Source organism: Lemur catta, chromosome 12, assembly GCF_020740605.2.
Source record: "Lemur catta isolate mLemCat1 chromosome 12, mLemCat1.pri, whole genome shotgun sequence".
Classification (NCBI taxonomy): domain Eukaryota; kingdom Metazoa; phylum Chordata; class Mammalia; order Primates; family Lemuridae; genus Lemur; species Lemur catta.
In genome coordinates, this window is record NC_059139.1 from 89,530,658 (window position 1) to 89,668,280 (window position 137,623).

The 137,623-nt window shown below is 40.8% G+C and overlaps 1 protein-coding gene across 2 annotated transcripts; it reads left to right on the forward strand.

Annotated features, from left to right (window-relative positions):
• The first annotated feature begins 1,727 nt into the window (after positions 1-1,727).
• On the forward strand, positions 1,728-104,194 carry GRAMD2B (GRAM domain containing 2B). 2 transcript variants are annotated; one of them, XM_045565757.1, is made up of 14 exons: positions 1,728-1,945; positions 78,491-78,610; positions 81,518-81,629; positions 83,701-83,767; positions 84,974-85,077; positions 88,720-88,815; positions 91,142-91,213; positions 91,313-91,393; positions 93,742-93,853; positions 94,489-94,611; positions 95,217-95,304; positions 96,272-96,376; positions 99,049-99,142; positions 102,962-104,194. In XM_045565757.1, the coding sequence occupies exons 1-14, from the start codon at positions 1,821-1,823 to the stop codon at positions 103,001-103,003; spliced, it is 1,341 nt and encodes a 446-aa protein (XP_045421713.1). In that variant the 5' UTR covers positions 1,728-1,820; the 3' UTR covers positions 103,004-104,194. The 2 variants fall into 2 exon arrangements, with proteins under 2 accessions (XP_045421713.1, XP_045421714.1); XM_045565758.1 differs by lacking the exon at positions 1,728-1,945 and adding an exon at positions 43,841-44,009.
• The last annotated feature ends 33,429 nt before the right edge of the window (positions 104,195-137,623 follow it).

The window sequence follows — 137,623 nt, forward strand, 5'->3', positions numbered from 1 at the left end:
GCTAGCATAGAACTTTGCTAATAAATACATGTTTGTTGATTGAGTGAGTACTAGGAAAGCTTTCCTATGAAAAAAATATGTGTAAAGACTGGCTGCTAACACTGGAATTTCCTCCTTTAGAGACATTTTGTTCACAGTTAAGCATTGCCCCAGTTAAAATCCAAACCTTCATGAGAGAGAGTAGCATACTATATTTCATTGGTTACTAATATCTGTGCTCATTAGACTTTTCTTTTTACAAGGAGGAGAAACTACCAGCAGGTTGTGCTACTGTATGGAGTATGGTGATTGGTTTAATTTAACACATTAGTATAACTTAGCTTATTTAATGTCTTTCCAACCCAATTGCAGTGTAGAAATAAGACGGAAAGAGAAATACAGATTATGCTCTGTCAAAGAAGGAGAAGGACAGAAGCTAGGGGCAGTGCACCCTCAGAATTGTAGCATGAGGAAGTCGGCATTAGGGTGATCCCGGCACAGTTTGCCCATCTGTAAGGGTTTCCCTAGGGTTCAGGACGTTCAGTGCTACAATCAGGAAAATCCTAGACAAACCAGGATAAGTTGGTCACCCTATTAGGCAGCAGAAAAATCCCACTGAAAGACACTCTTTTTCTAATTTCAAAGTTCTAATTTCAAAAGTGTGCTTGGAGTCAGCACTGCCCATGGAGCAGTACAGACCTGTCCCCGCCAGGTTATCGGTTGGTTAGAGCAAAATGCTAACGAGGCCAAGGCTAAAGGTTTGGTTTGATTTCCCAGGAAACTTTGCTCTCTTCCACAATCCCAATCTGTGTACCTCTCTTAAGCCAGCCATTGTCCAACGTCACTGACTAATCACAGGGAGGAGGAGAGAGAGCATAGTTCCCGTGGAACAAACGCTTTACTGCTGCTGTGACATTGGTGGAGGGATGCTGATGTTTTCCCTGCACATGAGCATTTGTCACATAAAGACACTCATTGTCTGAACTTGCTGTGTTTTAAGTAAAATGTGTATCTAGATAATAATAATAATACATAGCAAATCTGCATAGTATATTCTCCCGGGTAATTTCATTCTCATTCTGTGGGACAGGCATGGCAGGTCTCGAGCAGAGCATGGCTAGGATCGCTGTGGTGCCCAACCAGCAAGCAACTGAGATGGAGCTCGGGCTCCCACCACCTAATGTTGGTCTGTATTCGTTGCCCTTGTTTTGGTACAGGTCACCTTCTGTAACCAGCAAAACATACAACCTAAATGTTGAGACTCCCTTGACTTTGTAATATCACTTCCATAAAAACCCCAGGACCCTCCAGGTCCCAAGGACCAAGAAGTGCAGCCTTAAACCTCCCGTACATGTTGCCAAACCTTGGCTGCGACACACGAAGCCAGCTGGCTGTTTCCTGTACCCATAAAGGCATAAAGCAGATCCACGTTCCTCACCCTGTTGGTCAGGCTCAGGTGTTTGCTGCCAGTCTCTGCACCTCATTGTTTTGTTTTGTTTTGTTTCAGTGTCTACTCTTCCATAGAGTTTCCTCCATAAATTCCCAGATTTAGTGGTGTTCACACTAGTAAACTAAAGGCTAAATTTTCCGAGCATGTTTATTTCTCCTTTAGAGCAAATATGGGTAGGATGAAAACCACCCTGTGTCATACTGATATGTTAATCATTAACTGCCTTTAAAAAAAAAAACCTCAGCTAGATTAGGAGTCATGTGAAGAATGTTTCCTGCACTGTGAGAATTGTGCAAAGCTGAAACACAGAGATTTTTATATTACTTGGGAGATTTGGAAATGACCCTTTGAACTTATTTCTTGGACTTGGCAATCAATCGACAAGCGCACGATGGTGAAGAAGAGGCTGTCTTCCAGCGACACGGTGTTCCGGTTTGAGAGTCCAGGCAGCCCAAGGAAGGCCAGTGTGGAGGCCCCACACAGCTCCACGGACAGCCCCAGCTGGGTGTTTCTCAGGTGGGTACCGCCTGGGCCCGGCCATCCTGTCTGTCCCCTGGCGACCTTGGCTACCCAACCCGTGACCCTCAGAGAGCTCCTTACTCATTTCCTGAGGTAGCAATCTGCCAAGGGAGAAGCATCCTAGCCAGTGGATTGGAAGTGGGTAAGTAACAGGAAATATGATCTTCTGAGCCAACAAAACTATTATCGCTATGAAAGTGATAACTCAACTCTTGACTTACTGTCAGGTTCATAGAGAGTGAAGCCAAATAGTTGAACCAAAAATATACTTTGGTATCAAAATTACCTGGGTTGTTATTAAAATAGTAACTACTAAAATATCAAGATAATTGCCTTCTTTTTGCCTTTGTAAATTAAATATTAAAATAGTACTAGCTGTGCTCTGGTTCAAGTATTTACCGCATAGTGATTTGTGGCAGCTTTGGCCAGATTCAGAACATACCCCTTAAACATTACTGTCCGCAGCAGCATCACTCTCATAACTATATGTTCTTAAAGAAGTTTTATTTATTAACCCTTTATTCATTGTGTCTCATAATAATTCTCTAGCAACTTATAAAATGTAGAAATTAAATATAAGTGGAAATGAAAACAAAAAGTATTTCATTCAACTTGTATATAAGCTTTAATGTAACATTCATGTAAACTTTTCAGGTGAAGGCAAAAGAATAACCTGCACATGCAAACTTTACTTTTGATAGCACCATATTCAGAAAGCCAAAGGTTAAACATGATCATTTATTTTAAAAATCATTTACTCAAAAAAGTGCTTTCAATTATAGCTTTCAAAAATTACATAGAAAACAAAGAAATTCTGTTTTACTTAATGGCATTCACATATTAGAATGTCAGGTTATGAAAACAAATAATTTTGAAAAGAAATTTTAGAGACCAAGAGACTGAATGTATGCAAATTGTTGCTTAATACATCTGTTTTCAAGTTAGCTTAATTTTTTCTATCCATCATTAAAATGAATCTATCTTACTTGCATTAGTGGTTATTTGAGCAAAAGTACAATTCCATTATTCAAAATGTAAGCTCTTGCATTTTTTTATATTTTGGTGAACTTCAAGTGTCTCTTGAATCGCTTTGTCTACTTAATTCATCTCTTAAGTAGACTGTCATGCAAACTCTTCTCTGAACCTCAAGCTCTAACCAGGAAAAGTAAAATTAAATTAAAACGTATCAACAAACCAATAAATATTAAAACAAATACAAAATACATAAAGTTTAAGATGAATAAATATAATTTTTATAATTATAGATAAATAAATAAAAATAAAATAAAAACCTGCATCAACGTAAATTCAAGCCTCTTTCAAAAAGAGCCCAGATCTGTGTATCCTGCATATTTGAACATTCAACATTATATCTCTGTATTAGCATCTATAAGTGCTTTTTTAAAAAAGTGTATTGGAACCATACTAAAAACACTTGGCGTATCTCCAAATGCTCATAGTTTGAGCACTGAAGGATTTACTTAATGTATTAAAAAAGATTTGTTTAATGTATTATGTATAAAACCATTGAAAATAATTTGTAGAAGCATTCAAGCATATGTTGGTTAAGTTTTTGAGGTCAAAAATAAGACCAGGTAAACACTTCCCTTTACCTTCTACATAACTATGAAGAATTTATGTGTTTGCTTTGGTATCCCATTATCCTTTCCATGAACTAGAGCTAATAAAATATACTCACACATCAACAAACTACTTCAAATAGTCACAGATATAAGTTATGCAGTGTTTTTATTCAATCACTCAATTCAACAAAGGTTTATTGAATAACTATTATATACCAGGCTATGGGGCAGGGCAGGCACAAGAGATACAATCATGAGCGAGACAGACTTAGACCTGCTGTCACAGAGGTTATTAGTCTAATGTCGAAGATAGGCCAAAAAAATGGAAGCGTGCTGGGCCTGTAATATTCAAATCAAAGCCGAGATAGGGAAAACTAATTTAGATAGGATAGCAAGTAAAGGACTCTCTGAGAAAGTGACATTGAGGCTGAGAGGATGAAAAAGGGCCAACCATGAAAAGATTGGGAAGGAGCATGTTGAGCTGAGGTGGGAAAGAGCTGGAGTCTCCAGCAGCCTGGGGTGAGTGGCCCCCATGACATCAGAGAGAGGAGCAGATGACGAGAAACCACTGAGGGCTTAGAGCAAGCTGGGGTGATTTCCAGTGTTGTGCTCGTTAGAGCAATGCTACCTCTTGCCAGTGGCCCTGGTGCGCTTGTGCAAGAGTGTTTTAAGGTACCTACCTAGGAGAGGAATTGCTCAATATAAATTATGAACGTGATTAACTTCCCCTGTTAATGTCAGGTTGTGTTTCAAAGTTCTGAGCCATTTACCACTAGCAGTTATTCTGCTGCCTCGACAACCTTGGAATTGTCTGACTTTAAATTCTTCCAATCTGGAAGGTGTGAAACGGCATGTCAATGTGGTTTTTATATGCATTAAGCTAACAGGAGGAGCATCTTTTCAACATGTTTACTGGTCATTCTTGTTTCTTCTGTAAAATGCCTGCTTATGAATTTATAGCCCTTTGGGGGAGGGAGATCACTATCTTTTTCTTCTTTTGAGATAGTTTTTCTAAAATATTCCAGACACTGATCTTTTGTTAGTTACAAGTGTTGCAAATGTTTTATTCCAGCATATGGCTTGTCAGGTTACATGCTCTATTATGTCCGAGTTCTTCTTTTAAATTATCAATTTATTAATTATTTTCTTAATGATTTGTGCTTTCTGTGACTTGAAAACCTTCCCTATTCTGAGGTCATATGAATGTTCTTATCTATTTTCTTCTAAAAGTACGTTTTCCTTTCAAACTAGGGTTCTTTATGTGTTTAGAATTTATTTCCATTCCTGGTGTGAATCAGGACATCATTCAAATTTTTTATATAGATAATAAATCGTCCCATATTGTGTACTGAATAGTCGGTCCTTTCCTCACAAAGCTGTAATGCCGGCTTTGTCATATGTCACTGTCTTCGTTACTACTGCTTTACAATGAAAAATCTGGTATGACAATACTCCTTATGTAGTTAGAGGTGTTTGACTACTCTGGACCTTTTTTTCTTCCATTTAAATTTTAGAATCAGGTCCTTGAGTAAAAAGTTTTTTTTAACTGAACTTGCATTGAATCTATTGCTCAATTTGAGGAAATTTGACATCTTTGTGGGGTTAAAAAACCCATTCATAAACATGGTATGTTTCTCCGTTTATTTAGGTCTTTAATGTCTTTTGATAAAATTTTAGAGTATTCTACACAAAAATCTTACACATTATTTGTTAGATTTATTGCTAGGTACTTTACACTTTTCCTATTGTAAATATATTTTTTTTTCCTTTTTTTGTATATATTCATGGGGTATAAGTGCAATTTTGCTACATTGATATTAATTTATTGCATAGTGGTGAAGTCAGAGCCTTCAGTGCATCCATCACTGGAGCAATCACATTGTAGTCACCAAGCACCTCCCATCATCCACCCCCCCCCCCCCGACCCCTCCGAGTCTCCATTGTCCATCATTCCACACTCTGCTTCCATGTGTACACATTATTTAGCTCCCACTTGTCAGGAGAACAGGCTGTATTTGTCTTTCTATGTCTGAATTTTTTCATTTAAGATAATGGCCTCCATTCCATCCATGTTGCTACTTGATTTCCAATGAATGTTATTTCCCTATGTGTACATAAGTGTTGATCAATTAGATCCAATTTAATGGTGAGTACCTGTGGTGTTTGTTCTTCCATTCTTGAGATACATCCCTTAGAAGAATGGTCTCCAGTCCCATCCAGGTTAGTACAAGAGGTATTAGGTTCACCATTTTTTTTTATGGCTGAGTAGTATTGCATGGTATACATATACCACATTTTATTAATCCACTCATGGACTGATGGGCACTTGAGTTGTTTCCACATCTTTGCAATTGTGAATTGTGCTGCTATAAACATTTGAGTGCAGGTACCTTTTTAATAGAATGTCTTCTTTTCTTCTGGGTAAATATCCAGTGGTGAATTGCTGGATCAAATGATAGGTCTACTTTTAGTTCTTTGAGGAATCGCCATACTACTTTCCATAGAGGTTGTACTATTAATAGTTTGTAGTCCCACCAGCAGGGTATGAGTGTTCCTATCTCTCCATATCCATGCCAATATTTGTTGTTTGGGGACTTTTTGATAAAAGCCATTCTCACTGGAGTTAAGTGATATCTCATTGTGGTTTTGATTTGCATTTCCCTGATGATTAGAGATGTTGAGCATTTTTTCATATGTTTCTTGGCAATTAGTCTGTCTTCTTTTGAAAAGTTTCTGTTCATGTCTATTGCCCACTTTTTAATTGGGGTTGTTCGATTTTTTTCTTGCTGATTTGCTTGAGTTCTTTACAGATTCTAGTTATCAGCCCTTTATTAGATATATAGCATGAAAATATTTTCTCCCATTCTGTAGGTTGTCTATTTGCTCTAATGATTGTTCTCTCAGCTGTGCAGAAGCTTTTTAATTGGATCAGGTCCCATTTATTTATTTTTGTTGTTGCTGTGATTGTTTTGGGGGGTCCTCTTCATAAATTCTTTGCTTAGGCCAATGTCTATAAGAGTTTTTCTAACATTTTCTTCTAGAACTCTTATGGTTTAATGCCTTAGTTTTATGTCTGTTATCCACCATAAGTTGATTTTTGTGAGAGTTGAGAGGTGCGGATCTTGTTTCAGCCTTCTACATGTGGCTATCCAATTTTACCAGCACCATTTATTGAATAGGGACTCTTTTCCCCAGTGTATGTTTTTGTTTGCTTCGTCAAAGATCAGATGGCTATATGAGGATGGTTTGATATCTGGGTTCTCTCTTCTGATCCATTGATCTATGTTTCTCTTCTTGAGTCACTTTTTAAATAAAATTTTAAGACCTCATGGAAATCTATTTTGGATGAATTCAACTTAAAGTCCCCACTTTCATTAAAACTTTTTTTTTTTTTTTGGAGACAGAGTCTCACTCTGTTGCCCGGGCTAGAGTGTCGTGGCATCAGCCCAGCTCACAGCAACCTCAAACTCCTGGGCTCAAGTGATCTTCCTGCCTCAGCCTCCTGAATAGCTGGGACTACAGGCATGCACCACCATGCCCGGCTAATTTTTTCTATATATATTTTTAGTTGTCCATATATTTTTTTTCTATTTTTAGTAGAGACAGGGTCCTGCTCTTGCTCAGGCTGGTCTCAAACTCCTGAGCTCAAACGATACACCCACCTCGGCCTCCCAGAGTGCTAGGATTACAGGCGTGAGCCACCACGCCCAGCCAAAACTTTTTTATTTTTTGACAGATAAAAATATCAATCCTGTTTATTTATATCCCTTCATCTTTATTTTTTTTATTATTTGTTTAGCCTTTGTGTTTAACAAAAACAAAACCAGGCAAGTGTAATTGAGTTGAAGGTTCTAGGAGTTGCTTCCTGTGTAACTGTGTAGAAGATCTAGCCTGGAGCTACATGAGGGCAAATTGGGAAGCCCTGCCAAGAATCACGTAACTGATGAATGAATTCTTATATATAGCCAAGCAGTAAAAATAATCATCTTTTCTATTTGCACAGTGGCTTGCTCATGGGAACTTTTTACAGGCATTACCTTATAAATCACAGTGGCCTTTCACTATGGTAGATGGATTAAAGTTATTCTCTACATTGATTAGATGAAGAAAGCAAGTAACAGAAAAAGAAAAGTTTTCTGTTATCCCTGTATGGTAAAATTAGTTCAGATAGTAAATGCATAACCAGATACATGACCAAAATGGCATTGTCCAACTTCATGGACCAATTTCTTCACCTGGCTTGCCTTCAAATTATCTGGGCTATTTCCAAAAATCAACACCACTTTCAAGGGTCATTTAATTCTGTTTCTTTATCTCACCCAGGTGATTTTTAAAGCCTCAGAGGGGACAGTGGTTTCAAAAGTGGGCCTGGGACTCTTTGAAAGAGAAGGTTAAAGAGGCTTACCTGGGATTCCCAGTTCTACACTGACTCATGATGTGATTCCGAGAGATTCAGTTAAACTTGTCTGTAAAAAGACAACAGTTATTTGCTCCATGTGCCTTTGAGGAGTGGTAAAGAAACCAGGATAATGGATAACTTTATTGAACAGTTACAGAATGCTTTCTATAACCTCCGTATGAGGATGCTTTGCATAGGGAGGACCACCTGGTGCACAGCTGGTTTTGTCACCTTACTAACTGCGTTCTCGCTGTGCCTTACTTTCTTCAACTGAAAAATAGGAATAATCAGGGGATTGTAATAAATGAGATCATATATAGAGCGCTTGGCACACAGCAATGTTCTAACGCTAGCTGTGGTGTTGTTGTAGGACAGTGAGAGAGATCCCCAGAGCAAGGATGGCATATTTACTTACCACCTAGAGCTCCTAGAGGCTATGCATACATCCTTTCCTCTCTATCCCTGACACCTAGCACATAGAAGAAACCCACATTTGAGAAGAGGTTTTTGTTAAATAAACAAATGGCTGAAGACCCAGCTCTACTTCCAGGGGCTAAAATTTCTGTTGGTGACTGACACAGACCCAAGCTAACACAGAAGTCAAACAATGCACATGAACTTTGAAAATTAAATTGTTAGCCTACCTCTTCAAACTATAATTTCCCAGAGCATGTTTCCTGTTCGTCCTCATGTTGCAACACTTAGATCTCAAAATAAACTGCACATTTCAAATGTGTAGAGCAATAAAATAAACATTCCCTAATATAAAAAACTAACAGCTGCCAAAGTTTTTATTTTAGTCCTTCTAATAGCCCCACAGGGGCCAAATAATGTGCCATGAACAGACCTCACTCCAAACATGCTCCAGCGTGGAGGGGAAATAAACCTGGAAGCAGGAAAGGTGAAGTAGTACAAGTGTATCCATTGCTCTCCCAGGGCTGTTATTTAGCCTCTAAGGAGAACACTCTGGATCCTGGTCAGCTTCCCCAAGTCTCGTCTCTCACCTCTCTCTATGCCCCAGGAAGTCCACACTCCATGCATGTGCACTAATTCAGGGTCTTCGCACCGTCTTCTTTGCCTCCAGCACTCTGGCAGAGTAAATTCTGAGCTGTCCTTCAAAACTGGACCAGGTATCGCTACCTTCAGGAAACCTACCCTCGCACAAGTCTCCCTTTTTCTGTGCTCACATTACGCCTTTTGGTTACTTCTAGTATAGCATTCATCACACAGTAAACTCTACTTGCTGTTATGTTTGCCTCCTTCCTCACTGGTCTGCCTTTTGTTTCTAACCAATCACTCAGCACAGTTCTTGGCACAAAGTAGACCACGATAAATGTTACATTGGTAAACAAATATGGGGGAGCTGAGGGATGAATGAGTCCCCTGAGTCAACAAGAAAGGCTGAGCCTTGCTCGGGGTGCTGCTGACTTCACCCCAGCGAGGCTGAAGCTCAGCAGAACATTGAGGACACACAAGTCATTAACGTGCACAATGCAGGGAGAACAGCTAGTGGCAAAGCCAATGGCACCTCAGACCTTCTGACTCATAATCCAGGACCTTTTCACTGCTCCCCAGGGACAGTATGAGATCTGAATTGGTATTTGACTCTGTGTGGTCCCAAATATTTTATCCTTGCAACTGGGTAAAGAGAAGGAAAACTTACACAACAAAAAGGCTACAAGGAGCAATATAGGCTGAAATTTCTAACTCCATTAATTTAAATGTATATTTAATTTTAGCTTAATTTCACATTGAATTAAGTTTTAAAACAAATTTAATTACTGTAAAATTGAATTAAACTACATATGCAAGAGATAAGCATTTACTTTAAGAAAACATCGTTTATTTATTAAATTAAAAAATTTATTAAATTTTACTTATATTTATTTCATTTAATAAATAATCCATCACGCATGCCACACAACTTTCATATTAATATTTTCATGCATCCGCTCTTGTTTTCCCTCTGCCTGGAATAACAGTCTCCTCAAATAATATTTAATCAACAAGTATGTATTGTGTAATGAGGCACTAGAGAGCCAGAGGTGAAAAACGCAAGTGTGGCCGGAGTTCTTACGCTGGCTGCCATCAGAGGAAGACAGCCGTTAAAGAGGGTTCTGAGTGTCTTGGCCAGGCACAGTGGCTCACGCCTGTAATCCTAGCACTCTGGGAGGCCGAGGCGGGTGGATTGTTTGAGCTCAGGAGTTCGAGACCAGCCTGAGCAAGAGCGAGACCCCGTCTCTACTAAAAATAGAAAGAAATTATATGGACAGCTAAAAGTATATATAGAAAAATTAGCTGGGCATGGTGGCGCATGTCTGTAGTTCCAGCTACTCGGGAGGCTGAGACAGGAGGATTGCTTGAGCCCAGGAGTTTGAGGTTGCTGTGAGCTAGGCTGACGCCACAGCACTCTAGCCTGGGGAACAGAGTGAGACTCTGTCTCAGAAAAAAAAAAGAGGGTTCTGAGTGTCTTGCATTTGGGGGTACAGAGCAGAAGGCAGATGGAGCCAGGGGGGCAAAGCAGTCCCAGAAGAAATGAAGCAGAAGATGGGATCTGAACGTTAGGCAAAGGGGGTGACTGAAAGAGAGGAAGAAGAAAAAGAAGAATCCCTCATTGAAGAAATAGCATCTGCTATTCTCTGTGGAGGAGAAAAAGCATTTCTAGGTGCTGAAAGGATGCTGGATCTCTGGGGCAGAGAGAGGGAGGGGGCTCAGAGGAAATGAAGGAGACCAGGCACACTTTCCTCAAAGAGTAAATATGAAACTCCAAAGCTTAATCATGTCCCAAGCTATAAACAAAACAAAACACTCTCTAGAAATAATATCATCCTATTTGTTTTCTTTTCAGAGGTTGTATCCAGTTGATGTAGAAGCTAAGTTAGCAATGACTCTTGCAACATGCTGTACTTTGAGAACAAAAAACACTCATTTCTCATATGTAGCTGTGCAGCATGTGTCTACCCAAGCTCTGCCCACTGACCCTCACGTGATTCCATACTGCTCAACATTCAAAGGCAAATACAAATTCCAAGTCAGTTGCTGACATGGGCATGAAATCACCAAGGAAGCACGTTCCAAACTGAGTAAGAATGGCTGACAAAAAGCTGTATGAGCTGTCAATTGCTTTGCAGCACATAATGCCAAATCTTAGCCTCTTAAACAGTAAGTATTTATTATCTCACACAGTATCTGTAGATTCTGAATTTGGGAGCAAATTAGCTAGGTAGCTCTGGCTTAGGGACTCTCCTGAGGTTGCAGTCAAACACCAGCTAAGGCTGCAGTCTTCCAGAGGTTTGGCTGGGGCTAGAGGATGTGTTTCTAAGGTGACTCACTCACACCCCTGGTGGGTTAGTGCTGGTTGTCTGCGGGAGGCCCCAGTTCCTCCCCATTTGAATACAGGGCTGCTTGAGTGTCCTCCCAACATGGCAGCTGGCTTCCCCCAGAGCAAGCAACTCATGAGACAGCAATGTGAAAGCCACAGTGTCTTTTATGACCTAGTCTCAGAAGTCATACCCCATCATTTCTGCAGTATCTTTTGGGTACACAGGTCAGCCCTGTGTATTCAATGTGGACAGGAAAATTCAAGGCTGAGAATACCAAGGGGGGCGGGGAATGATTGGGGACCATCTTGGAGGCTAGCCACCACAAAAGCTACTGAATATTTCTAATCTGAAAGGTGGTATCTGGCAACAGGTGTTAGCCTTGGAGCTACTCAGATCTGTATTTGAGTCACAACTCTGCCACTTACTATGTCACCTTAGCCCAGTTTCTACCTAATCGTTCTAAGCTCCATTTTCTCGTTTGTAAGATGGGGCAAATAACACTTACCTTGCTGGACTATTTTGAGGATTAAGTATGGATAATTACGGTAGCCGGCAAGTAGGAGGCACTGAAGAATTGCTATTATAGCTACAAGGTAAGTGAATTGTTGCTATAGAAACACAGTCAGTAGTCATTATCCACACAACCCCATGTCAAATTCTAAGGTTTTTTTTTTCCCATTTGTTTTATCATCACCACATATTCTCTTATAACATAGTGAGAGCCAAACACAGGGGGAAGAAAAGGTACATGAAGCTAATAAAGAAATTATTTACTTTTATGTATTTGAATTCATGTAGAAACCATAAGGATTTTAAGAGCCAAACTTGAAGTCAAACAGCTGTGAAGCTATTTCAGTTCTTTCACATGGCTGAGGTTCATATTATAATACGATGAACTTACAGAAACACAGAAATAAGACAGGAAGGGAAAAAACACCAATACTGAGCTAAATGGGTTATTCAAAATTATAGCTCCTCTGAGAAAAACAAAATACATTATCTCCAAACAAAATAAAAAAGACAAGCTCAAATGGTCTAGTTCTGTCTCACATCAAAATGAAACATTTTTCCAACGTTGCTACTGGTTTAAAAGGTTAAACAATGTTCTATTCTCAGGAATTTGAGAGTTTGTGCTTTGGCTTGATTTTAAATGTCTCTGACCTTAGTTTCTTCCCTGGTAAAATAACAATAAAAACACGAGAAGAGAGTTCTTCATCTGCATACTCAAAATATTAGTTCTCCAACTTCGTATGCTAAGAGCGTAAGTGGAAAGAGCCCAGCCCTGGCTCTGGCAGGCTTTTGTTTCCTGGAGCAAATCGCTAACTCTCTTTTGCCTCATCTCGCCAATGAAGAGATCCATTGTGAACAGGATTTTTCCAGACAATGGAGAAAGAAAAACGAAAGGAAAAAAAAATCAAATGAGATGATATTTTTATGTATATAAAAAAATTTTAAAGTATAAGTTCCTTCTGGGAGAAAAAACTGAAGAATTCTTTTCAGGGATTACTACATTCTTATGATGTTTTTAAAGATTTTATTTAGTCACTGTCTGAAGTGGTGGATTTGCCATGAACCTAATGGAGCTGAAACTTCAGAGTCTATCACTTGAATGAGCCTCTTCTAATTCAATACTCATTGTTTACACCTAATTTTCTATTTTTTTCCTAAAGAAGTCCCCCATATGGTATAAGTTTCAGGCCTTACAAAACTGAATCTGCCCCAGTTGCTGTTGTTAAAGATGCATTTTTTAACAAAGACTAATTTTCTAAATATTATAATTAGGATTTTATACCAGCAAATGGGATATTATTTACTAACAAGTAGTTTAACAAACCTATATAAGAAGCTATTATTATGGTATAAAAGGATGTTTCCAAAATGATTGGTTCCTGGAAAATGTGGAAATGAAATTTATCCCCTACACAGACATAACCTTTTTTTGGAACATTCATATTATTATTATATAAGCCATATAATTCAGCACAACAGATTATATAACATTTTAATGTAGAATTTTATCTTAGACTAAACCATAGATAAAGGTGATAAGATCTTTATTTTCCTTCTGAAAAGAGAAAAAACCACTGAATATTATTTATCCACACTATTGTATTCTATATTTGGGGGGTTTTGAAGAACTAGAGCTTCCAGAAATCCAAAAGTTACTCTACTGGCAGTAATTCCTGTTTGAATTGAGAAGTGGCATAAAATAGTTAAGAGAACCCAGTGCTCAGTCCGTCTGGGTTCCAATCTCATCTAAGTCGCTCAGCACGTCTGCACTTTAGTTTGCCTCCTTTCAAAGGAGGAGTGAAAGTTCGCCCCTCACACAGTTGTTATAACGATTAAATCACTGCATTTGCGATGTGCTTAGAAAACTGCCTAGCGTATATAAGCGCTATGTAAGTATTACAGAAAATACCTTTGGCAGATTTGTAACTTAGACTGTCATCTCACAAATTGCTTCATCAACCTGGGTAATGACTGAAAACTTCCGTCCCACTGTCATTCTCCTGTTAGTAAGGATATCTTGCTTCTAGATCACCTACTAAATTGCCAATTTTTACTGGAAAAGACTATATTATTCATTTTTATATCTTCCTAAGGTATTATTTAGTCTTCTCTCCTTAGTAAGATTCCTGAAATGATTTTGGGGGGATTGCAAGTGAATATGGGAATAACTAAAGTAGAAAGCTGTGTGGCTTAACTTGAAGTAAATGTTTCACAGCATAAGATGATTATGTGTTGTTTCAAATGGTGTTTTAATATTTTCTAAATTGTCCACATTGGGAAATATAATTATGCCAATTACTGACCAAGGGTTTTACTCCTGATGATGAATACAGTGGCAAAATTTTATTTAGGCTGAGTTGTTTAAATAAAAATTGTAGAAAGGACTTTTTCCATTATGTATTAATAAGCATATCTCTATCGGAAGGTGACTCCTCATTTATTGTTCTACCTGCCATGTAGGAGCAGGCTGAACTGAGATGATTTGACTTTGAACTTTCACCAGTGTCTGGGTTTATAATAATAAAACCAAGTGTGTTTTATTGTGGCCCTAACCTGCTTCTGTACCTATGAACACCAAATGATTGGGACATGACCATGAAAGTTCTGAGGTGATGCTGTAAAGCATGGTAAATATTTAACTGAAATACCAGTGATCTTTCTTAAAGTCTTATATCTAATAGACGGGGGAGGAGTTGTGTTTGTTATTTTCCATGTAGTTATATAAATGGCCATTAATTAATGATAAATAATAAGCATACATCATGATGAAATGTTTGGTTATGCTGAACCCAGAGTTTTGGGGGGCTTTCTTTAGAACCCCAAAGAGCAATAGCATTGTTTATTTCTGAAATCAAAAGAAAGAAAATCATTCTGTTGTGTGCCTATTAGTTTTTTTGATGGTGCCAGAAGGCTATATAACCATAAGCAAAGTAATTTCAGCAGCCTTTTAGAAATTCATAAATTAGGCACAGAGTGATAACTTTAATTTTGTTAAGCAATTCTTGACTAGGTCCAGCCCCAGTTCTACAATCTCTTAATAAAAATGACATTAAGCTAAAGTTCATTAGATATCTCCTCCTAAGCCCTAGTCACAAATTAGTTAATTCAGGCTTCACAATAACCTTATGAAATAGGAACCATTATTACCACATTTTCTAGGTAGAAAACTGAGGCTTGGAAAGATTAAGTACCTAATTCCCATAATAAAAGGGTTGGACTCAATATTAACACCCTAAATCCCATGCCCTTTCCACCTCACTACACTGCAACTCCTCCCACCTTTAACTTCCTTGCGCTGTGGAGTAACAGAATCGGGCTACATGATGTAGACCACCTACCATAGTGGGGTGATTAAAATCTGACACAAGAGTTAGATATGGTGCCAAAAGCATGAGTGACAAAAGAAATAATGAATGAATTGGATTTCATCAAAATAAAATATAGACACAATCAAGAAAGTGAAAGACAAAATACAGAATGGAAGAAAACACTTGCAAATCACGTATCTTATAAAGGTCTAGTATCCAGAATATATATAAAGAATTCTTTCAATTCAATAATAAAAAGTCAACACATTCAATAATGGGCAAAGAATTTGAATAATTTTTCACCAAAGAAGTTACACAAGTGGGTGTTAAGATGCAATAGGGTACTCAACATCATTAGTCATTAAGAAAATGAAAATGAAAATCACAATGAGATATCACTTCACACCACTAGAATGGCTATACATGAAAAGACAAAATAACCAGTGTTTGTGAGCATGTAGAGAAGCTGGAAGCCTCATATATTGTTAGTGGGAATGTAAAATGGTGCAAGAACTTTGGAAGACTGTTGGGCAGTTCCTTGAAAAGTCTACTATAGAGTTACCATATGACCTAGCAAGTCCACGCCTAAGTATGTACCCAAGAGAATTAACTGAAGCATATGTCCACACAAAAACTTATACATGATTATTTTTCAATTATACCTCAATAAAGCTGGACTAAGACCTGTCCAATAATAATGCTTGTAAATAGATATTCATGGCAGTATTATTCATAATATCCAAAAAATGGAAACAACCCAAATGTCATCTACTGGGTGTATAAATAAAATGTGGTTTATCCGTAGGCTGGAATGTTACTTGGCCATAAAAAGGAATGAAGTACTGTTAAATGCTACAACATATGTTATAAAAGCTAGTCACAAAAGTCCATTTATACAAAGAATAGGCAAATCTACAGAGACAGAAAGTAGATTAGTAGTTCCCAGGGGCTGGGGGAAAGGGACAAGGGGAACTGACTACTAATGGGTACAGGGTTTTGGGGGGGAGGGTGATGGACATGGCCTAGAATTAGATAGTGGTGATAGTTGCACAGTTCTGTTTAGCGACACTAAAACCACTGAATTGTACCCTTTGAAAGGGTGGATTTCATAGTATATAAATTATATCTCAATAAAGCTGTTTTTTTTAAAGCTAATGAGAGATTCTTAAAAGCCATTTCTTTTTTGAAAGTTCATATTCTGTAAGTACAAAGTGTGAATAACTTCTCCATGACTGATAAATTGGCTTTCTGATTTTCAAAAACATGGACACATTTTCATTAAACTAGATCTTCTCAATCAGTATTTTATTTATTTGACATTTAACTTTTCACAAACACTTCCCTTCCATCTTTTCACTGAAATTGTGTAGTGTTACAGTAGGGACGTATGAGGTTGAGTACAGTAAGAAGAGGAGTCATATCAGGATTTGCCAAGACCACCCCACTCTCAGAGATTCAGTGGAAGGACTCATGAACTCAGCATACAGCTGTACTCGTGGCTAAGGTTTGTTAGAGCGACCCAGTAAGCTGAATCATAAGGGAAAAAGACACAGGTGGAGGATGCAAGAATCCACGTCCAGGCTTTCTTAGGCTCTCTCCCTCCGTGAAGGGTCACAGACAGCACACCCTTTCCCCAGCCACAAAAATGTAGCAACATGTGTGCAATGTTTCTGCCCAGTGAATCCCATTAAAGACTCAGGACTCAAGAGTTTTCTTGGAGGCTGGTGACACAAGCATCCTCTGCCTAACACATCCCACAAATTCAAACTTCTAGAAGGAAAGCAGTAGTATAAATCATATTATTTGCATAGTCTATCTAGGCTAAATAAGGGGGCAAGGATCTGTTTGCTGTCCTAGCTTTTTTGGCATTGGTAACTACAGTAAATCAACTAGAACACATTTGAAAAATAAAGTAGAAAGTCATCTTTTTTTCCCAGAACGATAAATTGCTGTTGCATAAGAATTAATTAACTTTTGACCAGTTAGTTACAAAATATATAATTCTAATTCAAGGCTCAAAGTGCATACAAGAAAATAGTTAATGACTCAGTGGCCACTTGGAATTTCTTAGAGATTCTACCTTTTCTGCCTTTTCCATTTCTTCTCCCCTCCCTCTTTTTCCCTTTCCTACTTTCACTCATTAACTTCCTTCCCTTTGTTTCCCCGGTTCCATCACAACCATCTCCCCAAACAATTATAAACTGACTGTAATTTTAAAGGATTTGAATAAATGGAAAAATTGCTTTCCTTTACATTTTTATTTCTCTGGTTTCCCGAAGGTAAAATATCTCACTAATAGATGATTTCTCATAAAAACTACATGTTTGCATATATATCTCCATCTTCCAAATTAATACTTTGATTAAAAATTGTCTTCAGAAAATATCAAAGTTCATGAAAATCAATAATTTTTTTATTTCTGTAGATTTAAGGGGCACAAGTAGAGTTTGTTACATGTATATATCGTAGGGTGGTAGAGTCTAGGCTTTTAGTGTACTCATCACCCAATAGGTAATTTTTCACCCAATAGTGTAAAAATATGGTACCCAATAGGTAATTTTTCATCCCTCACCCTCCTAGTACCCTCATGCCTTTTTCGCCTCCAGCGTCCATTATACCACTGTGTGTGACCATGCATAACCATAGGTTGCCTGCCACTTGTGAGAGCCTGCAGTATTTGTTTTTCCATTCCTGAGTTACTTCACTTAGGATAATGGCCTCCAGGTCCATCCAAGTTGCGGCAAAAGACATTACTTCATTCTTTTTTATTGCTGAGTAGTAGTCCATGGTAGATATTTAACATATGTCACATTATCTTTGCCCACTCATTGGTTGATTCCATATCTTTGTGATTGTGAATTGTGCTGCAATAAACATACAAATGCAGGTGCCTTTTTTTTTTTTTGAGACAGAGTCTTGCTCTGTTGCCCGGGCTAGAGTGAGTGCCGTGGCGTCAGCCTAGCTCACAGCAACCTCAGACTCCTGGGCTCAAGGAACCCTCCTGCCTCAGCCTCCTGAGTAGCTGGGACTACAGGCATGTGCCACCATGCCTGGCTAATTTTTTTTTATATATATATTTTTAGCTGTCCAAATCATTTCTTTCTATTTTTAGTAGAGACAGGGTCTCGCTCTTGCTCAGGCTGGTCTCAAACTCCTGACCTTGAGCGATCCTCCCACCTCGGCCTCCCAGAGTGCTAGGATTACAGGCGTGAGCCACCACGCCCAGCCCAGGTGTCTTTTTGATATGATTTTTCTTCCTTTGGGTGGATACCATTAGTGGGATTGCAGGATTGAGTGGTATATCTACTTTTAGTTCTTTGAGAAATCTTCGTACTGATTTCCGTAGAAGTTGTACTAATAATTTTTTTTTTACTAAATTTTAACTTCAGTCCCTTGAAAAATATACAGTAAATTCTTCTTTAGCAGCAGCATTGAAACGTTACATATTTCAAAGTCTTCAAATTTCTTCCTTAGCCATCAGGCAGATAGATGGGCAAACTCTACTTTACTGGTCTCAGACTTGGTGGTCCCAATGATCAATTTGGCTGCCAGGGAGAAAACATTCCTCACAGAGATTATCTAAGAAGGTACCTTCCATATAACTTTCCAGGTTTAATCTTCACAGAAAATCAGATTGTCTTGAATCTCCAGATTAATCAACTTGGAAACAAGACACAACAGAAGAACTATTAGCTGGCTAAACCAGCCTCCAAGATAATAATTATCTCCCACTTCAATTGCCTTCCATGGAGACAGGGTTTTGCTAAGACTAAAAATAGAAGTTCTCTCTAAAAAACTGAAAAAAAGTTGCTTCCTCCAAAATGTGAAAAAGTTAATTTGATAGTAAAGAGCATAAACAGACCTAGAATGCATAAAGTAATAATCCCATGCAGCTTGGGCCTTCCCTGAACTACCCCGGGGGCCATGTAAAGGAGACAGCGTGGTGCATGGTCACAGGGGAACATCTGAGAGCCTCAGGAGACTCTCATATCTATGTCAATGGTTAAAAAACCAGAGATATTAGACCGTAGAGGCAAACGTCAGAGGTCAGGTGGAGAGACTAGGGCATGAGGGTCAATTCAGATATTTAGAGGTTTGTCATGTGATAGAGCAAGTCTACATGGCCTGAAGGGCTAAAAGTGGAACAAACAAGTAGAAAGAGATGGTCAGTCCAATCATTGCTGAAAAAAGAACTCTGAGCAAGCAGAATTGCTCAAGGATGGACTGGGCTGCCTTGAGTAGTAATGAGTTGCCTGTAGCCAGAGGTGTTCAAGTCTTTGATTGATTCATTCAATATTCTGCATTCCTTTATTGAAGGCTTACTCTGGAGGCTCAACACGTGAAGGAAATAGTCACAGTACCTGCTCTCAACCAACTTAGATTCTGGTGGGGTGATTTCAGATATTTAGAGGAGATTCAAATATACATACAGGTAAGAACTGTGAAGTGTTTCCTAATCCCAGGAAACTGTAATTCTATGAAATAAAATCCATAGGTTTTTCCACATTTGGAGTATCCCAAATATGGTTTTATGATTTTTTTCTTTTCTTTTTCTTTTTTTTTTTTAATAGAGACAGGGTCTCATTCTGTCACCCAGGCTAGAGTACAGTGACACAATCATAGGTCAATGTAACCTTGAACTCCTGGACTCAAGCCATCCTCCCACCTCAGCCTCCCAAGTAGCTAGGACTATAGTTGCATACCACTGCACTTGGTTTGGGGGGATTTTTGTGTTTTTATTATTATTATTATCTTTTGTAGAGGCAGGGTCTTACTGTGTTGTTCAGGCTGGTCTCAAACTCCTGGCCTCAAGCAATCCTCCCATCTTGGCCTCTCAAAGCACAGAGATTACAAGCATGAGCTACCATGCCCGGCCTGGTTTTTTTCTTACTAAGAGTGAACCAGACAAATTAATAACCCTTAGCTATGAAACAGCCTAAGGCTAGCTCAGAGAATGTTTGGGATACTATTAGGATCAACTGTGGGTCTCCAAAGTACATTAATGAAGAAGACTTAAAACCGTTTTCCTAAAGTTAACTACTTAAAATCATTCTTTTGCTTTCGGTTACAGTTCTTATAACTTAAAGTTACTTGTGTTTTATGATTAGAAGATACCTTTCCTTCAGAAAAATGGAATAACAATGATTCATAATTAGGAAAGAAGCATGAGGCTGGTCAAAAGACACACTAGAAAGGATTTTAAAGTATGGTTAGCGTCCGGCCTCAGAATTGAATTCTTTAATGCACAAAACTGGTTAAGTACAGTCTATTCTTGCCTATTATAATCATTTTCTAATCACTTTCCTAATCAGCATATTTCAAGATATGATCACTTTACCTTACTCTGAATTTAACTATGATCTCAGACTGAACTCCCAGTCTGGTTTGGAATCGCAGCCTCTTGTAGCCGAAAGCCGTCTTTGGGTTTGCCTGCCTTGACAGGAGGCTGGGATGAGAAGCAAGGGGGAAATTCCAGAGATTCGTCTCACTGAACTGCCATGGCTCCAGGCAACACAGAATTCACAAACATGTCTTCATGGAAAATTAGCTGGCATTCACAAACACTCATTTTCTTTCCTTTTTTTTTTTTTTAAGCTTCTTTTCATTGCTAAGACTAATCCTCAAAAATCTATTAGTAAACTAAGTATTAATCAATGTTAGAATGCTGGAAGTTTAAAAGAGAAACAGAACAAATGTCAGGGACTGAAAAGTCAAAAGCAGCAGGAGAGAGCCTGTCACTGAGTTTTCAGAGCAAGAAAGTGTGTTTTTTTCCAGCCTTATTGAGGTATAATTGAAAAATAAAATTGTATATATTTAAGGTGTACAAAGAGATGGTTTGATATAGATACACATTGTGAAATGATTATCACAAGCTAATTAACATATCCACCACCTCACACAGTTACCTTTGATTTTTTCTGTGTGATGAGAACTCTTATGTCCACTCTATTAGCAAATTTGAAGTATACAATACACCAGCAGTGTGCAAGGGTTCCTTTTTCTTCACATCTTTGTCAACACCTGTTATTTTTTGTCTTTTTGATAATAGCCACCCTAACACACGTAAGGCAATAATATCTCACCACGGTTTTGATTTGCATTTCTCTAATGATTAGTGATGTTGAGCAACTTTTCATCTACCTGTTGGCCATTTGTATGCCTTCTTTTGAAAAATATCTATTAAAATTCTTTTGCACATTTATTAATTGGTTTTTTTTGCAATTGAGTTGCATGAGATCCTTATATATTTTAAATATTAACCTCTTGTCGGGTATATGGTGCATATATTTTTTTCCCCCGCTCCTTAGGTTGTCTCTCTGTTGATTGTTTCCTTTACTGTGCAGAAGCTTTTTAATTTGATGCAATGTCATTTATCTATTTTTGCTTTTGTTGCCTGTGCTGTACAATCAAATACAAAAAATCATCCATTCATGATTAAAACTTTCAACAAAATAGGTACAAAAGGAACTTCCTTCAACATAATAAAGGTCAGACCATTGTCAAGAAGCTTTTTCCCTGTTTTCTTCTAGTAGTTTTAAAATTTCAGGTCTTACATTTAAGTCTTTAATCCATTTTGAGGTGATATCTGTATATAGAGTGAAATAAGGATCTAATTGCATTTTTCCATGTGTGGATGTCTAGTTTTCCCACCACCAATTATTGAAGAGACTATCCTTTCTTGGCACTTTGTCAAAGATCAGTTGACCACAGATGCATGGATTTATTACTGGGCTCTATATTCCATTCCATTGGTTCACATATCTGTTTTTATACCAGTATTATACTGTTTTGATTACTATAGTTTTGTAATATATTTTGAAATCTGGGAGTGTGATACCTCCAGGTTTGTTCTTCTTGCTCAAGAATGCTCTAGCATTCTTTTGTGGTTCCATATGAATTTTAGGATTGTTTTCTCTATTTCTGCAAAGAATGCCATTGGGATTTTGATAGGGATAGTGCTGAATCTGTAGACCACTTTTTATAGTATGGACATCATAACAGTATTGATTATTCCAATCCATGAATGCAGAATGTCTTTCCATTTATTGTATTTTCAATCTCTTTCATAGTGTTTTCTAATTTTTAGTATATAAGTCTTTCACCTCTTTGGTTAATTCCTAAGTATTTTATTCTTTTTTGTTGCTATTGTGAATGGAACTGTTTTCTTGATTTTCTTTTCAGATAGTTCATTGTTTGTATATGTAAATGCAATTGATTTATGTACGTTAATTTTGTATTATGCAACTTTACTGAATTTATTAGTTCTAACAGTTTTTTGGTGGAGTCTTTAGGGTTTTCTACATATATTTATATTATCTTTAAATAGAAATAATTTTACTTCTTCCTTTCTGATTTAGGTGCCTTTTATTTCTCTTTCTTGTTTAATTGCTTGTGCTAGGACTTCCAGTACTATGTTGAAAAGAAGTGACAAGAGTAGACATCCTTGCCTTGTACCAGATCTTAGATTGGAAGCTTCTAGTTTCTCCCCATTGATTATGATGTTAGCTGTTGGGTTTTCATAGTGACCTTTATTATGTTGAGGTAAGTTCCTTCTATACCTATTTTGTTGAAAACTTTAATCATGAATGGATGTTGAACCTTGTCAAAATGCTTTTTCTGTGCCTATTGAGATGATCACATAGGGGTTTTTTTCTTTCATTTTGTTAAAGTGTTGTATCACATTTATTGATTTGTTTATGTTGAACCATCCTTGTATCTCAGGGATAAATACCATTTGGTCATGATGTATGATCCTTTTAATGTGCTGCTATATTTGTTATAGTTTGCTAATATTAATATTTTGTTGAGGATTTTTGCATCTGTGTTCACCGAGTATATCGGCCTGTAGTTCTTTTTCCTGTAGTGTCATCGCAGGGGGTTTGTATCAGGGCAATGCCGGCCTCATAGAATGAGTCTAGAAGTGTTCCTCCTTCTATTTTTTGGAAGAGTTTGAAAAGAGCTGTTATTAATTCTTCTGAATGTTTGGTAGAATTCACCTGTGAAGCCAACTGGTCCTAGGATTTTGTTTGTTGGGAAATTTTTGAATACTGATTCAATCTCTTTATTTGTTAGTGATCTGTTCAGGTTTTCTATTTTTCTTGATTCAGTTTTGGTAGGTTGTATGTTTCTAGGAATTTATCCCTTTCTTCTAGGTTATCCAGTTTGTTGATGTGTAATTATTCATAATAATACTTAATAATCCTTTTTATTTCTGAAGCATGTGTTATAATATCTCCTCTCTCAATTCTGATTTTAATTATTTGAGTCTTCTCTCTTTTTTCCTAATGTAGCTAAATGTTTGTTGATTTTGTTTATCTTTTCAGAAAACCAACTCTTAGCTCCACTGATGTTTTTTCTATTTTTTAAATTTTCTATTTGATTTATATCTTCTTTAATCTCTATTATTTCCTTCCTTCTGCTAACTTGTGGCTTAGTTTATTGTTTGTTTGTTTTTTTCTAGTTCCTTGAAGTGTAAAGTTAGGTTGTTTATGTGATATTTTTCTTCTTTCTTAATGTAGGCATTCATCACTATCAACTTCCCTCTTAGAACTGCTTTATCTGCATCCCATAGGTTTTTGGATGTTGGGTTTTCATTTTCCTTTATCTGGAGATACTTTTTAAATTCTCTTTTGATTTCCTCTTTGACTCAATGGTTGTTCAAGAGTGTGTAATTTAGTTTCCACGTATTTGTGAATTTTCAAGTATTTTTGCTTTCATTGATCTCTAGTTTCATTCTGTTATGGTTGGAAAAGATACTTGGAATGATTTCAATCCTCTTAAATTTGTTAAGACTTATTTTGTGACATAGCGTGTGATCTATCCTGGAGAATGTTCCATGTGCACTTGTGAATATTGATTATTATGGTGCTGTTGAGTGGAAAATTCTATATATGTCTATTAATATTAGGTCCATTTGTTATATAGTGTTTTTCAAGTCAGATGCTTCTTCACTGATTTTCTGTCTGGATGTTCTATCCATTATTGTAAGTGGGGTATTGAATTATTGTATTACTGTCATTTCTATCTTCAAATCTATCAATATTTGTTTTATATATTTAGGTGCTCTGATGTTGGCTGTGTCTATATTTATAATTTCTATCTCTTCCTGTTGAATTTATCATTATAAATGACATTCTTTGTCTCTAGTGACAGTTTTAGATTTAAAATATGTTTGTGTTGATATAGCCACTTCTGCTTTCTTTTGGTCACCATTTGCATGAAATATCTTTTTCCCTCCTTTCACTTTAATGTGTGTCTTTAAATCTAAAGTGAGACAAAACATCATTGGATTCTTCTTTTTTAATCTATTCATCCATTCTATGTCTTTTAATTGGTGAGTTTAATCCATTTACATTTATGGTAATTATTGATAAGTGAGGACTTACTATTGCCATTTTGTTAATTGTTTTCTGGTTTATGGTTCCTTTGTTCCTTTCTTTCTTTCTTATTTTCTTCCTTTGTGATTTGATAAATTTTTTGCAGTGGTTTGCTTTCATTTCTTTCTCCTTGTCCTTTGTGTATCTACTCGGGGTTTTTTCTTTGTGATTACTACGAGGTTTACATAAAACACCTTAGTTATAACAGTCTATTTTAAGCTGATAATAACTTCAATTACATACAAAAACTCTACACTTTTATTTCTCACATACAGTTTATGTTATTGATGTCAAAATGTACATCTTTTAATATTGTGTATCTATTAACAAATTATTGTAGCTATGGTTATTTTAATACTTTGGTTTTTAACTTTTATACTAGAATTTAAAATGAATTACAGACCACCATTATAGGATTAGAGTATTCTGAATTTGACTACATAGTTACCTTTACCAGTACATTTTATACTGCCATATGTTTTCATGTTACTAATTAACATCATTTCATTTCGACTTGAAAAACTCCCTTAGGCATTTCTTATAAGGCAGCTATAGTGGTGAAGAACTCCCTCTTTTGTTCATCTGGGAAAGTCTTTGTCTCTCCTTTATTTCTGAAGGACAGATTTGCCAGGTCTACCATTCTTGGTTGGCAGTTTTCTTTTGCTTTCATCATCCCACTCTCTCTTGACCAGCAAGATTTCTGCTGATAAATCTGCTGATAGCCTTATATAGATTTCTTTGTATGTAAAAAGTCACTTTTCTCTTGCTGCTCTCAAAATTTTGCCATTGATTTTCAATTGTAATGTTTCTCCATTTAATCCTCTTTGAGTTGATTCTGTTTGGAAATCTTTGAACTTCATGAACCTGGATGTCCATATCCCTCCTCAGATTTGAGAAATTTTCAGTCAATATTTGTTTAAATAAGCTTTCTTCCCATTTCTCTGTCTTCTCTTTCTGAAACTCTCATAATGCATATATAGGTTTGGTTGATGGTGTTCCATAAACCCCATAGAGTTTATTCATTCTTTTTTTCTTTGTTCTTTTTTCTCCTCTGACTAGATAATATCAAATGATCTGTCTATGAGTTAACAAATTCTTTCTTCTGCTTGATCAAGTCTGCTGTTGAAGTTCTCTACTGAATTTTTTAATTCAGTTATTGTGTTCTTCAGCTCCAGAATTTCTATTAGGTTCTTTTGTATGAGTTCTATCTCTTTGTTAAACTTCTCATTTTGTTGATGTATTGTTTTCCTGGTTCATTGAGTTGTCTATCTGTGTTGTCTTGTAACTCACTGAGCTTCCTTAAAACAATTATTTTTAATTCTTTGTCAAGCAGTTGATAGATCTCCATTTCTTTGAGGTTGGTTATTGGGAAATTATTGTGTTTCTTTCATAATATCATGTTTTCTTGATTTTTTCCTGTTCTTTGAAGTCTTTCATTGCTGTCTTCACATTTAAAGAAGTAGTCAGCTCCTGTGGTCTTTACTGATTGGCTTCAGGAAAGAAAAACCTTTATCAGTCATCCTGGTTAGGGATGTTGGGGGTTTGGGGGGCTCTCACATCTTTTCTATGGATGCACCTGCTCCTTTTCTCTTGTTCCAACATGGAGTGCTTTATGGAAACTTCTGAATACAGATATGCCTTACCTAGTACTTAGAAAATTTTACTATCAAATAGAACAATGATGGCTTACATGATTATACAACTTTCTAATCACTGTGTCTTGAGTAGACTACATCTACTCAGCATAGTCAAGATATCATTGCTGCTGATTAGGCTTAGACAATTAAATGTTGAAGTAACTCTATGACCCCAGTGAGTGAGATAAATGTGTGAATCACAGAAGAGAAAAGGGACAATGGGGCCTATAGCAAGTTGGAAAATGCTTGGTTTACTGTTAGGCTTTTAAATTCTAATAAAACATACTGATTGGTCATATTTAGCTAAGAGTCACTATTTTATTACTGATAAACTAGCCACAGAAAAATCAAAAGCCTAGCTGGGGGACTCAGCTGAATTGGGTTCCACTCCCCCTCCCTATTCTGGTATCAGCCCTTTCCTCCAGTTCCTCCAGTAGCATCTCTCCTTTTTATGTATCTGTGGGGCTTCTGACAGCATCCCTACTGGGACTCCAGGCCATCACTATGCCTTCTCATCACCCCACCCCAAGTGGAAAGAGGGCAAGTGAAAGAGTTTTCTCTCCAAGTGGACAATTCTTTCAGCCAACTCAGAAATTGTGGCTTCTATAAGCAATAGAACTAAATAACACTTAAGGTCAATGAGCCCAAGAGTTGACTGAGGTAGGAGGCAAATGCCTTGTTAAATACCACCTTGAATTACACACTTAGTCGTTGTTTGAGGCTGCACCAGCCTCCTCAAATTCCCCTCTGTCCCTAAGTAGAGTCATTGCAGTTCAAGAGCCCAGTCTAGGGACTGAGACAAACTTCACAATTTTCTTCTTCTTCTTTTTTTTTTTTTTTTTTTTTGAGACAGAGTCTCGCTCTGTTGCCCGGGCTAGAGTGAGTGCTGTGGCGTCAGCCTAGCTCACAGCAACCTCAAACTCCTGGGCTTAAGCGATCCTACTGCCTCAGCCTCCCGAGTAGCTGGGACTACAGTCATGCACCACCATGCCCGGCTAATTTTTTCTATATATATTTTTAGTTGGCCAGATAATTTCTTTCTATTTTCAGTCGAGACAGGGTCTCACTGTTGCTCAGGCTGGTCTCAAACTCCTGACCTCAAGCGATCTTCCCGCCTCTGCCTCCCAGAGTGCTAGGATTACAGGCATGAGCCACGGCGCCCTGCCCATGATTTTCTTCTTTGAGACATAATCTCTTTGGTATTAGAGGTTCACAATCTCCTACCCACAAGTCTGAGATAGAAAGGGCTTTGAACAGCAAACAACTTTTATCATTTTGCTAGCAGAACCTGAACTGAAGTGACATGAGGCTATAAGCAGTGCTTATTTTCCTGATTTAGTAGGAATAGTCATACATTTAGCCAAAGAAATATTATTGTGTTGAATTACAGGCCAGAGACATTATGTAATATGTAACATATGTGTCATATTACCTTTCTAAAGCCCAAAAATGTCTCTCCATTCCAAATCACATCTGGCCCTATGAGTTTTGGATAAAGCCGTAGGAATCTGTGGTAACTTCAAAATCAGTTCTAGAGTTTCTGCTCACTATTTTCCTCAGAGGCTGAGGTAATTATGCAGGATGTGTGGCTAAAAGGAGAAGGTTACATAAGGAATTAGAGATCCTCATAATTTCATGGGAGGATTTAATGAGAGGAGAGTACTTTTATGGAGCCAGGAGTTAGGGCAGAGTCTTTCCACAGCCCAGGAGAACACAAGATTTCCCCCTTGAGCAGCCAGACCCTCATCTCTCTGGATACCATCTGACTGACATTCAGCCAGGAAAGAGACTATATACAAGGAAATCTATTTTTGAATTCTTTGGAAAGGTCACCTTGGGATAAGAAGTGCTTTCTCCATATAAATAAGCTTTAAAATAATGATTTGATTCCCAAGCCAACCTAGAAAAGTTTGTTCCTGGAATAGCTAAAACAGTAGAATTTACAACATGGGATAAACTCATTTTATGAGCAAACCTAGGGACCTAAGTTCTTTTCATATTACTCTTTTTTTTTTTATTTCAGCTTATCATGGGGGTACAAAAGCTCAGGTTATACATATTGCCCATGTCCTGCCCATCCCCCTGAGTCAGAGCCTCAAGCGTGTTCATTCCCCAGACAGTGTGCCTGGCACTCACCATGTAGTCATACCTCCATCCCCTCCCCCCACCCCCCCACCTCCCTGAGTCAGCACCTTCAAACATGGCCATTCCCCAGACGGTGCGCAACACACTCATCATGTAGGCATACACCCATCCCCTACCATTCGATCCAGCAATCCCATTATTGGGCATCTACCCAGAAGAACAAAAGTCATTCTATAGAAAAGACACCTGCACCTGAATGTTTATAGCAGCACAATTCACAATTGCAAAGATGTGGAAACAACCCAAATGCCCATCAATTCATGAATGGATTAGTAAATTGTGGTATATGTATACCATGGAATATTACTCAGCTATAAGAAATAACGGTGATACGACATCTCTTTGGTTCTCCTGGAGAGAGTTGGAACCCATTATATTAAGTGAAGTATCCCAAGAATGGAAAACCAAGCATCACATGTACTCACCAGCAAATTGGTTTCCCTGATCATCACCTAAACGCACATTGGGGAATGATACCAACTGGATATCATATTACCCTTTATGTGGAAAAATATATTCTGCATCTCCAATAATCAATTCCAAAATGCCATTTAAAATGTAATGCATTTGTAAGTTGGATGTTGCCTGAAATATGCAGAGTGTTTTTCTAATTAATTGTCATCATATATTATTCAAGAAACATTCATTGAGTACTTATAATATGCACTACGAATAAAGGGCTCAACAAAAATAACAATGACCCAGGCTTTACAAAGTTTAAACTCTCAGGAAAGGGATAGCAGGGGAAAAAATGTAATACAAGTTAAAGTCAAGTCATCTTAATGCAAAAATAAGTATTCAGTAAGGTTAAATTTTTGGTCGTAACTTTACACATCTAAACTTTACTATGCTGAGTTTTGTCTTACTTAACGGCAACTTATATCTCAAGAAATAGAGTCTGACACACTAAAAGACTTACATGTAGTAACATAAAAGTCTCTAAACCTTAGCAAAGTTCAGAGAGATTTTCTAAATACATATATTTATCCCCCATATTCTGCTAATAAGGATGAGACTATCAGGAAAAGAACAATTTACAAAGCTCACCGTGGAATAACAACATCATATTTCCAAATATTAGATGCTGAACAATATTTGAATCTTAGAATAATGCAGAAAAAATTTGTGAGTATAAAAAACAAAGAATCCACAACTTTGCCAAAAGCGAATGGAATGCTAAAGTCTGATAGCTAGGGTCCATATTTTTAGAAAGCTTGTCACAAAGCTCTACTTGCCATGCTTTTGAAAACAATAGTCTGGTGCTCTTGAAATGCTGAGGTTAAATTCTCTGAGTGGAAATCAAAAAACAATAGCTACCTTCCCTGAAATCAGGAAATCCGAGGATTGCACGGTCTCAACACAACCCGAGGAAAGGAAACCTTGGAGTTAAACTAGGCCTTTTTGTGGTGGCAATATTTGCTAGAGAGGGGAAATGTCAAGGAAAGCAAAAAAGGCAAAAGCCCTTATTTTCCTTGTGGCAGCTAGTAGGGGGAGCCGAAGCTACCGTGTAGGTGGAATCAGGAAGCTGTGGGGAAAGCGCGTATTCGGATTACTTGCTACATTAGGCCAGTTTACACCAACTACATGATGCCAAGATAGAAAGTCAGTCCATGCCCGTTGTTCTCCAGGAACAATGAGGAAATAATTAATTCCTGAATGGAATCATGGGCATTGCGGCTACCTCTATACTTTCAGATTTCTAAAAGAAATGAGAGGCCGGGCGAGGTGGCTCACGCCTGTAATCCTAGCACTCTGGGAGGCCAAGGCGGGTGGATTGTTTGAGGTCAGGAGTTCGAGACCAGCCTGAGCAACAGCGAGACCCCGTCTCTACTAAAAAAAAAAATAGAAAAGAAAGTATATGGCCAACTAAAAATCTATATAGAAAAAATTAACTGGGCATAGTGGCGCATGCCTGTAGTCCCAGCTGCTCGGGAGGCTGAGGCAGGAGGATCGCTTAAGCTGAGGAGTCTGAGGTTGCTGTGAGCTAGGCTGATGCCACGGCACTCACTCTAGCCTGGGCAACAAAGCGAGACTCTGTCTCAAAAAAAAAAAAAAAAAAAAGAAAAGAAATGAGGAATATAGGGGGAAAATGCCAGCCTGGAAATCAATGATTAGGATCCTCAAGAATAGCAAATTAAAGTCTGGGAGGCTTGAATTCTGTACTTGATGGAGTCATTAACGGGCAACTTGGAAAATGTGGAACATCTGGAAAGTCATTAAGTGGGAAAACCAAGTCAATCCAGCAAGCCTTTGCTCAGTGTCTAGAATCGTTAAGCACTGATGCCAGCACTGAGGGGCGGAGAGAAAGAGGACTGCATTACAAAGATATGTCAGACACCATCTCCATGTCAGCCACGACACAAGCCTGTACTCCTGTCACCATAAATCAAGAGAAAAGTATTAATATTATGCAGCATAATTGCAAAAACTAATTGCCAATCCTCATAAGATACTTTTTGCATGTTGCACCCCATTCTAAGGGCTCTTGTGCCTTAATTAATTTAATTATCACAACCCCTATGACTGTTCCTTTTTATACTGAGGAAAGTAAAGCTTATTCAAGGTCACACAGCTCATAAGTGGTAGATCAGGGATTTAAATCCAGGTTCCACTTTTTTTAAAAAAATTTAATTTTTAATTATTATAGGTACATTAGGGTTGTATATCTTTTTAGGGTACATGTGATGTTTTGATACAGACATACAATGTGAATTAATCAAATCGGGGAAATTAGGGCATCCGTCACCTCAGGGGTTTATCATTTCTTTGTGTTGGGAACATTACATTTCCACTCTTCTGGCTATTTTAACCTATATCCTAACTTATTGTTGATCACAGTCACTTTGTTGTGCTATCAAATAGTGTTCATTCTATCTAACTATATTTTTGCACCCATTAACCATCCCCACTTTACCCCCGCTCCCCGCTACCCTTCCCAGCCTCTGGTAACCGACATTCTACTCTCTGTGTCCATGAGATCAAGTGTTTTTAATATTTAGTTCCCATATATGGGTGAGAACATGGGAAATTTTTCTTTCTGTGCTTGGCTTATCTCACTTCACATACTGTTTACCAGTTCCATCCGTGTTGGTGCAAATGGCAGGATTTCATTCTTTTTGTGTGTGGCTATATAGCATTCCACTGTGTATATGGACCACAGTTTCTTCATCCATTCATCCACTGATGGACACTTAGTTGATTCCAATTCTTGGCTATTGTGAATAGTGCTGCAATAAACATGGGAGTACAGATACCTTTTTGACATACTGAATTCCCCTCCTGTGGATATATAGCCTGCAGTGGCATTGCTGGGTCATATGGTAGTGCTGTTTTCAGTCTTTTGAGGAACCTCCATACTGTTCTCCATGGTGGTTATACTAATTTACATTCCCTCCAACAGTGGATGAGGGTTTCCCTTTCTCCACATCCTCTCCAGCATTTGTTATCAACTGTCTTTTTGATAAAAGCCATTTTAACTGGGGTGAGATAATAGCTCATTGCAGTTTTGATTTGCATTTCTCTGATGACTAATAATGTTGAGCATTTTTTCATATATCTGCTGTAGAGGCCACTCACTCCTGACAAACCATAATATAGTGTGCAAACATTTTAATTCTGACTATAAGGGGGCGGGCAGGATGAGGGGAGGAGGTAGGAAGAGTAGAAGAAGCTTCTAAGAGGAACCGGCAGTTGGGTTGTATGTTGCCCATGTGTTGTATGTTGCTCCCTAGAACTTGTTTCCTTACCTCCAAATAAGTGGTATTGATTAGATTATCACTTAAATCCCTTTGAATCTTTTGAATCACTTCTTAATTTACCTCTTGTGGCATCACCAGAGATAGGACATCATGGAAAAAGAGCAAGCTTTGGAAAACAACACAACTAAATTATTAGTTCTGTCATCTTAGGTGAGTTTACCTTTTCTGAACCTAAGTTTCTTCACTGATGCAATGAGACAGTCCTCACAGGGTTGTTGTGAAGGTTAAGTAATCTGTGCTAGGCACAGTGGCTGGCACGCAGGAAGCATTCAGTTAGCTGGGTATGGTAGCTCACACCTGTAATCCCAGTGACGTGGGAGGCTAAGGCAGGAGGATTGCCTGAGGATAGGAGTTCAATACCAGCCTGGGCAACATAGTGAGACCTCATCTTTATGGGGAGGGGCAGCAAGGAAGCACTGAATTTACTCTTCTTCTCCCCCTTCCTTTTTCTTTAATTGCATATAATCTCAGTTCTTGAACTTAAACTCACCTAAATCTACTGAACCAGATCACTCTATGGTTGGCTACGCATTATTAGAATATCCTTAGGAGATAGATAGAAAGAAAAAGATACAATCTTTGAAAGCATCAAACATTTTTTTTAATCTGGAAATTTTTTTAGTTGCCAGGCAGCTATTTTATATTAAAATACTCTTCCCTTCTGTTGATTCTTTTGATTATACAATTCAACTGACATTAAATATCCATATGATAAACTAGGAACCAAGTGGTGAAGATATATACTATTCATAAACCATGACTGATACGGCCTAGGAATTTTTCAATAGATAGGTCATAGGTTATAAAAAAAAACCAAAGAAATGCATAGTCAAGAATTTAAAACTTTGGCCAGGCGCAGTGGCTCACACCTGTAATCCTAGCACTCTGGGAGGCTGAGGCGGGTGGATTGCTCGAGGTCAGGAGTTCGAGACCAGTCTCAGCAAGAGCGAGACCCCGTCTCTACTAAAAAAAAATAGAAAGAAACTATCTGGCCAACTAAAATATATATATAGAAAAAATTATCTGGGCATGGTGGTGCATGCCTGTAGTCCCAGCTACTGGGGAGGCTGAGGCAGAAGGATTGCTTGAGCCCAGGAGTTTGAGGTTGCTGTGAGCTAGGCTGACACCACGGCACTCACTCTAGCCCGGGCAACACAGCGAGACTCTGTCTCAAAAAAAAAAAAAAGAATTTAAAACTTTATAATGTTATACACTAAAATAAATATGTGAATTAAAGTGGGCAGAAAAAGTCATCATATCCAAAAACTTTCATCATAATTTGAAGTTTTATTGTCAAAATTAAGTAAAGGTAGAGATAATGAGGCATTTATCCAGAGAAAAGAGTAAATAAAGAGACAAAATCATATTGGTATCTAAGAGAAAGAAGAGATATTTATGTTGGTATTTTGTTTCTTTTTTCTGTTACTTGACTAACTCAGAATACATTTTTTTTTACCAGCTCTGACTAAAGAGATTTGAGGCTTTTCTTTTTTGTTTTTAAAATTGAGGTTAACTTACATATATTGATATACACAAATCGTAAGTGTATACTCCATGAGTTTTTACATATGCACACACCCATGTAACTAACCACCACCCAGACCAACACATAGAACATTTCTAGCACCCCAAAAGTCCTCTGCCCCTTTTCAGTCCATACCCCCAAGGAAATCACTACCTATATTTTTAAATAGAGCAGGTAACAAAAACAGAAAATGATAAATGAAAAAGTGAAGGAATCCTAAATCTAATTTTCTTGTGTTTTACGTTGTGCACTAGAGTTTTTTTCATTGCAGAGCTTACTCCTTGGAAGTTTGGTAACCATTAGATACCCAAGGCTCCAAGGAATTAGCTGATTGGGTGATAAACTACAAACCATAGCTGGGGGCTTAAGAGAGGCAGCCTTTAAGTTCTTACTGTAGAAGAGTCAGATTACTGATTTTTTTCTCTTAGAGCAAAATAGGTAAAGAAAGTATCTAGAGACTTAAGTCAGGTTGTTTGCAACCTCTGTGTCAATGTAAGTGTGACTCAGTGAGGTCTGAACAAAAATTCTGCCTTGTGGTCAATAAAGCCAAGGTAAGTAATGGCAATAAATTGGTCAGACGCAAACTCTTGATTGGGTCATGAAGCTATCAGCTCTGTGCACCAAGAGATGCCTCTGACTTGACATCAGTGGAGTGTGAGCTTGAGTTGTTGGTCTAGTAATTGTGATAATTTGACATTCTTGCATACATTTGTTTTTATCTCACTCTTCTAATAAATTTCCAGTCAGACATTGGGAGTATATCGAGTGACAAGAGAGCAGCCTACTGAGCAGCAAGACAATCAGATCCAAGATTTCGGCTCCTTAGATTACTAAACAATGTAATTTGGTCAATACTGTGGATTGGCTATCCATAAATTTTACAAACGGAATGAAAGGGAACTTATTACAATTATGCCAGAACAGCAGGACTAAAAATAAGGTCTGTCCCAAGCACACCAGGCTATATAGTCACCTTAACTGTCACAAGCCTCCACTCCACGAGACTTCATACTGATTAACTCTTAAATCTAATGACTCTTTTACTAATTAAGCTAAAGCTTTTGTGGTGACAAAGACATCTGAGAGAGGAAAACAAACAAGGAGACATGAGAGGTTACGGCTGAGATCCAGCAAGCTAAACACATCCATATCTCTGATCTAAGGAAACAGCCTTAACTTCTTTTTATTTTATTTTTATTATTATTATTATTTTTTTTTTTTTTTTTTTTTGAGACAGAGTCTCACTCTGTTGCCCGGGCTAGAGTGAGTGCCGTGGTGTCAGCCTAGCTCACAGCAACCTCAAACTCCTGGGCTCAGGCAATCCTCCTGCTTCAGCCTCCCGAGTAGCTGGGACTACAGGCATGCGCCACCATGCCCGGCTAATTTTTCTATATATATTTTTAGCTGTCCGTATAACTTCTTTCTATGTTTAGTAGAGACGGGGTCTCGCTCTTGCTCAGGCTGGTCTTGAACTCCTGAGCTCAAACGATCCACCCGCCTCAGCCTCCCAGAGTGCTGGGATTACAGGCGTGAGCCACCGCGCCCAGCCAGCCTTAACTTCTGACAAGAAGAAATCAGCCTGGGTAGGTTAAGGATTCAGAGGGGCACAGCGGTCACATCTTGCAAACCCTTAGTAAGTCCCTGTAGCAAGTGACATACTACTTCACATACTATGGGCTGCCATTAAATACTGAGGGCTGATGAACTAAGGGAGGGGAATATCCTCGATTTGTTAAAATAATACTGGTCAGTAATAATATGGTAATGATGATAACCAATAGTCGATGTGAATTGAGGGCTCACTATGTGTCTGGTGTGCTGTGCTAAGTCCTTTATACACATTATCTCTTTGTATTCCCAAGGATTCTATAAAATAGACGCTACTGCTAGTCACATTTTCTGCACCCAGATGAGGAAATTGAGGTTCAGAGAAGGTAAGTCACTTGTCCCAGGTAGTAAATGCATAACAGGGTTCTCAGCACAGTCTTGCTCTTAACCATTCCCTTATTCTACCCCACTCCCCGTCAGGGCTCTCTCATTGCCAGTACAACTCACTCCACTAACTCACACAAGAAGAGTGTTCACTGAAAGGATGCCACAAACCAACCCAACAGCATAAAAGTAAATACTGTAGGGCCACCTGGGGAATACAACTGCGCAGCCAGGAACCAAGGTTATTCCCACCAGCTCTTGTCACCTGCTTCTTTATAGTGTCTACTGCATATTTATACATTTATGTTTTCAGAATCTGGGGGCTTTGGATTCTATAAGAGCAAACATTTCCAATGTCTGAATCACCCTCTGATATGTGTCTTATTAGAGAGATTATTATGTATTTGTTGATGTAGAATAAAGATGAATTTTGAATTTGATTTCTTCGACTACTACAAAAATAAAAACTAAACTTTGATTTTAATTAGTCTATGATCTTAACACTCAGTGAAAAGTTCTGTTTTCATCTGGTATGCTTTTAAAAGTAGAAACTGATGCCAAGTATAAAGCCCTACAGGAAGGGAGTAAATGCATTTGTCCTGTCAGGTGAATAGATGTCAGTATTTTCTCCTCGTGAAAATTATTGAAATATATTGCAATTGGTTTATACATTTCTATGTAAAAAGTTCTCTGCCCTCATTCCTATAGTTTGTCTATGTAAAGACAGAAAGAAGTGATATTGCTATAACTGTGTGGACTAAGGTCCTTTCCTTAGGGCCAGCAGTTCTCTTACTTCAGTGCTATGTTCCATTAATAGAATAACATTCCAGCACAAAGCACAAAGCTTGGACTAGAGCCCAGTTCTTTGGACTTTCAGCCTAAGGCCTTTTCTAAAAGTTGTACAGATATGGTGGGGGGATGGGGCAGAGAGGGTGGCTTGTGTGTGACCCCAAACAGAAGAATACAAAGCAGCAAATGGCCATCCCTTTCCCCTTCCTACCATTTGATACCACAGTGTTACCTGGCACTAACTTCCAATTACGATATAAGAGCATGATAGTTTTTGACTAGAGTTCTATGTATGTGTGTTTTGTAAATATCTGTTTATTGATATGTTTCTCCTACTGAGCTGCAAACTCACTTATAGCAAGTATGGTGCTTATTTATTTTTATATCTCCATCACCCAGGATACAGCCTGGCACATAAAAGTCATCTAAAAAATGTTTGTTGGAAGGAAGGAAGGAATGAAGACAGGAAGGAAGGAAAGGCAGAAGGAAGGGAGGGAGGGAGAGCAGAAGGGTGGACTGCACAATTTGCCTCAAATGAATAAGATTCAACCAAAAAGTGAAAGTAAATCTGTAGCAACTTGGGAGAAATAGAAAAACTTCTTTATTTGCCTGAGGAAACTTCTGCATTCCTTTGTCTCTTGTTCCCTTTTTCCTTCCTTGTTTCACCTTATTTGTTGGAAATGATTTTTAAAAATGAATAGTGCTACATAGAGAAAAGATTAGAAGAGAACAAACTACTAATAGAAATTGTCAAAAAAGACAATGAAAATATATTCTAAAAAGAATGAAAAGTCAGAATAATCAATAAAAAGTATGCAATATAAGTGGTAGAAAACATGTAATCTGCAGAAACTATTCTAACCACAATTAAATATGAACTGCTTCAAAACGATGTGTCACTTGCAATGCATGAACTGCATCGTCAAAACATTTCACAGGGAGAAAAACAGAACATGCCAAATCGTGGTGGCAGGAAAGAGAAAGGCCAGTCCTAATACTGATGGTGTTATCATTAGTTCCCCAAACAAGGAAAGGAAATAGCTATATGAATGTTTCTCTAAGAAAATATGAGAGGTTCCGTAACTCTAATTGTTGCCTGTGGATTACAAACAGGGATTCTTGGACTTGCTCCGGAGCTAGCCCGTCGGGGAGTCCTGGGGTCTCTCCGATGTGTTTGGGGCACTTGCACTTGGCTAGCAGACATGTGATAAACAGCCTGAGCCAAGGTTTTCTTTTTTAAGTCGGGGAGGGGGGAAGGATTTTGTTATATTTCTTTTTCATTCAGTCTTTTTTTCCTGTAAAGTGAAAAAAAAAAAAAAGGCCAGTATTATTCAACATTAGAATATCTCAGGTCAGTTAGAGTTCCACGAGAGTAGGGGTTAGAAACAACCAACAATTCAGTCACTCAACAAGTATTTATTTATTTATTTATTTATTTATTTATTTATTTATTTATTTTTTTGAGACAAAGTCTCGCTCTGTTGCCCGGGCTAGAGTGAGTGCCGTGGCGTCAGCCTAGCTCACAGCAACCTCAAACTCCTGGGCTCAAGCGATCCTCCTGCCTCAGACTCCTGAGTAGCTGGGACTACAGGCATGCGCCACCATGCCCGGCTAATTTTTTCTGTGTATTTTTAGTTGGCCAGATAATTTCTTTCTATTTTTAGTAGAGACGGGGTCTCGCTCTTGCTCAGGCTGGTCTCGAACTCCTGACCTCGAGTGATCCTCCCGCCTCGGCCTCCCAGAGTGCTAGGATTACAGGCGTGAGCCACCTCGCCCGGCCAACAAGTATTTATTGAGCATCTGACATGAATCAAGCCCTGTGGATACAGTGGTGAACATAAAAGATAAGGTCCTTGTTTTTGGAAAGATTCCATTCTTATGGGAGAGGACAGATAATAAACAAGTGGACAGAAAAGATAAAACCTCTGGGAGACACCAGCCTTCTCCCAACAACCCTCTCCTGCCTCCCTATACTCCAGCACAGAGAACAGTGGCCTTCCTGCTGTTGCTAAAATGTGCCAAGTTCAATCTTGCCCCAGGGTCTTTACCTTTGCCATTGCCCCGGCTGGCCAGCTTTGCAAGCAGACCTTCCCACGGCTTCTTCCTCCTCACTCGAGGCTCAGCCAAGATGTCACCTCTCAAAGAAGCTTCCCTGATCATCCCATGTAAATAGGCCTCCCTCACTTTAGCCTTTTCTATTTTATTTTCTTTATATGGCTTATCTATTTTTTTTAATTTTTAAAAAAAGAAAAAAAAATTCTGCACCCCCTGCCTCCCACCCACTGCCCGAGGGTGGGGAGAAAAGATGAGGCGCCCGGGAGCAGAAAGAGAAGAGCGGTCCCATTCGCCAGGAATGGCCCATCCCTTGCCGGGCACGCAGCTTAAGGCCAGGGAGGGCACGATGTCACCACATCCATCAGGCCCTATATCTCGTATCTATTGAAACTGTTATTTATGTACTTTTAAAATTTTTGGTCTCTCCCACTAGAATATAAGGGCCACAACGGCATAGGTTTTGCCTGTTTTGTTCATTTCCAAATCTCATGCATTTAGAACAGTGCTGTTAGAAATGTGCATTTAAACACCTCCAATGACAAAGTGTCTATAGTCAGAGGGCCTAATCTATTATTTGTACTGTGGTATCCGGTCTCCCAAGATGGTCCTCGGTGAACTATACCTCCTGGTATTTATATCTTGTGCAGTCCTCTCACCTTGAATCTGGGCTGGCCCTGTGGCTCACCTTTGACCCCCAGAATGTAGCATAGGTGAATCTGCATGACCTCCAGTGCTATAGGAATGCCTTGCAGATTCTACCTCGGTGTTATAGGATATATAGTCTGGAGGAAGCCAGCCAACAAGTAAAAAAACCAACTATACTGAGACTACCGCACTGCATGGAAGTCAAAGCTAGCCATGTGGAGTGCCACACAGAGAGACCGAAATGGCCCTCAGCTCTTCCAGCAATCCCAGCTGAAGCACCAGACCTGGGACTAAAAATTTGATCTTGCATATTCAGCTCAGCTGGGTCTTCAAGTGACTCCAGCCCTGGGCTCTGTGTGACTGCAAATGCATTAGAGACAAGTAACAACCATCCAGCTGAGCCCCGTCAACTCTCAGAATCCTGAAAGGTAATAATAAATTATTTTAAGCCATCAAGTTTTAATGTGGTTAGTTAGGGTAACAATAGATTACTGCAAAACATAGCCACCAAAGATACCTCTAGATTCAAACATTTCTTTCCCCACAAACATTATACTCACACCTGAAGGTCCTTGGGCTTTCTCTCTAGCATGCTCTCCTACAAGGCATGTGTAAAAAATATGCATTTTTCACTGTTCTCCTACAACTCTACAAGCACCCCACTGGAAGTCAGGAAAACTGGATCTTCATCCTCATGGGGCCACTGTAATTTTGGCCAAGTCACTAAACTCCCTGTAGCTCAGGCTCTTCACTGAAAAATGGTGGCGGGGATTTGATTTTTACATTTTGTTTAGAGTGTGGCAGGCCAAATAGAAATTAAGACAGAACAAATAGGTGAAACAGATACAGTGGAAGAGTTCTAACTGAAGCAGGAGAGCCTGTGTTGGAGTAGTAGAAAGAGACGGGCACTGCAGTCAGAAGACCTAAGCTCAAGTGCCAGGCCCTCCCCTCACCAGACCGAAGAGCCCTGGACTCCCTGGGAACCCAGGACGGCAACCACTGCACTGGATGGTCTCGGAGGCCTTCCCTCTTCACATGCTGTGACCTATAACACTTACCATATAAAAACAGATGTGTACTTTAAAACTTTGGGATAGATTTTAATTTATTGTTTATGTGGCATCATATATCTTAATTTTTCAAACAAGTATTGAACGGAGTTTGTTATTTCTTCTGCTTTTTCACTGAACCAGATTTATAGTACTGTTTTCCAACTACCCTTTGACCCCTACACCAGTAAGCCCTTGCCAGTCTTGCCTAGTCCTCTCAAAACAAGTGCTAAGCTTAGTGCTTGCTCCATCTCCAGGGACAGAAATAGAGTATTTCAAATGTCCCAATCTACAGTATCACTTGGCTTGGGAAATACTAGTTTAAAAACTTTTAAACCACCCTATTGATTTTTTTTAAATCTTATTTTCAAAGACTTTCAGGGTAGGAGATTCCAGAGTCTACTATACATTCCCATTCAAGTGTTTAGTGGTTGTATTCACTGGGAACCTTTCCTTCATATTTGCCATAAATCATTCAATAAAGGTGCTCCTTCAGGTAATACTTCTCAACTTTAATTCTTACAACTTTTTAAAAAAGTCTTAGAATTAAGTTCTTCAATATTACTGTATGGCTTTCTTCTGAACTCTCAATTGTTTTCCCATTTTCTCCTTTAGATATTGACCTTAACTGAAAAGAGGAATGGTCTGATAAGTGTTCCTGCAGTTCTATGACTTATAAAATATCATGCATACTTAAGTTATTACGGAGCTTCCAGTTTTCATCTTGAGAGGTCAACATCTTCTAAAACATGTCATCAGATAATATGCACAGGCACATGATAAAATTACAGGCACATAAAGATACATTACCTATATTTATATTGCCTAACAAACACCCTGCCGCATGAAACTATTAGGTAACTATCTGACCATACATTGCAACAAAATTTCCACTCAAATCTCCAAACTCATTATTTGAACTTTTCCCCCAAGCCTAGGACAGACACACATTGTATCTGATCAATGTTAAAAAGAAGCCAACATCTGACCAATATTCTAAGCTATTTGAATAGAAGCTCCCACTTCCTTGAACATGAAATGTTAGGGATTTTCTCCCAAAGCTGTTTCAATAACTGGAAAAAGTACAAGCTAGAAGTCTTTTTTTGATATGAGAAGCAAAAATGTAGATTCCCAGAGGCTTGGAGGAAGAAAAGCAGTGTCTCTGATTGGTGCAATATCAAAGGGCCTCCTAAAATACATGTTAGGCATAATCGTACATCTCCATCTTGTCACACAGCAATGATACTTCCCCCATTGTTTGTCTGCTGCTACCTTTTAAATACTGTATTCCATTTTATTGTATAATAGCCCCAAGAATAAACAAATCAGGCAGCTGTTTGATGGATGTCTTTTAAACGTAAGCAAATATCAGCAGGTAAAATAACATAGTGTACTTGTTCCTTTCTAACTCCCCTCACTCTAGGAAAAGGCCATCTGCTGTCTTCCCCACCTGCCCCACCCCCCCTCAACTGCTCCTGCTCTTTCTCACGTAAACCCACACCACTGCAGGTCCTCATCCCACACACTCGAGAACTTCGAACCAGTTCAGAGTGCTCTTTAATTGAGCTGTAAGCCCATGCCAGGGCCACTCTGAACACTTGCCCTCACTCAGGCACCAAAAGAGGCCTGTATCTTTCTCAAAAGGTTAAACATAGAACATCGTATGTATGACCCAGCAAGTCTACTCCTAGGCACATATCCAAAAGAACTGAAAGCAGGGACGCAAACACCTGTGTTCGTAGTAGCATCATTCACAACAGACAAAAGGTAGAAACAACCCAAATGTCCATCAACAGATGAACAGATAAACAAAATGTGGTATATCCATACAATGTAACACTATTCAGCCAAACAAAGAAATGAAATTTTGATTATATGCTACCACATGGATGAACCTTGAAAACATTATGCTGAATGAAATAAGCCAGACACAAAAGAAAAATATTGTGTGATTCCACGTATATGAGATATCTAGAATAGACAAATTCGTAGAGACAGAAAGTAGAATAGATGTTACCACGGGCTGGGAGGGGGCGGGGAACAGAGAGTTATTGTTTAATGAATTTAATGGGAGTCACTGTTCAATGGAAGCTTATGTTGGGAATGACAAAGTTTTGGGTACAGATAGTGGTGATGGTTACACAACATTGTAAATGTATTTAATGCCACTGAATTACACACTTGCCAATGCTTAAAATGATAACTATTATGTTATGTATATTTTACCACAATAAAAAATTACTTAAGGGGAAAAAAGTCAGTCTGACCTCTGCAGTGGTGGCTTAGAGGGCACCTGGGATTTGAGGAGAGCTTCACTACCCAGGATTTGGGAGGCTGACAACCTCATCCATATCCCAAGCCCACCCCTATCCTGAGTAGCATAAGGATCTAGAAAAGAGACCTGGAAGTCAAGGTTTTCGGAATGTCCCCAGGAAGAGACAGCTATGGGCACCAAAGAGACACCCTCCGAGATTCCAGGTCACCCAGGGCTTTCCCCCCCGCCCCTCCACACAGCATGTTTCCCACGGGAAGGTCGTCAGTGGTCAGAAAGAAGAAAAAAGAGAGAGAGACCTGAGCAGGCCAACTCTCTGGAATGTATGTAAACTTTTTTCTTTTACTGACTTTCCAAGTGTCATGAGAATCAATTTTGGAGCAAGCAGCCTACAAAAAGATGCTTTAGTTCTCTCAGCCTAATGATATATATGCCAACGGAGAGGGAATAAGAAAACTTTGGAAAGTACTTGTATCTCTAAAATGTTTGAGGTTATTTAGAAGGGTGGGTGTTTCACACACACACACACACGCCACACATCACATCACACATATACATAAATACATACATACTACGGTTGCATATTCTTTCTAATATTCTTAAATCTAAAATTAATTTTAAAGGAAAAATACTGGACTTTCAGCACCAGAGCAGAGTTAGTAATTTTTTCTCAGGCATGTCATGCTGAACTATTGCCACTTGTAATTGTTTTAAAGTAAAGATAGGCTTCCAACAATAGGTTTTATACTAGTTATTCTCACTCTTGACTACTCTATAGCAAATTAATAAACCACCAACACAAATGTTATTTGCTATGTTTAGCGACGTTTAGAACAACGCCTTTCAAAAATTTGTGGAATGAGTGAATAGATAGATGCTTCAAATGGAAAACCTTAGAACCAGCAAGTCAAAATCTCACCAAAAGGAGGAAGAGGCATCCGTGGTATCTGGGTGCACAGGAAATAAGGTGCTGATGAGATTTGGGTGGTTGCTTCTTTTCCTCCCCCACCCCGCCCCCATAGAACTAGGAAGCATTACCCAGGCAACCACTAGGGGCAACTACTTATTATCTTTGTTATTCACACATAAAAAATTGAGCAGACTTATTGTTTAAGCGCGAAGAGAGTCCTCAATGAGGCAATATCCTGTCTGAATAATTTAGGACGGGGCCGGGCCAGCCCACACCGCGCACAGCGGGGGACAGTCCCACTGCGTCGTGTCCCTTTCCTGCAGCTACAGCCGGCTGCCCCGCTCAAAATTTCCCCTGTTACAGTCGGGTAGGAAAAAACCAAAACCCAAGAAAAGCCCAATTTACCAGCAGGCTAAATACATCGTGCCTTATTAAGCAAATGTTTCACCTGCCTGGCCAGTTAGCTTCCTCTCCCAGGAAGACTCGTTCAACAGGTTTCCTTTTGCTCTTCCTCTGCCTCCTGGGTTGGGGAGAGAGGCTGTCACTTCGCTTCGACCCTCCCCTTCCCTCCCCCTCGGCCCTTCCTCGCCGGCCCGGGCCAATCGCGCCGGCTCCAGCCAGTCCAGGTCGGCGGCCCGCGAGCTCGGCGGCCTGGATGCGCCGGGCGGCGGGCGCGGGGCCGGGCGCGGGGAGGCTCGCTGGGCCTGCACCCCGGGGCCGGGGGCGCGGAGCTCGCAAGGTGCCCTGCGGACGCGGCCCCGATGACCGAACTACAGCAAGATGTGGAGGACGCGAAGCCTGCGAAAGTGCTCGGGAAGAGAGAGAGCAAGGTCGGCCCGGCCCAGTAAGTAGCCCCGCGCGACCCCCGGGCCGGGCAGGCGCAGCCGCCGCCTCCTCGCGGGGACGGCTCGGGCGCAGCCGGTTGTCGGCCGCTGGCGCGGGACGGTCCCGCCAACTTCCCGCACTCTCGCCCCCGCCCGCCCTCGGATGCCCGGAGAGCGCGGCAGCATTTCGGGAATGCCCAGCTCGCAGTTGGGGGGGCGATCACTGGATCCGAAAGCTGAGTGGTGGCCTGTGAGTCCCGAGGGTCGTCGGGGAAACGGTGCGAATCCTCCAGCCCTGTCGAGACGCGGCGCTCACGTCCATTCCCGCTGTCCTACTTCCCAGCGACGGCTGGGGACGCCCAGCTGTCTCTAGTAATTAGATGTCATCTGCTTATTAGCTCCACAGTGATGTGTCTGGTTATTTGATTCAGAGCTGTGGGTGTCTGTCCCCCACCCTCTTCCCTGTTCCCCCCAAGAGAAGAAAAGTGGGAAACATGAACTAGGCTTTGTCTTTCCTTTCGGAAACCGCCTGCCTCGGCTACCTCCCACAAGCTTCTTAGACTTTTTTTTTTTTTTTGGAGAGAGGGTGTGGAGGTGGGTCGGGGAGCACAATGAATATATATTAATAGTAAAACAAAACATTTCGCACGTGCGTTGTGACTGTTCTCTGAAATTATGTGCATAATAAGAGGGTTTGCACATCGTTTGACCTATAGATTCTTCTGTTTTAACACACTGAAAACGCAGATATTTTTATCACAGGGATTACCTGGAATGAAAGTAATCTCCGGTACTAGTGTGGATTTTTTTTAAATCCGGAAATATGATTATTTGATGATTGTTATTCCCAAACATTCTTCTTTTAAAAAAGAAAAGAATCTTTCAGTATTTGCTTATTTGCTATATCACCATAAAACATCACCATAACATTAAATGATATTAAGATAAATATCTAAATAAGATATTAAGGTAAATATCTGAAGAAGCCCATTGTACTTTATGGTGTCAAGTTATTGGGGTAACTAAAACGATGTGTTTCTACCAATATGAAAAGATGCTAAATTCTTTTAACAGTAAAGATTCAATCTCCATCACTCATTTCAGCATTTAGTCATTGTTTTTTTTAATTGTTAATAGTCATTGTTTTACATAAAGAATTGTATGTAAAAAAAAGCATATTCCATCTGTGCGCCTTTTGCAGTCTGGGCTGAAGTTTTAGAAGAATAGCTTTATTAGCTGCTTTGGTTTGTTGTTTCAAAGGCTTTGGTCATATCGTCTTCCAGTGTCTTTGCTTTTCTTGGCCACACTTTCCTTTGTCCTCCCAGTATTGTCAACTTAAGTGGGCGTTCTTTAGGACAGACAAATGACTGAGAACAAATTGCTACATGTAAAACCACCCTAAAATGTTTCTGTTTTCTCACCCCAAAATAAAACCCTATCTTTATAATATTTCAAATCTAAGAAAAAGATGAACTATCAAATAACTCCTATTTTCTTGGCACTGAATCATTCTTTTATATACTTATTTCTCTGAAGAAGAGACCATGAGGATAGACTTTTCACTATTCTATAGTTGTTGGCAGTGACAGGAATGTTGAGTAGCAGAAGCAAGACTAGGACCCAGGACTTTAAACTCCCAGCACAAATCTCATCCAAAGATAATATTTCAGTTGCACAAAGCAGAATGATTCAAATCCACCCAATAGCTACAAAGTTTTGAAATCTTTACATTTCCCTGTTGGCTAGATATTCAGTTAAGGAGATGGTTTTGATTGAAACGTCTACTGTAGCATTTAAACAAATTCTCTTAATTCAAAACTCTTTATATGTTGGAAAAATAGTTTTGTAGAAAATAAGCTCAACCACATTGAAGCTCAGCATCCCAACACAGCCCTTCATTTGGAGTGACCAGTTTCATGAATCCATTTCAGTTCAACAAATAATGGAATATCTACTTGTTCAGTAACGGTGGGCAATACAAGGATAGATGTGATTTCAGATCTGCCCTTCTGGAACTCCAAGAGCAAGGTGGGGGTATATTACTATACTTCAAGGGACACTGGTGGCCATTGCCACATTAAACACACAGAAAAGGTCCTATAAAAAGTCTGCCCTATAACTGAATCTTCTGTACAATTTTTACCTATTTGGCAGTCTTTGGTAAATGTCTATTGGTTTGGGGGTTTTTTTTGGTTTGTTTTTTCCTACAAAGTGGTATTTTCTGAGCCTACTGAAGTCACTTCTGATTAAGTCTAAGATTTTTGACACTCACCTGAGCTCTTAAACTCTTGCTTTGGTATCAGAATAAGGGTAATTTAAGAGGGAGGGAAGGAAGTATAATATCATAATGACATACTGATGTGATAATTCCATATTGAAATCATTTTAGGTTGCCAAATTTTTATGCTTAGAAACCTGGTCTAACCTGTTTTGAACTTTATAACTTGGATTAATTATCACTAAGCTCAAAGTCTTGTTGAAGTCCAGGTGCCCCAGTGGACATACCTCCTGAGAGTATTAGAATGGCTTGCTCCTCCCCGCTTCCCTGCATCTCTAACTGCACCCACGTAGGCTTCAGCCCCGAGAGCTTGGCCTCATAGGTAATGACAGCTGGCATTCACTGAGAATGCCTACTATGTGACAGGGAGTGTGCTCAGCCCTTTACCTGCATTTGCACACAGATTAAGGTAGGTACTATTGTTATCTCCATTACAAATAAGAACACTAAGGCTCTGAGACATTAAGCAGCTAGGCAGAGTTACACAGCTAATAAGAGAGCAGCTCAAATTCAAGCCTAAGTCTCCTAACTCTAGATCCTGAACTTATAACCACTGCACTATATTTCATCCAGATTCCTCTGCTCCATGCTCTATGGCCTACTTTAAAAAGCAGGTTCCTCTGCCAAGATTTTGAGATCCTCACTGGTCTGGATACACAGAGAAACCTTACATCCTAATTCTAGTCAGCACATACATCTTTTATAGCCAAACAGTCATACCAGCAGCCCTGTACTTAAAGAGGTAACACGCGGCCCTCCCATGTTCACTGCAGCACCGTTCACAATAGCCCAGATACGGACTCAACCCAAGTGCCCGTCACTGGATGAATGGATAAAGAAAAGGGGGTATACATGCACAATGGCCTACTATTCAGCCTTAAAAAATCATCCTGTCATTTGTGACAGGGATGAACCTGAAGAACATTATGCTAAGTGAAATAAGCCAGTCGTAGAAAGACAAATGCCACGTGATCTCACATGCAGAATCTAAAACAGTCAAACTCGTGTAAGCAGAGAGTAGAATGGTGGTTGCCATCAGCTGAAGGGGTGTGGAGGGAGAGAATGGAGAGTTACTGATCAAAGCGTACGAAGTTGCAGATAGACAGGAAGAGTAAGTGTTGAGATCTGTTGCACAGCAGGGTGACTATAGTCAATAATAATGTATATTTCAAAATAACTAAGTAAATTTCAAATGTCTCCCTAAAGAAATGGCAGGAAAGTGAGGTGATGGATATGTCAATCAGCTTGATTTAATCTTGCCACCTGGTGTCCCATGAATGTATACAATTGTGGTTTGTCAATTAAAAATAGTGTGAGTTTAAAAAATAATTTTAAAATATATTTCTTACAAGACTCCAAAAAAAAAGATGATCTGCAAGAGGAATAAAGAGCCAGTGTGCCAAACGGAGGACTGAATGAATCCATCTTCCCTCCCACCCACCTCTATCTGTGCCTTTCTAAAGCAGTCCCCTCTCTCCTCTTCCTTCAGCTACCTCTAGAAACCAGCTCAAGTTTTCCCTCATTTAAAGCCTTCCCTTCTCACTGGCCACACTCGTCTCTTCCTTATTAGAGCTCACCTCGTATGTACGTGGTCAGCCTTATAGAATTTAGCTGCTGCTATTATGACTATTAATTAACAATTAATGTTTACTGATGGTTTAGTTTGCACAAAATACTATTATAAATCATTAACATATATTAACTCACACACTAATCCAGCTTATATTAGTTATCTTTCCCCAAATAGATTACAGACTCCAATTACATTTTTCCTTATTGAATTTCTCAGAGCCCCAAAAATAATCACTTTCAATAACCATCTGTTGGTGAGCTGGGGAGGCTGAGACTCCCAGACACGCTAGTTGAGATATGTACGGTATTATGCTGATAGCTGACATTCATTCAGCTTGACTGTGTCAGGGGAAAATTCATTTTAAATTTTTCTTAATCAAATTTTCTATCAGTAGCCATTAGAATGTGTAGGTACATTTACTTGCCCAAGAGGTGTGGCTTATTTTATTCATCTTTGTGCTAGAATGTGAGGCTGTTGATTTACTCATCACTAAAGTGCGTATTAGATTAAAAAATACAATGTATCCCTTTTCTGGGATACATTGTAGTTTAGCTGTATATTTCCTTCTAAGATCCTAGTTTTCTTCATTTTTATTACCTTTTTCATTCTGAGTTTAATGTTCCTGGTACATAGACAGTTGTAGCATAGCCTAACTTTCTTTGACACACATTTTATGAAACACACTTAGTTCTTAAAGTTTCTTCTGGATCTGATTTAGTAATGGCTAGGTTACTTTTAATGAATTTTGGCAAGTGTCCAAAACTAATGCTGATATATTCTGAGCAAAAGCTATCTTGACTCATTTCAAATAATGGATTATATTACATGTATAATAATATACATTTGTAATGCAATTTGAATTTTTAACATTTGAACTTTAATAAATTGGGGCATAAGAATTCTAGAAATTTGTTCATATATGTAGGAGACAGTGGATGTGGACAATATAAACATTCATCTTAAAAGGAAGCTCCCTGGTATTTTCAATAAATGCCAATTATTTTAGGTATATATTTTTACTTCAGTGAATTCAAGTAAAAATAAATTAACTCAGTAGAAACATGTATCATCTAAGCTATATTATCTTTGTGCATGAGATGTTTGGGGTACCTGACAAGCAGAATAAAGGTTAGAGTTGGAATTTGATCTGGAATTGGAAGCAAGAGAAATAAAGGGCATATAATTGTTGAATGTAACTCAATTTCTTAGTGCTTGCTTAACTCCAAACTTTGATAGTTTCCATTTAGCAAGAGAATATTATCTCTCTATCTATGTACATGTATAATTTTTTTTAAATTTCCAAGTCGTGAAATCAGACAGACCCCATTCACTTTTCAGTATAAACTCTGGGGTAGGAAAGAATTATATATAATATATTAGAAAATATAAAAATTATATTAAAGTAAAACAATCAATGGAGGAGTTTGAAAATGGAGAAAACTAAACAGTGTTCTAGTTTGAAAGGTTTTAGAAAGAAATATAATGCACCAAATCAGCTCTATGGCTGGAGGTTAATATTATGGAAAATTACTGATTTATCTAAGCAGTATGTAAAATGGTCAAGAATGCAGGCTCCTGTAGTCCCAGCTACTCGGGAGGCTGAGGCAGGAGGATCGCTTAAGCTGAGGAGTCTGAGGTTGCTGTGAGCTAGGCTGACGCCACGGCACTCACTCTAGCCTGGGCAACAGAGTGAGACTCTGTCTCAAAAAAAAAAAAAAAATGCAAGCTCTAAGAAACTAGAATTCTTTTTTTTTTATTTTTGTGAGACAGGGTCTCACCCTGTTACCAGGCTGGAGTGCAGTGGTGACCATAGCTCACTGTAGCCTCGAACTCCTGGCCTTAAGTGATCCTCCTGCCTCAGCCTCCCAAGTCACTGGGATTATAGGGGTGAGCCACCACACCTGGCTGGAAACTAGTGTTTGAATTCTGCCTTTCCTGTCTCTTAGAGGTGTGACCCTGGCAAGTTACCAAGCCCCTCTAAGTCTCCATTTCATCATCTGTAAAAGAGAATACTTAAGTCTTGCATGTAGGCTTGCTTTGAGGTTTAAATGGGAACTGTAATAAATGCACTTCGCCTGGTGCCTGCGTATTGTCAGCTGTCCATAAACTGTAGCTATGTTAGCCCTCACTACTGAGGGTCTGGTACATGCTATGGGATGGGGAGGAGAGGATGACACAAAATGTAATTTAAACTAAAGAGTCAAAATAAATAAGGTTAAACTCTCACAGTGGCATGCAACAGTGTTCTGTTAAGTGACCTTGAGGATTCTTTGATAGCACCTGAGCATTTCCATGCCTCTAATGTGGCATGTTGGATTTTACTGTTTGCTAAAAGGATCTCATGTCATAGCTATTTTTTGACCTCCCAGCTTATGTAAATACTACTTACTGATTTGGTGTTATCATATCTTTTGGGCAGTACTTTTATCTGTGATCCATTGAGTTCTACATCCCACTTCCTGGCACTGAGCTTTTCTCTCATGGATCCTCAGCTGTAAACTGCAGGGTTTTTTCCATTTGCTAAATTTCAACAGAACTGTCCTTAAACACCTTTCTACTTTTTTAAATGCTCAACTTCAGGCACTTCACACACTTTCAAATGGAATAAAGCAAAGGTCCTGGAGACAGATTCTTCCTCAACCACCTTAATGACTACTTTTTTCTCCCTAAAAAGGAAGAGTGTTTTTATCCAAACATAAGTTTGATTATTTACACTTAAAAGAGAGGCAGGACCAACTTACACTACATTCCTGAAGGTAGACTAATTTATACGCTGTGACTGATCACTCTATGTGTAGCAGAGGTTCCCATATTTATAATGGGATATGACGTCCCAAGGTACATATCATTTTTAACAATTGTATTGAAGTATATTTTTCATATCATAAAATTTACCATTTCCAGTGTACACAGTTCAATAACTTCTAGCAACTTTATGAAGTGATGCATCATCACCATCACCTTGTTTTAGAACATTTTCATCCCTCCAATAAGAACCCTCAGACACATTTACACTTAATCCCCAGTCCCGCTCCCAATCCCAGCCCGTCACTCACTATCTGCTACCTATCTCTATAATTTTGCCTTTTCTGGAATCATACAATATGTCATCTATTATCTCTGCCTCTTTTTTTATGGGGTCTTGCTATGTTGCCCAGGCTGGCTATCCACAGGTGCAATCATAGCTCACTGCAGCCTCGAACTTCTGGGCTCAGGTGACCTTCTTGCCTCAGCCTCCTGAGTAGCTGGGACTACAGATGCATGCCACTGTACCTGGCCATGTGTCTGCCTTTTTTTTTTTTTTACTTCACATCACGTTGTGAGGTTTATCCATGAAGTAGCATGTGCCAGTAGTCCATTCCTTTGCATGGATAGAATCCCATTGCAGGGATATACCACATTTTGTCTACCTATTCTTCTTTTGAACATTTAGGTTGTTTCTACCTTTTGGCTATTATGAATAATGCTGCCGTGAATGTTGGTATGCAAGTCTTTGTGTGGACATATGCCTTCATTTTTCTTGAGTATATACCTAGAAATGGAATTGTGGGTCATGTGGTAATTCTATATTTAACATTTCGAGGAACTAGTAAACTGTTTTTCAAAGTAGCTGTACCATTTTACATTCCCACCAGCAATGTATGAGGGCCCATGTTGTAGATTTAAGAAAAAGGGCTTTCACATAGCAAGGGAAACAAGATTGTAAGCATCTTAAAGGCAGGTCAGTACTTAACACTTTCTAACAATAAATACCAGTGGAATGTTAACGAAGTGACATTCATACTTAAGATTTTGAAAGCTCCCCAACAACAATGTCAAAGATAGCTCAGGCAGGGCCGGTTGCAGTGGCATACGCCTGTAATCCTAGCCCTCTGGGAGGCTGAGGCTGGTGGATCGCTCGAGGTCAGGAGTTCGAGACCAGCCTGAGCAAGAGTGAGACCCTGTCTCTACTAAAAATAGAAAGAAATTATCTGGCCTACTAAAATATATATATAGAAAAAATTAGCCGGGCATGGTGACACATGCCTGTAGTCCCAGCTACTCGGGAGGCTGAGGCAGGAGGATCGCTTAAGCCCAGGAGTTTGAGGTTGCTGTGAGCTAGGCTGACGCCACAGCACTCACTCTAGCCTGGGCAACAAAAGCGACACTGTATCTCAAAAAACAAAAGATAGCTCAGGCTGTGATACTTGGGTACTTTTTGTTTTTTACAACCTCTTAAAATTTTGCATGTAATATTTATCGCCACTTTTTTTAATGACAGAATTGGACCATAATTTTCCCATCTGTGTTGACATTTTTTCAAGTGATACATGTATAAGGTTAGAAAATTAAAACAATATAGATAGGTACAAAATGAAAAGTGAAGGCCCCTTCCTGTCTCCCACCTTAGAGTTCCTGGTCTCAAAGCTAACAACAATTCCGAAGGTTTTTTGGTCTTTTTTCTTATACTATTATCATTGAAGACTAGAATCAAGTTTTTTGTTGATTTATTTTGTTTCCCCTTAGACTATCCACCTTCGAATATACATATAAGTGTGTTGGACTTGGCAAAGTGAAACAGCTTGTGAGGTGGTTCTGATGATTAAGTGTGGTCACACAGTACCAGACATCACAGGAGAGCGCAAAAAATGGCCGGCATTATTCTCATGTACTATTTTGTTCCAAGTTCCTTTGCAGAATAGTTATCTACCCATAAAATGACTACACAGTTTTAACAGTAATAAACCCATCAGAATACAACTTTCTTATGGTCTTAGCAAAGTGGGTTCCCAGTGTTAAATAGAGGGATTGGCTTCTGACTGAGCCATCCTAAATTATCCATTTATTTTCTTATATCTTCTGTTCCCCTTTTCTATTCTGGACGGTCCTAGACAGGCCCATAATTAGATGAAGTAGCAATATCTGGGCCACTCGGTGAGCAACAAGATTATGATGTCACAAGGGTGGTGAGAACTGTTTCAAAAGAGGAGAGACCAAGGTGGAGAAATGGAAATGTGAATGAAGTTGGAGAAAATGAGTAGGGAGATGGGAAAAGAATAGAAGAGAGTTGGAAAAAGAGAGGGGGAAATAATAGTGAGTTATATTGAAAAGAGAAGAAAATGCTAATTTATCATTAAACTATATGATCTTCCTCTTCTGCATATGTTGATCCGTGTCTTGTCAACAAAGTTTTGGCAATGAGATAGGTGGCTGACATGCCTCTTCTTCCTTAAGATATTGATCTGTGCATACGTGTTGGTGTTTTCTTAAAGTCCATATATATCAGGTATATGATTATGTCCATGTATGTTACCTTCTAGATTTTTCAAATGATATCTTCCATCTTGTGCAGTGAGTTAAAAACTAGGAAGAACCTCAGAAACACAGTATGCTAGTTTTTGTGTCCTTTACTATTAAGGATTATTATCTGAAAACAGTCATTTTGTGATCCTACAAATTATTTGAAACTCCTAGTGTATAGTGCTGTAAATGGTGTATTGGGAATTGAGTTGCTGTATGTCAATAGTGATGAAAAACTGCTAATTTATCATGACAACTTTTATTACCATATTGTTTCTACAATTTGTTGGAAAATGACACCTGTTTTGATCCATTTAATACTTAAATATTGTGCATAATGCTTTATATAAGATGGTCCTCCCAGAGCCTGTACAGACTGTCAAGAGTATATTTCTTTCTCTCCCACTCTCCCGTCCTCCCTTAATAAAAGTTCCATAGTATATAAAGTCGACTAGTTTTGAGGTGAAGCTGGTAGATTTCTTAGGTTTATTCTTGATTTGATCAGAATCTTTTCTGAAAATTTTAGAAAAAAACACAACATCTTTTCTCAAATTCTAAACTAACAAAATATCAGACCTGTCATCAGAACCTACCAGACGGGAGAATAATAAATGACTTATGAGCTCAGAGAAAGGCAGTATTTGACAGTTGGTAACAATCACGTACTCAAACGACATTTACTGAATATTTTGTGTATTGGGTGCCATGCTGAGTGTCACAGAGATCAGCAGGATGAAAAAGAGAAAGCCTTTGCCCACAAGGAAAATAGGATAGAGGAAAGAAACATTTCATTTTGAGATTTGATCTTCTTTTTATTTATTTATTTTTTTGAGACAGAGTCTCACTCTGTTGCCCAGGCTAGAGTGCTGTGGTGTCAGCCTAGCTCACAGCAACCTCAAACTCCCGGGCTTAAGCGATCCTTCTGCCTCAGCCTCCCGAGTAGCTGGGACTACAGGCATGCGCCACCATGCCCGGCTAATTTTTTCTACATATATTTTTAGTTGGCCAGATAATTTCTTTCTATTTTTAGTAGAGACGGGGTCTCACTCTTGCTCAGGCTGATCTCGAACTCCTGACCTTGAGCGATCCTCCCGCCTCGGCCTCCCAGAGTGCTAGGATTACAGGCGTGAGCCACCGCGCCCGGCCTTGATCTTCTTTTTAAAAAACGACTAGGTAGCTCCAGAAAATGTATCAAAGTTTAGACAAAATGAGGTAATATCCCCGCTATGAGTTAGACACTATTCAAAGTGCTCTTACAGATACACATATAATGAGGTAAATACTATTTTCATCACATTTAAGTATAACAGAGACAGTCACTTGGCCAAGGTCATAACAGCTGTTAGAGTGTTGAAGCCAAAATTCAAAGGCAGGCAGTCTAATCTGAACCGGCCTCCTAAAATCATTAATTATACAACTTTACCAGATTAGGAAGGGTGAAGATGCAAAAGGCAAAATACTTCCCATTAAATGTTTGTGTATCCCTGAGTCGGTCTCTTAACTTTTATAGGTCTGTTTTCTCAACTGGAAAACTAAGGCTCATTTCCATTCTGCAGTGAACTTTTCCAGTAGTCTAACATTGAAAGGATTTTAATGCTCTACAGAAGACAAGATTAACTGTCAATTGAGCACTAGTGCTTTCTCTCTATTGTCAAACACAGGTACCTCTTTGGATACTTGTGTGTTTACCTGTGCTCAAACCTAAGTAACAGAGAAGTTAATTTTTTCAGTTGCAGCTTTACGTTGTGATTTGCACAGCAGTTATTCATAGATTCCAATTTTTAAAAACCATTGTTGGTTTCTTTGCACAAGTACAGAGTGTATCTTTAAAGTAATGTGACTGATTTGTTTAAAAAGCATGTGAATGCTGTCTTTTTAAAAGCAGTTACCAAAGGAACCCAAGAACTTTTCCAACACTGCTCTAATTGCGCAAAATCTTTTTTATATTCTTCTCAGAGTTACTTTCAAAGCTTGGAGCCAATTCTTTGAATAGTCATAAGGTTGGCACATCCTCTTCCTTTGAGAGGTTTTGGAAACAGCCTGAAGTTACTTGAAGCCAAATTTGGTGAATAAGGTGGATAAGAATAGTTCAAATACCTTTAAACCACTCTGTGGATAAGAACATTTTTTTTTATCAAAAACAATATGTGACTATAAAATAATAAGACTGAGTTTCTGACAGTACTTACCAATTTCCACACTTCCAAATCTAGGTTTATTACTTTGTAATCTTATGAAAACAGGAAAATTTTATAGTTACTATTCTCTCCTAAAATCATTTTTCAGTGTTTATGATAGACTTAGGTAGGTGTTGGCATATCATAAACATTAAAAAATACTTTGAGAATGTAGATATAATATATGGTAAGCCTTTTTCTTGAAGAGTATATCCTATGTCTTATGGAGAACATAATTCTTGAAGAAATTTCCATGAGTTTAGACTGAAGGTTCAGCTATCATCATCTTGTAGTATCTTCTACTACATTGCACATTATGGGAAATTGTATGGAAATTATATTTTTTCAGGTCCTCTCCCCATGTTATAGTTTTACACCAAATGGGTTTTTTTCACTGTATATAAGGCACTACTCTTGACTTTCCCACATGACAATTGTCAATTATCAGCAATAAGCTTTCCATTTTTGCCTGTCACCTAATTGTTAACATCTGTTAGCTGATTGGCCTACTCCCTAGTGAGTCCCTGAGCATACTTAAAGACAAGCATATTTTCCTGTTCTTGACTCGGTCAGAATGGATTCATTAGCACAGCAGTGTTGCACAGCCATTTTATCTGAGGTCCGATTTTAACACTGTATTGTTCAGTAATTTCTATGTGATATGTCTCCACTCTTCTCTAATCCAATGTGATTCCGCAGGCATTTACCTAGCTCTTACTCTATGCTGGGAATACAAGGCCAAGTGAGGTGTGCGTGATGCCCTGTGGGAGCTCCCAGTCTGGGGAGAGGGTAGCAGGACACACGCACATAACTAATGCCGCGTGCTAAGGTTCTGCAGCAGTCACCAAATGCTATGAGAATAGCGATGTAGGCAGTCTGTTTGTCTTGGGGTGAGCAGGGATAGGAGGTGATGTCTGAAGTGAGGTTGATGAATCAGACAGAATTTACCCCAACGAAAGGGAGAAAATTATTCCAGGCAGAGGGAAGAACAAGGCTAGGATACTTGAAAGTTCAAATTCATGTTTTTGATGAGCACTCAGGGGTCTCCCGTTGCTTGACTGGTTGGAGCTGGGGGGACTCACGGAGAGAGCTGAAGGGGGAAGGACTGGGAGGCCCCGTTTACACTTACCCTCTGGCTTTATTCTCTTTGCTTCACTTCCGGCTTTGGCTCTACTACCCACGCTTTGAAACTTTAGGGAAGTCGTTCTCCTCTTTGGTCTTCAGTTTCCTCCTCTGTACAGAGAGAGGGCTTGAATGACCTGATTTGTAGATCCCTTCCAACCTGAAGAGCCTTTGAAGAAACTGCCCTACTTCTCTGCATGCTTCTGTAGCCTTTGTGGAAAGAATTCTATCGACTGAACAAACTGGGGAAAGCTTTTTAAATATGAATAGAATCCTTGCTTTCTTACTTGGTTTGACCTCATTTTATTTTATTTTATTATTTCTTTCCTTAGGTAAACTTACACCTGTTTAAGGCAGGACTGCCACTGAAATATACCTAAACTATCCTCTTAACACATTTATAGATACATATCAGCATTCACGTTGCATTCAGACAACCCTTCTTTGCCTCCGTGCCTTCTGGACTGGCCATCGCAGAAATGCCTGATCGGGCACCTTAGTTTAAACCCATAATACCAATGGGGACCAAATTCATTATCAGTAGAGTTACAAGCTTCTCTGGTATACTTAAGGTCTGAAAATAATCATAGATTGTACTTGAATACAAAATACAATTTTAAGTTAAAAAGCCTTTTAATTTAGAAATGAAATTAGGGAATAACTAAGTGATATTAGTTTCTCACTTCAACTTAATAATTATACTAACATTGTTTCCTAGAGTGTGTTCAAACAAACAAAAAATAATTATACTAGCATTTTTAATGTACTCTATGTTCATTAAAGTACTTATATTTGTATCAGTAATTGCATGCACATTTTTTGAGGACTATTTTTAGGCACTATAGTATGGTATAGGATATTAGGCTGTATTAGGCATGGACCCTGCCCTCAAGATCATTAGGGCAGGTTTCACTGTAATTTGAGCAATATCTTAATCTGACATTAAATATGAATTTACATCTATTGTGATAAATACGAATATGTACAGACAATGTTAAGAGAACAATGAGGAAGAAACTAGCCCAGTGTGGGGACGGAGTGAAGGTCTCTTAGAGTAAATGATGATATCTGAGAGAAGTTTGGAGGGAGGAATAGGAGTTAGTTCCCTCCTCCCCCCAAAAAGACAGAAATCATTCTAACCAGAAAAAACAGCCTAAACCAATTAAGATTACTAGAACACAGAACGTATAATACTGAATGGCAACACATGAGGCGGGAGCAGTAGGATGGAGGAGGGTCACAGAGGACATTTTATGCAATGAAAAGGAGCTTGGGTTTAACCACAAATTGCAGGGAGCCACTGAAGGGATTTACCCAGGGGCAGGATACAGTCAGGTCTGAGTTTTTTAGAGATAACTGCAGTGACAGAGGTGAAGACAGATTGTTGGAGAATGAAGCAGGAAGCAGGGATTAGCCAGCTGTAAAACAATCCAGGTAAGATTGGTCTGGTAGGGGAAAGGGGGAGAATGGATTGGACACATGTTGGGGAGACAAAATTGGAAGGACCAGGTGATGGATTGGACTGATAGAGCGAGGAACACAGAGTGACGCTTAGTTCCTCCCTTCGGGAAGGCCATGTGGACTGCGATGCCGTTATGTTAAGCCATGGAACATGGGCGGTAACTGAGATTTGAGGTGTTAAAATGATGAGTTCCCTTTTATAAAAGTTGTGATTGGCATTGAGGTCAGAGCCGGAAGATGGATTTGGAAACTGTCGGCCTATAGTTGACAATTAAAAGTATGAGAGTGGATGGAATTTTCCAAGGGAGAGAGGAGTAGGAAACCAAAGAGAGAACGTGGGAGTGATCCTATGTTGGAATGAAGTTCAGAAAAAGAGGCCACAAAGGTGATGGGGAATACATAGCCCAGTGGAGAACAAAACAAAACAAAAACCACCAAAGAAAATAAAACAAAACAGAGGAATAGAATTATGAAAGAAACAAGGAAAGGAGAATCCCAGAAGATAGTCAACAGTCGCAAGTACAGCCAAGAGTAGCCTTAAGAGAGCTACTGAATTCCCCTTGGCATCTAGTCATGTAGGAATCACCAGTGAAGTCGTCCAGAGAAATTTTAGTGGAGTGATGGGCACGGGAGCCCGACTGCGGTGGACTGGGTAGGTGGGAAACGAGGAAGCGACATGGCACGTGTAGACTTTGGCTTGGCTGGGAAGTGAAGGAGAGAGGAAATTCCTCGCGGAGTGCGGTGGAGGGAAGGTTTGTCTCTTAGGCGAGAGAGCCTGTCGCACGGAACCTAGGGGAAGGAGCCAGCAAGGGAGCCGGCGACGTGGCACGTCTGATAACTGACAGAACAAGCCCAGACGTGCCAGAAAATGAGCTTGAACGTGAGTAAGAGAGGCCTTGCCTTCTGCAACTGGAGGAATGAATAGATGTAGTAGATGCAGATATAGATAAGCGTAGGTCGGGGAAAAGGGGGCTGGTCGTCTGAGTCTTTCAAATCTCAGGATTTTTTACTGGCGTCGTGACATTGGGCCCTTTCATCTAGAAAGATCAGTTGTGTTTCGTTAGGGGTTTGAGGAGCACAGAGAGTGTCTGGAACACGAGCAAGGGAGTAGGAGAGGGGGACGTCCGAGGGCCGTTGAGGGCCCAGCTGACAGCAAAGGCTCCAATCCACAATAAGGACTGATTTTTCCCCCTTCGACATGCTCAGAATCCAGGGATTTGAAGTTATAAAGGCTAATTTTGAGCTGCTGTGGGGGATTTTATGCTGAGTATGTATGGCAGATGACAGGCATGACTGGGAATTGAGGGTGTTCAACCGCATATATGGTCTGAACTACCTCAGGAAAAAGGTAAAGTCCAGAAGGGGTTGATAGGCTCAGGGGACGTGGAACTATCAAGGACTGGTGCCCATCTCCAAGGCTGCAAAGCACAGGTGGCGGGAATGGCAACAGGTGAAAATTAGAAAGATAAGGGATCACAGGCAGACGATGGGGCCGTGAGGATGACATTGACAAAAAAGAGTCCTGTACAGAGCAGTCTGAGCAATCATGAAGTCAGGCAGTGACAGTGAGGGATTTATGTGAAATGGCAGGAAAGGTCACTGGTGTTGAAGCCAGGTTGTTGGATGCTGTCCACGTGGACATTAAAGAATCCAAATGTCAAAGTCCTCAAGAAAGGGGAAGTATGTCAGAGGATAAAGGCAATAAGAAAAATTAAAGACAGCTGGTTCGAGAGTATACTGCAGGAGATTGGACTTTCTGTATGTTGAATAGAGGTAAAAACTGATTATATTTCTTAAACTCAAGTGAACTAACACACAAGCAATTAGAAATAAGAGTATTCGGTAAGTTGACTGATTACCAGAAAAAAATTATAAATATCATTTACCTTTCTTACCAACAATAATAAGTTATTAAAATAAATGTGAGAAAGAGGTACAGGCAAGCAATCAAAATACACCCAGATATAAATTTAAAAGGTCTTAAAGTAAAACAATACACCTACTAAAGGAGACAACTTGAATAAATGAAGTTTACCTTCTTCAGAAGGAAAACTTACAAAGTGTTCCTTAAAGTTCACTGCTACTTCAAACAAAATCTCAATGACTCTTGAGAAAACATTACAGAGTGATTCTAAAATTCTTCTGAAAGAATGAAGCATTCAGAACTATCCAGGCTAAATATGAATCATAGAAAGATAGATCTGCAGCTTATCATGATAAAGGTATCCTAACAAAGATTCAGAAGGAAAGAATGGTCCCTATTCTTTCTCCTCTTATTCAAAGAACTTTAAAAATAATTAACATCTATGATTCTAAGAAGCTCATTGTAGAAACCTTGACAACCACAGATCATAGCAAAAAATAAAACAAAAACCATGACTAATTGTATCTCCCAAAGGAAACCTAAACGTGGTCCGTATTTTGATTTTGGATAATATATCTCATTATCCAAAGTCAGTACTGACTAATTAGAAACTTCTTTCCTGAAAGTATGATTACAGATTCATCATTAATGAGGATTATTCTTCCAGTGGTACTGGTTTGTGCTGACAAGTTTACCATTGTCTTCCAGCCCCCCTTACAAGATTGCTGGATGAAAGAAACAAAAGTAATTGATTTACTTCCCACTTGGCCCAATAATCTTGGCTTGGTTGACACTTGCCTCAATAGTTCCAAGACTTTAGAGGGTTTAAGTCTTAAAAACGTCCGAAGCAGGGCTAAGTGCAGTTTTGTAAGCTCCTTCACTCCATCCCCAGGTGGTTCTGACATAGCAGTTCTTAGGCCACACTTTGAGAACCACTAATTTATGGAGTTCAAAGACTGATCTTTCAGAAACTGTATGGCTCAAGCACACCTGAAATGACCCTTAATGGAGGAGAGAAAAGTTCTTTAACCTTATTTGTATTTTCAGTCCTGGTCTTTTGGTAAGTGTTGTTTCCGTCTGTGTATTTCTGTGCTGAGCCAGGGCCCTATTAATTAGTTAAAAGAAAATGGGGCCCCACAGGCCAAGCCTTGAGGCTTCAGAATCCCCCAACATCCTCTTTTGTACATCCCTTCCCCTCCGTCTTCAAAGACACCCCATGCCCAGTCCCCTATAGCTCTGCCAGTGACAATGTTGACATAGTTGATAACTTACCCGCCTGCACAACACCTTTGCCGTCGCCTCTCTGTAAAACCGCCTTTCTCTTGGCTGTGATAGAAAAATTCCATCGGCGACTCCTATATTCGTGTTGTTAGATTCATAACAGAAAACTGTGAGCTGTAAAAGATACAGATGGCTTCCAACACTGTGCCACCACTACCACCACCACCAGTCCTGACCTACCTTTTCCAGAGAAGATTATTCGGAAGAAATCTAGGTGGAGCACTTTAGGGGAGGGAGACATGAGAGGGGGACATTCGAGGGAATTTATGGACACTACAGAGAAGAGCCCTTCCCGTTGTCTCCCGCTGCTGAGCAAACCATGCTATGCAGATGTCTGCCTTAAAAACAGGCTGGCCCCCAGCTTGGGAAAGTTGTGTCTTCAGTGCCCTAAGGCAACTTGCCTGTTTGCGATCTGGAGCCATTCAAGGGAAGGTTGGGAATTGCTACAGAAGAGCTGTTTTTCATGAACAGAGTTCTGTAGGTTTTTGTTCTAAGAATTGGCAAGAACCTCTTGCATGAATAAGGGGACAGGTAATTTTGAGGGATTTGTCAATGTTTATGATTGACAAATTCTGAGAATATAATACTTTTTTGAGAGCAGTGAGCTTTGCATCTACAATTTCATATTTTGCTTCAAGCCCACACACTGCTCATTTTTTAGATCAGTACAGAACCGTTATTTTCTGTGTTCAGGAGGTCTGACCTAACCCTGCAAACTCTCAGAGACAGTGAGCACGGCCATGTGACAGCCCAGGCGTCTCGAGGGCCAGCACGGCCGAGATCTTGCTGACACACAGCACCAAGGGGCCAGAGGAAGTGGGCGGCCGGCTGGCACGTCACCAGCTGTGTCTGCTGCTGGTGGCGTTTCTCTCTCCACTGCCCCTCGGGGATACGGAGGGGAGCAGCTGAAGTGTGGGCGCAGCTGAAGTGTGGGAGCAGACGGGACAGGTGTGGCTCCATCGTCGCACCCGGAGTCAGGCAGCCTGTCCACTTTGATACGTTCTGTTCATAATTATAACTTGCTTTATGCTGACCCATGTAATTAGGAATCTCTCCTCATCCTCAAGAATACCTAATCTGACCCAGATGTTGAGATTTGGGAAAATCATTTCTATTTCTTCCTCTCTCCAGAATAGCCAGCACAGGTAGGGCCCCAAGAACAAAGGGACTCTGGTACCTGGTGATGTTAAAGTGGGTACTTCCTGTTGCCATGCTGGCGGGAGCCGTGTGGACTAGTGCAGGGACCGTGAACCCTCCCAGTGCCCTACTGGGCACCCAAATATCCAGCAGTGTGCAGAGAAATGCTTTAGTCCACACCAATCTTAAATACTACTATGTGGTGCTAATACCGTCCCTGAAGAACACCTAGATTTCACTCATTTTTTAAAAATCAGTTACAAATTTTAATCTTTTTAGGTTGATATTGGTATTTTCTTGTGTTTCTTGTTTTTTTTTTTTTTTTTTAAGAATCCTTATCTCCTAGCACTACATACTGCAGTAGTTACAGATGAAAAGATAATGTTGTCTGGAATTTGCTTCAAAACAAGTAGGAGGTGGGAGTGGTGGGCAAGAACATAGATGAAACAAACGATACTGGCTTGTTTATAATATTTCTAATGTCCCGTCTACTTTTGTGTATGTTAGAAAATGTTCATAGTAAGTGGTTTAAAACTTTTTTAACCATTTATGAAAATAAATGGATGCCCTTAATGACTCAGCTATTCTGTAAATTTAGTATTAAGCCCAAAGAGTAGACCAGTCTGAGTGTTTCTAATGGAATCCAGCAGGGACCGTGGCTGATTTTCAGACATTGCCACTGTTCCTCTTACCAGCAAGGCCTAGCTGCAGTGGTCCGATGGAACACGCCCCAAAGATTCCTTCCCCCAAAGCTTCTAAAGATGAGGGGTGGGGAAAGCCTGTGTCTGTGTTTTCTGAATTCGAATAGGATCTGACAGAGAGCAGCCCTGTGGCACAGGCTGTGGGAGGGAGGATCTGGTGTCGGGCGGGGGTAGCCAGGGCCTTACTAAGATACTGAAATATGCCAGACATCCCTGATGAAGATGCCACTCCCAGAAACTGGGCATTGAGCTACCGTGAGGAAGCCCCAGGTCATGCAACAGAGAATCTTCTCTTAGAACCTTCTCCATTTCCAAAAAGGCATAAAACGGACAAAAGCAACCCTGTTTTCTTCCGGATTCTTGGGATCTGCAATATCTAAGCACTGCCCTTCAAACACTAACAACGTGAAGCAAGCTAAGGCGTCTTGGCCCCTCCCAGCCTTGATGATGAGATCGTGTGGCCTGAGTAACCGGGCAGAGTGCACCACCTTTCACCCAGTTTCAGGGGAAGAAACGGCAAAGCTTCCTCAGTGGAAATGTCCCTTCTTTACCCAGCACCAGGACAGGATGGATCTGTCTGATCTTTGTCCGGAGGAATTGCAAGGGCAAGCTGTTGCCTCACCAAAACCGCCCTCACTGGTTTAGTCTAAGGTTGCCAGGACAGGATCCAACCCCCGGCAGAAAGCTTCTCTGGCCTTTCCCATGCCAGTCTTCCCAAACCCAGGAATTCCAAGCGAAACACATCCTTTTCTGTTGCTATTTATACTGTCTGGTGTAGCCAAAAAACAGCTCCAGGCTAGAAATCAGAAAACCTGGCCTTCAGAACTGGTGTAAGGAACATGGAATGAATTGAGCACCTTTGTAGGGATGCAGAGATATGGTAAGACCAGGAAACTGCCCTTCAGGGGCTCCTGGCCTAGCTGAGGAAAGATAAATAATAGCCAGTTCATAATTTTTAGGGAGCCCCCATATTAAAGTGATATAGTTGTCATCATAATCATACCTTATGGGCTATTGGGAAGGAGCACAAAAAAGGGAAAGGTCAGTCCTTGGGACCCAAAGGGAGTTGGGGGAGTCTTCATGTAGGAGGTGACCCCAACCAGAGCTAAATCTAGAAAGATAAACTGTGTCATGGGGGACCACAGCAACGGCATGGCGACCCAAGTGGAGGGTGCTCCGGGGAAAGCGTGACAGGAGGGTAAAAGCTAGAAAGGGAGGCTTTACATTGCTGAGGACTTATTTACTGTACTCGTCTTCAGCTTCATCCTGTAGGCAATGGAGAACCCAAGGGGCTTTAAAGGGAGTGGAGGAATGATGTGCTCGTGTTTGGGCTTTTCAAAGATCACCGGGCAAAGTCATCTTCCATGCAGGTAGAAGGAGGTGGTATCACACAGAACTGAAATGAGGTAGGGAGGTATAGTGTGGTCCAGGCAGGAGCATTGAGGACCATAGCTAAGCCAGCCAAGCTAGGGAAAGAAAAAGAGGAGACTTAACTAAAACTATTTAAGTAGGTAAAAATCCACGAGTCTTGGTGTCTGATCGGGCTTGTTGAGAGAAAGGTATTGGTGGTCAACGTCTGAGAGTAATGGAGGCTCCGTCACTGAGATTGGGTTGTGTGGGCCCTCCACACACTCATCTTTGTTTCCTTGTTTGTGAGGCGGGGGTGACACCTTCCTTACATGCCTGCCTCAAAAGGTTGGCATGTGGGTTAGTGTGGTATCATGGCGTCGTGGGCGTGAGTGCTCTTTGAGATCAGCAAGGCACATTGCAAGTATAAAGTCATCTGGAAAATCCAGCAGAAAGGAGCAGCAAGGAAGAGGGAAGAGGCACAGATTGTTCTCCAAGCAATATATTTTCAGTGTAGACAGAGACAATGCATGTTTGCATTGGTGGGAGAAATTAAGGACAGTAAATAAGGATGTCAAATATAAGATTAAAATCTGTTTAGAGTCACTGCTTACTTCCTTGAAAGAGGTACTAATCGTCATGTATAAATTACATCAAATCTAATTCTTCTATCCTGTACAAGTTAATTGTATTTACAATATTGGGGTAAACATAGTTCAATAGTAGTGAGTTTTCATTAGTTCCTCAATTCATATTTTGATACACATAAATAATATATAATAGTATTAAATTATATATTTATGTTATATAATAAAAATACAGAATAATTCCATATTATTGACACTAATCTGTACAAAATACAGGGATAGATTCTGGGAAAAACCAAATACAGACAAGAGACACTCATTTCTTAGGTAGATAACATTAACACTTTGAAACCTCACTTACAATGTGAAGTAATTAAAACTATACTCTTTTATTATTTTGCCATGCGATAGCATGAACTGCTCTTTCCTTTATTAAGTGTGTCCAGTTTGGGAGTGTTTTGGTTAAACCAAAGCTCTTTACAGAAAACTATTTTCTCTAATATAAAGTATCCCATTTTTTAAAAGTGACAATCTCTTCTCTAAAAGTTGAGTCCCATTAATTTTTTATTAGAAAAGGAATGCTGAGTTTTAATAATACATGGCATTTAAGCAGAGAGATTTGCATGTGTGCTGATGACATCCGTAGTGCTCTGGCCCGTGTTCGTCACCTGGTGTGGTGTGAACGTGAAGCCCGGCCTGGCTTCTGGGAAATTCCTACGTGGCACGTCCTGTGAACACCCGGTGCTGTCCTCATACACACGCAGCTCTGAGCGCGAGATGGGAATACAGCAGACTGAGGAAGTCGGAAAGCCCAGTCTGAGTGAGAAAGAAACAAAGGGGAGACAGGTGTCAGGGACAGTCTCTGGTGCTATTTTGGACTCTCGTAGTAACTTTTAACTCTGCTGCAGTGCCCGTGTGCCCTGGTCTCTTAGTTCTCTCTGGCTTTTGATCTCTTCTCCCCCTCCGACATGGAACAGAAGACAGGGTTACGGGAAATGAAGGGTCCAAGAGGGAGGAAAGGGCTGTCGGCATCACGGATGCCGGGGCGGCAAGAGGCAGCTCTTCCCTCCTGTGCTGAGCTGACGGCCACGCATCCGTGGGGACAGAGGGGGCCTCGAAACAAAAGCAAACATTTCTCTCTCCCAAGTGCGTTTTTAATGGCCCTAGTTTACGTTTGTCTGTTTTAAACTAAAAGGTTACTGTGATATTAATAGGTAAAAAGTTTCCTTCTGGCCAAATACATGTATTTCTGGCATGATACATATTCCTGCTCTCTCTCTCTCCCCCTCCCCCCCACCTTCCTCTCCCTCTCCCTCTCCCTCTGAATTAAATTTCTTATCATCGGTATAATTTTACTGATGTCAGACAAGAGAATTGAAATTTAGTTTAAGTGGAATTGGGATTAAGGTAAAGAAGCGCTGTGCCCGGGAAGGTGCTGGCCGTGCCTCACTCTAGGGCAGCTCTGCCTGCTCCTCATTCCCATTCTCACCTCCCACTCGGTGCTTCTTCCTTCTCTCTCCTGGAAGGGACCTCTAAACCCGACGCCTGGGTCCACTGAGGCTGTTATAACAAAATACCCACAGTCGGGACAGCTTATGGACAGCAGAAATTTCCTTCTCACCGTTTCGGAGGCTGCAAGTTCAGGATCAAGGCCCCAGCAGTTCAGTGTCTGGTGTGGAGCCCCTTTCTGGTTCAGGACAGCTGTCTTTTTGCCGTGTCCTCACAGGGAAGAAGGACCCTCATGACCTGATCGCCTCCCAAAGGCCCCACTTCCTAATACTGTCACCCTGGGGTTTAGGATGTCAACATATGAATTTGGGGGAGACACAAACATTCAGATCACAGCACCGGGTCTCCCTGAAGTTGCTCTCTTGCAGCACCATCTACCAGAAGATATACAATAATTTTCCTGTGAGCATCATTTTCACAAACTGCCACATCTCAGGCAACCGTGACAGGTCCTGCTTTTCCCTCCTAGACTCAGAACTCAGCTCAGCTGCACCCCGAGCCCTCCGCCGGCGGGTGCCACACCTCAGCCCCTCTCTGCCTTGTGTTCCACTCGCCTGGCACTTGCTGTACCACAGGCACTTCTCCTTGGCCTTCCCCATTTATAAGCTACTCGTGCTCTCCCTTCTCCTTCTTTGTATACTACAACTTTTTATGACTGTTGCCTGAAATTCACCCAATTTTGTACTATCCTTGGTCTTCTGTTCCTTTAAAACAGGGTTCCAAATTAATCTCCTGTAGGATGAGCCTCACTTAATTATGAAAAATCCAAAAGAGAAGAGTTAACATTCTTTATTCTGGGTTTTAATGGCATTGATAAGGCTGCGGGTTCTGTTTTCTGTGTGTGTGCTTCAGCTGTTCATTTCAACTGTAAATATATTGAGAACAGGGACCACTCGTAAATGTTTGTTCTTCACTGGGCATATTCTTTCCCTGTATTACCTCCAAAACAGTATTCTCAGTGACCATATTGCTCTTCATAATCCAGGTTTTAATGTGTACTTATTCCTAAAGTACTTGAACTCCTTTTTGATCTTATTTGATATTTATGATCTTTTGAATATTTACCCTAATAGCTGAAGATTTGTTAATATTATACTGTCTCTAAATATTTTTTTCTAGACTTTATGCCCTATTTTTTTTTTTTGCCCTCCTATCTTTCTGTTTGAGTAAGGTTTTCATTCTATTAAAAAAACAGTTATTCCCTAAATATATTCTTCAGGCCAAAAACCATAACCAAGTAGATGTCCTCTGTTACATCATAGGTGTATGAAAAGTGGCTCATTCTGACTTTCAGCAATTGCTGGTGGAAGAAGAACTTCAAAATGCAATGAAGATAGAAATTCAAAAAATATTTAAAGTCCCTCCTCCTGAGAAGGTTATATACTAGTTTGAAGGAGATATATTCAATACATAGTTTTAGAAATTTTCTTAGTACTGAGCAATGCAAAATAATGTTTATGCACTGAAGGTGTAAATCACAAAAGAGAACTCACTATCAGCAGCATCAATCTACCTTGACTGGAAATTGGAAAAGTCAATTGCTGCCTCCTTGATGCGTTTTCTTATTTTCCTTTGTTGTTTTTCAACTGTGGTTGGCCTCAAAATGCCACAGCTGAGAAGTTATTTGGTCTGATTATGGTTTTGCTTGCTATTGTTTCTTCCAATAGTGAAGATAGTCTTTTCAAGTTTCCATGTGGTTCCAGATTATTGCTCATCTAATTAATAATCAGTTTGGAAAGTAAGTTTGCATACAACGTTGATTCAGCAGTGGGGAATGGGAAAAGACTGGCCTTTTTCTCCCAAGTCCAACATGGCCCTCTTCCAATAGGACTTGTCAACCACACTTGGGAAGGAGTTTTCCAGGTAAGTTTTGAGATAAAATTTAAGTCCAAACCCTTTTTAAAATGCTGATTGTTGTCCCATGTTGCAAATATACCCAGTTGTACAATCAACAAGTATTAATTGCATAATTTCTCCCATCCAGAGAAAATAACGAGATGGAGGCCAGTATCAAAGAGGAAATTGATTGGACTTGTCCTGAGTCTAGAATGACGGGTAGCTGTGGGCAGTTAGGAGGGAGCAGAGAGGATTTTCTGGGCTGGAAGAAGAGAGAGCCAGTGCACAGAGGGATGGAACACGATACGAGCAAGGCTGTAGTAAGAAGGCTAACGCGACTGGAATGGAGGATTCTTTTTGAAAAGTAGAGGGAGGTTGTGACACTCTAGAGGGTCTTGGCTCATGTCCAAATGCCTCAATCTGGCACTCAATAGACAGCCATTGTTGGCTGTGGAGCTGCGGCATGACGTGATGGAGGCCGTGTCTCAGGAGGATGAATCGCGCATTGATGTCCCCGAAGACTTGAAGAGGGGCACCCTGGGGATCATCGCTGTGTGTTCCGGGCTGGAAGGGAAATTTCTGCAGCTGCAGCTGGTCTCTACTGTTGACCTCATCCTAAAGCAGTCGCAAAAGCCCTTCGGGGCTGTTTGGTTGGGTTTTTTGTTTTTGTTTTTGTTTTTTTTTTAAAGATAAGCTAGTTTGAGTTGGGTTTCTGCCCCTTCAGAATCAGAATTAAATGACAATTAAATGCTTTTTGGAGTTGTGTGAGTTGCCTTAGGCTTTGAAAGAACAGTGCTATTTTAGGAAGACAGAATTAGGAGGAGATACAAAGGTGGCCATGAGCCTCGAGATTGACTTGTCCACGCTAATGAGAGCAGAGGGCGCTCTGAGAGCAGGTGAAAGGTACGATGGAGCCCGACGGTGGCCTCTGCGAAACCGTGGCTCCAGCCCTGGTAGCTGCTGGCATGGAGGTGTTACTCTGCTGTGGCAGTGTGCGTGTGACTCAATGGAATTAGTTTCCATACTGGCAGAACCCCTCCTCTGTAAAGTCAGATGCTCTTTTATTGTTGATTTCTTTTGGGTTTTTAGGTAGTTTTTATGCCTATTATCAATATATGCGTATTATATCTAAACCTGGGTTTGCAAAATCCCTCCCAGCAAACTGCATTTCCTCTCGAGTTCCCTGTAACTGTTGGAGGCAATGCCACCCTCTCCATCCCCCGACAGCCTTGGAGTCATCTTGGATGCTCCTCTGCATTGTTCATTCCAGTGTTGCCTCTGAATTATCCAGTGCAGTCTCTGCCTCTTGCCTTCAGATTCACGCCCTACCTGCCTTTCCATTTTCTCTCCTGCTGCGGCTTCCACCTCCCCCATTCCTGTACCCTGACATGGGTAGACTCCTCCAGAAGCACATGTCTCATCAGGCCCCCATGATGTATACGTGGAAAAACCCAGGCACTTGGTATCTCATCATTTCATTCCTTCTATTTAAAACTCTTCAGTTAATCCCATTGCCAATCAAATGAAGTCTAAAAGCAAAGCCCTCTTTGATTAGGAATCAAAATTCACAGCAACCCAGCTTCTGCTGCTTCTTGCTGCCTATACTCCAAAAAAAAAAAAAAACCAACTGCTCAATTTTCTTATGAGTGTGAGTCTTCCTCATCTGCCTATTTTTGATTCTGCCTTTCCTTGCATTTCTCATACCCCTATGGTATTGCTACCTATCCAAACCATATGTACCCAGCTTAAATCTCAGTCCTTCCACAACAAACATTGCATGGTTACAGCGTCTCTCTGGGCAGAGAAGTGGCACCAATGGCTGTGATGCAGTAACGGAAGGTGTTGATTTTTCCAATCTGAGGAACTGTTTTATCTTTACTGTTTTATACAACAAATAGAAATATAATTTACATTTCTGGTTTCTTATACTGAAATACATTTCTGACAGTCATACTTTGTTTCTGCTAAATTACATTAGACATATTACCCCGCACACACACAATGTGATGCTTATTTCCTCCACACAACTTCCCTGAGTCTCCTCTTTACAATTAGAAGAGATTTCTGAATTCCTTAGACAGTATCTTTATGGCACATAACCCTTACGACCTGTTTTGTTCTTTCTTTATGTGCTAAACTAAAATTCACAATAAAGGCTTAGTCCCTTGAGAACATAGAATGGAATATTAGGTTTTATACATAGTACGAGCCCAAACATTTGAAGATAGTAAATCTGCCCATTTTATTATCTACCCTATATTTTCTGTCTTTTCTATAAGGATATTAATAAAGATTTTTTAAATTTATAAATGTTTACCAAAATAACGTCGTGCATTAAAGTGTGATCATGAACTCACTCCCACCTCTCCCATCCCCCAGCTGCCTCCTAAGTAGCTACCACTTAACTGTGCCTGATTTTAATTGTAGTGGTTACTTCATTATCTGTAAAAAAGAAAAAAAAAGTGTGTATCCTGCTCTTTCTTGCTTTATTAGTTTTAAGCCTTATCTCTCAACTTCCTGTTTTGATGGAAAAGAATCAGCTCACTTATACTAACTCCCTGCCTCCCTCTCTTCCTGCTCCCCATTTTAAATAGGCATAACACTCTTTCTAGATCCTGTTGTCATGCATTTGTCTCTTTAAATAATACATCAGCCTAAATCTCTTGTTAAATCACTTTGACTCCCCACTTTTTAGAATTAGAAATTAGTAACCTCTGCCCTTTTACCTCCCTTTTTTTTCTTTAATAATGTCTGCCCTTCCCCTCTTGTTTTCTGTTTAGAATGCCTGTGCATTTGGTACAGAAGTGCCTGACTGATACATCTTGTTTTTCCCTTTTCCCTTTTCTCCTTTTGAACTTCTGTATCTTGATGCTATCTTCCTTTGTTTCCTTGATGCTTTACCTTCTTTGGTTGAATATATAGGTCGCACTGAGAAGGTGACATTAGAGTGCAGACTTGAAGGCAGTGAGGGCCCCGAGGCTCTCTGGGGCAGAGCATCCAAGGCAGAGGGAACACTCAGTGCCAGGTTTCTCGCTGGGGCTGGGAGTGCAGCAGGAGTGGGGTGGGTGAAGGAGACCATAGGCCCAGGGGACACGTACGGGGCTGGTGGGCTATGAAAAGGATTCGTCATGATGCGATTCTGTCTTATGGGTGCTATCTTCTCTCTAACATAGCTAAGCACAATATTAATGAGGTTTTGGATTTTGTTTCTCTTATTTGCTTGTTTCTCTTGAGTTTTCTTCTGTTCATCAAAGTCAGGTTCCCCCGGGTTTTACTTTTTGTATTGGTTTATCTTGGTCTTTTCTTTCGGACGTCAGGTTTTCTTCTAAGATCTAGCAATCCTTGGTTGTCATTTCATATTTAAGAATGAAGTACTAGAAAAAAAAAGAATAAGGGACTAGAGTAGCTGTCCCAGATCCTTGTGCCTTTGTGGATGGGGAGTTGGCACTTTGAGGACACCTTACTCAAAACGGAAGGGTGAGGGTGTACTCTGGGGCTGTGTCCCCCATGCTATTAATAGGCACCCTGGTTTTCTACACCTCAGTTGTTCCGTTTTTTTAGTGATGACCCTTCTGATGTTTTTCCCTCGTGTGCCAAGCTCTTGACTGCCTGCCATTCAGGGAAGGGGGTGTCAAAGATTTCTCACAGGTACACCTTTAATTGAATCTAATGTTTTCTGCAGCTTCTCACTTGCTCCTACTATAGCATCTCATTGGACTTTTGACAGACAGATCCCTATCCTCTTATCCCTCACTGGTGCTGGATTCTGACTACAGCTTCCTTTACCCACGAGTGAATATCATACTTTACTCTCTGCTTTCCATTTTTCAGACATTTGGGGAAATCACTCTTCTATTGATGGTTTGCCTCCACTATATTGTAGCAGGATTATTACTTCCTTTATAAATACTCATTTCAGGGGCCTTAGAAAGAAAAGAGAGACAGTCACATTGGTGTTCCCATTCTCCATCCGAACTGGAAGCCTGTCGGATTTCACTGAAGGCTTTGCTGAAGTCAAAGAATACTGTGCTTTTGGCATTCCTTTATCTATCTGCCAATAAGTCGCTCTACAGCAAAAAAAAAGTTAGTTTGACATTAATATTTTATGTTAATGTCATGCTAACCCCTAATACCCACTTTTTCCTAAATGTTTAAGATAATTTATTTAAAAAATCAATTCTAGGATGTTGCCAAGAATCTGTGATGCAGTTATGACAAGAATTGTTGTTCCTAAATGTCTCCACCAACCCATTAGAAAAATTGGCAAAATGAACATATGTAAACAGCTAATAAAACAAGAAATTTTCATAAAACAAGAAATTTTTTAAAGAGCTCTTAAATATGTGAAAATATACTCAACCTTACTCATGAGAAGAGAAATACAAATTAAAACAGTAATGGAGCCAAGCTCAGTGACTCATACCTATAATCTCAGCACTTTGAAAGGCTGAGGCAGGAGGATCACTTGAGCCCGGGAATTCAAGACCAGCCTGGGCAACATAGTGAGACCCTATCTCTACAAAAAAATTAGCCAGGCACTGTGGTGTGTGCCTATAATCCCAGCTATTCTAGAGGCTGAGGCAGGAGAATTATTTGAGCTCAGGAGTTTGAGGCCGCAGTGAGCTATGATCACGCCATAGCGTTCCAGCCTGGGTGACAGAGAGAGACCCTGTCTCAAAAAAAATTTAAAAACCTGTAATGGGATTTTTTTTTTTTTTTTTTTTGAGATAGGGTCTCACTCTGTCACACAGGCTGGAGTACAGTGACAAAATCATAACTCACCACAGCCTTGAACTCCTGGGCTCCACTGATCCTCCCGCCTCAGCCTCCCAAGTAGCTGAGACTACAGGCTCACATCATTGCACCCAGCTAATTTTTTATTTTTTGTAGAGATGGGGGTCTCAGTATATTGTTTTTAACCTCTCACATTTGCAAAGATGAAAAAGTTTAACACCAGTCATTATTGAAATGATTATTGTTATTTCATGTTCCAGGTATTCTGCTAGGTACTTTGAAATACATTTTTTTTAAAAGTTTAAGACTTGATTAGTGAGAATGTATAAATACTGCTATATATTGTGGGTATGGATCACAAAATCTCTACTGAGGGCAATTTGGCAATAACTGTAAAATTTTTTAAATCATACACTTTTTCACAAGGAGTTCCAGTTAAAGGACATTATCCTATGGATATATTCACACACATAATATACATATAAAAACATTCATTGCATTGTTGTTCGTATTTGTGAAAGACTGGAATCCACCTCCCTGCCCATCAATAAGGAACTAGTTGAATTATATAGTTCATCCATTACGTTAGAACTCTATGGAGTCATTGAAAAGAATGAGGAAGTGTACTGATAGGGAAAGGGCACTGAGATACAGTAAGTACCAAAGAAAGAAAGAAAGAAAAAGAAAGGTGCGGAATAGCATGTTCTGTGTCACTGGTGCTTTGCAAAGCCACACACTCACATGTGCACGGACTCTCTGGGAGGACACACCAGTTAGTGGGAGCAGTAGGTGCCTCTGGTGAGAAACGGGGCCGCCACCAAACAGGGGTGGAAGGGAAGTTTGTTTTTCCATTTGTAACTTTTAAATTTTGTACTCATGTTTATACCTATTCACAAGTAAATACTAAAATTGATAAATAATAAAATTAGATGTATAAATAAATCAAATTTAAAGTGCCCAGACAAACATACACTATGTCCGAATTGTCAATGGAAGGCTGTTCTTCCTGACTTACGAAAATCTGATTTGAGATATTCTCAGTTTATGAAACTGGAGACGCTAAAGGGTCTCCCGGGTGTCCTGGTCTCCAGCACCCACTTCTGCCTTCCGCCCCCCATTCTACTTCCTTTTTTTGGTCACTGTGGTGCTACTTGTTGTTTGTGCCATGGCTGCTGCCCAGCAGTCCCAGGGCCCCCCTCCGTCTCTGCAGCCCCACCCTTCCCGGCCGGCTCTGGGGCCGCAAGGCAGGCAGCGGCCAGAGCAGGGGTCTGCGAGGCCCCCGGGCCTGGTGGGTCCAGGCGCCAGCCTAGTTTTCAGTGCGGAGTTTCAGCAACGCTCGACTCGCACGGACCTGGCTGTGGCCACGACAATCCCATTTCCAGAAACTGATCCCATGGAGACCCTCTGGTGAAACATACTCTAGCTTCAAGTCACTTCCCAACCCTGGTTGGTGAAGACTGTGGTTTTAAACATGATGATCAGGAATGTTTCAGAAATGATAGTGGATGTAAAACTGCCCCTACCTCTCCTACCATAAGAAAGTCTCGTGACACGTTGTTATGCCTTAGCTTAGACTGATTTGACATGAAGGTGGATGCAAACACAGGGAATTGTCACTGTAATTAGAAAGGAACACGCCCTCTTGGGCTGAGCCACAGGGAGGCACTTGTTTTCGTTCACCTGAGATGCAGCTTAATCATAGCTTCTGCCCTGTAGCTCCTTATTTACCTGGACTCATGTGATGATGCCTGAATCTAGTACATTCTCAGCAGAGGGGAAAGGGCCTGGGGAATGATGTGACAAGAGAAAGGAGTGTTGAGTTTGCCTAAAACTCACAGAGACTATCTCCAGGAAGAAGATAGTTGACTCCATGGAAGAATTCTAATTCTGAAAATTGTGAAATTTTCCAATTTAAATCATCAGACTAATGAGGTATGGGGAGAGTGACAAATACTGGACTGTTGCTAGGGACTGTCCAACCTGTTTCTTTACAGATTGTGTAACAGTGTGTGGCAGTGTTTTATCAAAACCAGCTTATCCTAGCAGGTAGTAGGAATGCTGCCCCTGATAGTTCTGAAGTCAGGCTTGGTTGGTACAAGCAAGCGTGACTGTCTTACTGCTCTGAAATTCCCACTGAAAAACTTTCGGGGCTCATGACTGAGGCTTACAGTGGGTTGGAGCTGGGAGAAGACACAAACCTGCCAAGGCCAAGTGGAGGTTGATCCTGTTTCCACCATCTCCTGCTGCTTCTATGGATACTGGAAACTGTCACCTCACTTATCTGTCTCACCTACAGAGCTGAGAGCACCCTCCCGGCAGGCACCACTCCCATAAATATTTGTTGAAAGAGGAGGATTGGATTCTTTAATTTATTTTTTCAGCTGACTCTTTTAGTCAGTGTCCCTGAAAGGCCTTTGTCTTCTTATTTTAAGAAACTGATTTCCTTAGTATCATGATTTGAATGACACCTGTTCAGCTTCATTGACAGTAACTTTAACGTCCCCAAGGGCCCTTGAGAAAGTGTTCCATCTCCCCTCCCTCTCTGCTCACGCCGACACAGACATGTCCCTGCGGATGGGACTCTATACAGTTCAGTCTGCTGCTGGCAAGACCTCTAGGGTAAGGGGCACTTGCAGGAATACTCTCACCTGTGTTAGGAATTAACTTGCTTAGGCCTACAGCACTTTTAAGTAAACAAAAACTGAAATCGAATTGGTCCGTAGACAAATCTCACTTCCTCTTAGCGACACTACGTAATTAATCCGCATCAATCAACACGTAAATGACCACTATGAGCAAAATGCTGAGCTGAGTGCTATGGATAAAAACAGATGTTCCCTGCCCTTAAGGAATTCAGTCTAATAGCTGGATAACTAAAACATCTGGGAGAAAAGTTAACAGTACAAGGCATTAATTGAATAGGTACCTAGTGAATTGGAAAACCAGCAGCAGGATAGAGGAGACTGGGTGAATGGAAAGCTCTGCGGAGGACATGCCCCTGGGCAGGGCTTGCACGGAGAGAACCAGAGCTGAAGACCAAGCCCAAGGTTAGGGAAGAGTGGCGTGGGGAATATCAGAAAGAGGCCACATTAACTTGAGCACAACTGCATGTTCTGTCATTGAGAGACTTCGTTTGGGTAGGATGATACAAAGTAACGCACTGTAATCTTTTCAGTGCTAGGGGTCCCGAGACAGGACTGCCACATGTGGTGAAGCACTTAGCACCCTGCACTGCACAAAAGTGCCTGACCACGAAGAGTCAAGGTCAAGGAAGGGCTGAAATCCAGCCTGGGCTTTGCTGCCTTTGCACGTTTGCCTTTTCTGCCCAGAGCAAGAGGCGCCGTATCTCTGCCAGTGGCACCTTTTCCTTAGCGGTTCTCGGCAGGAGTGGCTCTGCGTGTATACAGAGGCGCTGCACAGAGCTACGGCCCTGCCCCTCAGTCCTGATCTGACCCTGCGTAGAATTCATCAAGTATTTGCATGAATGTGGAGAGGGATTACTGAGGTTCCAGTCTCCTACTTAAAGAGGGCTGCTCAAGTAGATTTCTGCCTGATGGTTTTGAAGAATAGCGGTAATGTGTGTGTCTCGAGGGGGATAGAGAAAAAAGGCAAAAATATACTCTAAGGCCCCTTAACCAAAGAATCTAAACATTCTTTGAGTTCACAAATGAAACTTGGGGCTAAGTTTAATAAAGTCCAATTGTTTTATTTTAAACCAAAGCAGTGTTTTCCTAATAATAGTTCAAGGCCTTTCATGTACCTTTTGTCACTCATTTATGGACTAAGCCCTTTTAACGTACTTAATATTTTAAGTACTTTGAGAAGAACTGAAGAAATGGAAGGTTGAGCCTCTGTCCTCAGGCATTCTTCTACTTAGGAAAAGAGAAAGGCATACTGCAAAATGAGAGCATCAGCCATTTGCAGGGGTTATTAGTTAGATACCCTAGTCAGATATGCTTGGTGTTTTGTTTTGTTTTGTTTTGTTTTTTTTCTGAGACAATCTCACTCTGTCACCCGGGCTAGAGTGCTGTGGCGTCAGCCTAGCTCACATCAACTTCAAACTCCTGAGCTCAAGTGATCCTCCTGCCTCAGCCTCCCAAGTAGCTGGGACTACAGGTGCGCGCCACCACACCTGGCTATTTTTTTCTACTTTTAGTAGAGATGGGGTCTTGCTCTTGCTCAGGCTGGTCTCGAACTCCTGGGCTCAAGCGATACTCCCACCTCAGCCTCCCAGAGTGCTAGGATCACAGGCGTGAGCCACTGGTCTTGATCTTGATGCTAGGTTGGGACTTCTAGTGGCAGGCTGCAGTTTCCATAGGCTGTAAAAAGTAGTGCGCAAATAACCACAAAGCTTAGATTGAACAGTGACATTTCCTGCTGAGCAGTCATACGCAGGCAAGTAGGTGATAATACCAAACAGGTGATAAATCAGGATCAAAACGAGCCACTCTGTCATGGCAATGCCACCTTAACATGTCTGTCTTTATGCTTGGCCCCATGGAGTTCCCACATCCTCAGAAGTAAGTTTTGTGAGTTCTTTGCTGCCCAGGCTGACAGTAAAGATCTGAGTCATATGTAACATTTTGTATTCTCCTTTCAACATTCCTTCCTCTCCCACTTCCCACATTGGAAATGTTTTCCCGTTTCCCAAAAGGCCTGCAACTGCCGACTAAGCGAGTTCACTTCTGCATCTGCCAAGCCAGTCGTCCTGCCTTTGCCAGTGGGTCAGCGTGCAAAGCCTCTCACTCACCTTCCCCTCGACTCCCCACCTCTCTCTTTTACTAGGTCAGACCTGGTTCCTCCAAAGCCTTGATCAGAGCTGTATGCCAGCGCTGCCCCTAGACCCTGTGGTTAGGATAAAGAGGAATAAGGTTCCCACCCCACTGGGGAGGTGTCACACCGAAGAGTTAATAAGGGAGCTAAAGGGAGGGGTAGGTGGTTGGGAGGGATGCATGGGGAGAGAGAAAGAGAACACAAAGGCCTTACAGATGGACAGAACTGAGTTTAAATTCCAACTGAAATAAACGCTGACTCTGTGAACTTGGGCAAGATATTCAATGAGAATATCTGTCCAACGAGGACAATAATTCCTACCTAACATGGGTGGTTGTAAAGATTATAGACTGTAAATTGCTTAGGGAAGTTCTTGGTTAAAACAGTAAGTGGGACCCAGGTAACTACAACAAAAGGTGATAAGTGACATAAGAGAAGTACAAACAAAGGGGTGGGGGTTCCCGGCAGGAAGGCGCACACCTGTGGGAGGCCACAGGTGAGCGTGAGCCTGGGTTCTGGGCCCTCCCAGCCTCCAGGTGACCTGCCCCAGCACAGCCTGGCAGAGCAGAGCTGGGCAGCGCAGCCTTCAGGTTCAGACTGAGAGCCAGCAAGTCCCCACAACGGACATTTACAAGCTAAGCAGGTGTGACCTGCAGCTCCCGCCCTTGAGGCACCAGGCGAGGGGTTAGCATGGAGATCGGGAAAGTGCTGAGCTGTCCAAGTTGACTAGCCTGTCGTGGGAAATGAAGGTCATTCTACTCTCCAGAAAGTGGAGTTACTTCATTTTTTCTTCCATCTCTCTCTGGATGTCTAAGGTGAAGCGTCTTTCTCTCTTCTCCAGCTCAGAAGCTGAGAATGGTGTGGAGGAGAAAAAGAAAATCTGCAGGTCGCCAACAGCCCAGTCCCCTACCCCATCCCTGGAGGCCGAGTCCCCAGACCAGAAGAGAATCATTTCCCTCCGGTGAGTCCTCGGTTGACTCTCTTTGTTCTCTTTTGCCTTTTGGGGAGGAGGGGCTGCGGGAGGAGCAGGTATTTCTAGTTTCTGGTCATTGTTCAGAGGAAGCATCTGCTGTAGGCTAGTGATGCCCCTGAGAAAGCACGGGCGGTTTGCTAGAGGCCCGGCCACTGGTGTCTGCTCCCTCTCTCATCTCTTCCTGGCAGTGTCTCCTCCTCCTCCCCGCCCCAGCCTTCTGCAGACCACCGGAGCCTGCCTGACAGCGCTGCCTTTGCTAACAGCTGGAGCCAGGGTGGCCTCGTCTGGGGCGTAGATCCATGAAGCACGTGGGAAGGCCGGCCAGGTCAGAGCATCTGCCCAGCCTCTGGGTCTGCTCGCTGGTGGCTCACTTTCCCGGGGGCCACGGTTTGCTGGGTCGCCGGGGCAGGGGCCTGGTTTGGTCACGGGGCTGGCGGGGAGAGGAGGTTTTAAGGTGTGTAGCTGTGGCCCCCGTTACTCTCGGGAGCACTAACTACCAAACAGAGACTTAAAGTTGTTTTTTAGCCCTTAAAAGGGAGTGGTTAAAGGAATGGTCAGTGATGGGTAAACGTGATTTTTTTTGTACCTTTACTAAGTAGAGGAATTACTGTTGTCTTCCCCATTGTTAGAACTGCTAGAACTGCTACCTTCTACTTCTTTTGGCCTCTGCTAAGGGAGAGGAATTAACTCTTGCTTTTTGCTTCCTTCCTGGCTACCCAGCCCCTGTCCTCTCTCCACACCTATGCTTTGTTCAAGACCAAGCGTAAGTCTTAACTCTTCCCCCACACTTTCCTTTTCTGACTCTAACTCCCAAGTATCTTTCCATCTTTTCTGTGCGTCTGTTTTGTGGCATCTCACTTTCACTGTTTTTTTCTATAGTTGTTTCCTGTCAGAGCATCCTGCCTCACTCACCAAATGATTCTCTTCTCAAAAGCACAAAGCATGTTGTTTCTCAGCTCTTTCACCATTGTCGACCGGCTACAGCAGGCGCCTTAAAAACGCTGTTGATTTTGCCCCAACTTCCCCAGGCTTCAGGGAACATAACATACTCATCAGCAGGGCATGTGTGTTAACCTTCATGGAAGTAAAATCTATGCAGTCGCAAACCCCATGCTTGGTTAATGCTCTGCTCTCACCGTCTGGAAATGCTTAATAATTTTTATGTAAGGGGCCCCACATGTTCATTTTGCACTGGGCTTCTGGTCCTGCTTATAGTCACCCGTAGAAAGTGAAAGTAACATGGTTGAGAAGACTCAAAGAAATCGATACCGTGTAGATGAGCACCCCGCAAGCTCCCTTGGTGCACGTTTTTTGAAATTATCAAGGGTAGAGCCACCAACTCCTCACATTTGCTTGCAAGCCATAGTTCTTCAAAAGATCAGAGCTTTTTTCTTTTTGGCAATTCCATTAACATTTATTAATTTGAGTCAGTAGAGGTGATAAATTCAAATTAGTGAGTAGTATAAATAAAAGGTAAGCTGACATTTGTAAAAATAATTTTATTTTCAAGTACAAATGTTTACTCATAGCTTCCTAAAAAAGTAATCCCTAGAATTCCCGGGGAATTTATATCTGTGAATAGGTTCAGTGTTCTGTAGCTGAAGTGAAATCCATCTACCTTGAATTGCTGACAGGTGTTTCACCTGTGATTGGAGCATTGTGGGGTCATAAACTTGTGGCTGGAAAGGGCTGAGGACATCATATGGTCCATCTTCTTACAGCTAAAAAAACTGGGACCTAACAGCTCTGTGACTTCAGTCATTTTTGTCCCTCTGTGACACCCATGTTTCAGATTTTTAAGTCCACTTTGAAGCAAATACTTTCTTAACTGAGCATCATTTTAAAGAATGATATTGGGAAATCATGGATACCTTGTGCCATTTCCCTCTAGTGATAAAGCAACTACATCATTATAAAACTTGCTCTAAAAATCATACATACATTCCAGTTTGAAATGACTATTTTTAACTATTGGTTTGAAGATAGCGCAAATTTACACATCTACTAAAATGGACAGCCAGGGCTAGAATCACTGTAGAAAGAAACCCTGGAGCTCTGTCCTCTGCCCTTAACGTGACAAAAGAAAACTTGACTTCAAACATGCTCTCTCTCTTGCTCTCGCTCTCTCTCTCTCTCTTTTATTTATTTATTTATTTATTTATTTATTTATTTATTTATTTATTTATTTATTTATTTATTTTCCTGATTTCACTTTTACTGATTTCCTGCTCTGGGCTGTTGTGTCTCCCCTCTCATCGTGACCAATTCCTCTCGTCCCAGCGTATTAAACCCATCATCTCATTGTTCTCCTCTTCTCTTACCTCCTGTTAGACTTACTGTCTCTATACCTGCTCCTAACTCCTACGATGTGTATTATCTTGGCAATAAATCATGTACTGCCTTTTTAAAAAATGTCTGACGCATGTGTACACAGGCTCCTTGAGGATAAAGACTGTCTTGTGGGCCCCGAGGCATTTAACACAAAGCCCCACTTAATTAATCCTTGTTAAATATTAATGGAATTCTGAAACAAAAATATTCTTTGATTAAACTATGGCAGCAATTTTGTTTAGTAATTTGCCTCAAGTATTCCTCTTTACACTGATTAAGATACTTTTAAAATGACATAATTACTTTCACAGCTTGATTGTTATTTCTCCCTTTATAAGTTACCACGTCTAGGGGTTGTGATTGCAGCCTGCACAGATCACCCCAGGCTCCCAAACACGTGCTGTGTAAATGCCCGCAGAGTAGCAGGAATGAGCATTGATACCTAGAAGAGAAAAACAAACGTCAGGTTTTCTTATGAGATGGTATGATAATCAAGATTTATTACAATAAATTAGTGGCATAAAAAATTTATCTTATAGACTCCCTGGATTTTTCTTTCCCCAGGTCAAAATCCAGTTTTGATGGTGCCTCTTTAGCAGGTGATAAGAGCGATTGTAAAACAGAAAGCAAAAATGACCCTAAGACTGAAAGGAAAAAGTCGTCCTCTTCTAGCCAGGTAATTTGGGAATGGAATTTGGATTGTCTCAGAGGGTGACGGAACTACTGAAGCTAGTGGAAAGAAGGAATGGGAGCGTCCAGCTTCCTGCTGGGCAGTACTGATGTGGACGCAGGGTCTAGAGAATTAGAGGAGTCGACAGGTGGCAGTTCTTGCAGTCAGTTTGTCATCGACGTTATACTCCACAGCTGACCTTTCGACACATACTGAGTGGTAGTGAGTTCCATGCTGTGACCCTCAACTCTGACAAGTACCCGGAGATCAGGGACCAACACAGCCATGTGCTTGTCTAGTAATTAGCAAAACAAGGGGATCTGTGACATCCTTGTATGAAAACTGAAGAGTCTGCAAAGGCCCTGCCTGAGCAGAAGGCTGCTCGTGCACAGAGGAGGACCTGTGGGCAGGCTCGTCATTCTCCTCCAGAAGCAATTTGGGTTCTGCTCGAAAACGCGACCAGATAGGAAACAAGGCCCAGTTCTGTGTCATCAGAGTGTGATACATTTACTAGGGCCAGGAGTTTGGGTTGTTTTTTGTTGTTTTTTTTTTTTTTGACACTTCACCGCTAAATACTTGAATAGCTGTCTCCTAAGAGCTAAATCAAAAAACTTGGCACTCTCAAGAGATTTAACTAAATATGAAATATACAAAAATATTACTATAAAATCTCTTTTGCATTTCCACTGTTGTCCCAGTAATGATGTCCTTTATAAAGATGGTTTTTTTCCTCTCCAGGATCCAATCTAGAGTCATATACTGCATTTATTTGCTATGTTACTTTTAATTTAGATCAATCGGTCCCACTACCTTTGTTTGCCTTTGTTCACATTGACATTTTTGAAGAGTTTGTGGCCTAGGATATTTTAAATCAAGTTTACAACCACTGCTTCTTATAGCCATTAAAACCAGTCTCTGTGAAGCCCCCGTAGAACACCTAGCTTTAATCAAGGAGTCTTTCTGGATGGAAAATGTCCTCCTAGAAAGCAACATGAGATAATTTACTTCATATAAGTGTTTGTCTATAAAATAGCTGACTTGCAGGGACCGTCTGTCTTCCCGATGACCCGGTCTGTACAGCAATAATGGGGCCAGTTTTGCCATTGAGGCCACTCCTGATTTGGATCAAAGACCACCCGGGTCCTGCTCGTGCTTGTCTCTCTGTTCTCCTTGTGAGACTTGGTGTCCAGCAGCACCCTACGGGACAGTGATCCTGTGGAGGGGACCAGCTTACCTTACACTCTTTAACAGCTGTGTGGTGCGACTGACTATCCCTGAGGCACAGTGTCCCAACCCAGGGAGTGGGGACGCCAGGTTCCCAGCGTTACTGTGAGGAGGATGTTTGTGAAAGCATTTTAAAAACTATAAATTGCGGGCTATACATTGTTGTCACCACAGTTGTGAAACCAGTGCCTTGACAATGAAGTGATCTGCAGCGTTTCAGAGTCCTGGGCCTCCTCCTGCCCTGGAGGGTGAAGTCTGTGTGTGAAAGCCTGTCACTGGCTAAGGAAATGGCTTCACGACACCACCACAGTAGGGATGGGGACCATAAGGCCCTAGGCGGTAGGTCCTTTAGACGCATTGTCCCATTTAAGCCTATGGCATCCCTTTGAAGTAATGTTTTAATTTCTTAAAAATTTAAATTAATTAAATTAAATAATTAATATTAAGGGCCCAGGTGTGGTGGCTCATGCCTATAATCCTAGCACTCTGGAAGGCAGAGGCAGGAGGATTGCTTGAATCCAGGAGTTCAAGACCAGCCTGAGCAAGAGTACGACCCCGTCTCTATAAAAAATAGAAAAATTAGCCAGGTGTGGTGGCGCATGCCTGCAGTCCCAGCTACTTGGGAGGCTGAGGCAGGAGGATCGCTTGAGCCCAGGAGTTTCAGGTTGCTGTGAGCTAGCATGATGCCGCTACACTCTAGCCCAGGTGATAGAGCAAGACCCTGTCTCAAAAGAAAAAGAAAGATACTATTAAGAAAAGGAAAACTTCATATTTAATTTAAATTGATGTTAAAATTTGTGATGTTTCATGAAAAGATGGATGCAGTAATGCCTGTGCTCTGCTCTCATTGCAGTACAAAGCAAATATGCACTTTCACAAGTTGTTTCTTGATGTTCCGACTGAGGAACCACTGAGGCAAAGTAAGTTCCAGCCTGTTTGATGTTTTAATCTACATATTTGAAAAGTTGATAATGAGTTTTGGGGGAGAAAGAGGGCACAGTCCAGAGACAGAGTCACTTCTGCAAGTCATGACATGACAGTAATGCCAGCTTCAGTCAGCTTTCACCAAGCACCTGGAAAGATAAGAGAATAGAATGAGAAACAGAATCTCTCCACATGACAGGGAATCACCCGAGATGATTCCAGAATGATGATATCCTTGCCTTCTTTATTTATTGCTGAAATGCATGTGATTGGATTATCTTGAGATTTAGGATAGCGAGCCTGAGACAAGAGGCCACTAGAAGAAGGCTAAAAGGAAACTCAAGTCCTTAGACATGGACAAATACCTGCTGATGCCACTATGAAGGGTGTGAGGATCACACCTAAGTATCTTGCCCAGGATGCTAGTTAAGTACCTACTCTGAGCCTGGGCAACAGAGCGAGACCCTGTCCCTACAAAAAAAAAAAAAAATTAGCCAGCATGGTGGTGCACAGCTGCAGTCCCAGCTACACAAGAGGCTGAGGCAGGAGGATCACCTGAGCCCAGGAGTTGGAGGCTGCAGTGAGCTATGATCATGCCACTGTGCTCCAGCCTGGGCAACAGAGCAAGACACTGTTTAAAAAAGGAAAGAAAAGGAAACAGGAAAGGAAAGGAAGAAAAGAAAGAAAGAAAAAAGCACCTACTCTGCTCTGCAGTGGTTCATCAAAGGCTCAAAGTTCCGTTCTTGCCTCTTGGTGTGCCAATGTTAAGGCAGGATGCTGGATTTCTGCCGTTATCTCCAAACGGAAGGGGTGGGTCCTGTGCTCTTCCCCCAACAAGACCATGTATTTCAAAAGGAGTCATTAGTGAGAATTCCCAAAAAGAGAGGGACAGGTGTGCTAATATTAGCCCACGGATGACACACCAACCCAAATAAAGGAGACTTTTGAAACACCATTCTTGGTCTCTCATGTGCAATGGTAGATTTGCCTTTCCATCATGATTTATACTAAAGTTTGTAACACTTTGCATTAAAAAACAAATTAGTCTCCACAGCGTTCTTCCAGTAAAACCGACTTAAAAACATGTGATAGATCTTTTGAGTATATTATCTCTGCCCATCCTGAGTCACCAAAATACAGACATGACTTGTGTTTTAAATGGAAAATTCTGTGTGATACCATACCTGTGTATATTCTCCCAGGCTTCACCTGTGCTCTACAGAAAGAAATACTGTACCAAGGAAAGCTGTTCGTATCAGAAAACTGGATTTGTTTTCATTCCAAGGTCTTTGGAAAAGACACAAAGGTTAGTGTAAGTTTTTAAAAAGGAAGCTAACCCTTTATTATATGTTGTGAATATTAATTGGTTGAAATTTAGCTATATTTATAAATATTTGTGTCATGGTTATGCCTTTATACCAAATTTCCCTTTGCTGTAGTCCCAAGCACTGTGGGTTCTACACACCTGCAGATGGCTGTCACCCCTGTGCTCCAGGCACGGCTCTCGGTCATGTCCTCACACGCGTGTACATGCGTCTCCCTCGACCACACCCCGACCCTTTTACCCACGTCACCAGAGAACAAGGTTGTTCTACAGAGGGTGCGCCATAATTTGTCTCAAAGACGGTCATTGAAACCAAAGCAATTTTTTTTTAAGAAATATCAATTTTTGTACCGTATTTATACCAGTTGCCATCAGAGACATCCAGGACCACAAGCCTATGAAAAAGCTCCTTGTTAGAGCTTGCTGTACCCTCACCAGCACAGATCGAGCAGAATTGGAGCAGCTGAGGCCTAGTCGCGGGGAGGCAGACACCCACCATCCCAAGTATACGCTGACATTACATCTTTTCATTCTCATTAGACACAGATTTGGGGGAGCAGAGGCGCCTCACACCCTGAGCCATGAGGAACAGCCTGAGGAGCTGGCAGTTTGCCCAAGGCCCCGCCTTCTAAGCCAAGGACCCTGGGGCTATGGCCTAAGAAGGGGAAAGATCATTCCATCCCCCACTCGCATTCTTCACCTTTGAGCTCTTGAGGTCCCTCAGAGTTCAGTCCAGCCTCCAGAGAAACACCTTGGGTTTGTGTGACCTCACTGAGTTTTCAGTCATTCTGATTCATGATTATGAAGAAACAGTTTTTATACTCATGAAGTAGCCAATTAAAAACTCTGTGTTTTGAGCAATAGATGTGCTTTAAATATACTCTCCGAAGCCACTGGTAGTCACATAATGACCACTTAACAAATGTAATGGAAATTCTTTATTTTGTTGGTGTTGGGTCTACAGACTAGCATACTATTCTTTAGGTAAAACTTGTTATTTTCATATTGTTTCTTTATTATATAGAGTTATGTTTAGATAAACATTTTCCTTGGCAGTATTATCTGAATCAGTATCATGTAAGCGATAGTAAGCCGCACTTCTAGATTTCTGGATCATAAGGACTTGCTCATGGAGTGGGAAAAGGTTGAGTAGTACCGACCAGTGTGATACAGATCGTTCTCAGGAATTCGGAGGGCGCCAACATCTCTGAACAAAGCAGCAGGAGTTAGAGATTTTAGTAAACGGAGAATGAGTCTTAAGATGGGGAAATTCACAAAGGCAGTAAGTACAGTTTCAAGCTAATACGGTTGTAACGAGAACTGACAAAAAGAAGCTACAAAGGAGTCACCCAGGTTTTCTAAAGACATGGACACACTGAAATCGCTTTGGCATGGGCTGTGTCTAACCTCAGAGGCAGGAGACTGAAAGTTGGCAAGGGTGGGAATAAGAACCGTGATAGTGACTTGTATGTGTCTCCCCTTCTAAGAGTGGCTGTCAAAGGAGACTTGGGCTGCGGAGATGTTGCAGAATTTCCTCACTGCCAACAGACCTTCGTCTGACGTGATGCAGTGTACTGAAGGCACCCAAACAATTTGCGCTAAGAAGGGGAACCTTCCAAGCACCCTACCCAGGGAAAATATTAATAAAGTTTAGCCTTAATTTAATCAGGACCATCTAGTCAGATGCTGTCGGTATTTTCAGATGTTAGTGAAATTAACCTGTATGTATTATGTTCCATCTAGGCTCAAAATGAAAAGTGATTTAAGCTTTATTTCACGAGTGTTGCCTCATTATAATTTTATACTCATGAAGCAATTGATTGAAAACTCCTTCTTAAGGGTGTTCCTTGCCTTAGATTATGAAAAATCTAAATTTATAACCCTTTGTCACTCTGTGTTTGTGTTGCTGCTCAAAAAAAAAAAATTAGACTCATTTTAATATCATATCTAAGTAGATCTTAAATTCTTTTTTGCCAAAATTTTCCCAACTTATAACTTCTGAATTACCTCCCGTTCTTAAAATTTTTAGTGAGTAGAGTCCTCTGGCAAAATACTAGTTTTTAAAAAATGTTTCTGTAGCCCCTCGTTCTTCCATGTCTTCCTGTTTGGAATGTGGCAGGGCAGTAAATAACACCATCTAGTAAACCGAGATGTGAATTTAAATATTCAAAATGAAAAGCTCATTCTTCTTCCTTCAAGCTGGCAGTGCTTACATAAGACCCTCCTCCTCCTCACTCACCTCATGGGGGTCTTTCCGAAGATGTGAAGCATTTTTACGAAGCAGATGTTCAAGTGAACGTGTGTACCTGTGGAGGGAATCAGATTGTTTTCTTGTTACCCTGCAGTGTGTGACTCTATTTTCAGAGATCAAAGTGATGTGATCTGTTTTCCTTTGAGACCAAACCTGGTTAGAGGGATATAACGTTGAAGTATCAGGAACTTCTACTATTGTTTGTGCCATCTGATACATTCTTATTGCAAATTGTATTGAAAAGCACCCCATGTTTGGATCAGATTGGTTCAAATTTCATCTTTGTAGCTTCTTATATGTAAGACTTTAAGCAAGTTACATTCCTCTCTAAACAAATTTCCTTATCTCTTATAGCAACTTCATAGGATCATCATAATTAAATTATATTCTTATCTGACAAATAGTTATTAATAATGGTAACTTCTACACTGTCATTATCATTGTTGTTTATTGAACCAATAGAGAACTTAGAGTTCTCTCATGTCACTCATCCTGATTTCATAAGTGAGAAAATGAATGAAATTTTTATTCAGCAGTGGGCATTTTCCATGTATTATCTCTTCTAATCCACAGAAAATCCTTAGCAGTACACAAGACTATCTCCAATTTATAAATCAGGAAACTGAGGTTAGAATAGTTTATAAGGGTGAGTAGGTCATGTAGATACAGGTTGAATATCCCTTATCTGAAATGCTTGGGACCAGAAATGTTTCCGATTTTGGGATATTTTCACAATATTACACAATCAGCAGAGCATCCTAATCTAAAAATCCAAAATCCTAAATGCTCCAGTGAACATTTCCTTTGGGTGTCACGTTGGCACGCAAAAAGTTTTGGATTTTGGAGTCTTTTGGATTTCGGATTTTGGGATTAAGGATGCTCAGCCTGTAGTCACAGAACTGAGCTGAGAATTCAGGTCCCAGACTTCCTAACCATTGGTGGTTCCAATACACCAGTGCTTTTTAACGATTTCCCCACCCGTGTGCACCTGAATACAGAAGAGAGTGGGGCAGGTAGAGGTTGGCCAAAGTAGATGAGCACAGGCTCGAGGCTTCTTTAAAGCCTTGTGCTTCTCTTCAAAATGAACGTAAATTTTGCATTCTGTTCCCACGTCTGCAGATAAAGGTTTCCCACCGCGACCTTCAGTAGAATTGATGATCCAGATTTATCCTCTGGTCTTGCAAATACCAGTTTGAGGAGCTCAGGGACACACTTCTGTCACTCTCTAAGATTCCGCGTTCCTTTATTTTCAGGAAGGCTGGAGAGCTTGCTGCTGGTTTTGATTTCTGTTTATCTTTTTTTTTTTTTTAACACGAAGATGTGAAATGTTCTTTGAAGTGTGAACCAGAGTTAACTTGGTGCTTCTGTTTCAGATCTCCATTCCCGTTTTCTCGGTAACCCTAATAAAGAAAACCAAAACTGCTCTTCTGGTGCCAAATGCCCTGATTATATCGACAGTCACGGACAGGGTGAGTGTGCACCAGAGCGAGAGCCCTTTGCTCTGTCCTCCTGCCCTGGACTCTGTTCCCTTAGGGTCCTCTTGCCAAGGACCTCTTACCCTGAGCTGTAAATATCATTATCTCCTCATGAATCAGGAGATATTCTGTCAGACTAATTTTAGAAATTATAGCCTATAGATGTTTATGTACTGTTGTTTCCCTTATAATAAATACTTGCCTGACCAAGGTCAAAAAAATAAAATTCTTTCCCAACTTCCTTTTCCCTAATATCTGTCAAGTCAGGCTAAACGGTATATTCAGTTTTTTAAATATTATTTTAAAAAATAAAGGCTCACACCTATAATCCTAGCATTTTTGGGAGGCCAAGGTGAGAGGATGATTTGAGGCCAGGAGTTCGAGACCAGCCCAAGAAACATAGTGAGACCCCCATCTCTACAAAAACTAGAAAAATTAGCCAGTTGTGGTGGCATGCGCCTATAGTCCCAGCTACTAGGGAGGCTGAGGCAGGAAGATCACTTGAGCCCAGGAGTTGGAAGCTGCAGTGAGCTAGGCTGACGCCACTGCTCTCTAGCCCACCCACAGAGTGAGACCCTGTCAAAAAGAAAATGTATAACCTTGCTGGCAGGGAGATTAGAGTCCCTGGGGTGGGGTGGCCAGCCTCCCCCTCACCTCAGTCAGTACCTGCCCAGACCCATCCCAGGGATGCCAGGCGTGTGCCTGCTCCGCAGCGGCAGCAGTAGGACCATTTCCTACACCCTCTTTGCTACCAGGCTGCCCAGCTACCTTTCTTCCATACAGAAATCTTAGAGCTGTCACTGACTATCAGGCTACCCCAGACATGTGCTACCAGAAATATGTGCATTAAAAGTGGTATTTATTTCAGCTTAGCAAGACATGGAGTGGAGTCATTTGGCTACTCATTTTTCACTTGAAATTATTTTTTAATCTTTTACCTATTATTTCTATAAAAGCATAAAAACTACATTCTATTCTAACCATACTGGAAACCTTGAAGAGAAGAAAAGATAAAAGAAACTATTCTGATAAGTTAGAAAATAATCTATTTGGGGACTTTTTTTTTAATACTAATAGCCAACAGGCATCAAGTGCTTACTCCTTGCCAGGCATACGCTAAATGCTTTTCTTACATGTTCTCATTTACTCTACACTACCACCCTGTAAGGGATAAATATTGTTAAGAAAACTAAAGGTAAGAGGGGTTCCACAGTTTTCCCAATGTCACCCACGTGATGTCAGAGCCAAAATCTGCAACTAGGTCTGTCTAATGCCAGAGCCCACAATGTTACTTTGGAACATAGTACTTGCTTGCAAATTGTTCAAGTTCTCTTATAATCGCGAACTCATGGAAAGGAGGTCTGAAGAGATTCTCTGGCTTAAATAGATGGAGAAAGAGTAGGTTTTTCCTTATGTCTTTTTGTCTCCAAATTATTTGTCTAGGTCTGATTTTACTCCTTTCCCACAGCTCACGTACATGCATGCACTAGAAAATCTCCATATTTGGACCAGGAAGAAACTGGAAATGGCATGAAAAAGAACTAGCCTATTAGAGCTGCTGGGAAGCTTTCAGTGGAAATCTAGGTCAGAGCAGAGAAAGCAGACCCTTGGGAATTGTTAAATACCTTTAAAAACAAAAACAGAGGGGAAGAGACTGTAAGGAGGATCTAGCAAACATCACTAGCCTTAAAGTCCAGGCCTTTTCCTCTCTGTGCTTAGAGCACCAGTGTCGGGGTTTTGGAGGCTTCGTTTTTGCCTTTCATTTCTTTATTACTCTGAAATTGGGTATGGGGATTTTGTTGCTATTTTGGGGGAATATATTTGCTTTATTCCAAAAATGGAATAGAAATTGAATGTTTAGGCCAGGCGAGGTGGCTCATGCCTATAATCCTAGCACTTTGGGAGGCCGAGGTGGGAGGGTCACTGGAGGCCAAGAGAGTTCAAGACCAGCCTGGGTGAGACCCTATGTCTACAAAAAATAAAAAAATAAAAATTAGTAGGATGTGTTGGTGTACCTGTAGTCCTAGCTATGCAGGAGGCTGAGACAGGAGGATCACTTGAGGCCAGGAGGTTGCAATGAACTATGATGATGCCACTTCACTCTAGCCCCCAGCAAAAGAACAAGGCCCTGTCTCAAAAAAAAAAAAGAAAGAAAGAAAAGAAATTGAATGTTTGGCTGAGAGGAATGAGAACATAGGCCAGGAAATGGTCTACATCGTTTGGAAATGAAAAAACTATATACAGACACCTTTTTGAACTCTGAACTCTTGATTGTCGTCATGGCAGTATCTGTTAATAATTATTGTGTTTTGTTTTTCAGTACATATTTGTCTCCTTGCTCTCCAGAGATTCAACTTACAAACTACTCAAATCTGTATGTGGACACTTAGAAGTGAGTATGACATCCCTGAGCCTCGGTTACTGTCTCTCTCCTATATTTCTTATGTTTTCTTAGTTGATCTGGTTTTTCATTTCATTCCAATAATTTCAGAGCACAAGTGTTGGTAACAGCCCCAATCCATCTTCGGCTGAAAATAGTTTCCGGGCAGATCGCCCTTCATCTTTGCCTCTGGTAAGTTGCCTACATAACTATCTAAACGCAAAAGAAAGGGAGTAAGTCCCACCATTACACCTGTGCTTATACCATGACCGGGGTGTGGGAAGAACTTAGGACCAGGATGTTTGAGGCACAGTTGAAGAAACAGGGCGGGGCGTATCTGTCCTGAAGAAGAGGGAACTGTAGGAGGCCATAAACTTTTGTCAAATAATCGAAGAGTTGTCCTGCAAAAGAAAAGCAGCATAATACTGGGCTGTTTTGGTGAGTTACCGGTCACTGAAGACATTTATGAAGTCTTGCTGTGTTGGATGGTCAATATTGTTTTAGAGGGATTCACAAATCTATTTGAGGTAGGGTTGAGTAATCCTACAAATTGACAAATGTCTTTTATGTTCAAGACAGCATGCTAGTGTATACTGTAGTATACCAGGAAAAACAAAACTAATTCTTACCTTCAGAGATGTTACAACTGAGAACAGAAGATGAGGCATACTCAGAAATAACTGTAAAAAAAAAAAGCTATCGTATAACACCCAAGTGACAGGTAGAGGTTGTTTGATTCCCTTAGACTTTTGTTGACTATAAAGTAAATCTCCAGTGGGAAGCGGTAAATCTGTTTGTACAAAATGTGCAATGGTAATGGTATAATGTTTTCCAAAAAGTTCTGATCATACCATTCAAATGATTGTTCCCAAACTGGTTACCGTTAAATACTCACCTGTAGTGCAGCAGTGCGAGCCCATCCTTTCAACATGTACAAATCTTTAAGCTACTAAAATGTAGTGGGATTTAAAACATGTGCACAAACACTTTTGTACGAGAATGTTCGTAGCAGCATTACTCACAATAGCCAAAAAGTGGGAAAAACCCCATGTCCATCAACTCACTCATAAATGGATTTTAAAATGTGGTATATCCACATAATAAAATATTTGGCCATAAAAAGAAAATGAAGTAGTGAAAAACGCTACAACGTCGATGGACCTTGAAAACATATGCTAAGGAAAAGAAGCCACCATCACAAGGCCACCTATTGTATGATGCCCTTTATTTGAAATGTCCTGAAGAGGCAAAGCTATAGGGACAGAAGGTAAATCAGCGATTGCCAGGGAGTGGGCTGTGGGAGAAATTGGGAGCAACTGCTGATGGGCACAGGGTTTCTTTTTGAAATGCTCAGCCATGAGATACTGGTGGTTACACATGTGACTATTCTAAAAACCACTGAATTATACACTTTAAAATGGTAAATTTTATGTTATATGAATTTTATCTCAATTTTTTTAAAAAAAAAATCTACCTTAAAAAAAAGAGTGGGAAGCAGTACAAAATACAATTAAACATGTACAATTTGGAATCCAACAAACCTGGTTTCAAATCAGGGCTCCACCCAGCTGTATGTCACCAGGCAAGCTCTCTACCTGCCCTGACTCAGTTTCTTCGTCCATTAATATGCCAACCTCACGATGAGGCTATGAAGATTAAATGCAATCATATATATAAGGAGCTTTGCCTACTGCCTGATACATGATAGGCATTCAATAAAGTATTAAATTGAGAGATTTAAGTTTTTCAATTTTCCTTTCCCTATAAATTCTTGCATGAAATCAAAATGAGTGTTGAGATGAACAAAAGACAGCTAGTTCAAGGTGAAAGGTTGGTAAGTTGCTTACAAGATGAGTCTCTTCTTCATTTGGAAGCTAACAAAATTATTAAAAGCTCAGGCCAACTGTACCTTTACCAGGACATTTTAATGACAGCACCTGTCCCTTCAGTTCTTAAGCACTTTGGGGGAACCAATGGAATACAAAGTAAAACATATCTGCATTTTCCCTTCTAAATGTAATATCCCTGACCCTGTTCTGATTTAGTTGAGGGAGAAGAAGAAAAGCAAACATTCTTTCCACGGTCAAATTTGCTAAAGCCATTTTCTCTTTTCTGTTTCCAATATTTTAAAAACAAAACTATAATTTAATAATATCTATGTCTCTGTATACATATTTAAATTCGATTTGGAGCGTTCTACCCGCCTTTTTCTCCTGCGTGTATCTCTAAGCAGTTTTCCTCACTACAGGGTGCTAATGAGGCCACGGCAGCTTCCCACTGGAAGTTTGTCAATCATCAGCATTCTGGGGTTTTCTCTAGAAATCCAAGTGTCAACCAAGTTGGCCACTGTTTGTTGACAGAATTCTAACTACCTAGAAAAATCTCAGTTGCAGTACCCAGACAGCCGGTGGTCTGCTGGGCAAATCCCTTCTCCTCCGTGTGTCATAGGCCAGGCCCAGGTCTCAGGGCAGGGAGGAGCAGAGTCCTGCCTGTTTGATAAGGGAAAATCGGCCTCTCCTGATTTCATTGTTTCCCTTCAGGATTTCAATGATGAATTCTCAGATCTGGACGGCGTGGTTCAGCAAGGGAGGCGAGACATGGAGGGGTACAGCAGTTCTGGTTCGCAAACCCCCGAATCCGAGAACTCTCGAGGTCTGGGAAATTGTTGTATTTTGGGGTTTTGGCGGGGGGTTGTTTTAATTATTAAACTTTTATTTGTTATTTGTTTCTCACTGATAGACAATATGGGAATTGTTGTATTTTGAATAAAATTTAATTCCCCACAAAACATCCTCACCTTATTTCCTTAAAAACAAAAACAAACAAACAAACCTCAGGTCTGGTCTCCCTAGTTGGTAGCTGGGAAGGGAGTCTGGAGACAGGCTGCCTTGGAAGTTGCAGGGCAAGGAATTGCCTGTGTGGTAAAAATTCACGTCCCTTTGTACACAGCTATCAGAGTCTCTTAAGTAGACATGCTGTTGGGGTGGCTGAGAGAGAGAAACATCCAGTATTTTCCTGCCTCTTATTTCAGGAATGTTATGAGCTGTTGTAGCCAAATGGTCCTTGTGAGTTGGTTAGGAGAGTAAAGACTGTCCCCCTGCACCATGTTACTGCTTATTTACTGAAGCGTTCAGTTGCAGTCCCCAGCCACCACAACCGGCTTGCAGGAGGCCCGTGTATACTCTTGCCCGTTGTGCATATTAACACACTGATTTGCTTTGCGGTTGGTCCTGTGCTTTTAAATACATTGGAGAGAAAACTTACCCAGCTCCGTTTTGGCTTGGTAGATTTCCATGTGACAGAATCCCAGACAGTTCTGAATGTCCCCAAGGGAGAAGCAAAACCAACTCGGGCAGACGGCCATGTGAACAGAGCGCCTGAAGGAAAAGCCAAGAGTCTCTCTGTACATGGTAAGGAAGGGGTTTTCTGAGGGGGGTGTTAGAGATTTCTGTTTGTAACTTTTAAAGGGTCCCCATGTTTCACTTTATAACTGCCTTGCATAGTCCCTCCTCCCTTCCTGTTATAGGCCTTTGCATGTTACTTCACTTATTCACTCAACAAACAGTGCCCAGTTCTGTGCTTTGCTGTGGGGGATAACAAGGTGAAGAGCCTTCATGCAGGCCACTTCGTTATTCTGAATACATGGGATTATGTTTCAAAAATTGCTAGTAAAACTTAAATTCTTGATTTCTTATTTATTAGTTATTCTAATAACTACTTACCGGTTATACTGATAAGAGAGCAAGGATAGTGTTATCTTGTTCACCGTCAGCCCCAACACAGTCCTTAACACCAGGAAGGCTCTCAATAAATATGTGTTAAATGAAACGTATCGGAAGGAATTGTAACTATTGGTTAAAATGACAACCGGAAGGCTTCAGTTAATATTTTCTCTGATTTCTTTTACCTGGGAATAGTTACCTCTCTCCAGTACCTCTTCCCTTATAAGGTTGCTGCCGGGTGAAGGAAGTGTGTTATGGTTTTAAACAGCTGCGTTTTGTTTCCCACCCAACAGGGCCATCAGAAACCACTGGACTCTTACATAAAGTCAGGCCTCAGAAATGTCCAACTCTCCACCATATTCTTATATTCTATGCAGTTGTGTAAGTAAATGAATTTATTATGAGTGACTTCAGAAAATGATTCAGTTTTCTAAAGGAATCATCACTTCACATTGCCAGGTGCCATTGTAAATCTCACTTTTCTGTAATGTGACCCAAATCTTTTCTTTGACAATTTCTGTCTCCTATTTCAACACTTTTTTTCTTAGGCTTAGGTCATATTTTCATAATAATTGTACCAAATCCAGCAGAGGCCTAAGTTCTGAGTGGATACTATTGGGAAATTGTTCTGTGAATTATGAAGCATCATTATCCTTGTTATTTATTTGCCTTTTTATTTTTTTAATTGATATATAATTGTACTAGACATATTTATGAAGTACATAGTGATGTTTCGATACATATAATGTATAGTGATCAGCTCAGGGTAATTAGCATATCCATCACCTTTATCATTTCTCTGTTAACTATAGTCATTATACAGTGGTAGAGAACTCCAGAACTTATTTCACCTATCTAGCTGTAATGTTTTTCCATCTAGCCCATGTCCTCTGGACAGAGGCCAAAACAACTTTCAAATGTCATCTTCATCCCCTTTACTGAAAACATAGGCATTGACTTTTTTAGTTTCCCCACCTTCTTCTAGTCTGGAACCAGTTGGTCTTCTGAAAACAGCCTGACCCAGTTCTAGGCTGTTCCTCACAACCAAGGAGGATATGCCCTGTCTGGTTTCCAGACACTCCAGGGAATTTGAGGGTCACTAGAGGAGGAGGTTGGGCACTCTCTGCCCAGGCTCTGCTAGCAGAGGGTGACAGGACCTCGAGGGAGGAGCAGCTCTGGCCTAGCACTCCAACTTGGGTCTGGCCTTGACCGGTCCTATTAGAATGACCATTATTTGCAAACTGAGGGACTTGGGGTAGAAGATTTTGTTTTATAAACATTTCATTGTTTTATGAACATCAGGTCCTGACCATTATCCTATTGAAAATGCTCTTTTATCTCTTTCCAGTGTCTGTGCACTAATCATTTCGACCTTCTACATGAGATATAGAATCAATACTCTGGAGGAGCGGCTGGGGTCACTAACCTCCATCGTGGACACCCATAATACTGAGTAAGACAGTTCCCTTCAGTGCTGTCACCGGCTTGCTATTCAGATTAGTATAATAATTGACCTGAGCTTAACATGCTTCTTAGCAAACATTAATTGGACATACATTGTGTATGAGACATTTTGTTAAGTATGTATGTGGAAAGAAGATGGTCCTAGAAATGAATGACCTAACTCTGCACTATTTGAGTTGCTATAGTATTCCTAGTAAACAGCAAGAAACAAGACTAATTTTACATTATCTTGCTGTGTTATTCTAAGATGTGGTTGCAACTTTGCCCCATTTATTAAACTATGCAAATTTATCTTAGTTAAATGGCAGGGAGTCAAGACACTCATACAAAAGAAGAAACTCAAGTAACTCAGCACCTTTCTCATGTATAACTCTTTATATGTAACTCACGACACTATACAGATCCATGTGAGTAGTAATTAGTTGAATGTATCTGTGAAGATTTTTTCAGGGGTCATTTTTAACATGCTCAACCTAATTAAATCTTTTCAGACATAGAGTTCTTTTCTTTAAACTCATTTACATGAAGATTTTGACACATTGCCTCAAAAGTGAAATAAATTATTCCATGTTAGAAAGTGTATGTTTAGTTCAAGTTTTAAAAGTGGAGATATCCCCTTACAGAGTATCTATCTACCACGTGCTCCAGACTCTATTAGAATGGATATATACATATACAAATACAAACAATTTTCACCATAACCTTGTAAGAGAGCTGTTGTTGTTCTTGGTTTACAGATGAGAAAATGGAGGATCAGAGAAACAATTAGCTTAAGGTCCTACAGTTTGTAATAGAATCCGTATTCAGATGCAGGTCTATATAACCACAAAGCACTCGGGCTTCCCAGTCTGGCAGTGACTCTCAAACTTTAGTGGACGTCAGAATCATCTAGAGGGCTGGTTAAAACAGATTTCAGGGCCCATCCCCAGAGTTTCTTCTGATGTAGTAGGTATGGGATGGGACCGAGAATTTGCAATTTCTAGCAAGTTCCCAGGTGATGCTGACAGTGCTGGCCTGGGTTCTATACTCTGAGAACTACTGTGCTATACCGTTCTGGGACCTTTCTTTACTAAGAATCAGCTAAATCCTTGTTCTTTGGCTTATATGCGTGCTGGTGTACAGGTTATTTTTGACCCATAAGTATACATCTGAACCAGTAATATACAGAAGCCTAATAAACAGTTTGGAATAGAGTCATACCTTGCCTTTACTCTCTCCCATCTTTTACTTACCATGGTGATAATGAGGGGGAAATTCCACTAACAGAACACAATTGGAATATTCATTCTGTTACTAAAACAGTCAACCCAGGAAGAAGTACGATCTGAAAAATAACCATTTAAAGGAAAAACCGCAAAGATCACATTTGACATGAGCTCGGGAACACCGATAACAGGAAGATCTGTTAACAAACACCGTTCCAGGACCTGAGCTCCCTCAGTACCTTACTTCATTCACGCAGAGTAATCCGTCTGTGCCACCCAGGTGGCCGAATCCACACATGTAATCTGATTCTTCAGTTGCTAACGAGCCATGCTTTTGAATCTGTACATATTATCAGCTCTGCTAACACATGAATAGCCTGTAGATCGTGGACTCCTCAATGGGACTAAAGCAGATCCAGATTCCTAGCCCAGGGGTGAGGGCACAGCTGTGGCTCAGAATCTCATGTGGATGAGTCAGTTCTCCAGGCCTCAGGTCACTGATCTAGAAAATCAAGGATTTAGATTCTGTTTCTGTGAGCTAAGGATAAAGAATGCACTATTTGTTTCAGTATTAGAAAACAGAAAGATGTCTGATTGCTTTCTTAAAATCTAGATAATCATCAGTAATTTACCAAGTACCTATATCTCAAAAATGGACCCTATATAAAATAAGTTGGAGCAGTTATTGCCATTCAAAAACTTAATAGCTAAAATTAAATCACAACCAAGAAATACGGAGATGAGACAGACCATGGTTCTTAATCTTAATATGAAAATCTGATAAATAGCTTTACATCATCTCTCCAGGAAAACGTACGTACATCTCCAAATTTTCTACAGTGTTAGCTGGTGCAGGACTCCAGGGGACCCCGAGTAAGACCTCATGCCATAAATAGTCAAATGGTGAATAGTGAACATATCTGTTAGACTGTAAGGGCAATTATGTTTATATAGCAAGTCTCACAGAAGGAACTGCAAAAATCTCACATTTCAATGGAAATTTTATTAACTAGATAAAGATATTCCTAAACTTTTTGCAACTTCTAATATAAATGGCTCCTTCTCCCATTAAAAAATAACACATATGACTGAAAGAGCAATCATTCTTACAAGTGTATGCTGTGTGGGGATAGTGAGGCTCTTAGGGGTTAATAAAAGGGTTAGAAAACCCAAGTACTTGAGAATAATTCTCTGATTTTTGCTTGGAAGCCGAAGCATACCACATCCACTTAAACAAAAATAGCTTAAGAGATTTCAGCAGAGCTTTTAAGAATTAGTTCCCTAAACATCTACTCTGGAGTTGTGGCTTACTGCAGGGCCTTTCTGATGTTAGCAAGTAAAATGCTCACTCTTTTATTATAAACTAGTTTTCCATTCAAATAAATTTAAAATATGTTCTTTCTACTTCTTTCTTTGCCATGCCTACGCATAATAATGTTTCTCTTTGTTCTTACAGACAGACAGCACCATCTGGCCTGGGGTCACAAGTACAATTAAATGTGGAGGTCCTCTGCCAAGAGCTTACAGCTAACATAGTGAAATTAGAAAAGGTGATCTATTTCTTTCCTATGTATGGGGGCAAAAACAGTAGTGCCTGTGGATTGCCATAGGTCAGGTCAAGGTTTACACACTCAGACACCTTTAGTGTTGTACCAAACCACCTAAATGACCAAACCTGGCTGGGGGCGGGTGTTGCATAGTCAATGTGGAAGAATATTTTTTATTTCCACAAAGAAACAGGTTTTAATCTCATTTTCCTTGGAATACATGGTCTTGTTGGTCTGTTTTTTGTTGTTCCTCCTGGATTAGACATAGTATTTCTTTGTACCATAGGGCCCAATGGTACAAAGGCTCAATGAAGGGACACAGTATGGAGTGAACTGGAGACCAGTGGCCCAACCAAAGATCGCAGCCCCAGCTTCACCCGGACTGCTTGTTGCCATACATAAAATATTGCATTCAATCCCTTAGAGCCATGGATGACAGGTGTCATTGTTCCCGTCTGACAGGGGAAGAATCAAAGTTTTGAGTTAGCTTGCTCAAGATGACACGCCTAGAAAGTCAACAGCCCTGGCGTCTGAACCAGGTCTGCCTGACTGCAAAGTCGTGCTTAGCAGCCTCTGCTTGACACTTCTCAGAATGCAGCTCTAGGCCTTGTTGACAAGGCCACTGATGGACCTTCACCTCTAAAAGTATCTTCCCACGGGGCAAGTCTAGGGCAAATCTGTCCTTAGCTTGTGGCATTCTTAGAACTCAGAAGGAGGGTGAACGAGAAGAAAGGCACACCAGAAATTTCCCAGAAGTTAAACTGGATTAACATGTCTTCTTTTCTTCTCCTTTCAACATTTCTCTCCCTTCTCATTTGATAACTACTTTTTTACCCTAAAGGAAAGGTTTAGCATGAAGAATCAAGCGTTTAGTTAGAATGGCTGTCACAAATGCCCAGCGTTTGGTGGCTTTACATGATAGTGCAGTTACGCTTACTTGGGAAGAAATATGAAATACAAACGAGTAAAATTTTCTTTGTTTGCCTACACTAGTTATCTAGCATTTAACAACAAAAACATTGAGAGCAAAGGAGTTTCCGAACTTCTAAACTAAGTCAGGACAGATAATTCATATGGAATCATTGTATCTATGGGAAACTTGGAAACGGTTTCTCTTTTACATCCAAAATCAGCCTAGAGAAGGTATGGATGGGTTAGCTACCAAATTTTTTTTCTTTCTAAGACATTATGTTCTGAGAATTGAAGATAAATGATGTTTTTTGTTTGTTTGTTTTTGTTTTAACAAAATGCTTACAAATGTTTGGCTTTCGGCTGGCACGGTGGCTCACGCCTGTAATCCTAGCACTCTGGGAGGCCAAGGCGGGAGGATTGCTCGAGGTCAGGAGTTCAAGACCAGCCTGAGCAAGAGTGAGACCTCCGTCTCTACTAAAAATAGAAAGAAATGATCTGGACAGCTAAAATTATATATATAGAAAAAAATTAGCCGGGCACAGGAGGATTGCTTAAGCCCAGGAGTTTGAGGTTGCTGTGAGCTTGATGCCACAGCACTCTAGCCCAGGCAACAGAGCAAGACTCTGTCTCAAAAACCAAAAAAACAAAAAAAAACAAAAAAAACAAATGTTTGGCTTTCATGCTGACCTAGAAAATGGGGTGGTATTAATTTTCAGTTTTGTTCACTCTGACACACAAATGATATTCTTTGGATCAGAAACACAGGGAATCCTGCTGCCTTCTTTTTCATTTCTTCCCACTTGCCTGCCACACCACATTCCATAATCAGGGAACAGAAAATATTATGGAAGGGCTTGGTCACAGCAGGCCAACAGCTGGCCAGGTCTCATGCAGGGCTTCAGAGCCCAGCTGGGAGGTGAAGAGAGGCCTACGGGGGGTACCAGTGGAGACCACCTTTGTCCCAGAACAGAATCAGTAAGAAGTGGACATGGGGTCAAAATGTACATGTTGACATTCTAAAAAGTTATAAGTTGCACACGTTCAAAGGAGCGTATTACAAAAAGAGGTACCAGCCGGGTGCAGTGGCTCACGCCTCTAATCACTCTAACTCAGGAGGCTGAGGTGGAGGGTTCCCTTGAACACAGGAGTTCAAGGCTGCAGTGAGCTATGATCACAACACTGAACTCCAGCCTAGGCGACAGAGTGAGAACCCATCTCTAAAAGATAAGAAAACAGGGCGGGCGGGGAAGGGGGGAATTAGCCAGGCACGGTGGTTGCACCTGTAGTCCCATCTACTGGGGAGACTGAGGCAGGAAGATTGCTGGAGGTTACAGCGAGCTGCCACTGCACGCCAGCCTGGGCAATAGAGAAAGAAAAATAAAAAGTACCAGGCCACGCCCATGTTCTTTTTGATGGGTTCCCGTCCCCCCCGCAGAGGCGGTGGAGCACCGCCAGCACCCCGCGCTGCGGCAGGAGCAGCCACCGGCCGTGGAGGTCGGAGACCTGGCTCCGCCCCTTTCCCTCCACACCAGCCAGTCCGCGCATGGCCACGCCCCATGACCTTTGCTTACAGTTTCCCTGTTTCTGCTCATGGCGTCCCTGCCCTTTCAGTCACCCTTGTTTGAAATCTAAGAATAACTTCTAACTCCTTCGTCTTTTCACTTGCCACTGATTGACTAATTAGTCGGCAAGTCCCGTGAACTGTCTCCCACGGTCTCCTGGCGCCATCCTAGTGCAGCCAGGCCGCCCACGTCAAGTGGGAGGGTGCGACACTGGGTCTCATGGGTTTTATTTGTATTTTCCTGATCACCTCTGAGGTTGAGTCTCTTGTGTTTATTGGCCTTTTGGGGTTTGGGTTTTCTTCTGTAAATCGCCTATTTACCTCCTTTGTTTTACTTCTGGGTTTTTTGTCCTTGTAGGTGTGTTTTATTGATTTTAGATGTTAGTCCTTGGTTTCATTCCTTTTTCTACCACCCCATTCCTGTTTTTCCATTTATCCTTGGTCCTGAGGGATAGGTGGGAAGACAGGATGCAGGACTGTAAATAAACAATGACTTTCTTAGCACTGGAAGCGGCATTAATGGTGGAGCAGGATAGTAGAAAGAACATAAACTTTGGAGTCAGATCTTTGTGCTCATCCGTACTCTGCACTCACTCACTACCGACGTGACCGGTCCTGTCACTTAGCCTCTGGCCCCGGGTTGCGTGTGCACAGCCGGCCTCCGTGCGGCGCGGAGTGGCTCAGGGGGGCGTGCGAGCAGTCTCCAGCACGTGCGTGTCACAGCCCTGCCCGCTTCACTTACCCTGAGCTCGCCCACGGGACATCACACACCGTTCCTCCAAAAGAAGAATATATTCTCTTGATTCGAGGGGTTCCTCCTCCCACCATAGTATTGGTTATTTAGAATTTCTTGCTCTGGATTCTTTAAAGTTCATTTACTCAACAGACATTTACTGAGAACATTTTTAATGCCCAACATTGGACTGTTGTCTTAAACATCTGACATGACACGGCTGGTCCCTGTTCCTGTGAAATCTACAGTCTTCTTGGAAATTCTGCATAATGTCTACAGGAGCGTTAAACATTATTACATGGCATTTGTCTTATTAAAACCATTAAATGGGTTCTATAAGGACCAGTTTCCCATTGTCCGGGAATGCATTTCGTTCACACATGGTGTTGCTAGTTCTTGTTTTTCCATCTTCTTTCGGTCTCTATTTCATTTTAAAGGGGATTGACAAACAGAATTGTAGTCCATGAAAAAGCGTTTGTTTGCCTCATCTAAATTTAACGCAGGTGTTTTTTATTCAAGGTAGAATAATCTCGAGCATTACATAAGCCATAGCAAATATGTCCTTAACATACTCCATTGTATTTAATAACAGGAACTTCTCTTTTATGTTTTCAAGATACAAAGTAACTTACAAAAGCTGCTTGAGACCGGGGACTGAGCAGCCCGCGGCGACCGAGTACCTCACGTCCCCAGGGAGGGGCTCCCGGGCGCTCCGCAGAGCGCCCCCTGCCGGCCGGCGGCGCAACCCGACGAGTTGGCACCTGGAGGGCTCCGGCTCAGGAAGGGGGGGAAGGGGGACCAATTTGGTTCTTGTGCAATAAAAGTTGACCTTGACTCTCTGAGGAAGTTTTTGCTGCTGCTGCCTGAAGAAAACAGGCCCATCTCTGGAGGTCTCGGGAAGAGCCCGGTAGACCCCTCTTGGATGACTGAGGCTCAGCCGTTAGCGCGACGGCGTCAGCAGCGCTCCTCGCCTGTCTGGTCCCTGCCGCCTCGCGGCTCCCCTGCAGCCCCTAGCCGGCCTCCAACTACGGGACATGTCAGTTCTGTACCAGCGAATTCAGTGTGGTCCTTTGAAGAATTAGCCGTGAGTATCAAAAGGCAATAAATAAATGGCTCTAAATGAACAGGCTTGCTTCAAACTAATAACGCCTACATTTTGTTTTGTCTTTTTTTTTTTTTTCCTTCTGCTGTTGTGTTCTCGTTTAAATTGCCTGTGTATCTTAATTTCTCAATTCCGTTTTGGCAGGAATATCAGGCAAAGTGGATGGAACTATCCCGTTTACGTTTTGTTGCGGTAACTGGTAGTTAATTGGAGTGATTTTCACCCAGCCCGGGACAGGAATCTGTGAGGCATGAGACTGAAGTACTAAATTAAACTTACTTTTAAACCAAAACTAACCTTTAAGCCAAAAGTTGTAATAGTTATTTAATACAGGATGAAAAACACTGAATTTTTAAGATTGTAGGTGGATTGTGTTAGCAGTTTTGAAACAGGATGTCTGTATTCAGCATTCAACGCTGAAACCCATTTCAGCATGACAATGGTATGTTTTCCTCCTTTGCTAACTAAAATAAAGAGCTTGTGGTTTGCTAACTTTATTTACCATATGGATTGGCTGGTTTTTATTAATAATTATTTAGGGTACCATTAGATCTGTAAGCATACAAGATTCTGTACCTATCTGCAGTGTATTTTATAATCATTTCTATGAAATGTATTTTGGTTAATCAGATAAGCTAATAAGTGAATTGGTTATAGCATTTGTATTTGTTAGCCTACTGGACAACAACTGTGCCTGGCGCACCGCTGGCTTTTAATAAATACTCATTGGTTAAAATGCCCTGCTAACATTGTGTCTTGCCAGTTTGTAAATTCTTTTAACTAAGACTTACTATGCTTTTTAACTCTTTCTACACCTCTTCTCTACTACTATCACTCACTTCCTACTTCTTTCTTCCCAAGTATTCATTTCAAAACTCAAAAATGGTTTAAGTTCTTGGGTAACAGTGGTATAGGGAAAAGACAATGAACTTTGAAATCAGAAAACCAATGCCCGATTCCTGGGTCCACATTCTATGAGTTGTATGACCTTCAGCAAGACATTTGGCCATTTCCGCCCATTTTTTTTGAAGCGGCTGAAAGTATCTTTATGAGGATCAAATGTGATGATATCTCTAAAGCATATAGCCTCGTCAGACAAGTAGTATATTCTCATAATGGGTACTATATTCATTATTTTTAAAAATAATTTTATGTCATTCCTGTTTTATAAAAATTCAATGTCAATGCTTTATATTCAAAATCCATTAGAGATTCCACAATGGGTCAGCCACCTCTGGAGAACAATTTTACAAGTGTATGAAGAGCTTTAAAAAAGTTAAAATTTAAGTAATTTGCCATCTAGGAATTTATCCTAAAGCAATAATTGGAGATAAAGTTTCATATACAAGAATATTCTTTGAAGCCTCTATCAGCAAAATATTAGAGTCTAAATATTCAATAGCAGAACAGTTAAATAATGTAGTTATTTAGAATTGTATTGTCAACAAGAGGCATAGAAAATATAATCAAAATCTTACTAAAAAGGCAGGCAGAAAACTATATGGTATGATCCCAATTTTAAGAAAATCCTACGTATGTGTATTTATACATATACACACTTACATACACACAGAAGCACAAACACAGTGACCTTTTGTGTATTCTACAGATTTTTTAAATAATGACTAGTCATTACCTTTTTTTAATCAGATAAGTTAATTTAAAAGATGGGGTGGCTCTCAGGGAATTAGATGTCACAGCTTCCACCCAACAGCATGGCTGCTAGTTCTGCACCTAGAAATTTACTTTCCAACAACCACTACAGTTGACTCACCCAAAGTGCAGAAAAGCTCCATCATTCTAGGTTTAGTTGTCACCATTTTTGCTTGGGGCTTCTGTTGTTTTGCTTTTCATTACTAGCTCCTAAGTCAAAAATCTAGTATAGGTGTGTCTGAATGGTGAAACCTCGGTCACATGCCTGCGTACTAACCACAAAGCACAGGAAAGCAAACATCTGGGATTGTTCAGCCTTTATCACCAAGATGTAAATACAGGGAATTCTCCTGACATAGAAGGGGTTTCAGATGCTGAGTGGCCAAAATAGTGGCAAATGTCCACCATACATCTTGCCCTTAAAAACATGTGTATTAACTTTCTAGAATCATAAAAAAAAAAAAAGGATTACCAGTTGTAACACTATTTTTGTTGTTGTTTGAGACAGGGTGGGTCTCGCTCTATCTCCCAGGATAGAGTACAATGGTGTCATAGCTCAATGTAACATCAAACTCTCTGGTTCAAGCGATCCTCCCACTTCAGCCTCCCAAATAGCAAAAAGCTGGGACTATAGGCACACACCACTATTCCCGGCTAATTCTTTTTATTATTACTATTTTGTAGAGACAGGGTCTCACTATGTTGCCCAGGCTGGTCTGGAACTCAAGCAGTCCTCCCACCTTGGCCTCCAAAAGTCCTAGGATTACAGGTGGGAGCCACTATGCCCAGCCTATAATGCTACTTCTATACATGCTGATATTTTAATCTATGATTATACACTATTTGGGTGAATAAAAATTACCAATCTTCCATAAACTATAACTGCTGTTTTTATTGACCTCTCAAGCTTTGTGAATATTTAAGATACCTTTCTACATATACTCCACAATACTCCAAGGCATTTCCCAGGTATTCACTTATGCAATTCTTTCACATTTTTAAGATGCCTCTTTTTGCCTTTCACAGCTCATCCTCTCATAAATTCATGGAGTCAGACCAAAAACTTGCTGACTTAAGTGTGAACTGTCTTGTATGCTGTTTTGATTTGTATATCCTAAAAATAGTAAAATTCAGGTAATGTTTTATCTTTACCTTTTTGTTTCTGGTGATCTAAAAGGTGTGGACATTAACATGTTATAGGTATCCGGAGTGATTTTACTCTCAAGCATCTTTTTAAAAGTCAAATTTCTACATATCAGTAATAGTTACATAGCATTTGAGGTCATAACCTGACCCACTAAAAGAAGCCCAGTGATATAATATTCTGTTCATGCGCTTCTTTCAAGCCTGTCCCTGCTAATTATTATGATGTTACCAGATTCTTGCCTTAAAAAAAAAAAAAATCAGAGTCATTAAATGAAGCATCTTTGACCACTGAATTTCCAGCACTTCTTTGTTGTGTCCAGATGCTAAGCTCTTTTCTACTTTGGGGGGGGTAAAAAAAAAAGTGGTGACCTGATTCTGTTTACCTCTTGCAGTTTCTCTCATCTCTGTTTCTGACCACTCTATGTAATGTCTCTTTTTCTCTGTCTACACACACGACAGCGTCCACCACACCAACAATTTTCATTACCACAGTATGTGGTGATGAAACGTGGGAGGGGAAGATGGCCCTTGCTTCTCACAGACAAAGCCACTATCTCAGCAAGTCTTGATGAACCCTGCAGCCCATTCTTTTTAGGTCTCTAAGAATTCCGCTAGAAAGTCGCTGACTGTTCTAGAAATGACCTTGATTATAAAATGCCTTCTGGGCTGGGTGTGGTGGCTTACACCTATAATTCCAGCACTTTGGGAGGCCAAGGCCAGGAGTTCAAGACCACCTTGGGCGACATAGCAAGACCCCATCATACAAAAACTCTTTTAAAAATTAGCCAGGCATGGCACATGCCTATAATCTTATCTACTCAGGAAGCTGAGGCAGGAGGATCCTTTGAGCCCAGGAGTTTTTTTTTTTTTTTTTTGAGACAGAGTCTCACTCTGTTGCCTGGGCTAGAGTGAGTGCCGTGGCGTCAGCCTAGCTCACAGCAACCTCAAACTCCTGGGCTTAAGCGATCCTACTGCCTCAGCCTCCTGGGTAGCTGGGACTACAGGCATGCGCCACCATGCCCAGCTAATTTTTTCTATATATATTTTAGTTGGCCAGATAATTTCTTTCTATTTTTAGTAGAGATGGGGTCTCTCTCTTGCTCAGGCTGGTCTCGAACTCCTGAGCTCAAACGATCCGCCCACCTCGGCCTCCCAGAGTGCTAGGATTACAGGCGTGAGCCACTGCGCCCGGCCGAGCCCAGGAGTTTGAGGCTACAGTGAGCCCTGCAGTCCAGCCTGGGCTACGCACAGAATGAGACTCTGTCTCTTAGAAAAATAATAAAAGTTTAAAAAATATATATAAATCAATAAAAGCCTTCTGATACATGAACGTGAGAGAACATGTCATACAGAGAAGCGTGCATCCCTCTGTCCTGCCACTCTAAGCAGATGCCACCTTCTGCCTCCAGAAAGCTACAGTTATGCATTGAGGAGAATGTTGCTTGTTTGATTTTATTTTTCCCTTGGCTACATGTACATAAATAATAAACATGTGCTGTATATATTTTTTTAGCCCCCACCCCCTATGATAATGGAGTGATAGAATAGCCAATAATCTCCAGACCCAAGCAAATGTAAGCTCTTACCTTCTTTCATGCTTGGGTCCTGGCCAGGCAGTGACTCTATTATCCCTTTGCTCCTTTCTCCATTCAAGGAGTATGACCGTGAACTCTATTTCTTCCGGTCTGCACATATATGGGCCATAGTAGGAAATAAAAAAATCGTCCCCAACACCTAGAGCTAAGGATATCTTGTCCCAAAGTGAAAGCACTCTAGTGACAGTTCAGTCCAAGGCCATAGATGCAGGAGAGAAGTAGTTTTGTTGGCTGCTAGAAGGAATATTTGTGCAGTTTTGTCTAACAAGCATCATCCTGACAGCAATCTGATTTTCAATTTTTAACACCTTTGTTGATATATAATTTACGTACAGAAAATTATGTGTTTAAAGTGTACAATTTGATAAGTTTTGACACACATGTGTACTCATGAAACCACCACAACTGAGGTAACAAACACGTTCATTACCCCTCCAAGAAATCCCTTTGCGATCCCCTCTCTCACGGCCCTCCTGATATTCCCCATTCAAAGCAACTGCTCACCTGCTGTCTCTGTAGATTGGTTTGCATTTCCTAGAATTTTACATAAATGGAGTCATGCAATATGTACTCTGTTTTGCCTGGATTCTTTCACTCAGCATAATTATTTTAAGATTTATCCACTTTTTGCATGTTTCAATAGTTCATTCCTTTATATTGCTCAATAGTATTTTATTGTATGTGTATATGAGGTCTGTCTGGGAAGTCTCCAGCCATGTAATAAGAAAAATAAAGTCATTTATTGAAGATGATACAAGAAACATTGTACATAGGACAATGACACCTCAGTCCCCTTCAAAGTAGGCACTTTGGGACCTCACACCGTTCTCCCAAGCATCCCTTAACCTAATTTGTACATGTTGAACATTCTCAGGTGGTCTGCTTGTTGTAGACCTTCCAGAATATGGATCACCTTCAACAGCTTCTTCTTTGAAATGTTTGTGCCACACTTTTATTTGCACTGCACCAATTGCATCGTCCCCAAAAGCCTTCTGAATCTTCTGAATAGTTTCCACAGAGGAATGTTAAAGCTGAACGCAAAATTTGATGCAAATTCGCTGCTCTACTCAGTCATTTTGAATGCAACAGCCACACAGCACTCGCTCAACGGCGTCTAGCGCCCCACTGACTAGCGCAGTGAAGGCGTCCCTGTTCACGCATGCGCATTCCAGTCCACTCTCCTTGGTTGCCAGGTTACGTCAATGTCTTGCTAACCATTCTCATTATATTAACAACGGCTGGATGCTTTCTAGACAGACCACATAACACAAATTGTTTATCCATTTGCCTGTGGGTGAACATTTGGATTGTTCCTAGTTTTTGTTAATTAAAAATAAAGCTGTTATGAATATTCTGGTGCAAGTCTTTGACATGCACTTTCATTTCTCTTGGGCAAGCATCTAGGAGTGGAATGGCTGGGACATATAGTAGGTACATTTTTAACTTTTTAAGAAACTGCCAAACTGTTTTTCCAAAGTATACCATGTTACATTCCCACCAGCAACGTAGGAGAGTACCATTTTCTCCATATCCTCACCAACACATGATATGATCAGTCTTTTAAATTTTAGTTGTTATAATGTAGATGTGTTGTGGTATCTCATTGCAGCTTTAATTTGAATTTCCCTAATGACTATTGAGGTTGAGTATCTCCTTGCATGCTTATTTGCTATCCGTATATCTTCTTTGGTGAAGGGTCTATTCAAATCTTTAGCCCACTTTTTACTGGACCATTTTCTTATTATTGAGCTTTGAAAATTCTTTATATATTCTGAATAAAAGTCCTTTATCAGATATTTAATTTGCCAATATTTTTTCCCAGACTGTGGCTTGTCTTTTCATTCTCTTTATGTCTTTCCAAAAGACGGTCTTTCCTCAGGACGCTCTGCTCTGCAGTCTCAGCCATCCGGCTTATTCTCCGCTCCATTTCTGGAGCTCAAGGGGACCCCTGGGCTCTGCCTGGGTTCCCCTCTCTGCACCGCACGCAGCCTGAGCACTCCCTGGAGGCAGTAAGAAAAGCAATCACTGGGCTCATCTCTGTTATTTCCCTTTTCGCAGGCGTCACTATCTTTTTTTTTTTTGAGACAGTCTGGCTCTGTCACCTGCCTCAGCCTCCCGAGGAGCTGTGACTACAGAAGCGTGCCACCACGCCAGGCTAATTTTTTATTTCTATTTTTAGTTGCTTGGCTATAATTTTTTCTTTCTTTTTTTTTTTTTTTTTTTTGTAGAGACGGGCTCTCACTCTTGCTCAGGCTGGTCTTGAACTCCTGACCTCAAGGGATCTTCCGGCCTCGGCCTCCCAGAGTGATCACAGGCGTGAGCCACCGCGCCCGGCCCATCACTATCCTACATTAGCTGATTTGCAGTGTCTTAAAAACCCCTATCTCATACATTTTGTCTGGATTTTTTGGTTGTTTCAGGTGAGAAGTTAAATCCAGCCCTTGTTACTCCACCTTGAGTGGAAATGAAAGTCCTACGCCAGAGAAAATTTAACATCCTGAAATGTGAACCGAGTAGAAAAAATGGTTACCTTGGTAACATGAAGGGAACCAGCACACTAAGATGGCGTGAAGTGGCAAGCCCGGGTTTGCGGGAACGAGAGGGAAGAGGTTGGAGCTGTTTCAGCTTAGACGCTTGGAGGCTTCATGGAGCTGACACCCAGACCGCGGAAGGGGACAGCCCGGTGGGGCCAGTGTCTCTGAGGGGCACAGGGAGGCTGGTTCTGCAAACGCTGGGGAAACTGCAGACTAGACTCAGCTTACAAAAATAAGCTGCTGTTGTCAGGGTGAGCAACACTCCCTGGAACAAGAAGCATTCAAAAAGTTCTTAGGAAGCAAACAGGCAGGAGCGAGCCATTCTTTCCCTCCAGCCACGCGGGCTCGCTCTCTAGTGCCTCCTACTGGCAGAATTTAACAGGGAGCAGCTAAACACGGAAATACGCTTTTAGGGGTCTCAGCGTTAGCATCACAAAACGGAGCATAGAAGGGTGGGCTTCGAGCTGAGAGATAATAACTTAGCTTATCCACCCCTTTGGCTACTGGGCAGCCACATACATCCTTCTATACATATTAGAACTCTCACAAAACAGGGAACACGTTTCTAACAAGATGTTACTATGCGTCATAGAAAGGAAGATATTTCCACCTTTTCCTCAAAATGAGATGCAAAGTCCAACATTCATTGTCTCCATCTCTGGAAGGCAGTCACACTATCCATCTCTCAACTATATTAATTATTCATTAAATTTGGTACAGTGCCATCAGAATATTCTGTTCCCTAATGACTGAAGTGTGAAGTTAGCCTTCAATAAACTTGTATAAAATATTAAAGGGGACCCAGCATGGTGGCTCACGCCTATAATCCTAGTATTTGGGAGGCAGAGGTGAGAAGATCGCTTGAGTCCAGGAGTTTGAGATCAGCCTGGGCAACATAGTGAAACCCCATCTCTACAAAAAAAATTTAAAAATTAGCCAGATGCAGTGGTGTGTGCCTGTAGTTCCAGCTATTTGGGAGGCAGAGGCAGGAGGATTGCTTGAGCCCAGGAGTTTCAGGTTGCAGTGAGCTATGATCATGCCACTCTACTCTAGCTCAGGCAACAGAGTGAGACTGTCTCAAAAAAAAAGAATATACATACCATATGTATACATGCCCATGCACATGCATGCATGTATACACATATAAAACAAGGAAGAGAATATTCATAGCTGCTATAGTTCTCATTTCTGTAACTAGTGACAAAGTTATAATTCCTTCTCCCATTACATGTTTCATCTATTCTTTGCCCTCAGACAGAACCTCAGCTGGTCACAATTCTTTGCCTGGTAGGGTGACCCAAATCTTTATTCCTGAAGGGTATGAATTCTCAGTAGTCCTTTCCTTCCTTTCCTTCCTTTCTTTCTTATTTTCTTCTTCTTCTTTGTTGTTGTCACTATTGTTGTTATTTGTTGTTACTGTAGGTGCGAGTTGCCTGTTTGTTCAATGGCACTGGTAGACCAATATGGATGTTTGGTAGTCTTAGCTTCCAATTCAATGGAAACATTTCTTCCCTTGAAAACCAAAACCTCCAAACCAGCAGAGCTCAAAATTGCAGGCATGGGAAACAAGAATTCTGCAGATGGGTTATTAGTTGTAATAGTAAGAAGAACCACTCTTAGCTTCTACCTTGACTCCTGGACCCATGTATTCTGGCTATCTGAGAGGCACACACAAATATTGCTTTCTGCCTCCTGCATCCTGTAAGCTAGAATCCCATGCTTTCAGGGTCTTATCTCCTAACTGACGGCCTAACAGAGTCTCAGGAGGCCATGCCACTGTCCTAACAAGCCAGCAGCTTCTGGGTAATGGCATGTGTGGTAAAACAAGTGGACTCAAGTGGGTACACACTCACTGCTATATTTGTTTTGCTGTGAAATGAGTTTCTGGATTAGAAGCAATACAATGTGGAGTATGAAGTCACACGATGGTGAATATGGCACAAACATTACGGTCAAGCAAGGCAGATCAATATTGAGAACGTACGTCTGTCTATCCCCAAAGAAGACAAATTCCTTTCCCCTCCCTGCTGGAAGAGGTCCAGCACAATCACCTTGCCACCAAATGGCTCACTGGTTTGTAGGGAAATGGCGCCGTACCAGGGCTCAGTGGCTGTGTTTGCTGCCGCCAGGAGAGGCACTCTGCTGGGTCCACACTACTTAGGGGAGGTCTGTGTGGGTGAATCCAGAACAAATCTGTATTTAGTGTCTACTTAAAGGTTAATATTTGCATAGGCTATTTTAGATTGAACACAAAGCAAAGACCCTATCCCTTACAGCCACGTTGCCAAAAAACAGCCGAGACATTCCACAGTTTCTAGTCTGCCTCTCCATCAGCACTGGACTTGCTAAAAAGCTGTTTATTTAGTGAATGCTCCGTTAGCAAGTCAGTCAGAGGCAGCCAGCAGTCTGGGGGCCTGTGAACACATCTCCTAGATTGCTTGACATTAAATGCCTCTGCTGCGTCCTTCAGGAAAGAAGGTGGTGAATGAGAAATCCGCATTTCCTCCGCTGCACGTTCCTTCATTTTTAAGGCTGTGGCAAATTTCCATTCAAGGGTTAAACTCATCCGTAGAAAATTAAGCCATTTCTTGCTAAACTAAGAAATCAAAACAACAGTTGCATGATAATGCTGGGTCTCCGACAAGGCTGATCTGGGTCGCGTTGCACAGCGGATGTGACGTGCTGTCAGCTTTACAGACAAGCATATTGTGACCCAAGTTGTTTGCCAGGCAGTTGTTCCAGAGAGGTAGTTCACTGACAGAAGAAATTGAAGGCAGAGTACTGATTGCACAATCAAAGCCAAGCGGCTGCTGAACTGGGTAAACTGTCGTGTAAATCCTGAACTCACTCTAGAGAAAGAAAATTAAGTCACAGGGAGGAAGAGGGATTAACTCAGCAATGAAACACAAGGTGACTCCCGCTTGCCTCTCCCTGTCCAACAGTGACCTAGTGTGCGGGGCTTAGTAAATCGGTCTCCATCCAGGTTCCGATGACGTCCCAGGAGCAGAGTCCTGTTGGCAATCTTTGTAAAACAGTGAATAATCTTTGGGTTAGCACACACATCCGTCTGCTGTCACTGTTTTTTAACTCTTGGGAAACCTTAAGAGATATCATCAATTGGATTTAATGCTCTTTTGTATGATCAGTGAGTTGTATAGGATACCAATGCTTGCCCCTAACACTCTCTTCTCTAACACTGCAACATGAAATTAAGTTTAAAGGCAGGTCTGCCTTGCAGGCTTGTGACTGTATTGATCTTCCTGCCCACATGCATCTTTGAATTAAGTTTTATAAGAAAATGACACTACATATGCACTCTTTGAGGGGCCTGAGTCCCCTCAAGTATACTGATCTTTCTCCTTGTACTCTGGATGTCACAATTAATCATTAATTTCAAAGAACAAATGATATGAAAGGTCTCTGAAAGCGAGATGAATTTGGTAGTCATTTGGAACAATTATAAAACCTTCTTAAGTAATTGAGTCATTTCTCCTTTTAAGGGGCAAAGTATTAAATTGGGTGGAAATCCAAACTCTGCATCAAGTTGTGGCCTCAAGAAGGATCTCGGCCGGGCGCAGTGGCTCACGCCTGTAATCCTAGCACTCTGGGAGGCCGAGGTGGGAGGATCGCTTGAGGCCAGGAGTTCAAGACCAGCCTGAGCAAGAGCGAGATCCCCGTCTCTACCAAAAATAGAAAAAAACAGCTGGGCATAGTGGCACGCACCTGTAGTCCCAGCTACTCGGGAGGCTGAGGCAGGAGGATCCCTTCAGCCCAGGAGTTTGAGGTTGCTGTGAACTACATTGATGCTACTGCACTCTACCCTGGGGCAACAGAGTGAGACTCTGCCAATCAATCAATCAATAAATAAAAATTTAAAAAAAGTAAGAAGAAGGATCTTGAAAATATGCCTTCCTCCAATTTAGCCAGGGTAGAAAAGAATATGACTGGGTCCAATCAGAACTAGAACCTTCCATTTTTATATGGAACCTAAGTTAAAAGGTTCTTATGGAACCTAAGTAAAAGTTAAAAGCTTGCTAAATTTTGTCCGACAGAGTAGCGATGACTATGACATGAGAACAACAGCAAAGCCCTTAAAGCATAAGGCTATAACCTGACGATGGCACTAGGAGAGCTGGAACTGCGTTTTCTCTCACCCAGGCAAGCACAGTGGATGCAATGGATTTATGTGCAAGCCCGTCTGTTTGGTTCTCCTCCAGGTAAATATTTCCACATGACCACACCTGCTACTGAAGCTGATGCATAGAGCCAGGCACATGATCTTCCTGGAAGAATAGAAAGTTCACCTATTTCTAAATCAATATTTTTACAATCTTTTGTTCCAGTACCTTTAGGCTTTTTACACAGAAAGACTTCCTGACATTTGGGTAAATTTGACTTCTATAAAGGACAATGTGTGTCACTCCCATCCTCTGCTTCCAGCTTCACAAACAGTACCTGAGACAGGAAGTTAAATAATTTTCTGGAGGCCAAGCCGCCAATATCAACCAATAGGGACTGACTTTGGGCCATTCTGCTTCCTTCCGTCTCTGGAAGCACATTATGGGGATGTTTATTTTCATGCACAACTACACTGTGTAGACCCTGGTTTGAGGAAATGAACAAGCATGGGACTTAGTATTTCCTCCTATGAATTTGGTATTCATTTAATACTTAGGATCCCATATATACTGTCTCATTTAGTGTATGATAATGCTATTGCTTTATTTTTTGGTATTTGGCACCAATAATGAATACAGTACCAAACAATAACTGAACACTGTAATTCCCTGATGCGTTTCTAATTTAATCAGCCAGGACACAAACTCTCCCCAAGGTTGAAATATTGGAGCTATAGTCACTCATTTCCCTAGGTATTTTAGTGTCACAGGTCTCCTCCTGACTGCTCTCCTGACTTGCTCTGGCCCTGGAGAAAACACAAGCCTAACACAACAAATTTGCCACTATCGGCCCCTCATTCCAAATCTGAGACCACGACTCAGACTGAGAACTTCCTTGGTTGGGCACTCAAAGTCGATGCGTCTGTGCTTCCTCAGCTATCTCAAAGGACTGGGCCCTCCCACCAAAATAGTGTTGTCCAAGGAATGCCCACCACAGAAGCCTAGGGAGGTGGCTGTTGGTTGAAACAGATTCTTGAACCCCCATCAGACTTCCTGAATTAAAGTCTCCAGTGCTGGTTTGGGAATCTAGTGCCACTCACTCACTCACTCACGGGCGTATATGTCAGAGGAAAGTAAAATGGTTACATTCAAATTGGTTCACTGGTCCCTGGTTGTAAACTATGAGGCTTACAATAAGTGTAAGGGAGCCATTACTTGTGAACAAAATCTGGTCCAGGTGCTATGAGAAAATAACCGAAGGTTCTCTCCTAGGAGGAAAGTAAGTGGATTTTTAGTACAGGGCTTCATGGCACTGATTTCCAGAGTTCAAAGGTAATTTCCAGTAACTTCTGGTTTCTAACCATGTTTCTATATACCAGACTGCTCTAGGTCTGCCCTCTAGAAAACTAGGGTATATCTACATGCACCCCCTAAAGCATTATACACATTCCATGCATCTTGACCATACATTGTCTTTTCTTCCCCGGGAACCTTGAAAGGCAAAGAGCCACACAACAGATGTGCAGTGAATTTTGTGAGAACCAAGCAGAAAAGGAAAGGAGAGGCAGCAGCCAACATTGCATCTGCTCATGTCTGGAATTCCTTTAGCCAGTCCACATTTCTTTTTAACCCTGAGGATGTGGCCTAGGACTGTCTTTACAGTTGCACAATATGCTGGTTATACCTATTCCAGATTTATTGCAGCAAGACTAGATCTAAACCATCACTGCTGCAGAGCGTGAATGAAAATGCCCGTTAAGAGATGCCCGAGCACATTTCAAACCGGAAATCGCCTTGATATAAACTAATCAGTGCATGTCCAAAGCAGGTCATGAACTGAGAGCATCTCTAGAGAAAAGTAAACGCTCACGTTCTCAAACCAGAAGCAGAGATCCTTGAACCACCACATTGTTGGCGCTCAGAACAGGGAAGCACCCAGACGACCCAAATCGGGCTCTCACGCACTAGATGATGAATTAGGTCAATTTATTCTACTTTGTATTCCTTGCTGTTCTGCAGAACCTGTGATGAAATTTAAATTGACTGATAAATTCCTTAATAGAATTTAAATGTTAAGTGTCCCAAGATGTGTTTTCTTCTGGATCAGATATAAGAATGTGCTCAGATAGGAAATCAACTTCGCAACAGGAAATGGACTTCAAAGAAATGTGACTCACAAACTTTTTTGAATGTACTCTATTTGGGGAGACGGTTCCCCACGGCTTGCCCACCTCATCCATTCCAACTTTCCCATGGGAAGAAAAGGCTTGACAACAAAGAATTAGAGGAGAGGAACAAATCAATCAAAATGGTAATTATGCAGCAATTACACAAGAACAATGACCAAAAGAAAACTACAACAATAACTTTACAAATACATTATTTAATGCAAAAATATCAACACTTCACGATCATGGCCAACTTAAGTTATACCTGATAAGTAGGGTGATGACATGATTTATCACTCACACCGTAACACTTCTGAGAGTATGAGCTAGTGCTGTTAATAATTTTTCCAGGACAGCAGGCATAACCTGGAAGTGACCCAGGAGACCCAGGACATACAGTCACCCAAGTGATAACTCACAAACAACATACCCTTCAAGAAAGTGTGGGAATTCCAAGCACCTAGAAGTGCACTTGCTCAATAAGGACCCTGCAACATTATTGGCAGTAAAATACCAAGAGCAAGGCCTCAGTATCATCTAGAAATATGCTAATTCTAGTGCACAAACACTCCTGACAGTTGGGCCTTCCTGCACCTCAGAGATTTAGAGAGGTTCACCTCACCTCTCATGTCATTCAGTTCCAAATACTTCTTAATTTCTTTTATGAAGTTATTTTTAATTCCAAGATTTCTTTACCAATGTTATTTGGTTTCCAACATGTTTAAACTATTCTTTTGTTATTTCTTTTTTTACTTAGTTTTTAATTGACAAATAAAAATTTTATGTATTTATCATGTACAACATGATGTTTTGAAATATGTATACATTGTGGAATGTCTCAGTTCATCTAATGAACACGTGCATCACCCCACATGCTTATTGTTTGTGGTGGGAACACTTCAAATCTACTCCCAGTGATTTTCCAGTATATAATATATTGTTATTCACTATAGTCACTATGATGTATAATAGATCTCTTAAATTTATTCCTCTTATGTAATTGAAATTTTGTGTCCCTTTACCAACATGTCCCCAATTGCTCCACCCCCAGCCTCTGGTCACTACCATAACTTAACATAATGCCCTTCAAGTTCACCCGTTTTCACAGTTGGTGGATTTCCTTCTTACACCCCACTTTCTTTATCCATTCATCTGTTGGTGGACATTTAGGTTGATTCCATATCTTAGCTATTATGAACAGTGCTACAATAACCATGACGAGCATGCAGGTATCTCCTCAACTACTGGATACTTCATATTCTTTGAGTGTACCCAGTAGTGGGATTGCTGGATCATCTGGTAGTTGCATTTTTAATTTTTTGAGGAACCTCCATACTATTTTCTATATGGCTGTCTTCTGTCATTGATTTCTAATTTTATTGACAAGTATAGTCAGAAAACACAGTCTTGATGATGTGATATTGCTTTTGGAATTTATTGAGGCATCTTATGTGGCCTAGTGTGATTTTCTTTTAATATTTAGTTTTTGCTCAAAAAGAGAGCATTTACTGCCCCTACTTTACTTCCTCATGGTACCCATGTTGCCACTTCCATGTCTGTGGGTGCTGGTGACCTGAAAACCACCATCTTCATCAGTTTCCAAGGTTACACACACAGTCACCAGGTTCCTGATGTGCAAGTTGACTGGGCATGTGGAGCCCTGGGGAGAGCACTCCCCGCGCCCTCCACACCCTGGGCTAGCACACTGCTCTTCCTCCTCCTCTCCCTGGATCTCTGAGTCACACCACGGGATGTTCCTGGCCTTGCGCCACAGGCAGCAGCCCCCCAGCCAGCCAGCCTCCCCACCCTGGAGGCCCACCTTCTGTCCCTGAGGGGCTTCCCCAGGCACTGCCTCCGCAAATCTGCAGCCCTCCCTATAAGGAATCTGCTCATCAGCTGCAAAGGGAGTAACAGTGTCTTCAGGATTGTGTCAAATGACGGTAACTCTAGATACCACACTTATTAGGTCACTTATGGCTAGTTCTCAAACATACTAAAGGGGATTGGTAGCGCTATATAGGAAAAAACTGGAGTGTTTCTTCCTCTTCTCACATGATTGCTCACTCAACCCAACAGTTCTGACACCAGATTCTCCAGTGGACACCAGCTGGATGTCCTCTTATTCAATTCAATCCCAACACTCTCTGTTATCAAAACCACAAGAGGGGATTCAGCCTAGGTCCAGTTGTTCGTGGCACAGAGATCCAATTATTGAGACAATGAGGATTACCAAGAAAAAAAGGAAATTTTTAATACAAAAGATGTCTTGTGAGGAGCACCTGAGAAGCTGCCTCAAATTCATCTCCCCAACTAACAGAGATCGTGGACATTTAAAGCAGGGGCCATGTGCCTTGGGGCAGGTCGTGGTCTAACTAACAAGCAACTACACGCACTGGGGCACGTTGTGGGGGATAGTGAATCAGAAAGTCTGCCCAGGGGCCTTCAGAATCTCAACTCCTTTTTGTCTTGCCAAAAACCCACTATCTCTGGGAAACAACTAAAAGGTCAAGGAGTTAGTTAAGGATGAGGATTTTAAAAAAAACATATAGGGGTCATTGAAATTTGTTTGTGGAGCTGGTTACAACTCCATCCTTCTTTTTAGTTCATTCCTCAATCTTGGAGAATCAGGACATTGATCTACCTGGCTGCTTCCTGCTGAAATGAGGTTTGGCTGGGGTGTGAGGAAGAATGAAAATGTTGAGCTTATAACCTAAACTTTTTAGTATATGTTGTCAAATTGCCACCCTCTCCCCACCAAGGTAGCAGAGTATATCAAAAGAAGCACCCATCCCCTTCTGGGAACCTTCTTGAGAAATATTGGCCTGGTGTCCCCCAGATGGAACTTCCATCCAAAATTTCCCTGGTCATTCATGAAAACAGTTTAGGGAGCTAGTTAAATAGTCAACATTTGACCTGATATGGACTGAAAAGTGGGTGGTAAGAATTTCCAACAAGCAAGTGTCCCCCATTATCAAGCTGTTTAGACAATCATAGGACCAAGGAGCCTATTTCCACTGACCCCACAGACAAAAATATACTCACAGGGTACACCAACTCTTCCTGCTCCTGTTTTTCTGTCCCTCTGTGAACTGGACCATTGTCAATTTCCCTTCACCTTGGGGAAACATCATTTGCTGACATACTATTGTGCAAAAAATGTCCCCAGGCTATCCAATTAGAGGGAGGGAATTAAGGCTAATTAGTTAGACAATTGCCAGGCTGCTCTGTTGACCTTCAAGTCTACCACAGACCATTCTCTGATGTTCCCAGCCGTGCATAATGGCTATCTCCATAGCAGTAAAATGACTTTTAATAACTCAATTTGTGGTCCATATTTAATTTTTCTGTTTTCAGAGATAAGGTACCCTTATTTTTTCCAAATAGCTTTACGAGCAAGTACTACCATAAAGACATACTTAGAATCAGTCTAGTTAGTGCAATTAATTTATCCTTCTGGGTAGAGAGTAGGGCTTGTGTCTCTAGCTGGTGACCACAGCATACCCAGCTTTGCATTGTCCCTGTTTCATAAAGCTGCGTCCACTCCTACGAGTTCCTCATCTGGGTCCAAAAGGAGCTGATCAGTTGAGTCTGAGCAACTTGAATACACTTGGTCAATAATCTAAATGCAATCATGGACTGGGAAACATCAGTCCATCAGCAGCAAGGTGGCTGGATTTAAGGTGGACATCACCTTCATATTTATGTTAGGATTATCTAACAAAGTAGCCTGATATTTACCCACCTGTCCAGCCATTAACCAAAACCCTCCCTTTAGTTCTAGTAGGCGTAATACATAATGTATGTTGTGAACAGTCACCGATTGCTGAGGGTATACTTCAGCTTCTCATAAAACATCACAAGTAGCAACAACCACTCTCAAAACAAGTTGGGCATCATTTTGTTACCACATCCAATTGCTTAGAGAAATAAACTACAGGTCGCTTATGATCCCCAAAAGTTTGTGCCAAAACCCTGAGTCCAATTCCTTGCCTTTCTTGAATGAACAAATCAAAAGGCTTATATAAGTCCGGAGGCCCCAATATGGGGGCAGTCATTAATTTTTCTTTAGTAGTCAAGAAAGTCTTGTGAAATTCTCTGGTCTTAATAAGGGGTTCTTTTTCTTCTCTTTTTAAAGCTTTATAGAGGGATTTTGTTATTAGTCTGAAGTTAGGAACTTGAATCCAGCAAACCCAGCCATACCCAAGAATCCTCACAACTGTTTGCAGGTAGTAGGGAACTGCTATTTGACTTATAACCTCTCTCCAATCTGGGAGGAGCATCCAAGTTCCAAAAAACAATTCAAACCTCAAGTATTTGACAGTGGAAAGTGATATCTGAGCTTTTTCTGTGAAGCTTTATGTCCTTTGTCAGCCAGTAAATTTAATACAATTATGGCATGTTGCCTTGATTTAGCTTCAATCTCACTGGCTATCAGAATATTAGGATATTATCTATACATTGTAAAACTGTTCTCTTGTCCAAAACCATTTCCCTCAAATTTCTGGCCAAAATTTTTCCAAAGAATGTTGGGGAGTTTTTAAATGCCTGAGGAAGGACAGTCCAGCGCTACTGGTATTTGCCTTTAGACTTTAAGTCTTCCTTTTCAAAAGAAAATAATTCTTGGGATTTGGGAGCACTAGAAATGCAAAAGAAGGCATCTTTTAAATTTACTGCTGAAAACGAGGCAAAATGTCAAGATAAAGTGGTATGGACGGTGTAAGGATTAGGTACCACAGGATGAGTATCTTCCACTATTTGGTTTATTGTTCTTACATCTCGAACAAACCAGTATTTCTAAGTTCCAGGTTGTTTCTGTGTTCCAGGTTTTTGGAGGAGTTTTGTTATTGTTGTTGTTGTTATTGTTGTTTTTGACTGGCAGAATGGGGATATAACGAGGTATGTCTGAACTCTCTTCCCTCATTGCCAGGAACTCAGTTTTAAGGTTTCCTTGGGGCTTCCCTTGGCCAAGAGGGGGGTCCATTTAGTCTACAATAGGGAGGTATATAGGGTTTACATTTCCCTCCTTTTGGCCAAGATTTGCCAGAGACAGCATCAATGGCCAAACTTTTATTTTGTCCCATTGTTGCCACGGTGGTATGGCTACCTACCCTGCTCTATACCGTCTCTCTCAATGGGACCCTGTGGCAAAGGGGCTTAAAGTCAAAAGACTTACAGCCAATTAAATGTTCTAGGCCAGATGGGAATGGAGGTAGACAGGCATTTATCAAACTTTAAAACTGTTTAAGCAATGTAAGAGAAAAAAAAAAAGGACCATCAAAAACAAAGTTATAAAATTAACTTATCTGTAAGCATTGAGCTACTCTCAGACTTGTAGGAATTTGCTATACAAACCATAAACATGTTAAAACCATTTCAGCTAAAGATTTAGAAACTCTTGTATCAGAATGAACAAACATTCTAAATAAAAATGTTGTAAGTCCTGCCTAGTTTTAACAATGACAGAATAATGGAAGCTTACGGGTAGCTAAACATTCAAATTATCTAGATTTTGCAGACATTTGTCAATGATATTAAAAGGCTAAAAACATTTGATCAAAACATAATCACAGGTTATTATAAAATAATATCAATTCACTTAACCAAGAGTGATAATCAGAAGATTTTAAAGGCAGATGGGAAAAAAATTAATTTTTTAAAGCTCAGTTTTCCCAAGTAATCAAAAACGTAATAAGGACAACATAGGAATTACCTTGATAAAACATAAAATCTTTGTTTCTTAGGACAGTTACCAAAACGTAAAGAAAAACCTTCTTTGGTATGATTGTTTTTTCTTATAGGAAACCCATTTAGACAACTTGGAAGTCAAACCTCATGAAAAAGTTATTAGAATTTATCAGAAATTTATATTCTACCCAAAAACTACAGAATATGCATTTTTCTCATCAGCACATGGGACATTCTCCAAGATTGATCATATCTGCGGCAACAAAAACATGTCTCAATCTATTCAAAAAAAAAATCAAAATCATACCATGTATCTTCCCAGACCACAGTGGAATAAAACTAGAAATCAATTCCAAGAGAAACACTCAAACCTACACAAAATCATGGATATTAAAACAACCTGCTACTGAATGATTTGTGGGTCGATAATGAAATTAAGATGAAAATCAAAAGGTACCAAAATCTGTGGGATTCAGCAAAAGCAGTCCTAAAGGGAAAATTCACAGCCTTCAATGCCTACATTGAAAAGACAGATGTATGCCTAACTTCCATGTGTAAAAGGAAAAAAAAGAAAAGATCACGAATTAACCAACTAATGTCACATCTCAAGGAACTAGAAAAGGATGAGCAAACCAAATCCAAAGCCAGCAGAAGAAAAGAAATAACAAGGCTTAGAGCAGAACTAAATGAAACAGAGGAAAAAACAATGCAAAGAATCAATGAAACAAAAAGTTGGTTATTTGAAACGATAAACAAAATTGATAGACCTCTTGCTATATTAACTAGGAATAGAAGAGAAAGGACCCAAATAAGCTCAATCAGAAATGAAAAAAGAGATATTACAACTGATACCACAGAAATACAAAAATCTCTACATGCAGAAACTAGGAAACACAGAGGAAATGGACAAATTCCTGGAAACACACAACCTCCCAAGATTCAATCAGAAAGAAACATTACATAGAACTCCTCTGGGGAGAGGGGGGAGGTAAAAAAACAACAATAAAAACAACTCCTAAACAGAACAATAACAAGCAGCAAGATCAAAGCAGTAATAAAAAAAAAAAATCTACCAAGAAAAAAAAGCCCAAGACCAGCCAAATTCTACCAGACCTAAAAGAAGAGCTGGTATTCATACAGCAAAAATTATTCCATAACATCAAGAAAGAGGGAATCCTCCCCAACTCATTCTATGAAGCCAGTATCACCTTGATACCAATGCCAGGAAAGTACACAACAAAAAAAAAGAAAACTGCAGACCAATATCCTTTATGAACATACATGCAAAAATCCTCAAAACAAAATACTGGCAAACTGAATTTTCAACAGTATATCAAAAACATAATCCACCGTGACTAAGTGGGCTTCGTCCCAGGGATGCAAGGATGGTTCAACATATGTAAATCAATAAATGTGATTCACCACATAAACAGAAGCAAAAGCAAAGATTATATAATCATCTCAATAGATGCAGAAAAAGCATTCAACAAAATACAGTACCCTTTCATGATAAAAACCCTCAACAAACAGGGCATAGAAGGAACATACCTCAAAATTATAAAAGCCATATATGACAACCCACAGCCAACATCATACTGAATGGGGAAAAGTTAACAGCATTCCCCCCAAGAACTGGAAAAAGACAAGAGTGCCTGCTGTCACCACTTCTATTTAACATAGTGCTGGAAGTCTTAGTCAGAGTGATCAGGCATGAGAAAGAAATAGAGTATCCAAATCAGGAAAGAGGAGGTCAAACTATTGCTTCTCACTGGTGATATAATCTTGTATGTAGAAAATCCCAAATGTTCCATGAAAAGAGTCTTGGAATTGATAAATAAAGTCAACAAAATCTCAAGTTACAAAATCAGTGTACAGGCTGGGTGCGGTGGCTCACGCCTGTAATCCTAACATTCTGGGAGGCTGAGGCAGGTGGATCATTTGAGCTCAGGAGTTCAAGACCAGCCTGAGCAAGAGTGAGACCCTGTCTCCACTAAAAAAAAAAAAAAAAGAAAAAGAAATAAGAAAGAAATTAGCTGGACAACTAAAAAAAAAATATATATATATATATATATATATATATATATATATATATATATATATAAATAGCCGGGCATGGTGGCACATGCCTGTAGTCCCAACTACTCAGGAGGCTGAGGCAGTAGGATTGCTTGAACCCAATTCAGGTTGCTGTGAGCTAGGCTGACGCCATGGCACTCTAGCCTGGGCAACAGAGTGAGACTCTGTCCCCAAAAAAAAAAAAAATCAATGTACACAAATCAGTATCATTTCTATATACCAATAACAGTCAAGCTGAGAGTCAAATCAAAAACTCAATACCATTCACAACAGCTACAAAGAAAATACAATACATAGGAATATCTTTCACCAAGGAGGTGAAAGATCTCTGCAAGGAAAACTACAAAACACTATGGGAAGAAATCGCAGGTGAGACAAACAAATGGAAAAACATATCATGCTCATAGATCAGTAGAATCAACATTGTTAAAATGTCCATACTGCCCAAAGTGATTTAGAGATTCAACACAACCCCCATCAAAATACCAATGACATATTTCACAAATCCAGAAAAAAATAATTCTACGCTTCATTTGGAACCAAAAAAGAGCTCAAATAGCCAAAGCAATCTTAAGCAAAAAGAACTCTGAAGGCATCACATTACCAGGCTTCAAATATACTACAAGGCTATAGTAACCAAAACAGCATGGTATTGGCACAAAAATAGAGACATAGACCAATAGAACAGAACATAGAAACCAGATATAAAACCATCTACCTACAACCAACTGATCTTCTACAAAGCAGACAACAACATACACTGGGAAAAGAAGCCCTATTCAATAAATGGTGCTGGGGAAATTGGATAGCCACGTGCAGAAGAATGAAACAGGACCCTTATCTCTCACCATTTACAAAAATTAATTTAAGATGGATAAAAAACTTACATGTAAGGCACAAAACCATAAAAATTCTAGAAGAAAATGTGGGAAAAACTCTTCTAGACATCGGCCTAAGCGAATAATTTATGACTAAGACCCCAAAGGCAATTACAGCAACAACAAAAATAATGGGACTTGATTAAATTAAAAAGCTTCTGCACAGCTAAGGAAATAATCCACAGAGCAAATAGCCTACAGAATGAAAGAAAATATTCATAAACTATAAATCCTATAAAGGATATAGGATTATATATCCAGAATCTACAAAGAACTCAAACAAATCAACAAGAAAAGAAACAACCAACCACATTAAAAAGTGGGCAAAAGACACGAATAGAAGTTTTTCAAAAGAAGACAGACAAATGGCCAAGAATCATATGAAAAAATGTTCAATATCACTAATCAGAGAAATTAAAGTTAAACTACAATGAGATACCACTTTACTTCTGTCAGAATGGCTATCAATAAAAACAAAAAACAATAGACGCTGGTGTGGATGCAGAGAGAAAGGAACACTTGTACACTGTTGGTGGGACTGCAAATTAGACAATCTCTATGGAAAAAAGTATGGAGACTTCTCAAAGAAATAAATATAGACTTACCATTTAACCCAGCAATCCCACTACTGGGTATCTACCCAAAGGAAAAGAAGTCATTTTATCAAAAAGATGCCTGCACTAGAATGTTTATCACAACATAATTCACAATTGCAAAGATGTGGAATCAGCCTAAGTGCTCATGAATTCATGAATGGATTAACAAAATGTGGTATACATACCAGGGAGTACTACTCAGCCATAAAAAGAAATGAATTAATGTCTTTTGCAGCAATTTAGATGGAACTGGAAACCATTATCCTAAGTGAAGTACCTCAGGAGTGGAAAAACAAACACCACATGTAGTCTCTAATAATTTGGAACTAACTGATGGGCACACATGGGCACAGAGAGAAGTAAAAGTCATTGGAAGTCAAGAAGGGGGATGGCGGAGGGGTACAAACCTAACAGGTACAATGAACACTACTGGGGTCATGGGTACACTAATAGCCCTGACTTAGGCATTATAAAAACTATCCACGTAAAAAAAAAAAATTTGTTCCCCCTTAATTTTTGAAATTAAAGAAAGACCTCCTGTAATTTTATTAAAATGAGTATTTTAAGAGAACCTTGTTTTAACCTAAAATTTTTCCTTTTAATTATAGCCAACTTAATCACATTCAAACTTCCTTTATAAATTTTTATAACTTACACAGACCATCTATAACATGCTTGGACATTGTTTTGTCTTATATTTTTCTTAAATAGCCAATCATTTTACTTTAAGACCAAAAGTTTACCATATAAGATCTTTTTTCATACAAAGCTATATTTTTCATATTTGACCTTACTTATCAAAATATGTCTTCATAAACCTTTGACCATAACTTTCTGGTTTTGTGCTATCATTTATTTAGTTTTATTTATTTGAACTTACTAGCACTTATTTTTAGTTAGGCATGTTTACATCTTACCTGAATAAGAACCTTAAAGTTAAACACGTGGGTATTTTTGCCAACAACTCAGGAGATTTAGCTGTTTTTACCAGATAATTTTGTTTAGGCTAGGTTAGTTTTATATATAACCTTTGTGTCAAACCCTGACACCTTCAAATACAAAAATGACCAGTAACTCAGGTAAAAATGTATACTGACAATTCTGAAGATATTTTTACTGCTATCTTACCAATAATTTTTAAAAACCAGCTCATTTACCAAAGATTACTAAATTTGCATGAACTTGAAAAGCATTTGGACTTATTTATTTATGAGAACTCCTTTTATTTATAAGCCAATTTTAGTACTATGTAGACATACAATACATATATATACACAAAACACATCTAAGCACATACACAAAGTCTCAATACCTTTTATCTCAGGACTCGAGCTATGAAATCCTCTGAAGTTCCACATACATCTGTATACATTATGTTTCCATTCCTCTCTTTCCCTTTCCGACTGCAGGCATCCCTACATCTCAGCCAGATTGCCTTCATAGATGGAGATGACTTTCAGTCTCCTTGGGCAGGGGTGGGGAACCTGCAGCCCTGGGGACACATGTGGCCTTCTGGATCCTTGAGTGCTGCCTTTTGACTAAATCCAAATTTTATAGACCAAATCTCAAATGTCTCCTCATCTCCCACACCTTAGGACAGAGGTGTGTCTTAACTCTTCAGACCTTAGAACCTGCTGCAAGAGAACTGGTATCAGGTGTCCTTTAACCTCCCAGACCTTGAACTGCACTTATCAACAGCAAATTTAAAGTAGGCAAAAAGAAAATAGAGACAAAGAACTTAACAGACTCCACATTTACACGCTGCACCCAATACAGACAAACACTCAACATAAAGTGAAATTCAAGAGGTTCCAAACAAACGAACTATAGTTTCACCTAATAAGCCCTGGGGGTGCCAAATCAACACAGGTCAGTTCCCCCTCTTACAAATGGTTGAGGGCTTATCCAACCCCAAACAAGAGGGAATTCCCTCAGAATTCCCCAAATTGAAAGAGGCATCCCCCATGATGTGGTACCTTAAACAGCACTCACCCGTCTCAAGGCAAATGTCAAAATCCAGAGATTCCTTCTTCCGAGGCAGTCAGGAGGCAATCACAAGCGTGGGAGGCCGGTTGGGGCTGGTGGGGGAGTCCAAAGCCGCCCTCTGGCACACAGGGCCAGGCAGCTGCGAAGGGGAGACCTTTGGTCTTTCCTTGCTCTGCGGCCACTGAACCATGGGCTCCAGCTGCTCCTCACGAAAGGATGCAATTATTGAGATGACGAGGAAAAAAGGAATTTTTAACACAACAGCCGCCCTGTCAGGAGAACTAGAGAAGCCGCCTCACCTCCATCCCTGACCAAGGAATACCAGGGGCTTTTAAAGGAGGTGTCACGTGCGGTGGGGCAGGTGTGGTGTATGTAACTAACGAGGGGCTCAGTGCCCGGGGCAGCTGTGGGGGCTGGTGAACCTCGGCATCAGGAAGCCTCCCCGGGGCTTTCAGAATCTCAGCTCCTTTGTCTTGCAGAAAATCCACCATTTCTGGGAGACAACTCAAAAGGTCAAGTAGTTGAACTTTGAGAAAGAGGATTATAAAAAAAAAATAGAGCTCACTGAGATTTGTTCATAGAGCCAGTTACACTGAGAGAGGAACTACACCAATGAAGACAGTATTTCCAAGCACGATGACTTTGTAAGCTGGAAGGCAAATTTCTCACGTGTTGAGAGCATGTATTCTGGAACCCAAATTTCTGGATTCCATTTTTTTTTTTTCTGTGACTTACTACTGGTGAGGTTTGGTGACATTTCGTATCTTTTTAAGAGTTGGCTACGTCACCTGCCATGGGGATAAGGACTCACAATTCTGCAGGCTTTTCGGTAGGATTCAATGAGCACAGTGTGTCACAGAGCCATCGTGAGCTCAGGGCTGTGCTGCTGCTAGCAACATAGCAAGAGAGCCTGAGCTTCCCCTGCAGGACACATTCCCTCTTTATGGGCATTGCTTACTTAGCTAAGGATCACTCGTGTTGGAGATGAACACCTCATAATCGAGTGGAATTAACAACAAACCTGCAGCTCCTTCTTATGAGTGACAAACTGTATGAACATGGTCTTCCTCGTACAAACAGTAACATGAACTTGTGACAATGCCTTTTTATACCACCTTACCCTTCAAGACACAGAAAAATCTGGTCAAAAAAAAAGTTCAGGCACGTATTAGTAACATTTTAAAGCTCTGAGAAGCAAAATAACTTTCCCGAGGGACTAAATCGCAGGGGGAAGTCCTTGAATCCAGGTGTTCTGATTCCGAATCCCAGCCTCTTCCCACCACACCATACACCTGGCGAATACGACCTAAATACCCAGCATAATGTTCTGAAGAACCTTACAGCCAGTAGGAAAAAAACCTTCAAAATTAAAATGATTGTAGATTACATGTTAGATCACATCTCATTAACCACCAAACATCACAAGCTATTACTGCAGACATGATTAGCACCACAATTCTTTGAATAAATAACTCAGTTTACTTTTTTGTTAAATGCATCAATAGCTCAGGAATTTGCATTTTTGCCTCAGGTTATGCAAACCCTTCTCTAGAAACTTTGAAATAAGATTGATTTTTATCTTGTTTGCAATGACTTGCCTTTGCCTAGGCTCAATAGCCTTTCAAAATCTGTTTTTGCTCTACGATCCCATGACTTTAATGAGACCTGCAGGGTAAATTCAGTTCTAAGACCAGCATTTGTGATTACAGCATTTGTAATAATTTGCATCAGTATGAATAAGTCTAATCTACATGTAAGACTGCTATTAAGGGGGAATAAATTCATTAGAAAGTTATCTTCATAGAAATTATCCACACGGTATTTTGAAATGACTATTTTTGGATTTTAGGAAAATGGAAATCAATTATTGTATTACTGCTATTGAATTTCTCATACGCCTGTGGTCCTAACATAGGATTCAAACTTCCAGATTCTATGTCAAACACCCAAGGCATTTTGTTTTGAGCTTAATTTTTTTTCCATTTTACTAGATACCAATAAAATTCCTCATTTGTTCCATTAGTTTCCACTTCTATGTAACTCATTTACGTAACTTCCCTTATGCCCATTTCAACCCTCCATGATTTTCCAGCAAACAGACTCCTGCAGAACCTGATAGTAAAAGAAAAAGAATGAAAATGTTGGTGATAAAGGAACTTGTAAGGCAAAAGTCAACCAAACAACAAAACAGAGAAGGAGCCAAAAGACTAACTAGAAACACTTTGTTCACATTAGTTTTGAATAAAAAAAAAAAAAAAGACTAACTAGAAACACAACTTTTGGAAGTTTGCCAGAAAAAAAGAGCATTCTGGTTTTCTGATGACCAAGCCTGGCTCTTTGTGTACAGGTTATAAAGCAAAGGGGAAACAAAGATTGTAAGAGAGAAAAAGCAGGGTAGATTAGAAACAGCTGCTGTAGGAGAGAAGTGGGACAATGGTGGGCCGCGGGCCCAGCAGTGCTCATGCAGACAGCAGAGCCACTCTGCTGAGTGGGTCACTCACACTTCTTTCACCTCTACAAGCACCAACACCAGGTGGCGCTCTATGGAGGGGAGGTGTGCCTTAGACCTGGCACAGGGCCTGGTCTGTCACCTGCCACTGTCACTTTTGGGAGTGAAGGGGATCAGAATATGCCACCCCAAAATATGCCACTTTAGCAAAAAGTTTTGAGCTGAAGGCAATTGAGAAATAGCAGGCTGGCTGGGTGCAGTGGCTCATGCCTGTAATCCCAGCACTTTGGGAGGTGGAGGCAGGAGGATCACTTGAGGCCAAGAGTTCAAGACTAGCCTGGGCAACATAGTGAGACCCTGTCTCTACAAAAAAAAAAACAAAACTTTTTTTTTTAGATTAGCTGAGCATGGTGGCACACTCCTGTAGTCCCAGCTACTCAGGAGGCTAAGGCAGAAGGATTGCTTGAGCCCAGAAGTTAGAAACTGCAGCGAGCAAGACCCGGACTCTCTCAAAAAAAAAAAGAAGAAATGGTAGAGTGCTGAAAAAGCTCTCTACCCTCCCACTGTCTGCCTAAAGGGAGGGCATAAATTTCCTTCTGGGAAGGTGCTTTTCTCTCCTCTCTCATACCAGGAAAGAGACAATTCCTATCACTGGAGATGTACCACTTAAATCTGCATAAAGAAACTTCACTGAAATAGCCCTCATTTTCTGTTAGTTTCTGCATATAGTTACCTTCCCACGATTTCCTTCCCCTAGGATCTCTAAACTATTTTCCTTTGCCTTGCCACTTCTTTATAAATTTATTGTGTCTTGTTAAAAAGGTATGTATAAGCCTCTGGGTCCGACTGCCTCTTTGGAGTTTTCATTTCCTTTCTGTAAGGCCCCCATATGCATACTAAATAAATCTTTTTCTCCTCTTAATCTGTCTTATGTCAGTTTAATTTGCAAGGCCCCAGACACTAAACCTAAGAGGGTAGTAGAAAGAAGTTTTTCCCTCCCCTATAAAAGCACAAAGACCCAAGGAAAGTCCATTCAGAACTAATCACACCCTCTGTATTTTATAATAACTAATTTTTATTGAGCACTTATTATGTGCCAGGTCCAGCTTTAATTACTTTACATCTTTTACTCACTTAATTTTACCTATGGGTAGGTGCAATTATTAGCACCTTGTGTTAGATCAGGCCCTCCAAGAAGCAAATGCCTCAATAGGATTAAAGGTGTCTGGATTTTTTTTTTGCCAGATAAAATATAAGTACACTGGAAGTATACTTATAATACAAAGTTATTTGCTGTTTATCTGAAATGCAAGTTTAACTGGACATCCTGTTGCTTGTCTGTTGCCCATCTGACAACCCTATCTTAGGGGAGTGCCTGTGTGAGGGAAAACAGGGAGGAACCCCCACAAGCCCTCAGACCACGACGCAAGTCTGACCCCAGCGGGGAGATGGGGAGAAAAGGTCAGGTGGAAACTTGGTGAACGTTTGGTTAGACAAGCCATCAAGGAGTCCACAAGCCAAAGTGGCAAACAAAGGAGCTCTGTGTGGCCCAGGGTTGTGTGTGTCTTCGTTTCCCGGATGCGCTTGGTGTCTAGAAGCAGCCGTGGGGGCCTGCCTACATCCTGATAGATTTAGAGCACAGCAGCTGGGGCCCTGGGCCAATGACATGCCTTGTAGTTGACTGTTTGCAAGGCACATCCTAATGACCACTGCACAAACCCATTTTATAGGTAGTGAAATTGAGTCACAAAGAAGTTAAGCAACTTATCAAAAAGTCAGGGCTAGTTAGCAGTGGAGCCAGGATTTGATATTCTGGTTCCACAACCTTGCTCCTGACCCCTATGCTAGGTTGACTTGTGTCTAAGCCCAAATCTTCTGCACCTTCAGAAACCATCTGAAGTTCACAACAGCGTTCCTAACAAAATGATTACATGTGCTACACTTTCTATGCAGTGTATAAGAAAAGGAAGTCAATAAAGCTCATAATGTGGAATAACTGAGATTATTACAATTTCTTTACAATAGCACATTAGTCAATTCTACTATTTCATTAGGCCCCTCAAATCTTAGAATACCTGAAATGTGTTTCCACCGTCTGGAACCAAGTGAGGCCCAAGATCAAAATGAGAAACCAGATAAAGAATCCTGGTTGAGGCTTTTCTTGTTAGGTTAGGAAACATGTCCCAACACCACAAGTTTACTTCCTAAAGATAAACATTCCCAGAAAAAGTTTCCTTTTTAGAGAAGGGACTCGAGATTGACAGCCCTGGGAACGCGAGCTCTGCAGGGCTGCGCACGCAGGCTCCTCCGACGGCTCCGGGCCGAAGCAAGCGCCTGCCCTCTGCCCGGCTCTGGAGCTCAGCGCAGTCACTGCTGCCCGGCAGCGCCGCGATCCTCCTCGAGTCTCAGGCTGGAACTTGTCCAGCCAGCGCCCCTTGTCCTAGAACCAACGCTATCAGGAACCACAACCGTTTCTTATTTAAACTTCCCATTTCTTAATAATCTCCTGAGAGTAAATTTATTAAATTAAGATGCCTAAGGCTAGTAAAAACTCCATGGATTTTTTTAAATGTATTTAAAGAAAATCTATTAAAGGCAACAACCTATTTTTATTAATTTGATTCTTTTTCTTATAATAATTCAGGAAAACAACTCCCAAGTAAAATAGTCCCAAATTTTCTAAATCTCAGACTGGCCTGATTTTGCAGCAGATGGGATGGCCACTGTGGCCGTCACCACCACACACACACACACACACACACACACACACACACAATCATGGAACATTCTGGGCTCAGAAGGCTGCAGCTGGAGCCAGCTGCCGCAGCCCGGGTCTTAGGTTTCACCGCGGGGAATTCCAGCGGGCTGGGGACAGAGGGTGGCTTTTCCCTCAGACTGGGTGTCTGAGAATGTGGAGGTGTCTTTTCTCGGCCCCAACCCAGCAAAGCTTTCCAGTACACAAACCTGAAAAGAATTTCTCTTCTCTGAGGCCTCTGTAAACCCTGGGGAATGACCCACCATGCATGACCCGGTCCCTGGCGTGTTTTGTCTGTTTGCTCTGTCTGGGGTAAGCCTGTCATCAAGCAGCACCCAAAGTAGCCAGATCCTTTTTGCTGTACTTGTCTCTCAGGACATTATCTTTTTCACTCAAGCCTAGGAAGTTTCACTTGTCAGGACTGGATACTGTAATCCTCAATGTTGAAGCTCTAGAAGTCACTCATGCCCCCTCCCGGGGACAGCCACACTCCCTGCAGTCGTTCTGAGATTAGCAACTGAAAATAGTGACGGTGAAGTGAAGAGGACCGAGGAGAAACGACTCCCCAAAGCCCCCAGTCTGCCGGCCACAGGGCAGAGAGGCTCGCTAACATCAGCACTTGGGAAAACCAGAGCACCACTCTGACCAAATCCTGAGTTTCATTACGTGAAAATAAGAGTAGGTAGATAATGTGATTTTTAAGGTGTTACAATTCAATTAACGGCATTAACATTGTGTACAAATTAGATTTTATCTTATGCCAGGGCTTCAGACAGAACACCAGACAAGCTAGTAACAAAAAAGAATCTTTTCCTGTCAGAAAAATGCCCCATTTACGGGTTTTTACTCAGTCTCAGGGGAACTACACTCAAAGATGCATATATAGGGAAGTGGCAGTTTTTCTGTTTCCTGATTTACATTATGTTGGTAGAAATAAAAAGTCCAGCTCTCTCTCTTACAAGGTAGTGAGAGACCAGTTAGCAATAAACAGGCAGAGCTACCTGGATGAGGACACTCCAGCTGTCAAAAAGACTCAATACCTATGTCTTGGTAATTAAGAAAAACAAGTAACAAATGACCGTGTACATAGAATTATTCCATTTTTAAAATTACATATATAATTAATGTCCCCATAAGACAGAATTCCAACTCTCTTCCAAGTCCTGGCCCATGTCCCCTACCTCACCCCAGGCCAGCCACCTCCTCACAGAATGACTGTCAAATAGACCAGCCTCCTTCCTGCTGGAGGGGAGGAAAGACTTTTCCTCTACCCCCGTGAGTTCTCAGTCTGCAGCCTATGACCTGAACTGACAACAGACAGATTAACAGGAGGAAAAGCATGCAAATTTTATCTGATGTGAATATTTTTATGTGGTACCGGATGGGGAGGCTTCATAGAAAAAAGTGAAAACCCAAAGGACTGTTAGACCCTGGGACTTTGAAGGAACTCAGGAAATTTCACCCCAAAATATGACTCCTTGGTATAAAGAATATTTTGAATTAAAGGCCATTTGAGATCAAAAACACTGGCAGGGGCTTTCCCTCTCTCTGCGTAAACCAGACTGACCTGATCACAAGATCAAGGGGGCAATGGACGCCCCTTCCTCTCCCGTAATCTCAATATATTGCAGGAAAGAGACCAAGACTGCAAGCAGACCCGGCCCAAGTTATTTTAAATACAGTCCCTGTCTCTCAGGTTAATTTAATTTACAAAGAGAATGATTTACAAGTCAATCCATCTCCCCCATCCAGTTGTCCTCCCTAGTTCCATTTGCCACCCCTAAACAGAATTACCTGTACTCCACATTTCCCCTCCCCTCCAAAAAGACAGGTATAAAAATATCTGAACTTTGCTGGGACATAACATAATCACTATGTGCATGGTATTGGTAAATAAACCTTTCTCTTATCAATCTGTCTTAATTGTGAGTTGACCTTTCAACAAACTTTCGGGGGACAAGGCAAGTTTCCCCTCACCCCTATACCTTTTGTACCATTTTAACAAAGGGCAATAAATTGTAGAGATGTGACAAGACAAAGGAAAAAGAGATTTGGTCCAGGGATGGCAAATTACAGGAATGTGACTAGAAAATATATAGGGAAACTAAAGAAAAATGAAGGTTATTTTAGTAAGATTTGCTTGTATAGATTTATGTCAGTGTTAGCTCCCCATCTCCAGTGATAAGAATGTTCTACTCTTCTTGGTACAGGAGGGGTACTTTTCTCATCGGAAACTGCATGCCCTGCTTTTAGGTAGAAAGGGGGAGGGCAGGGAGCCCTTCCTGCCTCTGCTGTTCTCAACTGCCTTCAGCTCTAAAGAATCAATATGCCATAGTGCTGTATTTTGGGGTGGCATATCCTGGTCCCCTTCACTGCCCTGGCTGCACACTCAGCTCTGAGCAGCACTGCTTCCATTCTCATCCCAGCTGAAATGTGACCTCCTCAGCAAGGCTTTTCTGACCTCCCTGTCTAAGATAGGATAGTTCCCACTCCTCTCTCACCCCATAATTCTATATATCACAACTCTCCCTCTTTTTAATGGCACTTTGTTTCAAATATCTCAATCATGTCAACGTATTTGCTGACTCCTTTGTTTATTGACATTGCCCTCTTCTAGGCTGACAGCAAAAGCTACACCTGCTTGTCCTCCAAAGTATCCCAGCACTTAGCACAGCACCTGGCACAGAATGTGCACTTCATAAGTGAGAGGGAAAAAAGGAGACATGTTTCACATTTGTAAGAGGATAGATATGAAATAAATTAACAACAGCAACAAAAAAACTTATCTAACACTGTCATAAGATTCTGACGACCTCTAACTGGCATGATTTTCTATGGTCACCCCAGCTAAATCTATATTTTTAATCCTATTCCTCCCTGGTTTTCATAAATGTAAACGTTAGACCAACACACCTGTTATGATTAGGTTTGGCTGCAAGTAATAAAACACCACAGTTATTAAGACAACAGCATAAATTTAACAGAGGGAATGGCCGGCAAAAAATGGCAAAAATATTTTCTGTCTCTTTAAAACGTCCTCCACTACTTTTTGAGAATAAAGCCTGTGTCCCTGCCTCAGGCCAGTGCTGGGAGGGTCAGGGTGAGTCTTCTGTTGTTTGTACAACAGGAGAGGGCCCAGCTCAGCGTGGTGAAGGGAGGTCCTGGGCAGAGGTCAGGGGGTTGTCTTCAGTGGAGATGGAACGATCAGAGTCATCAACTATAGTTGAACAGCAATTGCCTGAAGCTAAGAACACATCCTCTAAAAGCTCTGTGTTTCTGCATATTATTAGGACCATGACATTTCAGACAGGAGTCTCCATTCTCCTCCTTTGCCAGCAAAGTAATAAAACTTCTCTTTCCTTCCCCTCAAACCACTTGTTCTCGTTTCTCTGATGCAGACTTGAGATCAAGTGCCGAGCTTTTGGTAACATAAATAAGACAGAAGGTTTCCCTTCCCTCTCAGGGGAGCCCAGGTGGACAGCCCAGGGCAGGTCCTCAGGCACCCAGCCTGTTCCCGCACGGCCACACCTGCCGGCCGCAGGAGCTGGGAGAGGCTCACTTCATTCCAGACAGCCGTGTGCCCACTGCGGGACTGAGGGGATGGGTGTGGGGGTAGGAAGTACCATCTGTAACACAACCACATTCTACTGAACAGATAGAAAGAAGCCAGTATCTCCACAAAGCTTCCATTTATCTGTGTATTCAACAAATGAAAACTGATTCTATGCTATGTGCAGGACATCTCACTAGATGCAGGAGAAAAAGAGCTTGAAAAGACTAAAAAAGGTCATGCCCCCACAGAGCTTTCATTTAGTGAGCAAAACAGACATTAAAAAATAAGGCTGAGGCCGGGCGAGGTAGCTGATGCCTGTAATCCTAGCACTCTGGGAGACCGAGGTGGGAGAATTGCTTGAGGTCCAGAGTTTGAGACCAGCCTGAGCAAGAGCGAGACCCCGTCTCTACTAAAAAAATAGAAAGAAATTAGCTGGACAACTTAAAAAATATATAGAAAAAAAAATTAGCTGGGCATGGTGGCGCATGCCTGTAGTCCCTGCTACTCGGGAGGCTGAGGCAGGAGGATTGCCTGAGCCCAGGAGTTTGAGGTTGCTGTGAGCTAGGCTGATGCCACGGCACTCACTCAAGCCTGGGCAACAGAGTGAGACTCTGTCTCAAAGAAAAAAATAATAATAATAAGGGTGGTTGGGTGTGGTGGTTCAGGCCTGTAATCCTCGCACTCTGGGAGGCCAAGGCAGGAGGATCACTTGAGGTTAGGAGTTTGAGACCAGCCTCAGCAAGGAGGACGGCTTGAGCCCAGGAGTTTGAGGTTGCTGTGAGCTAGGCTGACTACACACCACTGTAGCCCAGGCAACAGAGCAAGACTCTATCTCAAAAAAAAAAAGGGGGGGGGTGCATCAAAATGTGTGAGGGGCAAAAAGAGGGAGAAGTTCATTTGACTCTGGAGCGGGGCTGGTCATACAAAGCCATCTGTAATCCTGCTTCCTGTTGTTAAGCAACACATACAAGAAAAAAGAAATAC

Coding starts and splice junctions, on each gene's coding strand:
- GRAMD2B (XM_045565757.1), top strand. CDS start 1,821: ATGGTGAAGAAGAGGCTGTCTTCCAGCGACACGGTGTTCCGGTTTGAG. Junction 1,946..78,490: donor CCCAGCTGGGTGTTTCTCAG/GTGGGTACCGCC, acceptor TCTCTTCTCCAG/CTCAGAAGCTGAGAATGGTG. Junction 85,078..88,719: donor TCTTTGGAAAAGACACAAAG/GTTAGTGTAAGT, acceptor CTTCTGTTTCAG/ATCTCCATTCCCGTTTTCTC.